This window comes from Pelophylax lessonae (assembly GCF_965119305.1).
Source record: "Pelophylax lessonae genome assembly, chromosome: 4".
Taxonomy (NCBI): Eukaryota; Metazoa; Chordata; class Amphibia; order Anura; family Ranidae; genus Pelophylax; species Pelophylax lessonae.
In genome coordinates, this window is record NC_138771.1 from 274428733 (window position 1) to 274567124 (window position 138392).

The window sequence follows — 138392 nt, forward strand, 5'->3', positions numbered from 1 at the left end:
GGACGCGTGTGATGGAGCATTGTCCTGCATGAAAATCATGTTTTTCTTGAAGGATGCAGACTTCTTCCTGTACCACTGCTTGAAGAAGGTGTCTTCCAGAAACTGGCAGTAGGACTGGGAGTTGAGCTTGACTCCATCCTCAACCCGAAAAGGCCCCACAAGCTCATCTTTGATGATACCAGCCCAAACCAGTACTCCAACTCCACCTTGCTGGCGTCTGAGTCGGACTGGAGCTCTCTGCCCTTTACCAATCCAGCCAGGGGCCCATCCATCTGGCCCATCAAGACTCACTCTCATTTCATCAGTCCATAAAACCTTTGAAAAATCAGTCTTGAGATATTTCTTGGCCCAGTCTTGACGTTTCAGCTTGTGTGTCTTGTTCAGTGGTGGTCGTCTTTCAGCCTTTCTTACCTTGGCCATGTCTCTGATTATTGCACACCTTGTGCTTTTGGGCACTCCAGTGATGTTGCAGCTCTGAAATATGGCCAAACTGGTGGCAAGTGGCATCTTGGCAGCTGCACGCTTGACTTTTCTCAGTTCATGGGCTGTTATTTTGCGCCTTGGTTTTTCCACACGCTTCTTGCGACCCTGTTGACTATTTTGAATGAAATGCTTGATTGTTCGATGATCACGCTTCAGAAGCTTTGCAATTTTAAGAGTGCTGAATCCCTCTGCAAGATATCTCACTATTTTTGACTTTTCTGAGCCTGTCAAGTCCTTCTTTTGACCCATTTTGCCCAAGGAAAGGAAGTTGCCTAATAATTATGCACACCTGATATAGGGTGTTGATGTCATTAGACCACACCCCTTCTCATTACAGAGATGCACATCACCTAATATGCTTAATTGGTAGTAGGCTTTCGAGCCTATACAGCTTGGAGTAAGACAACATGCATAAAGAGGATGATGTGGTCAAAATACTAATTTGCCTAATAATTCTGCACTCCCTGTATAGTGCTCTAATCCATTGGTTCATCCCAGGGCCAATACCTAGTTCTTCCAATGTTTCCAATATAAACCCCCAGTCCACCCTGTCAAATGCTTTCTCTGCATCTATTGACAGTAGCAGATCAGGGGCCTTAAAACCTCTAGATTTTTGTAATAAGAGTAAAGTTCTTATCCCGTTATCTATCCCCTCCCTACCCGGGATGAATCCTGTCTGGTCTGCATGAATGCATTTAGGCATTAGTTTTTTTAATCTGGTTGCTAGAACTTTTGCATATAGTTTTCTGTCAGAGTTTAATAACGCTATTGGCTTATAGATAGAGCATAAGGTTGCATCTTTACCCTCTTTTGGAATGACCGTTGGAACGGCCGCTCGGGCAGCCATGTCAACGCTGGGCCTCCTTACAGCCTCGATCCCAGCTGTTCAGTGAGCCCACCTCCATTTGAGGGATCTTCAGTGGACACTTCTGCAGAATTTGATTCACAGGGAATCATTAGAAAAGCAAATCACAATCCCATCTTAAGTCAGGAGGAAATTGTGGTGGTGGAGGAATCAAACAAATATAAATGACGATGGACGCAAGCTCCTGGAGGTGGAGGCGCACATCATGAGGGTCAGATTGCCCAAGGATCTTGGACGAACATGGAAGCCAAAAAGTCATCCAATTGGAGAGAGTTGAGGGCCATTCTCCTAGGGCTTTGGTCACTCAAAGAGATGATCAAGGGCACTTTAGGTGCTATCTGACAATGCTATGGCAGCAGCCTACGTTTCGAAGCAGGGAGGCACAATAGGCAAGGTGTCCCGCCTTGGCTGGGAATTGATCTTGTGGTCTGGTGTGTTCTGGATCGTTTCCCTGCTGGCTGAGCCACTGGGTGATTCCTATTCTGGGCTTGATTCTCACTATCTCCTACCTTTTGGTATGAGACTCTTGCTCCACCCAGTGGCCAGCTGTAGTCAGTTACCTCGTCCCCTGACCTATATATACCCTCTTCTACTTCCTGCTAGTGCCTGAGTATAGGTTTTGCTTCCTGTTTGTCTTCTGTGTATGTGTTGCACTCATTGCTGACCTTGGGTTACCTTGACCTCTCTTTGGATTACACCTTTTGGACTGTGCCGGCTCTGGCTATTGATCTTTGCTCGCTCTTGACCTCTCTTCGGATTACCCCTTTTGGACTGTACTGGCTCTGGCTAACGAACTTGCCTTGCTCCTGACTACTCTTCTGGACTTTGCTCCCTTGGGGTCTGGCTCCTGGCCTACTCCAAACCGTGAGTCTTTTCTTACTAGTTGTTCCCTAAGTTTGCTGGTTGCACTTTCATTTGTGGTCCCGATATTTCAGCTGCAGGACCCCTATCCGCTCCTCCACCTAATAACCGGGATAACAAGACTACTGGTCAGGAAACCGGAGGAGCGGTTGGGGTCTCTGGCAGGCCTAACACAAGGTTTTCCTGGCCTCAGCTCTCCAGATCTGGTCTTGGGCAGAAGCCAATCTGGCTTCTTTGACAGTGGTGCATCTAAAAGGCAGCCTGAATCATGTAGCAGACTTAAGCAGGAAGCGAGTTTTAGAATCAGAGTGGAGTCTGAATTCAGGAGTCTTTCAGATAATTGTAAACAGATAAGGAGTTCCGCAAATGGACCTGTTTGCATCTCAGGAAAATGCAAAAGTACCGGTTTATTTTTCTCTAAACAGGCAGGATCAAACATTGGGTCTGGACGCACTAGCCCAGCCTTTTGTTTTACGCTTTTCCCCTTTTTTAAATGATTCCATTGGTGCTCAAAACTTTTCAGGAAGAAACCACAAGCCTAATTCTATTGGTTCCCTACTGGCCCAAAAAGGCTCAGTTCTTAACGCTACTAAACTTAGCAGCAGAGCCGCATTGGATGTGGCCTCTGTGGAAGGATCTACTGGGTTACATGCAGCTGCAAGAAAAAGTATGTGAACCCTTTGGAATTCTATGGATTTCTGCATAAATTGGTCATAAAATGTGATCTGATCATCATCTAAGTCAGTGTTTCTTAACTCCGGTCCTCAGGGCACACTAACAGGCCAGATTTTAAGTATTACCTTGGGGAGATGCAGACTAGAATACTGCAATCACTGAGCAGCAAATGATATCACCTGCGATGTATTTCAGCTTTCCTGCAAACCTGGCCTGTTAGTGTGCCCTGAGGACCGGAGTTGAGAAACACTGATCTAAGTCACAACAATAGACAATCACAGTCCGCTTAAACTAATAACACACAAAGAATGAAACGTTGCCATGTTTTTATTGAACACACCATGTAAACATTCACAGTGCAGGTGGAAAAAGTATGTGAACCCTTGGATTTAATAACTGGTTGAACCTTCTTTGGCAGCAATAACTTCAACCAAACGTTTCCTGTATTTGCAGATCAGACGTGCACAACGATCAGGAGTAATTCTTGACCATTCGTTACATAGTTACATAGACAGATGGCTTTAATTTCTCCTGCAAAATGTCTTGATAAACTTTGGAATTAATTTTTCCTTCGATGATAGCAATCCGTCCAGGCCCTGACGCAGCAAAGCAGCCCCAAACCATTATGCCCCCACCACCATACTTCACAGTTGGAATGAGGTTTTGATGTTGGTGTGCTGTGCCTCTTTTTCGCCACACATAGTGTTGTGTGTTTCTTCCAAACAACTCAACTTTGGTTTCATCTGTCCAAAGAATATTTTGCCAGTACTGCTGTGGAACATCCAGGTGCTCTTGTGCAAACTGTAAACGTGCAGCAATGTTTTGTTTGAGCAGCAGTGGCTTCCTCTGTGGTATCCTCCCATGAAATCCATTCTTGTTTAGGGCTTTACATATTGTAGATTCGCTAACAGGGATGTTAGCATTTGCCAGTGACTTTTGTAAGGCCCCTTTCACACAGGCGGACCGTTCAGATCCGCCTGTCCATTTTTTTGGCGGATCTGAACGGTCCCCCCATGCATTCCTATTAGGCATCGGATGTCAGCGGAGACATGTCCGCTGACATCCGACCCGATCCGTCAAATCTGGACGGATGGAAACCCTATTTTCCATCCGTCCAGCGGATCGGATCGGATGGGATTGGGTGAGAACGGACTGACGGTCCGTTGACATCCGATTTCCCCCATAGAGATGCATGGGGAACTGTCAGCTGTGTCTCCGCACACAGCGCGGAGACACAGCTGTCCTCCTGCTGCTCAGCGGGGGATCGGCGGCTCGATCTACCGCTGAGAAAAACGGACTCCGTCCAACGGACGGAGTGTGTGAAAGGAGCCTAAGTCTTTAGCTTACACTCTAGGATTCTTCTTCACCTCATTGAGCAGTCTGTGCTGTGCTCTTGCGGTCATCTTTACAGGATGGCCACTCCTAGGGAGAGTAGCAGCAGTGCTGAACTTTCTACATTTATAGACAATTTGTCTTACCGTGAACTGATAAACAGTAAGGCTTTTGGAGATACTTTTATAACCCTTTCCAGCTTTATGCAAGTCAACAATTCTTAATCATAGGTCTTCTGAGAGCTCTTTTGTGAGAGGCATCGTTCACATCAGGCAATGCTTCTTGTGAAAAGCAAACCCAGAACTGATGTGTGTTTTTTATAGGGCAGGGCAGCTGTAACCAACACCTCCAATCTCATCTCATTGATTGGACTCCAGTTGGCTGACATCTCTTTCCAATTAGCTCTTGGAGATGTCATTAGTCTAGGGGTTCACATACTTTTTCCACCTGCACTGTGAATGTTTACATGGTGTGCAATAAAAACATGGCAACATTTCATTCTTTGTGTGTTATTAGTTTAAGCAGACTGTGATTGTCTATTGTTGTGACTTAGAAGATGATCAGATCACATTTTATGACCAATTTGTGCAGAAATCCATATCATTCCAAAGGGTTCACATACTTTTTCTTGCAGCTGTAGTTAGTCAGATTGAAAAAAGACACAAGTCCATCTGGCTCAACCAATAAAAAACAAAAAACAGTAAAGAAAACCCAACCATACAATCCCATATACACAATCCTATACCCGCAGTTGATCCAGAGGAAGGCGAAAAAACCCCAGCAAAGCATTATCCAATTTGCTACAGCAGGGGAAAAAAAATTCCTTCCTGAACCCCCGAGAGGCAATTGGATATTCCCTGGATCAAATTTATTTACTTATAAATATTAGTACCCATGTATATTATGTACACCCAAGAAAAAATCTAGGCCTTTTTTAAAGCAATCTAGTGAGCTAGCCAGAACCACCTCTGAAGGGAGTCTATTCCACATTTTCACGGTGAAGAAACCTTTCCGACGAAATTGGTTTTCCTCTAGATGTAAAGAGTGCCCCCTCTGTGTTGACCTTAAAGTGAATAACTTAACACCAAGTTCACTATATGGACCACTTATGTATTTATACATGTTGATCATATCCCTCCTTAATCTCCTCTTCTCAAGAGACAATAAATTCAGTTCCTCTAATCTTTTCTCATAGCTGAGCTCCTCCATGCCTCTTATCAGTTTGGTTGCCCTTCTCTGCACTTTCTCCATTTCCCCAAAATCCTTTTTAAGAACTGGTGCCCAAAACGGAACTACATATTCCAGGTGAGGTCTTAATTATGATTTGTACAGGGGCAAAATTATATCTCTCTCTCTGGAGTCCATGCCTCTGTTAATACAAGAAAGGACTTTGCTTGCTTTGGAAACCACAGCTTGGTATTGCATGCTATTATTAAGCTTAGGATCTACCAGAACACCCTGATTCTTCTCTGTTATGGATTCCTCCAGTTCTACTCCACCTAGTATGTATGATGCATGCATATCCTTAGCCCCCAAGTGCATAACTTTACATTTATCAACATTAAACCTCATTTACCACATAATTGCCCAATGAAACAGTGCATTAAGGTCAGCTTGTAAGTTGGACACATCCTGTAAAGAAGTTATTCCACTGCAAAGCGTGGTGTCAGCTGCAAGACTGAAATAGTACTTTTAATCCCAGACCCTATATAATTTATAAAGATATTAAAAAGTAAGGGTCCCAACCAGTGGCGGCTGGTGAAGTTTTAAGATGGGGGGGCGCAAAACCCCGCCCTTCCATTTTGACCCCTCCCATTTCTCAGAAGCCCCACCCCTTATAGACTCCACCCATTTTGTCCCCTGTATTTTGCTTGCGTGAACCAATTCTCCCAATATATCACATATTAAGGGGTCCATCAGTACTAGTATATCCCATAATAGGGAACAGAGGCCCTATTATGGGATATACTGTGAGAGACATCCTATTATGGGATACATGGACTGAGAGTGGCACAAACCCTACAGTACAGACCCCCCCCAGCACAAACCTCACAGTACAGACCCCCCCAGCACAAACCTCACAGTACAGACCCCCCCAGCACAAACCCCTCAGGCAAAAACCCTGCACAAACAACTCAAGCACAAACCCCACAGTACAGGCCCCTAGCACAAACCCCACAGTACATGCCCCCTTCAATATAGTGACAAGTATAAATGCCCCCTTTCAATGTAGTGACCAGCATACATGTCCCCAATGCAGTGACCAGTATACATGTCCCCAATGCAGAGCTATGCGTGCATGGCTCCAGTGCAGCCAGTGACCACCAGTATACGTCCCCCAATGCAGAGCTATGCGTGCGTGCCTCCAGTGCAGCCGGTGACCACCAGTATACGTCCCCCAATGCAGAGCTATGCGTGCGTGCCTCCAGTGCAGCCAGTGACCACCAGTATACATCCCCCAATGCAGAGCTATGCGTGCGTGCCTCCAATGCAGCCAGTGACCACCAGTATACATGTCCCCCAATGCAGAGCTATGCGTGCGTGCCTCCAGTGCAGCCAGTGACCACCAGTATACATCCCCCAATGCAGAGCAATGCGTGCGTGCCTCCAGTGACCACCAGTATACGTCCCCCAATGCAGAGCTATGCGTGCGTGCCTCCAGTGACCACCAGTATACGTCCCCCAATGCAGAGCTATGCGTGCATGCCTCCAGTGCAGCCAGTGACCACCAGTATACGTCCCCCAATGCAGAGCTATGCGTGCGTGCCTCCAGTGCAGCCAGTGACCACCAGTATACGTCCCCCAATGCAGAGCTATGCGTGCGTGCCTCCAGTGACCACCAGTATACGTCCCCCAATGCAGAGCTATGCGTGCGTGCATCCAGTGCAGCCAGTGACCACCAGTATATGTCCCCCAATGCAGAGCTATGCGTGCGTGCATCCAGTGACCACCAGTATACATGTCCCCCAATGCAGAGCTATGCGTGCATGCCTCCAGTGCAGTGACCACAAGTATACATCCCCCAATGCAGAGCGATGCGTGCGTGCCTCCAATGCAGTGACCACAAGTATACATCCCCCAATGCAGAGCTATGCGTGCGTGCCTCCAGTGTAGTGACCACCAGTATATGTCCCCTAATGCAGAGCTATGCGTGCGTGCCTCCAGTGCAGTGACCACCAGTATATGTCCCCCAATGCAGAGCTATGCGTGCGTGCCTCCAGTGCAGTGACCACCAGTATATGTCCCCCAATGCAGAGCTATGCGTGCGTGCCTCCAGGGCAGTGACCACCAGTATATGTCCCCTAATGCAGAGCTATGCGTGCGTGCCTCCAGTGACCACCAGTATACGTCCCCCAATGCAGAGCTATGCGTGCGTGCATCCAGTGCAGCCAGTGACCACCAGTATATGTCCCCCAATGCAGAGCTATGCGTGCGTGCATCCAGTGCAGCCAATGTCCACCAGTATACATGTCCCCCAATGCAGAGCTATGCGTGCATGCCTCCAGTGCAGTGACCACAAGTATACATCCCCCAATGCAGAGCGATGCGTGCGTGCCTCCAATGCAGTGACCACAAGTATATGTCCCCCAATGCAGAGCTGTGCGTGCGTGCCTCCAATGCAGTGACCACAAGTATATGTCCCCCAATGCAGAGCTATGCGTGCGTGCCTCCAATGCAGTGACCACAAGTATATGTCCCCCAATGCAGAGCTATGCGTGCGTGCCTCCAATGCAGTGACCACAAGTATACATCCCCCAATGCAGAGCTATGCGTGCGTGCCTCCAATGCAGTGACCACAAGTATACATCCCCCAATGCAGAGCTATGCGTGCGTGCCTCCAATGCAGTGACCACAAGTATACATCCCCCAATGCAGAGCTATGCGTGCGTGCCTCCAATGCAGTGACCACAAGTATACGTCCCCCAATGCAGAGCTATGCGTGCGTGCCTCCAATGCAGTGACCACAAGTATACGTCCCCCAATGCAGAGCTATGCGTGCGTGCCTCCAGTGTAGTGACCACCAGTATATGTCCCCTAATGCAGAGCTATGCGTGCGTGCCTCCAGTGCAGTGACCACCAGTATATGTCCCCCAATGCAGAGCTATGCGTGCGTGCCTCCAGTGCAGTGACCACCAGTATATGTCCCCCAATGCAGAGCTATGCGTGCGTGCCTCCAGGGCAGTGACCACCAGTATATGTCCCCTAATGCAGAGCTATGCGTGCGTGCCTCCAGTGCAGTGACCACCAGTATACGTCCCCTAATGCAGAGCTATGCGTGCATGCCTCCAGTGCAGTGACCACCAGTATATGTCCCCCAATGCAGAGCTATGCGTGCATGCCCGACAGAGCAGTGACCACCAGTATATGTCCCCTAATGCAGAGCTATGCGTGCGTGCCCGACAGAGCAGTGCACTTACCTGGAGGCTCGGCTTCTCCCTCTCCTCTTCTCCGGTCTCCTCTCCACTCCACTCTCTGCAATGCCGGTCCACGCGACGTCAGCGGGGTCAGCATGGGGCCATGGGATGTCCTGGATGATGATTGGTCCAATCATCAGGCTGTAGCTTGGACCAATCATAGCCAGGATATCAGGAAAGTGGGGGTGCCCAAGCGCAATGACTTGCGCTCAGGTTACGCCCCCAGAAGGCAGCCAATCGGCGCCCTTCTGGGTCGTAAACCCCACCCCCCCATAGCCACCACATAGGCCGGGGTAGCGGCGAACGCAATTTTTTTTTTTTTCAAAACTTTATTTGTTCGTTTTGTAATTTTTTTTTTTCAAAACTTTATTTGTTCGTTTTGTAATTTTTTTTTCAAAACTTTATTTGTTCGTTTTTTTTTTTTCTTTTCTTTAGGGGTAGGGGGGGCGGCGCCCTGGCGCCCCCTATGCACGGGCCGCCACTGGTCCCAACACTGAACCTTGGGGTACACCACTGATAACCTTAGACCATTCAGAGTAGGAATCATTAACCAATACTCTCTGAATTCTATCTTTTAGCCAATTTTCTATCCATTTACAAACTGATCTTTCCAAGCCTGTAGACTTTACCTTACACAGCCGTGTGTGGGGAACTGTGTCAAATACTTTTGCAAAATCCAAGTATACTACGTCCACAGCCACCCCTCTGTCCAAGGTTTTACTTACCTCCTCATAAAAAGAAATCAGGTTTGTTTGACAACTTCTGTCTTTCATGAATCCATGCTGTCTGTTGCTTAAAATATTTTTTTTCCAGCAAGAACTCATCTATGTGGTTTTTTATTAAACTCTCCAGTATCTTCCCGACTATAGAAGTTAAACTAACAGGTCTATAGTTACCGTATTTAAAAAACCCAAACATACAATCTCATATACGCAATCCTATACCTGCAGTTGATCAGGAGGAAGGCGAAAAAACCCCAACAAAGCTTGAGATTGCATGCTATTACTCAATCTGTCTTCTACTAGGTCCCCCATATCTTTCTCCATCCTTAATTCTCCTTAGAGGTCACCCCCTAGTGAGTAGTTTGCTTTTATGTTTTTAGGCCCCAAGTGCATTACTTTACATTTTTCCGCATTAAACCTTATTTGCCATGTAGTTGCCCACCCCATTATTTTATGCAGGTCTTTCTGTAAAATTTCTATATCTTGATGTGAAGTTATTGCCCAGCCTATTTATTTCATCCTCTATATCATTTATGAATAAATTAAACAGTATTGGTCCCAAGACAGTGCCTTAGGGTACCCCACTTACCACTCCAGACCAGTCTGAATACACGTTTTTTGATCACCTTTTGGAAACGTCCCTGTAACCAGTTTTCTGTCCAAGAACAAACCCTATGGTCCATGCCTACAGACTTCAGTTTGTAGATTAAGAATTTATGGGGAACTGTATCGAATGCTTTTGCAAAATCCAGATGCACCACATCCAGATGCAAAGTTTTTTTTTAATAAAAATACCCCCGGGACAGTAGGGCTAGTGCATTCCACAATGGATAGCCTCTGATCTGTTCCGGGTTGCACTTACCTTTTAGAAGAAATACTTACCTTGAAAATGTATTTTCCAGCGCTGCCATCTCAGATGTGGGCAGCTTGAAGCCAGCGCGATCCTCTTCTGCGTCCTCTTCCGTCTTCTTCAGTCCCACGATGCACTGCACCGCCCCCGCCGTCACTTCCGGTGCCGCAGCGTCATCCCTGCACAGCTTCTGGGCATACAAGCCAGGAAGTGACGAATCGCCGTGGCCGCTGAGTGGAGGAAGAGGAAGTAAGGTGAGTATATTTTCTTCTAAACAAGGTAAGTAAAAAAAAAAAAAAATTGCGATTATCCATTTCTTTTTCAGGTGACCCGGAGCAAGAAGATGGAGGTAAGTATAATTTTAGGGTGGAACTCCGCTTTAAACACTAAAATGAGAAGTGTGCACAATGTGAAAACATCATTAAACCACATAAATAATTAAAAAAATATTATGTGATAAAAGTCCAATATATGAAATTGATCAATAAAGTGCAAGGTGCTCCCGTGCAGAGAAAATATTAAAGGTGCTCCAGGTGACTGTGACCCCTCCAGGTACCCCACTCACCAGACCAAAGGGTCAAAAGAGCCTGTAGCCACTGCGATAGGACAATGCACCAGGACATCTCCCTTATAATGCCAAGTTGTTCAGGATGATTCTTTGTCAGAGATGGTCCAAGATTCCTTAATGTATGGAAGAAGTTTTTTGCGTTTGCAATTATTTAGTTTTATCCTCTGAATTAATTGCCAACATCTTAGATCTTCTGCAGTCAGTCCAGTACAATTGCAGAGTATTTCATTTAGTAACGTTTCGGACTCTAAGGTTAACGTCCTTCCTCATACAGAAATACATCTCATAATGAAATGTAGACAATTACCTATCCCCTTTATATTTTTTAAAGGCCATTTTGTTCTCCTTAAGTGCCGGTTCACACTTCTGCGATGCGGGAACGATGCAAATATGCAGCGTGTTCCCGCATCGCATCCGCACATCTGGCAGTTCACACTGCCATATGCGATATGCAGGGGGTGTCAATTAAAAGTTAACGACACCCCCAGTTGCGATCGCATATCTCAGTGCGATCTGCAAGTACGTACAGAATCCGATCACACAAGTGTGAACCACTGTGTTATCCGATTCTACTGCGGCTCAAAAAAAGCCTCATATGCGTGTTTGGTGCGGATACAGTGCGAATTCAGCCATACAAAGTGTATGGCTGAACTCGCATCCACACATCAGATCGCATGTAATTAGGAGCAGTGCGCTCCGAATTACATGCGATCTCCACAAACGCGGTAGTGTGAAGACTTTTTACGTTACGGTTTAACCACCCATGGTTAACCTTCACTCTTCTATATTTATTGCCCATTGCAATGTATGGTGTGATACCTCTGTTTAATGCATCCCTGTCCTTCCGATACAAGGAATACCCCTGGATATTTGCCAGCCAGTCGTGAGAGCTGTCAAACAAAATTTCTGTTATTTGTACGAAGGCCAAGTCCTCCTTGTGTAATAGCAGCTCTAGTTTCTACATTTTGTTAGCTAAGCTCCTGGCGTTTGTGTATACACCTCACAATATTGTACGGGTGGATGCTATTTTCTCTGGCTTTATTTCTGATTTATCAACTCATTCACCCCAGGATTAGATGGTATGGATAGATTATCACTACTGACTCCACTATTACCCTCTGTCCTTTGCTCACTGCCAGGTATCGCTTCCTCTAAACCCTCCTCCCACCCAACACCTAATTTAAAAGCCCCTCCAACTTCGTGGCCATCGTTCTTCCCAACAGAGCTACACTCTTCCCATTGAGATGCAGCCCTTTCCTACTAAAGAGCCGGTAACCAACTGCAAAGTCAGACCAGTTCTCCAGGAACCCAAACCCCTCCTTCCTACACCAGTTCATCAGCCACTTATTAGGATCCCTAAGCTTCTGTTGGCTCTCTGGTGGGGCTCGAGGCACAGGTAGTATTTCTGAGAATACCACCTTGGAGGCCCTTCTCTTCAATGAATTCCCTAAAATAATAATTTTTTAGGACTCTCCAACTTCTTGTCACTTTGTCATTGGTGCCAACATGTACCATCACAGCTGGGTACTCCCCAGCCCCACCCAATAATCTGTCCATTGGATCCACAAAATGCCGAACCCGAGCGCCCAGTAAACAACATACTGTTCGGCGTCTACGTCTTTGTGACAGATTGCCCTCTCTTTCCTTCTAATAACGGAGTTCCCTACTACCAGTACCTGTCTAACCTTGCCTGTATCCCTGCCCCCCTCTTTACTGGAGCAGTCATCCCCCTGGCAGATAGGGGAGGGCGTCTGCTCCAGCACTGCCACACCTGAGCTGATATCCCCAACATCATGCAACTTTGCATATTTGTTTGGGTGTACCAAGTCAGGACTGGCCTTCCTAGCGCTCTTCCCTCTACCCCTCCTTCTGTCACCCAGCTACCTATCTCTGGCTCCTGTGCCTCCATATCTCCACCCTCCTCTAGTAATTTCCAAGCTCCTTTTCTGGTTTCCGATGCTTCTCAGTGTTGCCACCTGTTTCTCCAGATCCAGGATCTGGGCTTCCAGAGAAACAACTCGCTCACATCTCGCACAACAGTATTCACCCTCGAATGGCTCTTCAAGGAATGCATACATGGAGCAGGATGTGTACTGGGTGGCATCACCAAACCTGTTGGACATTTTGCCCGCAACTCTAGTGGTGATAATAAGGAAAGACTTGCTGTTTGTACTCTACACTACTCCAAGTCCCTCACAGTCACTCTCAGCACCGTGCGTCACTCCCAGCGCTCCAAATTACTACAAATAATTTTCCCGGTACTCCAAGTTTCTATATTATGCAAATAATTCTCCTAGTACCCAGTTACTATATTATGCAATTACTCCAGTACACAAGTTACTATATTATTAGGCAAGTAATACAAGTTACTATATTATGCAATTAATACTCCGAGTGCTCCCAGTTACTCCAGGTACTAAAAGGTACTCTCAGTACTCCCAGTCACTCCAGCAGTGTATGATGTCAGTTTTTATTTTATTTTTATCAGCCCTGTTGGTGGCCTTTGGTGAGATTTCAGGGGTCCAAACAGACCCCTGACGTCTCCCCTTTGAGACATAGAAAGGGACTGAGGACAGATTCTCCAGTCCCTTTCACTGTAGCCTCAGCTGTACTGAAGATGAATGAACAGAAGATAGAGGCTCCTGTTCATTCATAAACTGAGGCATAGTAAACAGTTCACTATGCTCAGTTATCAAAGGACATAGGAGGGATCGCTCACTGTGTCCAATTCAGAAAAGGAAGGGGCCGGTAAAGGACATGTTTTTTCCTGGCCACCTCCTCCGCTCTCCATCCTGACAAATCCCCCCCCCCCCAGCAGCTGGCGGGAGGGGAGGGAAGCCGGCTGCAGGGGGGGGGGGGGAGCAGCACATAGGGGGGAGGGGAGGGGAAGAGGAGGCGCACACAAGGGACCAGAGGACATAGGGGACAGTCAGGGGGGATCGATGCGGCAGGGAGGACAGTTGCATGCACCAATCTCCCTGTCTAGCTTTTCAGCTGACAGCCGTGGGAGGGAGAGGAGGAGAAGCGGCTGTCAGCTGAAATGCTATACAGGAAGCTAGTGGCCTGCAACTGTCCCCCCGCCACACCGATCATCCCCACTGTCAACCAGGGATGATCATCCATAGGTGCAGTGTGGGTCACAGTGGGCAATCCCCCCCACCTAGGGGCCCGTGTTCAGTGAACACCCTGCACCCATGGAAGATACGCCACTGTCCATAATCCTCAATGTCAAATCAGTTCAGCAGCAAATTTTTTTTTTTTTTTAGGGGGGGGGGTTGCAAAAATGTACTCCTCTTTAGTACCACCATACTGCTCTTCCCACCAATCTCTTGTGCCCCCATTATCCCCTGCCGGGGCCCCTCTTCTCCAGATATTGCTTGTCTCATCAACCTCTGACATCCCCCTTGTACTGCCCTCTTTTTTTTGCCTCCAATACACCTTCATAACGTGCCTTTACTCCATCACAGCCCCACTGTGCAGCTCTTCTTATCAACCACCAGTTCTGCTTCTCTTTTTGTCCACTAACCCCCAGTGGTGCTCATCTCCATTACCATCACCTTTCTTGGGCCATGACTCTCCTTAGCTTTCAATGTACCCTTCCCCACCAACATCATCACTCTGTATTGTTCCACTCCACCTGCAACAGGCATGTCAAACTCAATTCCATTGCGGGCCACATCAGCATTAGGTTTGCCCTCAAAGGGCCGGTTGTACCTATAAGACAATATAAATGTATCCAGGGCTTTATCTTAAAGGGGCAATAAATGCCAGGAGTGCATTATGTGTGAAGTTCAGGGATGTGCTATGTAGAGTGCAGAGTTCAGGGGTACCCTGTGCACAGAGTGCAGGGATGTGCACGTACATAATTCAGGGGTGCGCTAAGTACAGAGTTCAGGGTTTAGGGGAGTGCCATGCACAGTGTGCAGTGTTTAGCTCTCCTTCATATGCTGTCTACATTTCAATTCCATTCCTCTTCACCACTTCTCCCCCATCCTCCACAGCCCTCATTCTCTCCCCCTTCCCCCATAGCTCACTTACCCTGCCCAGCTCTAGTATCTCCAAGCAGTATATGTGGCTCCGCCTCTCTCCCTCACTTGCACGGAGAACTTCACCTGGGCACAGATTTGGATCACAGTGCAGCTTACCACGTGATGCCCCATCCCACACTGAACTTGCATCTGCATCCCTCTTGCCCCCACGAGTGCAGAGCAGGCAGGCAGGGATCTGTGAGAGCCGCCAAGAAGGAAGATATCCTTGTAAACACAGAAGGCTTCTGTGTTTTTATAAGTGACAGGAGGGAGCAGAGTGCGAGAGGAGGTGGTAGAACAGAGTTCCGCCACGTTCTGGCTGAAAAACAGCCCTGGGTGCAAGGGCCACATGAAATGGCCCACGGCCTGGTGTATGAAATGTGACATACAACTCTCCATTACTTTCATCAAAACAAAAAATGTACTATACCAATTCTCAAACTTTCAAATTTTAAGTGAATTCATTCATATAGATTAAAATGAATGAATTCAGCATATCCCAAAATGATCCTTTTATGATGACATCACGTGCCATGGCTCCAGCTTACACGTTTCATCATCAAAAGAAGAAAGTTCATTTTTACACTGAGGCAGCTTTTTTTCCTCCTTTTTTTGACTTGTATGTCCTGAAGACTCTTTTTTTCTGGCGGAGTGATCCATCATCCTGGGAGTTTGCCTGCCTCCCACAAGTGTCAGAGGACTGGGTTCCTGGAACTCCAGTTATGCCAATATATGAGCGCTTTTTGACCGCTTAACTTTGTTGGTCAACATCATGTGGTAAAAGGTGGTTATAACTGACTATTCACAGGATATTTTCCAAGGCCTGCTTTGGAGGACTTTCTAGTTATTTTTCGATACGTTTATTTATTTTGATATATAAAGTAGCAATACAGAAGGTGGAGGAAACATGGCGAACCCAATCTATTTGGTCACACAGGAGTAATACAGAAGGTGGAGAAAACATAATGAGTCCAATGTATAAGGCTCCATTCACACCTGGGCGTTCCGTTATTACGGCAAAATGCGGGACACATTTGTGATGCCATTACTTCTAAATGGCACCCTATTCTGCCGTGATAAATCGCGCTGCAACTGCGGCAAAATCGCAACGCGCGAAGCTTGTCGCTTTAAAAAGGAGCAGGAGCTTCTTTTGGGTGACAGTGTTGCAATTTATCGTGCAACAAAATCGCATAGTCATTGGGGTGCCATTAAGTAGTAATGAAAACGCGTCCCGTGTTTTGCCACGAATCTGGAATCGCGGGCAAAATTGCCCGATTCTTCCTAAGATTCTCGAATGCCCAGGTGTGAATGGAGGAGAAACACAGAAGGTAAAGAAAAAACACTGTGCTCCATTCACACCTGGGCTTTCTGAAATTGGGGGCAGGCAATTCCAGAATTGCAGCAAAACGCGGGAAACGTTTGTGATGCCATTACTTAACAACACCCCAACCGCAGTGTGATTCTGCCATGATAAATTGAGCTGCAATTGTGGCACAATCGCAAGGCATAAAGCGTTTTCACTCAAAAAGGAGCAGGGGCTTCTTTTGGGCGACAGTGTTGAAATTTATCGCGCAGCAAAATCGCATCATTAATTGTGGTGCCATTAAGAAGTAATGCCATCACAAATGCGTCCCATCTTTTGCTGCGAATCCAGAAAGCCCAGGTGTGAATGGAGCCTTAGGTGATAAAGGAGCAGTACAGAAGTTGAAGGAATACCAGTGAGCCCAATCCATTCGGTTACACAGGAGCAATACAGAAGGTGGAGGAAACATAGTGAGCCCAATCTATTCGGTCATACAGGAGTAGTACAGAGGGTGGAAGACACGCAGTGAGCCCGATCTATTCAGTCATACAGGTGGAGGAAACACAGTGAGCCCAATCTGTTAGGTCAAACAGGAGCAGTACAGAAGGTGGAGGAAACACGGTGAGCCCAATCTATTCGGTCATACAGGAGTAGTACAGAGGGTGGAAGACACGCAGTGAGCCCGATCTATTCAGTCATACAGGTGGAGGAAACCCAGTGAGCCCAATCTGTTAGGTCAAACTGGAGCAGTACAGCAGGTGGAGGAATCACAGTGAGCCCAATCTATTCGGTCATACAGGAGCAATACAGAAGGTGGAAGAAACACACTGAGCGCCATCTATTCGGTCATACAGGAGCAGTACAGAAGGTGGAGGAATCACAGTGAGCACAATCTATTCGGTCATACAGGAGCAGTACAGAAGGTGGAGGAAACACAGTGAGCCCAATCTATTTGGTCACACAGGAGTAATACAGAAGGTAAAGGAATCACAGTGAGCCTGATCTATTCGTTCATACAGGAGCAGTACAGAAGGTGGAGGAATCACAGTGAGGCCAATCTATTTGGTCATACAGGAGCAGTACAGAGGGTGGAGGACATGCAGTGAGCCCTATCTATTCGGTCATACAGGTGGAGGAAATGCAGCGAGCCCAATCTATACGGTAATACAGGAGCAGTACAGAAGGTGGAGGAATCACAGCGAGCCCAATCTATTCGGCCATACAGGAGCAGTACAGAAAGTGGAGGAAATACAGCAAGCCCAATCCTATTCGGTTTACAGAAGGTGAAGGAATAACAGCGAGCCCAATCTAGTCAGTCATACAGGAGCAGTACAGCAGGTGGAGGAATCACAGTGAGCCCAATCTATTCAGTCATACAGGAGCAGTACAGCAGGTGGAGGAATCACAGTGAGCACAATCTATTCGGTCATACAGGAGTATTACAGAAAGTGGAGGAAATACAGCAAGCCCAATCCTATTCGGTTTACACAAGGTGAAGGAATAACAGCGAGCCCAATCTATTCAGTCATACAGGAGCAGTACAGAAGGTGGAGGAAACACAGCGAGCCCGATCTATTCGGTCATACAGCAGTACAGAAAGTGGAGGAAACACAGCAAGCCCAATCCTATTCGGTTTACAGAAGGTGAAGGAAACACAGCGAGCCCAATCTAGTCAGTCATACAGGAGCAGTACAGAAGGTGGAGGAATCACAGTGACTCCAATCTAGTCAGTCATACAGGAGCAGTACAGAAGGTGGAGGAATCAGTGAGCCCAATTTATTCAGTCATACAGGAGCAGTACAGAAGGTGGAGGAATCAGTGAGCCCAATTTATTCAGTCATACAGGAGCAGTACAGAAGGTGGAAGAGCTTAGTCTGGTATAAGTGAAAACACAGAATATGGGCAGTTTACAGACTATTGGGGTCTCTAGAAATGACTTTCTTTGTACATATAAAATGAATGAATGCTTTACTCCCACCATTGTCCTGAGCAGGGAAGCACCACTTCAGTCATAATATATCACACACCATGCCCCTACACCTAACCACTCTAGCTCAGTCACTGATCACATGACCCTCTCTCCTCATCCCGCCACAATTCCCGCTGACCAAGCGGCGCGCGCCCTCCCGCGGTTCTATCTCTCTTGCCTGGTTCCTTCCCTGAGCCCGGCGGAGACACTGCGCATGTGCCAGGCCTGGGAGGAGGCACGCTCGTCCGTTGCCATTGACGTCATGTAAACTTGGCCTTTCAGAAATGGTGTCGCGGTGCTTTCGAATTCTGTAGTCACGGACTTGTTTAATCCGTGTTCTATCTGGGAAGGGCAGCCAGGTTCGGGTTTAGAAGGAGCGCGTGCGCCATTAAAAAAAAAAAAAAAAAAAGCACTGCATGAAACAAGGAGGGCAGTACGGCAATGATTCGTTTGTAGTAGTTCATGCGAGATCTGGACTGATGTGAGGTGTACTGGTCGCCTGGCATGATGGCACCAGTTCTGTAAATCGTTGTTGGTTTTGCCTCCAGCCTGGACTGATCATGTGACTCTGGTGGTTGCTATGGAAACTGGACGCCGTAATCACTACTTGTGTGAGTGGTCCATACTCCAGGTGTGTGAGGAGGACATATGGCAATCGGAAAAAGGTATGATTCTCTATGTACAATCTGATTTCTGACAGGACTGGGAGAATGACACAGGGGGTTTACTAAAACTGGAGTGTGCAAAATCCGCTGCAGCTGCATGGTAGCCAATCACTTTCCAGGTTTTATTGTCAAAGCTTTTTTGACTAAACTGAAGTTAGAAGCTGATTGGCTACCATGCACATCTGCACCAGATTTTGCACTCCAGTTTCAGTAAATCTACTCCACTGTGCATACATTGTTATTGGTGTTAATGTGTGACCATGAGAAGACTGGAAACATAGTGAGCCCATACATGAAACAGATCTGACCATATCCTGGCTTATCGGATGATGGAGGGGGTTACATCCTCTGTCAGTGTGTTATTACTCTGCAGGCGCAAAGCAAGGTTTTGGGATCCCCAGTGGTCCCTCACAAGAACGCATTGCATGAGCATTTCTTGCACCATGTTCAAAACGCACTACAAGGAAAAGAGGAAAGATCCCTGGTGCCGCACATCCATAGAGTCCTATGGTGGTAATCAGGGATGATCTCGGGCGTGTTCGAGTTGCTATGTGCCCGATCCCGCCAGGAAGCCGACACTGCAGTCCGCTAATCACAGGCAGATTCGGAAATGTCTCGCTGCCTGTGATTAGTGGAGTGCAGTGTTGGCTTCCTGGCGGGATCGGGCACATAGCAACTCGAACACGCCCGAGATCATCTCTAGTGTTAAGGCCCGTACACACGATCAGATTATCGAACGATCTGTCGTCCGTTTTTTGTGGCATGCTAGTCTGATATGGAAAGTGAAGAGCTTATTTTCATACGAATTTTCCCGTACGACAGAATTCTACTTCAGAAGTGATGTCATGTGTTGGATTGCATTGTATGTGTTCTTTCGTCTAGTCTTGCTCTTAAGATTATTTTCAGATGAAAACTGTACTAATGAGACAAAAACTGTACTAATGAGATGAAAATCGGACGTTTTATTACGGATGACAAAAATTTTATAGCCTGCACATCAGGATTTTGTCATCCGAAAAGTCGGAGTCGGCTGTCGAAAGCACCATACTAACAATCTGAAAATCGGCAGATCGGTCGTCGGACGTATTTTCCCTTCAGATTTTCTTATCGTGTGTATGGGCCTTTAATGAGAGACAACCTCAGCCTGGTATCGTTTCGCTTTGCCCCCCCCCCCCCCCCCCGGAGCTTCATCATGGGAAAACACACAATTACACTGCCTTTGCGTTGCTTTCATCGCAAAGGCAGTGTGTTTGTGAGCACCTGATCAGGAGGTACCCTGAGATTTGTTGTGACGCGCCTTTTAAAACTAGTGCATGCACTGCCTTTTGTGTGCTCCTCTGCGATTTGAATATATTCATTTCATTTGAATGAGCTGCCAGATCACACAGCGGGGGAACACACAGGAATGCAGTTCACGATTCTGGGGTGAACCAGCCCTTAGGGGAAGTGGTCACAACTGGTGATCTAAGGTATTTTTACTTTTTACTAATGTTTTTTTGGTATGTTTTTAAAGCTGAACCTGGCAAACAACTAATTACACAGATAAAGTACTTATAGGGGAGCGACTTTACCTGCTAAAAGTTTTGTATTTCTGTCCATCCAGTCCTGAGATTTACATAGCTGTGCCTGACAGGGCAGTAGATGTGAATATTTAACACTTGCAAGTCTTGTTCCTCCCCCAGCATTTAAATACATAATGAAAGGAAAAGCGGCAGACAAGTCAAATTCTCTGTCGCTCTGCTCTCTCTGCTCTCTCCTTCTATCAACATGCATGCACAATGCAGTACAACTGAATGTGGGCAGCCCAGATACCATGTGAATGCTGTGCAGTCGCCTTGTAAACAGTAGATGTGCGCATCTTCACTGGTCCCATGATTTGATTTAATTATTCTGTCAAGGATTGGATTTTATTCTGCGATGCATCATGATTACTGCCCATGGATTTCATCAAAAAAATTCAAGCAGTCAGAATAACTTTTTAAATGTTATCTGCTCTTAAAAAAAAAAAAAAAAAAAAAGACGACACTCCCTGCATCTAGCAAAGTGGGGTACATGCAGAAGAGGAGGAGTGGCCCGCGCTGGGGTGTGGGCCCCAGAAGAGGAGGTAAGGGGCCACTCTGTATAAAACCATTTTACAGAGCAGGTAAGTATATCCTGTTTTTCTTTTGGAAAAAAAAAAACGAAGTTTACAACCACTTGAACTCAAAGCAAACACATGGGCCAAACACAATTGACCTATATTCTCACATCCGAGAAGTTAAAGTAATGGAATAAACAACACTCTAGCTAAGTAGTAAGGAGTGTGGACTCTCTTGATCTGCTTTAATATTCATGTTTAAGACTTTCTCATAGGATACTGCAAACTGACAATGGGGAACCTGGCTTGTCGCTCCGCCCTTTCCCTTCTGTCCATCTTTTCCTCCTTCCCTTCCCCCACATCTCTCCTATACTTAAGGCCCGTACACACGTACCGATTGTCGGCCGTAAAGATTCGGCCGATTGTAGACTTGTTAGTATGATGCTTCCGACAGCCGACAGCGCACTTTCGGCCGAACAGAATCTGTCGTGCAAGCATTAAAATTTTTGTATGCCGACACCAGAACGGCCGATTGTTCGCCAGTCAGTACAGAATTTGGCCGACAATCAGCAGATTTGCAAGACTGGGCATGCTCAGAAAAGAAAAAACACAGGGAAAGTTAACCATCACATGACATCACTTCTGCAGTCGGCTGTTGTTGGCCGACAAAATTTGTGTGCAGTCTTTTGGCACTTTTCAGCGGACAGGACATCCCTGGACAAAAGACGGCCGATCGGTCGGCCGACGATCGGTACGTGTGTACGGGGCTTTACTTGGGCAAGATCATCCTTTCCATTGACCCATTAATTTCCTCTCTTCATTTCATCTTTTATACTTTCAGATATTTCCTAGATTTAAGACTCCTAGCTAACAGTTGAATAAACGCTATATACTGTAACCTGCATTTCACTGAAGTGCTGGAACAGACTTGCTGGTGGGACCGCATAATGCTAGATTGACACATCCACCTACTATGTTACCAACTATACTCAATGTGTGTTGTACAGCTTTCATATTTTGTAACCACTATGATTGACTCTTAAAGCAGTCACATGACCGGGAGCCCATCCTGTTGGCTGTTGATCAGAAACCATAACTGAGCGTTATCAGAGACAGCTTATTCAGTGTGCTGAGAATGTGCAGTGAGTGTGATCTCGCCACACAACTTCAGACTGCCTTGGATGCCTAGGGTGTGGCTTCTGGGCATTAAAACCTACCTTTCTTGCTGCCACATATCTGCGCTTCATAGATGGCAAGAGGTAAAACTTTTGCTTGGTGTAGATGGCTCTTTACCAGTGGATCCTGCATCAGACCAGTTTATGTTGTAAATGCTAAATTTTTTTGCTTCACTGCATTGTAACCCTGGAAAACTTCCCAATAAAAATAAATCTGAAAAAAGCAAACAGCTTTATACATCTTTGACGTACATACACTCATCAGCCACTTGATTAGGTACACCTTGCTAGTATCGGGTTGGACCTCTTTTTGCCTTCGGAACTGCCTTAATTCTTGGTGGTATAGATTCAACAAGGTGTTGGAAACATTCCTCAGATTTTGGTCCATATTGACATGATAGCATCCCGCAGTTGGTGCAGATGCACGTCCATGATGCAAATCTCTTGTTCCACCACAACCCAAAGGTGCTCTATTGGATTGAGATCTGGTGACCGTTGAAGCCATTGAGATCTGGTGACTGTGGAGGCCATTGGAGTACAGTGAACTCATTATTATGTCCAAGAAACCAGTGGGTAGATGATTTGAGCTTTGTGACATGGTGCATTATCCTGCTGGAAGGAACCATCAGAAGATGGGTGCACTGTAGTCATAATGGATAGACATGGTCAGCAACAATTCTCAGGTAGGCCGTGGAATTTAAACAATGCTCAATTGATACTAAGGAGCCCCAAGTGTGCAAGGACAGGTGTCTTCAAACTATGGCCCTCCAGGTGTTCAGGAACTACAATTCCCATCATGCCTAGTCATGTCTGTGACTGTCAGAGCTTTCCAATGCCTCATGGGGTGTGTAGTTCCGCAACAGCTGGAGGGCCATAGTTTGAGGATCCCTACCCTACACCATTGAACCATCACCATCAGCCTGAACTGTTGATACAAATCAGGATGGATCCATGCTTTCCTTTTGTTTATGCCAAATTCTGACCCTTTTTATAATTTGGGAATCACTCCTATTTTATCACTTTATATACGCCTGGTAGCACTGTTTTTAGTACATCTTACAATTTTCTTGGTTTTTACCTTGTGAGCAGCAGCTGCAGGTGGCATCATTTTATATTTATTTAGCGTGGGTTTTAATATACATTTTTTACACTCAAATTCTGACCCTACCATCTGAATGTTGCAGCTAAAACACATCAGACCAGGCAACCTTTTTCCAATCTTCCATTGTCCAATTTTGATGAGGCTGTGCAAATTGTAGCCTCAGTTTCCTGTTCTTAGCTGACAGGAGTGGCACCTGGTGTGGTCTTCTGCTGCTGTATTCAATCTGCCTCAAGGTTCGATGTGTTGTTCGTTCAGAGATGGTATTCTGCATACCTTGGTTGTAACAAGTGGGTATTTGAGTTCCTGTTGCCTTTCTATCATCTCAAACTAGTCTGCCCATTCTCCTCTGACATCGGTCCACATAATTACCGCTCACTGGATATTTTCTCTTTTTCAGACAATTCTCTGTAAACCCTAGAGATGGCTGTGCGTGATAAATCCTAATAGATCAGCAGTTTTTGAAATATTCAGACCAGCCCATCTGGCACCAACAACCATGGCACATTCAAAGTCTCTTAAATCTTTCTTCCCCATTTTGATGCTCAGTTTGAACTTCAGCAAGTTGTCCTCACCAAGTCTAGATGGCTAAATGCATTGAGTTGCTGCCATGTGATTGGCTGATTAGCAATTAGTGTTACCAAGCAATTGAACGGGTGTACCTAATAATGTGGCCGATGAGTGTATATGGTAACTACTTTGCCAAAGAAAATCTGTTAAAGGGCTCTTTCACACGGGCGGTCCGTATGTCCGTTTTTCATCCCATCCGTTTGCGGATGAAAAACGGACATAATGTATCTCTATGTAAATACGGATGTCATCGGATGATCATCCTCTGACATCCGTTTTTTGTCAGTTCAGTTCAGTTCAGTTTTTTTGAACGGAGGAGAACCCTATTTTTTCTTCCTTTCAAAAAACGGAACTGAAGCAAAAACGGATGTCAGTGGTGTCATCCGCAGACATCCGTATTTACATAGACATGCATTATGTCAGTTTTTCATCCGCAAACGGATGGGATGAAAAACGGACATACGGACTGGATGACACAAGTGTCATCCGTGTCTGTTACAAAAAAAAAAAAAAAAGGACCTGATCGGGCAAAAAAAAAGGAACGCCCGTGTGAAAGAGCCCAAACTATTCTTGTGAATAGACCACCAGGTCCTGCACTCCTTGGGACATCTGCGGACCACACTGCAAATAAACAATACAGCTTGATTCAGTACACCTCCAGTCTGACTGAACAATGCAGGAGCAGCAAAACAATCTTCCATATCCTTTCAGGAAACAACATAATTATGCTGTCTGTTCACGTATTCAGGGGTGATGGATCGTGTATTGGGTTTTACATTGTAAACAGTTGTTCCTGCAAAACAAAGACAAATATAGTTTGGTCAAACTCAATAATTTTTCTGACAAGACTAATTCCCTTTTTTTTTGGTTATTTTTAAACATATAGCCTATTTAATAGAACCATCTTCAAAAAAAATAAAATGCACATTAATTTAATATGAACATTGATAAATCCAAATCTGAATAATAATGAAATGTTTTAAATCAGGGATCGGCGGATTATCGGCACCACTGATATATATTGGGGGCCGATCTGCACTTTCCCCGATATATCAGAATCGGTCCTTGAGGTTACCGATATTGCCGATATTTCGTGAAAGTGCTTGTACCGGAGTGATGCCTGCAGCTAGAGGCATCACCTGGTACCAGTGTCCATAGCCGACGGTCGGCTGTCTTGTAATGACAACCGATGCGGCTGAGAAGTCGCTCGGCTGTCATTACAAGGAGCAGGATGGGACGTCCCCCCCCCCCCTTCCGCGGAGACCCGGGCATCCTACCTGCACGGCCACCGAATACCCGATCAAAGCCGGTATTCGGCTCTGATCGGGTCTCCATGTAAAAAACCCAGAAGTGATGTCATAACATCACTTCCGGGTACTCTGCGTCACATTAAAAAAAACTGACAGCATTTAAAACAGCGTTTTGAATGCTTTTCAGTGCCGATGAGGGGTTTGGGGTCTTTTAGACCCCCCCCCCCCCCAGATCCCTCCACAAGGAGTACCTGGAAAAAATAAATAAATACATTTTTTTGCATGTCCGAAAATATCGGCCGATACCGATGATAATATCGTTATCAGCATTATAAAAACGATATCGGTCGATCACTATTTTAAATATCCTGGTGCGTGTGTATATACATTATCTGTATATACACACGCTGTCTTAAATCTGCTTTTTTTTTTTTTATCATTAGCACTCTCTCATAAATCATCTTCTCATTACCTGTGTAATTTATTCCTCAGGGAGGTGATGCAAAGGAGCAAAAAAAGAGGAAATCAACCAATGTCACTTTTGTGATCTGTGGATTTCTACATGGTTAGCAGCACCATTACTGACAAGATGGAGTCTTCTTTTCCAACTGTGTTCCCCCAAACAAGTGGAACGTTTACTGTCCCTCTTACAGAGACAGAGCTTCATAAACTTTTGATTGATGAAAAAATACGATGTGAAGACCACAAGACCAACTATCAGACTTTAAAGGCTGAGCACACCAGGTACTGTATTATAATCCTTCAGTCCCAGCGTCTAGGGTTCACTGTGCTCTATGTGTAAATAATAGCTCTCTTCTTGTTGTTGTCTTTCTATATTTATAGCTGCTTTTGGTAATTGTAATATTTGTTTTCTTCTTTGAAGAGGGTAGACAATATACTGCAATTTCAACAATCAAAGCAGCTGTGTGACTCACTTATGTTTTGTGTGTATTTATTTATTTTTTTTTTTCAGGAAGGCTATACATGGTCACATTGCAGCAAGATTTTTTGATAACTGCTGTTTTTTGTTCTGATTACTAGGGCTAAACCTTCACCAAAGCAATTCTCCTGATTGCTTCTTTGCTAAACAGATCACAAATTGCTACTAGACATGTGCGATTTAGTTTTAATTAAGAATCCAAATTGTTACTAAATTTTAGTTATTCAGAGATTCAGATGTACCTGAATCTACAAATCATAATGGTAATGAATTTTCAAAATAAATGATAAATTCATTCATTCATTTGTGTTCATTTCTTTAATTCGGATGACATGATACGATATTTTGGGCCTTTTGTTAAAGTGGAGTTCCACCCATTTTCGTAACTTTAGATCTATGTAATCCCCTTTAAAACGACTTTTACCAATGGAAACTTTTTTTTTTTTTTGCTAGTAAATACCTTAATTTCTGCTTTATTCCTCCTCTCCTCACTTCCGGGTCCGATCGGCGATGACGTCATTCGGCGATTCGCAGTGTGTGCTGGGATGTATTCCATTCCAGAAATGTCACAGGAGCTGAGCTGTAATGTGTGTATTCAGGCCGTGACCTGCCCCGCCTCCGCCACGCCTCCGCCCCGCCTCCTCTCAGTGAGTTGTACTGTATGCATTGTATTCAGGACGTGCTCTGCCCCGCCTCCGCCCCGCCTCCTCTCAGTGAGCTCAGTGAGGATATAATGCTTTCAGTCCTCGCTCACTGAGAGGAGGCGGGGCGGAGGCGGGGCAGAGAACGGCCTGAATACAATGCATACAGTACAACTCACTGAGAGGAGGCGGGGCAGGTCACGGCCTGAATACACACAGTACAGCTCAGCTCCTGCGACATTTCTGGAATGGAATACATCCCAGCACACACTGCGAATGACGTCATCGCCGATCGGATCCGGAAGTGAGGAGAGGAGGAATAAAGCAGAAATTAAGGTATTTACTAGCAAAAAAAAAAAAGTTTCCATTGGTAAAGGTCGTTTTAAAGGGGATTACATACATCTATGTAATCCAACCTATTAAAAATGGGTGGGACTCCGCTTTAATGGGTAAGCATCCGAAATCGAGTAACAACATCATAAATGATTCAAATTTATTCAAATCCATTTGTTTTCATTCTAGTGAGTGTAGCATGAATATTCTAAATTTTATAAAAAAATGCACTACATATGAAATGGAAACATATTGCAATAAATACAGTAAGGTAAAAAAATGTGAAATATTAAGATGATGATTCCTGCTTATTATGTTTGGGTTGAAGGGACCTGTCAGAATCTCCATAGCCTAACCTAACGAATGAAATAATTTTGTTCCATTCCTCACATTTGGATGCATGTGACTCCAGTAGATATTGTCCAATAGGCTCATTTTACCACTTCAGCTCTATGTATCTGCTTCATGACCAGGCAATTTTTTGCAATTTGGCACTGCGCTACTTTAACTGGCGTTTGCGCTGTCATGCAACACCATACTCAAATGAAATTTATAAAAACAAAATTCACACAAATAGAGCTTTCTTTTGGTGGTATTTAATCACCACTAGGTTTTGTTGCGATATAAATTAAAAAAAAAACCTGAAAATTAAAAAAAATTGTTTTTGGAAATTCTACTTTGCTACAATGTAAAGTAATGATACTTTGCTACAATGTAAAGTAGTGTGTGTACAGCTTGTATAACAGTGTAAATTTGCTGTCCCCTCAAAATAACTCAACACAGCCATTAATGTCTAAACCGCTGGCAACAAAAGTGAGTACACCCCTAAGTCAAAATGTCCAGTGTCAATATTTTGTGTAGCCGCCATTATTTTCCAGCACTGCCTTAACCCTCTTGGGCATGGACTTCACCAGAGCTTCACAGGTTGCCACTGGAGTCCTCTTCCACTCCTCCATCACCACATCACGGAATTTGAGGATGTTCGAGACCTTGCGCTCCTCCACCTTCCGTTTGAGGATGCCCCACAGATGCTCAATAGGGTTTAGGTCTAGAGACATGCTTGGCCAGTCTATCACCTTTACCCTCTGTGGTCGCCTTGGAGGTGTGTTTGGGGTCGTTATCATGTTGGAATACTGCCCTGCGGCCCAGTCTCCAAAGGAAGGGGATCATGCTCTGCTTCAGTATGTCACAGTATATGTTGGCATTCATGGTTCCCTCAATGAACTGTAGCTCCACAGTGACGGCAGCACTCCTGCAGCCCCAGACCATGACACTTCCACCACCATGCTTGACTGTAGGCAAGACACACTTGTCTTTGTACTCCTCATCTGGATGCCGCCACACACGCTTGACACCATCTGAACCAAATAGGTTTATCTTGGTGTCATCAGACCACAGGACATGGTTCCAGTAATCCATGTCCTTGGTCTGCTTGTCTTCAGCAAACTGTTTGTGGGCTTTCTTGTGCATCATCTTTAGAAAAGGCTTCTTTCTGGGACGACAACCATGCAGACCAATTTAATGCAGTGTGCAATGTATGGTCTGAGCACTGACAGGCTGACCCCCCCACCCCTTCAACCTCTGCAGCAATACCGGCAGCACTCATACGTCTATTTCCCAAAGACAACCTCTGGATATGACGCTGAGCATGTGCACTCAACTTCTTTGGTCAACCATGGCAAGGCCTGTTCTGAGTGGAACCTGTCCTGTTTACCCCTGTATGGTCTTGGCCAACATGCTGCAGCTCAGTTTTAGGGTCTTGGCAATCCTCTTATACCCTAGTCCATCTTTATGTAGTGCAACAATTCTTTTATTCTGATCCTCAGAGAGTTATTTGCATTGAGGTGCCATGTTGAACTTCCAGTGACCAGTTTGAGAGAGTGAGAGCGATGACACCAAATTTAACACACCTGCTCCCCATTCACACCTGAGACCTTGTAACACTAACAAGTCACGTGACACGGGGGGGGGGGGGGGGTGGCTAATTGGGCCCAATTTGGACATTTTTACTTAGGGGTGTACTCACTTTTGTTGCCTGAGGTTTAGACATTAATGGCTGTGTTGAGTTATGTTGAGGGGACAGCAAATTTATACTGTTATACAAGCTGTACACTCACTACTTTACATTGTAGCAAAGTGTAATTTCTTCAGTGTTGTCACGTGAAAAGATATAATAAAATATTTACAAAAATGTGAGGGGTGTACTCACTTTTGTGAGATACTGTGTGTGTGATTTTTTTATATATATATATATATATATATATATATATATATATATATATATATAATATAATATAATGTGTGTGTGTATATAATTATACATTTTTGTTCTTTCTGCTATAAAACATATCCTATTATTATTATTATTATTTTTTTTTTTCTTTTTAAGCCAATTTTTTTCATAAACTTTGGCCAAAATGTATTCTGCTACATGTTTCTGATAAAAGAAAAAATCCCAATAAGTGTTTATTGATTGGTTTGCATGAAAGTTTTATAGCGCCTACAAACTATAGTGTATACACTGCATCTGGAAAGTATTCACAGCGCTTCACTTTTTCCACATTTTATGTTACAGCCTTATTCCAAAATGGAATACATTTATTAATTTCTTTAAAATTCTACAAACAATACCCCATTATGACAACGTGAAAGACGTTTTGAAATCTTTGCAAATTCATAAAAATAAAAAAACGAAAAAAATTCCACGCACATAAGTATTTGCAGTCTTTGCTCAATACTTTGTTGAAGCACCTTTGACACCAATTACAGCCTCAAGTCTTTTTGAGTGGGATGCTACAAGCTATTTTTGGGCAGTTTCTCCCATTCTTCTTTGCAGGAATGCTCAAGCTTCATCAAGTTGGATGGCGAGCATTGGTTCTCAGCCATTTTCAGATCTCCCCAGAGATGTTCAATCGGGTTCAAGTCTGGGCTCTCTTTCTGGGCCACTCAAGGACATTTACAGAGTTTCCCATAACCACTCCTTTATCTGGCTGTGTGCTTAGTGTCGTTGTCCTGTTGGACGATGAACCTTCGCCCCAGTTTGAGGTCCAGAGTGCTCTTTGAGTAGGTTTTCATCAAGGATGTCCCTGTACATTGCTGCAATCCACTTTCCCTCAATCCCCACTAGTCTCCCAGTTCCTGCCAATGAAAAACACCCCCACAGCATGATGCTGCCACCACCATGCTTCACTTTAGGGATGGTATTGGCCAGGTTATAAGTAGTGCCTGGTTTCCTCCAGACGTGATGCTTGCCATTCAGGTCAAAGAGTGTGCAATTCCTGTTTCATCAGATCAGAGAATTTTGTTTCTCATGGTCTGAGAGTCTTTCAGGTGCCTTTTGCGAACTCCAGGCGGGCTGTCATGTGCTTTTTACCAAGGAGTGGCTTCAATCTGGCCACTCTACCATACAGCCCTGATTGGTGGACTGCTGCAGAGATGGTGGTTTTTCTGGAATGCTCTCCTCCCTCTACAGAGAAACCCTGGAGCTCTGTCAGAGTGATTATCAGGTTCTTGGTCACCTCCCTGACTAAGGCCCTTCTCCCTCGATCGCTCAGTTTGGCTTTGTGGCCTGCTTAAGGAAGAGTCCCGGTGGTTCCAAACTTCTTCTTTTTTTAGATGATGAAGGCCACTGTGCTCATTGGGACCATCAATGCTGCAGAAATGTTTCTGTACCCTTCCCTAGACCTGTGCCTCGATACAATACTGTCTCAGAGGTCTGCAGACAATTCCTTGGACTTCATGGCTTGGTTTGAGCTCTGACATGCACTGTTAACTGTGGGATCTTATATAGACAGGTGTGTGCCTTTACAAATAATGTCCAATCAACTGAATTTACCACAGGTGGACTCCAAGTAAGTTGTAGAAACATTTCAAGGATGATCAGTGGAAACAGGATGCACCTTGGCTCAATTTTGAGTATCATGGCATATTTTTTATTTTTATACTACTAATGGCAGCTATCAATGACCTATACTGGGACAGCGATATTGCAGCAGTCAATCTGAAGCTAACCCACGCTGGGGGGAACTAACTAACTTCCACTGACATCACCAGGGACACTAATACAGTGATCAGTGCTAATAATATACATTGTATATACTGAATCAATTGGGAAAAAAATATATTAAATGGATCAGAATATACCAAACCCATTCTGAAAAAGAATCATTCTAACAAAACAAAAAAATGATTTACTAAATGAATAAATCCGAAATGAAACACATTTTTCCGTTGTGTGCATCTCTAATTTCCAATATTTTGCTGGGAAATTACTGTAGCTACATTCTTTTCTTTGGAGCTTCGAGCTACAAAACACTCGGGTGTAAATGGGTCTCTACTGCTCATGCAGTAATTGAATTTTGAGTAAATATTGTGTAGTTTGTAACTTTTTTTTTTTCAAGGCATATTCCCATATTAAATATCATATATCTTGTTTATGTCTTTTGTTCATGCTGCCTTATTAGGCTCTCTGTCAAGACTGCCAATATATATGTGTTTTTGCTTACTGCAAAACTATCCAATTATCACATGTAACTGTCAAATCTGTTGCATCAGCTGTAAAAATTGCATAGTGCATAATTGTACTTCATTTTGATGTAGAATAACATTACATCATCTCCCTCTTAAATAGAGTTTAAGATGGTGACATAACACTGCCAATTTTGATTGCAGGTTGCAAGCCGATTATATAAAGTCGCAAAATGAATGTAAGCAGTTTGCTGCTGAAGTTCGAAACACACACGAAAAATATAAACTTCTACTGGAGGAACTGCGTGGAGAGCTTTTAGAAAAAACCCGAGAAACGGAGGAGCTAAAGCTACAAGTAAGATCCGTGTGCCAAATAAAAGGGCTGATTTGTGTGCCTTCCATGCATTTTCTTGTGCTTTCTCATTCTGTTGTGTGTGTTTTTTCCCACTTGTTTCTGTAGCTAAAGCCCACATGAATTGAACAAGCACACCTGCAAGATTGCTGGTCTTCTGAGACTCCTTAAATCTTGGAGAGCTTGCTCTTGCTGTCATAGCAACACATGTGTCTTAGTCTGTGAAATATTTGTTTAGCCACACCCTTGCCTTAAACACATTGTTATTTTTATAGTGTAAAAAAATCTTGCATATTCTAATTCAATTGGAAATGTCAGTGCAAGCTAATTTAACCACTTGAGGACCGCCCCACGCAGATATACTGCAGCAGGGCAGCCCTCTAGCACTGATCACTGTATAGTGTCACTGGTCCCCAAAAAGTGTCACTTAAGCCCCGTACACACGTACGGGGCTTTAAAATATTTGTTGGCCAACACCAGAACGGCCTATTGTTCGCCAGTCAGTACAGAATTCGGCCGACAAACAGCCGATTAGCAAGACTGGGCATGCTCAGAAAAGAAAGTTAACCATCACATGACATCACTTCTGCAGTCGGCTGTTGTTGGCCGCCAAAATTCGGTACGTGTGTACGGGGCTTAAGTGTCAGATTTGTCTGCCGTAATGTCGCAGTCCCATTAAAAATCACTGATTGCCAACATTACCAGTAAAAAAAATGGATTTTTGTCTTTCCGTCAAATGTTTGAGGTTCACTGACAGACATAGCTTCAATTCTTCAGACCATTGGGTATTATACTGTTACTCTTCAGAAGTAGGACTAGGTGGACATCTTTTTGGTTACGCCCCTGGTGCAGTCCCAGAGGGTATACCATACCATCACTTCCTGCTGTAGGACTTCCAGTTTGTCACAAGCAGTGTCAGAAGAACAAATAACTCAACCCCAAAAGAGGGGCGGGTGCTGTGTCTGTCAGTGAACCTCAGAGAAAAGAATTTTACGGTAAGACAAAAATTCAGTTTTCTCTTTTGTTCACTGACAGACACAGCTTCAATTCTTTAGACCATTGGGATGTCCCAAAGCAGTGTCAACATGAGGGGTGGGAAAAAGCACAGCAAGCACATAATGCCCAACAAGGATAAACATAGCCAACCAGGTAACAACAGGAGCTCAGCTGGGAACAACTGGAGCTCACTAAATTTTCAGAAGCCTCCGCAACCACAGCCTGCAAAACTTTGCAGCCAAACTTCGCATCTGAAGGTGCAAGTATATCCACCTTATAAAACTTTATGAATATGTGTACAAACGACCAAGTAGCTGCCTTGCACACCTGAACCACTGATGCCTGATGACGGAAGGCCCAGGAGGCACTAAGCGCCCTCGTAGAATGCGCTTTAACAGGGAAAGGAGGAACCTGACCCTTAACGGAGTAGGCCTGCGCCACCGTCTGCCTGATCCACTTAGAAATGGTCACAGCAGATGCGGCCAGCCCCTACGAGGTCAATCCATAAGAACAAACAAAGAATCAGATTTCCTAATTGGTTCAGTCACCGCCAGGTAAACTCTTATCGCCCGAACTACATCTAAGGAATTTAGGGCAATTTCCTTAGGATGTTTAGGCTTGGGATATAGGGATGGTAGCACAATGTCTTGATTCAAATGAAACCCCGAGACAATCTTAGGAAGGAACGCCTGACAGGGTCGTAACACCATTTTGTCCCTATGAATCACTAAGTAAGGTGACCGACAGGAGAACGCAGCCAACTCCGACACGTGCGGAAGTAATAGCCACTAAAAAAGCCAGAGGAATTTCCCGAATGTTTTCAAAGGGAGGCTTTTGAAGCATCAACAGAACATAATTGAGATCCCACGGAGGTACCAGGAATCGCACCGGAGGAGCCAGATGGCGAACTCCCTGCACAAAAGTGTGAACCAAAGTCTTCGCCGCCAACGGCCTTTGGAAAAAAATAGTCAAGGCAGAAATCTGGACCTTGATGGTGCCCAGAGCTAAACGTTGATCTACACCCAATTGTAGAAACTCCCAACTGGCGAGACACAGAAAAGGAGCGAGGAGAAACACCCCCCCCCCCCCCCCGCGACTCACACCCAACTAATATACGCCTTCCAAACTCTATGATAAACCTTCCTGGAAGTAGATTTCCTAGCCTTCAACAGCGTAGGAATCACCGACTCCGACAGCCCTCTGTCTTTCAGCTCCTGGCTTTCAATAGTCACACCATTAAAGTCAGCGGCCGTAAAGCAGGATGGAAGATTGGTCACTCAGACAGAAGATCTTCCCTGAGAAGAAGTTTCCAAGGGACATCTGCTACCAGCCTCACCAGGCCTGCGTACCAAGACTGGCGAGACCAGTCTGGTGCCACCAGAATGACTGGAATCCCTTCTACCTCGATTCTGCATAGCAGTCTCGTCAGAAGTTTAAATCAGACGATACTGACTCCAAGGGGCCACCAGAGTGTCTGCGGTGTCGGCCAGAGGATCCAGAGACCTTGACATGAACCTCTGCACCTTCCTGTTGAGATGGGAAGCCAGCAGGACACATTTGATGGAAAACCTGCGTGTGAAGAGACCATTCTTCAACGTCTGCTGACTGAGATAGTCTGCTCCAATTCTCCACCGCCGGAATGTGCACAGCAGAGAGGGCTGGAACATATCGTTCTGCCCACCTCAAGATGCCGGCCACTTCCCATGCCACCAGGGCACTCTTTGTGTCCCTTGATGATTGACATATGCCACAGCCGTAGCATTGTCCAATTGTATCTGCACAGGGCACCCCTGCATACAATCAGTCCACTGAGACAGACAAAGTCTGATCACCCGAATTTCCAGGATGTTGATCGGCAGCCTGGACTCCTCCTGAGTCCAGACACCTTGGGATGAACACACTCCCAAGACACCTCCTCATCTGGACAGACTGGCATCCGTGGTGATTACAGTCCAATATAGGGGAAGAAAAGATTTTCCCAGACGAAGGGCCGGGGAGCGAAGCCACCAATGGAGAGACTCCCTCGAACCCCGACTCAACTGAATCAGACTGCCCAATGACAGCGGATCCTTGTTCCATTTGATCAGAATCTCCCTTTGCAAAGGTCTGGTGTGGAACTGCGCAAACGGAATCGCCTCGAATGTGGAGACCATGAGACCCAGCACTAGCATGCAAGTCCTGAGTGATGATCGATTTGTTGGACAACAGGAGCCAAACAGCCTGTCTGTAGCTTCAGCAGTTTTGTTTGAGGAAGAAACACCTGGGCTGATGCTGAATCCAGCGTCAGACCCAAGTAGTCCAGCTTTGTGGATGGAGACAGGGCTGATTTCTGAAAATTCAGTATCCACCCAAACTCTTGCAGAGTTCGCACTGTAACCTCCAAGTCGGCTTCTAGAGCAGAAGCAGATCGTCCAGGTAACCTAGTACCGCAATCCCCTTCTGCCGTAACAAGGCCAACACCGGGGCCAAAATCTTTGTAAACACTCGAGGAGTTGAGGCGCGACCAAAGAAGAAGAAAACGCTGATGCCCGACATATATCCGAATATGAAGGTAAGCGTCCTTGAGATCGATAGAAGCCATCAGATCTCTTTGATGAAGGAAAGCTAATACTGTGCGGATGGATTCCATCCGAAATTTCTGAACCCGCACATAAGGTTTCAGAGCACTTAAGGTTTCAGTCCTGCACTGCTCCGTAGAGGCCCTGTACCAGCTCTGGAGACAAGCGTAAGATGGAAGGAAAGAACCTTGCCGGATGCAAGGACCGAGACCCCGATCTTGTAACCAAACCGAATCAGTTCGTGAACCCATTTGTCCTGAATGAGCAAGGTCCACAGATCTGGAAAGAAGCGAAGCGTCCCCCTACCCCAGGCCATGGCTTTGCAACCTCACGAGGTGTTTCACTCGCTGGTCAGCCTCCGTCCAGTGGGGCTATGTCGTGGCCAACCTAGCGCGGAGCTAGTAGTTGGGTCGCGCTCGTAGGCCAGACTGGGAAGACCGTAAGGATCCTGAATATCCAGTGCGTCACCCAGTCCGGCTCTGATTGTAGTTCTCACAGGAACAGTTGATTTTACTTCACAAAGGAACAAAAATAATAAAGAAAAGGCAAAAAATTCAATTTAAAAAGAAAAAAATGCCAGGACTGCAGATCCCAGCAAAGAGCCAGGTCCTTACTCCTGACTAGGCAGAAAAAACTGGAAGTGCTACAGCAGGAAGTGATGGTATACCCTCTGGGACTGCCCCAGGGGCATATCCAAAAAGTTTTGCGCCTAGTCCTACTCTTGAAGAGTGACAGTATAATACCCAATGGTCTGAAGAATTGAAGCTGTGTCTGTCAATGAATGAAAGCGAAAATAAAAATTCCATAAATCTATCCCATAGTGAATAGGCGCTGATACATTTTTGGCACAAACCAATCAATATACACTTATTGGGATTTTTTTTTTTTTTTACCAAAAATATGTAGCGGAATATATACTGGCCTAAATTAATGAAGAAATTTTAGATTTTAAATTTTTTTTATTGGGTATGTTTTATAGCATAAAGTAAAAAATGTTGTTGTGTTTTTTTTTTTTTTTCAAAACTGTCGGTTTTTTTTTCTTGTTTGTTTTTATAGTGTAAAAAATAACAGCCACAAACGTAATCAAATACCACCAAAAGAAAGCTCTATTTGTGGGAAAAAAGGACATACATTTTATTTGGGTACAGCGTCGCATGTCTGCGCAATTGTCAGTTGAAAAAACGTAGTGCCGTATCACAAAAAAAAGGCCTGGTGGTATAACCTTCCGTCGCGGAAGTGGTTAATTTTTCAAAAAATTTATAATGAAAATAGTCTTGATGCTCTCTTAGTTACAGTACCTAAATAAATCATGTATTTTTCCTGGCACCCCCTGACCAACCTTAAATATAAATACTGACTTTTTAGTCCTTTCAGTCCAGTGCTGTCTTCCTCGCAGCTGATTCTTCCAACTGCTGCAGATTCCTGCCACCACCATCTTGGATTTAGGAGTCGGCTACGACTTCCTGTTGTTCTCCATTGCACATGTTCTAGATTGCGAGACTGGTCCTGCAGTCTTCTGGGACATGTTATGTTATCCCAGGAGGCTTCAGGTGGGGGTCAGATAAGATGGCTTTACAGACTTCTCTCTCAGTATGTCTCTATACTTCTTTATTTGTATAAGGGAGCAGAGACCATCCCTGCACAGAACAAAGTGGCTCCTCTTGAGTCCTGCCCTGTGTTCTCCCTTTTCATTTGTTGAAAACTATTTTCTCGAGTCGTCTTCCAGGACAGCCCATGAGACCTAGGGCTCCTCCTACCAGGACAGGAAACCCATTCAAATCAAATAAAAGGTGGTCCCCTGGTCCTCACCTTCAGTATTAATTTTTCCTCCGGACAGGGGGTAACATGTTCCTGGAACTGAAGCTCCTGGTCTCCTGGACTGTCCTTGAAGACTTGGATTAAGATGCATCTTCCTCTGCCCAAGTGCGGTACCCCTTAAGTGTGGCAATAGGGGCTGACCGCTGTCTCCTGTTCTCGTGGTCCACACGGGCAGGACCGTTGATGGGGTCAGTGGATCGCAGGGGGAGTCCTCTTCTGTTCCTGGCGGCGTCCTTGGAGCAGCACACGCTGTGTACCCGTGACACTGCCAAATTCATGCAGGGAGACGGCCTGCAAGTTTGAATTTGGTGCCACGAACATAGGGGGCGGAACTCCTGCGTCTTCTACCCTGACCTCGGGAGGTGGTACACGTGATTTCCGGCCAGTTGACGCACATCCGCGGGCGCCGTAAACAGTTCCAGTTTCCAAGGCACGAACAGGAGACGTCTGGGCGACCGGTGTGAGGTGAACCCAGCACACGCTGTGGACCACCAAACACAGCATGATGGATTCCACGGCAGCATCCGCTCAGTCGGTAGAAGCAGGCTCTGGCACCGGTACCTCCCAGGTAAGCGATAGGGGGTTTCCCTTTCTGCATATACCTGTTGGTGGTCTTTCTCCTTTTCCTTCAACTTCTAGATAATAGGGTCGGTAAAAGGGGGCACAATTTCTTTACCCTGTACACAAATGTGTGGGAGGGATTGTTTTGGGAGTCATAACTAATATGTATTTTTCTTGTTATAGACCAAGGCTCAGGACAAGGTCAAGGCGCAGCCCTCCAAAAAGAAATGTGCAGTTTGTGGAACCAAGCTAAGTTCCACTTGGAGCAAAACAGTGTGCCGCATATGTATAGAGCCTCAGTCATGAGTCTGAAACCAGCCTTAGCATCCACTTGTATAGCAAGTCATTTGGAGTTATGGCTTTCACAGATTCTAGCCCACCTATCAGCTGGAACGCCTAGGGATCAGATTGTTAAATCCTTTCCCCTTCTATTTCAGGCTATAGGGTTCTTGGCCGAAGCATCCGCTGAGTCGGTTAGAATGACAGCCAAGACCTCAGTTTTGGCAGATTCAGCCAGAAGAAGTCCTTGGCTTAAATCATGGTCAGGTGACTGTGCTTCTAAACTGCGCCTCTGTAGTCTCCCCTTTACAGGTGACCATCTCTTCGTCCCTGGACTGACAGAGGCTCTGGAACGTACTGCTGACAAAAATAAGTAATTTCCAGAAAAGAAAAAATACCCATATACCCGAAAAGTTTTTCGGGGTAGGGCAAACAGCAGGGGACACGTGAGGCTCAGTCCACATTCAAGAAACACTGGACTGGCCAAAAAGGTAGAGGTAGGGGGAGCATCTTGTTTAACCCTCCTCAGCACCCCACCAAACCACAATGACTTATTTCACAAAGTAGGGGGAAGATTGAGGGCCTTCCTCCCTCAGTGGAAGAAAATAACTTCAAGCCCTTTTATTCTGGACTTAATATCCACAGGGCACAGGTTGGAATTCAATTCCCAACCTTCAGAAAGGATATTGATTACCAAACTGCTCAGGGATCCAGCCAAAGCAGCTGCCCTAAGTCTCCAGATTGGAGACTTGTTAGATCAAAGGGTATTGATACCTGTTCCAAAAGAGGAACAGGGCAGAGGGTTTTACTCCCACATTTTTGTGATAAGAAAACCCTCGGGGAGTTATCGATTGATTTTTAAAATCTACGCAAATTAAATCTTTCGATAAAATACAAACATTTTCATATGGAATCAATACACTCCATAGGAAACTTGTTGTATCCAGAATGTTTCATGGCAACTCTGGACTTAAAGGATGCTTAGTTTCACATCCTTATTCACATGGCCTACCAGAAGTTCCTAAGACTAACAGTGAAGCTAGGACCAGAGGTCAGACATTATCAATTCCGGACGCTGCCCTTCGGGTTATCCTCAGCCCCTCGTATCTTTACCAAGGTTCTGGGGGAAGCTCTAGCTCCATTGAGACTAAAGTCCATCATGATCATCCCCTACCTGGACGATCTCCTGGTAGTGGCGGATTCAGACCACAAACTGAAGACAGACCTCCAAATAGTTCAGGAGTTCCTGGGGTCATTAGGATGGATGATCAACAAACAGAAATTGTGCCTAACACCCTCCCAAAGAGTGACTTATCTCGGATACGAGATTTCCTCTCTAGATCAAAAGATTTTTCTCCCGCAACTCAAGGTTTTAAAGATGTGTCAGATGGTAGCTTCTTTACAAACCAACCAGTGGGTCTCTCTAAGGGATATAACAAGAGTCATAGGTCTCATGACCTCCTGTTTTCCAGCTGTCCCTTGGGCACGGTACCAACAGCGTCCCCTTCAAAGATTCCTGTTAAGGAACTGGGACGGATTCCCAGATACCTTGGACATAAAGGTGAAAATTCCCACCAGGGTAAAAAGAGCCCTATGGTGGTGGAGATCACCTCTTTACCTTACAAAAGGGTTGAATTGGGTCATTCAGGTATCACTAAGAATTACTACAGACGCAAGCTCTTCCGGATGGGGGGGCACATCTCCAGAGCCAACTAGCTCAGGGAGAATGGTCCCCTGGAAGCACAGATCTCGTCGAATCAGAAGGAACTCATGGCAGTACACAAAATCCTTAGAGGTCTTTCAGATGGACATAAAGGGAAGTCATCTGCAGATTCGATCTGACAACATAGCAACGGTGGCATACCTCAACAAACAGGGAGGTACGCGAAGTCGGAGGTTACAGGGTATAGCCCAGAAAATATTCTCTTGGGCCGAGCTCAATCTTGCCTCCATTTCAGCCATTCATCTAAATGTATTAGCAGACCACCTCAGCCGCCACCAGGGGTGTCAGGACAATTGGTCCCTCAACCCAAAAGAATTAGCAAACATTGCAGTCGAGTGGGGCCTTCCAGAAGTGGACCTTTTTGCATCTCAAATGAACAGCAAAACAAAACTGTATTTTTCCCTGAACCAATGGGATCAGTCCCTGGTGGTCAATGCCTTTTGCACACCCTTGGTCTTTCAATCTCTGCTATGCCTTCCCTCCAGTCAAGTTAATCTCGGAGGTCCTCCAGAAATTCCTCCAGGAGGACACAGATCTGATTCTAATGGCTCCTTTTTGCCCCAAAAAAACATGGTTTTCACATCTACAGGCCCTAAGCACTAAACCTCCAATAGTCCTGCCCTGGAGACAGGACCTGTTGACTCAGGGTCCAGTGACCCATCCATACATCAGATCCTTAAACCTAACAGCTTGGTATCTGAAGAACAGATACTAAGTTCCCAAGGATTCTCAGACAAGGTAATTGAGACCTTGATCAATTGTCGAAAACCTGTCACAAGAGCTATATATTCCATGGTATGGAAAAAGTTTCACTCTTGGATGACTGAAAATCACAGGCCTTCTCCAGATGTACCATCTATTTTGGAATTTTTACAAGAGGGCGTCGATAAGGGCCTCTCCCTTAGTACTTTGAAGGTGCAGGCTGCTGCCATTAGCATTTTTCTTCAGTATTCCCTTCGGGAAAATCCCATTTATAGCTAGGTTCTTCAAGGCAATTGCACAGGCTAAGCCTCCAATGATTAGAACATGTCCAACTTGGAACCTATCTCTGGTCCTTCAAGCTTTGGTAACAGTCCCTTTCGAACCCTTGAAGGACTTAACAGAAAGACTACTCACTCTAAAAACTTCATTTTTAGTTGCAGTGACGTCAGCTAGAAGAGTTAGTGAACTGCAGGCCCTCTCAATTAGGGAGCCCTTTCTTATGATTTTTGAAAACCGAATAGTGTTTAAAAGCAATCCAGGGTTTTTACCTAAGGTAGCTACTTCCTTCCATAGAGCACAGGATATTGTACTACCTACTTTTTGTAGTTCTCCAAATAATGAAAAAGAGAAGAATTTTAGTTTTTTGGATGTCAGAAGAGCTCTTCTGACCTACCTGGAGGTGACTAAAACCTTTAGGAAATGTGATACCCTATTTGTGCTTTTCTCTGGTACACATAGGGGTGAAAAAGCTTCAAAAGCTACCATAGCTAGGTGGATAAAACAGACTATTACAGAAGCCTATATAGCAAAGATAGTGGTTCCACCATGTATCAACGCACATTCAACAAGGGTCTTGGGCCGAAAGGGCCGGTGCCTCACCAGAGCAGATCTGTAAGGCAGCTACCTGGTCTAACTTTTCGACCTTTGGTCGAAAGGTACTCCAGGCAGTAGTCCCTCCCTAGACTGGTAAGTTTCTTGCTCATCGTCTCATGGGCTGTCCTGGAAGACGACTCGAGAAAAGCAGAGTTAGACTTACCGGTAACTCCTTTTCTAATAGTCTTCCAGGACAGCCGGATTCCCACCCAGCGTTATCTTGTATTATGTATAATATATGTTTTACAGGATGTCCTACGGTTCTCGAGAATACTGAAGGTGAGGACCAGGGGACCGCCTTTTATTTGATTTGAATGGGTTTCCTGTCCTGGTAGGAGGAGCCCTAGGTCTCATGGGCTGTCCTAAAAGACTATTAGAAAAGGAGTTACTGGTAAGTCTAACTCTGCTTTTTTTTAAACGAGTAACAAATGGCTTTAATAAAAGCAAGAGAGGAGGAGGATTGGGTTGGAAATGAATCGCCCTATCATACACCCAATGCTTGGCAAATAATAATAATAATAAAAAAGTAAACATATACATTCTATGAAAATTATTAAAATGTATTAAAGTATAACTAAAGGCAAAAGGTTTTTGTTAGTTTTGGACAGAGTGGGGAGGAATTAGAATGCCAGTCAGGTTTTTAGTGCTGGCTGTGTCCCCTGTTAGGGATATTCACACTCTATATTTGTCATGTTTACCGTTATCATAGATATTGAAGTAAATCCGAAAATTTGGGTTGTCCTCAGAACAAGAATAGAGGAAAAACCACCCAATGGGGACACTAGTTTTAATGACAACCAGGGATTTCATCGCTTTGGGAGGATTTCTTCTCACTTCCTGTTTTGGCTATAGGACAGGAAATGAAGAGGACTCTCCCCAGTGGAAGACAGATGGCAAAATAAAAAATGACAAGGGTTATAACTTTCCCTTACTGTATCCAAAATGGGGGGAAAAAAATTTGACTTTAGTTCTACTTAAAGGACAATGCTATATTAAGATTTATTAAGCGAAAATACAATTGGCTAAATTGTTACAAGACCTATCGTTTTAAAGTGTGGGTGCATGCATAATTGTTATCTTGCATTTTGAGGGTGTTTACATAAAAAAAAAAAAATAAAAAAAAAAGGAAAAACATAAGATTGCTTTACAATTAAAAAGGTACAGTTTATTTACTAATAACTGTTCTTGTATCTTTGTGACATCTCAGGAATGTATTCATACTTAGCATGGATGCACTTACCATGAAAAAATATATCTGATGCTAGGTCCACTTTAGGGATTTCCTTCAGACTGGCCTAGATCTAGGCCTTTAATTCGGTTTGCTAAAGCTACACGTGACCACAATTCTTTTGATTACAAAATCTAGACGGGCTAAAGAGTCTTTGGTAATAGAATTCCTCAGAGTGGTGCTGATGATTCGCCCTCCCAGGAAAAAGTATTTCTTCAGTGGGACTTGTCCTGTTTTAACAACTTAGCCTCTTGTTTCAACGGAACAATGTTCCATAAAGGACCTAACTTATAAATATGTAAAGATGTTCCTCGTAGCTGTAAAAGGTGTTCCTTGTAGCTGTAGCCTCTGGTAGATGAGTTGCAGAACTACATGCCCAAGGAGCGTTGGAAAGATATACTTCATCTTTCTAGACTGAGTGAAACTTCAGCCATTGGACCATTTTGTTCCCAAGGTAGCAACATCTTTCTATATGTCAGAAAACTGGGCATGACCTAACCTATCCAGAAGTTCAAACTGGTACTTTGGGTACTTTGCATGAGCTTGATGTCTCCAGGACTCCAATAAAATATCTTTCTGCCACTGCTTCATTTAGAATGATCATTGGAGAGACTGTCATTTCAGCCGGGAGGAACAGAGGTAAAGAGGCCACTTCCAGAACGCTAGCCGTTGTATTGTTAAACTCATACAAAGTACTTATAGAGCAATGGGCCTGGATCTGCCTTCCATAGTCATTGTGCACTCTACAACAGCGATTGCAGCTTCCTGGGTGGCTCACTCCAGAGTTTCCATGTAATTAATTTGCACGACAGCCTTGTGGGCTTCATATCATACTTTCCTGAGGCGTTACCAGGTTGACCCAGGAGTCCTGTCCACTGTGGAATTTGGCAGACCAGCAATACAAGCTTCTGTCCTGCCCTTTTTAATAAAATAATTTTTTTGTGCATTAACGCACCCTGTCAGCTAGTAATCACTGATAATTTGCCTTCTAGGCACCAGGAAAGTGGAAAATTGTATCATACAGTATACTTACCGTAATCTTCCTTTCCTGGTGCCTGTTCATGTGGCTTGTTACCAAGAATACTGAGGTCCTTTTTAACCTTTTATTTTATTTTCTGCTATTCTCTGGTCCTGAGAAAGTGCTTTAGAGGCAGAGTTTTTTTAGAGCTAGGCAGCAGGAAAGCAAAATTATCTTAAGTATATGATACAATTTTCCCTGAATACACTCAGAAAAAATATAGTTGTTGCTTTTATTTTTTTGTAATAACTGCAGTCATATTAACCCCTTGGCGCTAGGTCCCGCTGGTTACATAATTGACAAACTCCTGATTGCAAGAAGCAATCAGGAGCTTTTCGTGAGCTTCTGGTCACTGTGCCGGGAGCACACAGGACGCACACTCTCAGCACCGCTCTATCGGCACTAATGCACATGAATATGCAGCCCCCTCTGTGCCAAGGCCCAGTCGCTGAGAGGCCTCGTATTTGTGTGCGGTTGGCACCTAGGGGTTAACAGACCAAAATGAATGCATTTCATATTTCCTTAAAGCAGAACTGAAGACAACATTTGTTTTGTCATCACTATTAAGTTTGCATGTGATTTTTCTCTTGCAGAGTACATAGAAAAAGCTAAAACCTGATTGGTTGCTGCCAATAAAAGCCATGCTTTTAATTTTTTTCTCAAGTGCATTCTTGGTTGCTGAGATCATACTTTTATAAAAAACAAATTGCACATCCTTGTTTACCGGTTAAATAACTTTTTTTTTTTATTTTAGGTGCTGTCGCCTCAGAAACTAGACCTATTAAAAATTCAAATTCAGCAAGACATAGAAGCTCCTATGCGACAACATTGTCAAAAATTGGCTGAAGTAAGTTATACCTTTTTAATTTTTGTTCTCCATTGAAAGAACTGGTTCAGCCTCCAGTGGAGCACCAGTTTTAAATAAGCAAAAGCAATAGAATAGGCATGGTTGGTATAAAGATAGAAACCTATTTTTTTATTTATTTAATGTTAAAGCAGAATTCTAGGAATTCAGTCACTGTCTAAAATCTGGCTCACTATAGTCCAACTAGGTACATGACACCTTGTGGGATTATCTATTATTTACACCTCACTGTTTTACTGAGCACCAGGAGTACAGCAATCACTTTACTCCTGGCATTTTGACAGGAGAGACACTGCTCTCTTATACAGCAGCACCTCTTCTCGCCCCTCCCCTCTACTGCCCATTCACAGGAGGCTTTGTGTTTTTTTAAATGGGTTCACATAATACAAAGCCCTCTTTAAATAGGCCAGAGGAGGGGAGGGACAGAGAGAAAAGCTGCATATGACTCTGCAGATTCAGGAGCTGAGACCCAAGGGTCTAGCGCCAGAGCACCGGAAGTATAGTGATAGCTGTACTCCAGGCGCTTAGTAAAAACAAAAATGTAATTAAAAAGATGAGCTCACAAGGTAACTGACATTTAGGAGGCTGCAGTTGGGCTTTAACCACTTGCCGACCGCCGCACGACTATCTACGGCGGCGGTCAGCCCCTCACAGGCAAAGTGACGTAGGTCTACGTCGCTCGCCTGTGAGGGTTTAGGGAGCGAGCGCCGCCGGAGGCGCGCTCCCGCTCCCGCGTGGTCACGGACCCCCCCGCGCGTGTGACCGGCGGACCCGATCGCCGCCGGCCACTCTGCGATCGGCGGGGGAGAGGGAGAAAGTCAGGCAGCTTGTGTAAACAAGCTGCCTGTCATTCTCCTCTCTGTATGAGAGCTGATCACATGGATCTACTATGTAGATCCATTGATCACTCTGCATACAGTTGAAGCCACAGCCAATCACAGTTAGAATCACGCCCCTAGGGACACACACAGCCCCTCCCTCTCAAATAAAGTTAACCCCTTCACTACCAGTGTATTTTTACAGTAACAGTGCATATATATAGCACTGATTACTGTAGAAATGTCACTGGTAACCCCAAAAGTGTCAAAAATGTCAGTCAAGGGTCCGATCTTTCCGCCGCAATGTCGCAGTACCGCAAAAAAAATCGCAGATCGCCGCCATTACGCGTTAAAAAAAAAAACAACAAAAATGACAAAAATCTTTCCCTTTGTTAGTAAACGCAATAACTTTTGCGCAAACCAATCAAAATACGCTTTTTGCGATTTTTTTTTACCAAACATAGGTAGCATAAAACAAATTGGCTGAAAATATTAAAAAATTTTGATTTTTACATTTTTTTTGGGGGAATTTCATATAAAAAAAAGGGAAAAATATTGCTATTTTTGCAAAATTTACGCTCTTTTTTTGTTTATAGCGCGTGATCAAAAAATCGCACAAGTGATCAAATACCGCCAAAAGAAAGCTCTGTTTGTGGGAAAAAAAGGACGCCAAATTCGTTTAGGTACAGCGTCGCACGACCGCGCAATTGTCCGTTAAAGTCACGCAGTGCCGAATCGCAAAATACCCTCTGGTCGTTTAGCAGCCAAATCCTCCGGGGCTTAAGTGGTTAAAGCGGAGTTCCACCCTGGATTTTTTTTTTTTTTTTTTAATACCCCCGGGACAGTCAGGGCTAGTGCATTCCACAATGGCTAGCCTCTGATCTGTCCCGGGTTGCACTTACCTGTTAGGACAAATACTTACCTTGCAAACATCTTGTCCAGCGCTGCCATCTCAGATGTGGGCAGCTTGAAGCCAGCGCGTCCTCTTCGGCGTCTTCTTCCGCCTTCTTTGGTCCCACGATGCCCTGCGCCGGCCCCGACGTCACTTCCGGGTCGCGCGCATCATCCCTCCACAGCTTCTGGGCATGCCCAGAAGCTGTTTAGAAGGGGATGACGCCCGCGACCCGGAACTGACGTCGGGGCCGGTGCAGGCGCAATGATTCCTGGGAGCTATGACGTCCAGCTCCCAGGAATCATTGCAGAGCCAGGAAGTGACGACGGGCCGCGGCCGAGGAAGGAGGAAGAAGGAAGTAAGGTAAGTATATTTTCTTCGCTACGAGGTAAGTAAAAAAAAAAATAAATATGCGATTATCCATTTCTTTTTCAGGTGACCCGGAGCGAGAAGATGGAGGTAAGTATAAAAATAGGGTGGAACTCCACTTTAAGCATTTATATCTTGAAATGGTTGTCACCTTTCCTTCTTATATGTCATGTTTTTTAATATAAATTGAGTGCCTTTTAACAGATTGGCCCACGGGATCTCTTAAACCTAGTACACATGGGCCAAATGTCCAGTGGCATTAGCTGGTTCAATAGAAACCGGCCGACATTCGGCCCATGTGTACTGCGTTCGGCCGGCTTCTGTTGAGGGGCATATCTGGAAAAGGTCTGCTGTTTGGCTCCCAATCAGTGCTCTCAGCCACTGTCAGAACACAATAGAACAGCAGGGGAGATCGCTGTACTAATGTTGGACAGTTAGTACAGCAGTTCCTCCGGTACTGTCAGTTTTTCTTCATTCAGCCCTGCTGGGTTAAATTAAAAAAACAAAAAACAAAAAAAAAACTACTAGTGTGTACTAGGTTCTAAGCCTGGTACACACAAATCTTTTTTTTCTGGTTGAATGAAAAAAAAAATGAACAGCTCCGGCCGGAGCCGCTGTTCTAACGATCCGACATTAGTACATCGATCTCCCCTGCTGAGCTGTTGTGTTCTGACAGGGAGACGGCTAGCCATTGGCTGAGAGTGCTGATCGGGAGTCGGTCGGCTGCTGGTTTTCCAGCATGCTCATTCTACCAACATCTGGCCGGTGTGTACTAGCCATTTCTCTCAGATTTCGCGGCAGCTCAACCTACATGGCAATGATGTTATGAGAGAATTTTAGTTCTTGCCTTTTTTAAAGTAAATTTATAGATCCTAATTTATTTTTCTTTAGTTTTGTATAAAAAGTAAGTGGGTTAGAACCCCTGTCAGCTTTTTTTTTTTTTTTTTTAAACTTAGGAATGTACTTAATTTTGTTGCCAGCAGTTTAGACATTAATGGCTGTGCGTTTGTTATTTTGAGAGTACAGCAAATTTACACTGTTATACAAGCTGTACACCCACTACTTTGTGGCAAAGTTGTCACATGAAAAGATATAATAAAATATTTACAAAAATGTACTCCCTTTTGTGAGATACTGTAAGTATTCACAGCCTTTGCCATGACACTCAAAACTTAGCTCAGGTGCATCCTATTTCCACTGGTCATCCTTGAGATGTTTCTACAACTTGATTGGAATCCACCTATGGTAAATTTAGTTGATTGGATATGATTTGGAAAGGCACACACCTATCTATATAAGGTCCTACAGTTAACTGTGCATGTAAGAGCAGAAACCAAGCTGAGACAGGATTGTATCGAGGTACAGATCTGGGGAAGGGTACAGAAAAATTACTGTAGCATTGAAAGTTCCAATGAGCACAGTGGCCTTCATCTTCCTGGAACCACCAGGACTCTTCCTAGAGTGGGTCGCCTGGCCAAACTGAGCGATAGGGGGAGAAGGGCCTTAGTCAGGGAGGTGACCAAGAACCCGATGGTTACTCTGACAGAGCTCCAGCATTTCTCTGTGGAGAGAGGAGAATCTTCCAGAAAAACAACAATCTCTGCAGCACTTCACTACTCAGGCCTGTAAGGTGGCCAGACGGAAACCAATGCTCAGTAAAAGGCGCATGACCGCCCATATTGAGTTTGCCAAAAGGCACCTGAAGGACTCAGACCATGAGAAACAAAATTCTCTGGTCTGATGAAACAAAGATTGAACTATTTGGCCTGAATGGCAAGTGTCATTACCTGGCCAATACCATCCCTACAGTGAAGCCTGGTGGTGGCAGCATCCGTAACTGGGCTGACTAATCAGGATTGAGGGAAAGATGAATGCAGAAATGTTCAGAGACATCCTTAATGAAAACCTGCTCCAGAGTGCTCTGAACGTTAGTCTGGGGTGAAGGTTTATCTTTTAACAGGACAACACCCCTAAGCACACAGCCAAGATAACAAAGGAATGGCTACGGGACACCTCTGTGAATGTCCTTGAGTGGCCCAGACTTGAACCCGGTTGAGCATCTCTGGAGAGATCTGAAAATGGCTGTGCACCGATGCTCCTCATCCAACCTGATGTAGCTTGAAAGGCCCTGCAAAGAAGAATGGGAGAAACTTCCCAAAAATAGGTTTGCCAAGCTTGTAGCATCATAAATAAAAAGATTTGAGGCAGTAATTGATGCCAAAGGCGCTTCAACAAAGTATTGAGCAAAGGCTGTGAATACTTATGTACATGTGATTTTTTTTTTTTTTTCTCTTTCGTTCCTTGACGGACACAGCTCCTTATTCTTCTTAACCATTGGGTTATACTGCCCCTTACAAGAATAAAACACTAGGAAGGAAAAAGCTTCAATACGCATATGGGCAGTCCCAGGGGGTATACTCCCACTCTCAGCTATAGGCACTAGTCTGGAGTAAGCACCTAGTTCCTTACTGGGATCTCTGGTCCTGGCGATTTTTTTTTTTTTTTTCTTTTTCTTTTTAAATGGAATTTTTTCCTATCTTTGTTATTTTTTTGTTCCTGTGAGAATCTACATTCAATTGTTAAACTGAAACTGAGCGACGGACTGGATAATCTAGATCCAGAGGATCCCCCCCAGTCTTGCCAGCAAGCAAGGGCAGGCCTCAGCTCTGCAATAGATTGGCCTGCGACAAAGCCCCATTGGACAGGGGCTGGCCTGCGAGTTAAACGTCTCGCGAGGGCGCATACGACCTGGCCTCAGGTCTGAGTCGCAGTGTTCCTCCTGGCCGACAGCCACCCACATTCTAATGGTGCGGTGGTCTGTCCGGAGCAGTGCCCACTCTGTTCCTGGTATGGTAAGTAGCTGTCCCCCCCCTCTACTCCTGGAGGGTTTTGGGGTGGAGGTGGTCCCATCCCTGGGACAGTGGGACCCCCAAGTTCCCCTCCTTCCCTCCCAGCCCCTCTAAACATTCTGTGGTCACTGTGGGGCTTAAGGCCCCCCCTCCCTGGGTGAGTTTATGAGCTGGCTTTTGCCACATGCTCTAAAGGGGAGCTTGTTGGAGTTGCTGTTGACCGTATTTTTCCTGGTGCGCATTGGAGGGTTGAGCAGGGTTCCCTGCCACCCTAGGGGGTTGAGCAGGGTTCCCTGCCACCCCGGGGGTTGGTGACTAGGGCAGGGATGTCCTCTGGGCTCCCTGCTGTGGCTGTTGGGCTGGGGGAGCGGATGGTTTAGCATCCACGGGTCTGCACCTCACGCGGCTGGATCCAGGCCACAAATTGCGGCCGGATCCGGCCAAAAATTTAAGCTGGGGCTTTGCGGCCTAGTGGTTGGAAACTATGTGGGGCGGCCACTGTGAGGGTGACTTAAGCCACTGCCTCCCTTTTGGGCATCCGCCTTTCCCTCTGCTGCCCCTGGGTGGTCGGCTTCGCTGGAGCTCGCGTCCAGGCGGCTGGGCGCCCACAAAAGTTCAGGCTGCGGCCTAATAGGCCATGCGGCTGAGTCTGGCGCCTCCGTTGGGGGGCGCCCCCAGTGAGTTTGGTTGAAGCCCCCACTCTTCCTTTGGGCATCTGCTGGACTGGGATCGATGCATTTGCGGCTAGGCCATGCGATCAGCTTGGTGTGTCCCTTGGAAGGGGTGGCGCTGTGGGGGCAGTTCATTTTTGATGACAGCCTTGCTGCCATTATTATGTGGGGCACCTGCCCCTTTTTAGCACTGCGGGACCATCAGGGTACCCTGTCTGCGCGTCCCCGTCACGGCAGGCAACACCCCTTTCAAGGGGGCTATTTCCTATTATACGGGCCTCTCTGGAGGGACACGGAGGGCAACCCATAGTCCCCTTTTTTGCTGGGTCCAGTAGGTGGTCCATTGGTGGGCCCTCGGTCGGCTTTCCCTTTGCGGGATCGCAGTCGGTGGCCCTCCCCTGATTGTTACATCAGATCCTGAAATTGTTTTGGCCGCCACAGATGTAAGTCACCCTGCTGGGTACTCAGATAGCGAGGATGATTCCTCCTGCTCCTTTAGCTGCGCATGAAAATGCGCTGGTGGATGCACTGTTTGTGTCAATGTGTGAAATTTTAAAAATGGAGGTTGTGGCTGATGCCGCGTTGGAGGTGCCGGTCCCTTTCGGCACCCACAGGCTCTCCAAAGCGACAAGGGTTTTCTCCTTTCCACTTACTTTGACAACATTGTCACAAAACAGTGGGGTTGTCCAAAACGCAGTGGTTCCTAAGCATTTTTGCCTGGCGGTATCTTTTGAGGATTAACTGCTTTATGCTGCTGACTCGTCGGTTTCTATTTTGAATAAAGCTACCTTCATTCCAGTTGAGGAGTCCCCGGCCTTTACAGTTCCAGCTGATAGGAGGGTGGAGGCTCTGGCCTGCCATATATTCACTGTGGTTGGTTCGGCACTTAGGCCGGTATTTAATATTGCCCTGGTGTCGCAAACTGACCGAGTGGGCTAAACTTTTACGCCGGGACCTGGAGAGGAAACAGCTTCCCCCCTATCTTGCGGAGCTGGTGGATCAGTTGATCCAGGGGCTACAGTTTATCTGTAATGCTTCTTTGGATTTCTAGGCTGTCTTTATCAGCAGTGGTCCTTCGGTATATTTTCAGGCTGAAATGCTGGTCTGCAAATCGGACTATTAAAAAGGCCTTATCTGATCTTCCCCTTTTAGGGGTTCGACTGTATGGGGCTTCCTTGGATGACACTGTTAAGGGTCTCACAGGGGGGGAAGAGTACTCCTTCTTCCGCCAGCTACCAAAGGAAAAGAGCCACATCGTAGATGTGGGCCATTCTCCTCGGCTCATGAGAGTTTTTTCGTCCCAGCGGAGGTTCCAAGAGGACCTGGTCTGGCAAGCCACGAGCAGGCTCCTCCAGACCTGCGGACAAGGCTGCCTCTGCATGAAGGGGCCCCTGACCCGTATCTGGAGTGGGGGGGCGTCTTCGCTGGTTTCTGGATCCATGGACCTCCCTGGTACAGGACGAGTGGGTCCATGAAGTTATTCGGTCAGGCTACAAGATCGAGTTAGGTCTTATCCTCCAAAAAGTTTCTCCCTTTCCACCCTGCCCTTGTCCCCAGATTGCTTACAGGGTCTCTTTGGGGCAGTGCAAGACTTGTTACTTTAAGGGGTGATTGTTCCGTCTTGACTTCAGAATTTTTTCAGGGGTTTTTACTCAAACCTCTTTACGGTTCCCAGAAATGAAGGCAAGGTGCGTCTGGAGGGACACACTCCCTCCTTGTCCTCGTTGGGGAATATTTATAAAGCAGTGAATCTAATATTTACAAACCTTCACTACAGTTGAATCTTCCAGGTGCATGTGTTTTGAATGACAGTGATTTTATTTACCACCATGGATTGTTTGGTAAGGCCTTGTTCACATGGGGCGTACTACAGCGTGCGCTCATGCGAGAGCCAATCTTTACCCACACAGGTATTCCATGCATCCCTGTGAAAGTAGTCGCACTAATGTTGGGACGCAGCTGCTGCCTCCAATTTGAGGGTACACAGCCACGAACGCAGCCAGTGTGGGTTCAGGGACATGCACCCGCCCAGAGAGGTCAGACTAGGAGCAGCGGCTATGTTCTTGCAGCTGCTGTGTCCCAATTAACATCAATGGGACTGCTGGCAAAACATCTGTGCATCCCCTTGCTGGTAAACGCAGCCTTGCACGGGTGTATTCTCTAGTACGCCCCATGTGAATGAGGCCTAAAAGTCACCTTCGCTGCTTTATAAATAAGACCATATGGGTTTCGTTTAGCCATGCAGTGCTCTGCTTTCTTATTGGAGATGCTTTATAAACTGAGTGTAATGGATGCTCTAAATGTTACATATCTATTTGTAACATAACTGAGATATATAAAGTCTTAATGTACATAAAAGTAGAAAACATCTAAACTGTATATTGCAGTTGAAGATAATAGAACTTCTTGTCTTCAATATTTATAAATATTTTGATTAAAACTAGATTTCTGAGACTGATCGTGAATTCATTTTCTAGGATGCTGAAAAATATCGCGGAGACTTCAACAGACTGCGTTATGAAACAAGTATTCTAGCAGCTCAGATTGAGCAACAAAAAGAAGAGCAGGCACGTGTCTTAGCAGAGCAGAAGATCAAGTATGAAGCTGAGGTATGATAATATGTTAATAAAAACAGATGGTTCTGCTCAATAACCTGTAGAGAGAAAGAATATTAATGAATTATTAAAAGCCTTTTCATTTATTTATAATTAGTTAATGCTGATGAACTTGCATAGATATTTGAAAATTCTATTACATGTAAGATGGATATATGAACCTATTTTTATTTGAAATAAGAAACCAAAAACATACAATAGGAGACCTTGTAGAGTGAAAAGATTGATTGGTTGGCATGACAAATGCCTCCTGAGCCAGTGGTACAACTGCATTTATGACAAAACAAAGGATTCCCTTATCCACACAGTAAGAGATCATCAGTTCTTGGTCATAGAGAGCTGTTATCACAAGGACATGACAGCTAAAAGGAACTTCATGACATGAAATAAATACAAAACAGGATTCAAAAAGATTACTGGATATGCCCACTTTAGGCTACAGTTTGCTTACTGTTTCTCCTGTCTATGAAATATGAACTTATTTTTGTGAGACTGTTTTGAGCTCCATTTTTCTGTGGCCTCCAACTGGCCATGCTTCCCAGACTTTTAGTGTAGTGGATTGAATCTTAATTTTAACCTTAAAATAGGAACTGAACTCTGGAACCTATGCCCAAAAAAACTCTGGCAGAGGGCAAAAGACTAGTCACCTGTATTACCTGTGATTTTGTCTCACTTTGACTTTTTCCTCTGTGTAGAGGTGGCCAGTCATCTGGTAGAGGCAGGGCTCTTTCTTTTAGGAGTGACATCACCAAATCTCATCCCAATTCTCCTGAGGTTAGCAGCCAGATCTCACACTGCAGATGTACAGCTATGAGGCTTTGTTTTCACAGGGGTGTCTGTCTAGGCACCCTTCCATGCAAGGAATTGCACTGCAGGTTTTATTTTTTTAGGAGGAATTCCATACAAAATTATTATCAGGGTACTGCTTAGAGACATGTACCATATCTAAATTTTCCCTTTAATATAGCAAATATTTACTTTTTACATTCAGTTCAATTTTAGGATAGCACACATTTTAACAATTGCCTTTAGATTTGGCAGAAACTGTGTAATGCAAGGACCTACCTTTTTTTTTAATAATCAATTCAATTTATTTAGTCAGGTAATGCTTGTAATTGGTAAATTGAAAGGAGATTGTACAGTATTTTCTTTGTTCAGTAATTGCTTAAAGTGGTTGTAAAAGTTCACACAAGTTACTAGCCTGAGGTAATCCAGAGATTAAACAAATCCTCCCACATAAACTGTACCAGTTTATCTTCAGCCCTCTCTTCTCTACAGCCATTTAGAATAAATAATTTATACAGTATTTCTCAGCTCCAGAAAGCAGGGAGCAAGAATCTGAGGTCTCACACCCTACACCGCATAGAGCAGGGAGCTGAGGGTAATCTGAGATCTGAGTGAAGGGGAAGAACACACCTCCCTCTAAACAATCTCCTAGGGAAATATGCAGTGCTGAGGCTGTCAATCACCTGCTGTGTGCTTGAGGGGGAAGGGGCAGTCTTCTAGGATTGTGGTGTCCACATAGACTGTCAGAAGTGACTCATGCAGATAGTAGAGGAATGAGAGAGGAGACCGAAATCACGTATGTATTTTCTGCATTTAATTGTTGGCACATTAAAGTAGAACTTAAGGCATTTTTTTTCCATTTTGGATAGACTAAGGGAGGGTTAAAACCCATGTCAGGTTTTTGACATCTGTGTCCTATTGGGGAGATTTTATTTTCCCTTTCTACCTCATTGCCACAACAGGATGTAAGAGAAAAGCTCTCCTAAGTGAGGGAATCCCTGGTTGTCCCCAGGACTCTTGTCCCTATTGGTATATTTTCCTTTTATTACTGTTTTGGGGACAACCCGCAATTTGTGATTTTCTTTCAGTGATAATGGTAAATTGGACAAATAGAGAGGGTGAATCTTCCTAAAGGGAACACACATAACAATAAAAATTTGACAGGTGTTCTAATCCCTCTCCACTCTATACAAAGCTAAAAAAAAATGCCTTTAATTATAAGCACACATTTACAGACTACATAGAACCAGTGACTCCAGTCTGTCTTCGAAGAGGTTTTACAGCCTTTACCCCTACTAGGGGTCACAGAGTGTTTTATAATTTAAAGCATGTAATGTAGTAAGGCGCAGCACTGTTTAATTTCTATTCTGCTAGTAAAAAAAAGTTGTTAAAAATGCTCTAAAATGTGTCCAATTCATGTTTTGATGCTTCAGTTCTATGTCCATTGGATACTATTTCAGATTGTTATATTGTAATTTGTTTATATTGCTTTAAAATTGAGCTCTATCTATGAGTAGTTTGTGTGAGTTTCTGTGTATTTTTTTTTTTTTTTTTAAACCCTAGCTATACATAGTGGAATTAAAGCACATTAGAATGCTAAGTAAGCCTGGGTGTTTGGGTATGATAGAACTTATATTGTATGTTTAATGATTCTTGTAGGTCTCACAGCTGGAAAAAGATAAAGAGGAGCTTCATAATCAGATAATCAGCATTGATCCCACAAGAGATAGCAAACGCGTGGAGGCTCTCTTAGCAGAAAAAGTCCAATTATGCCAAACTATAAAAGATTTAAGAGCTGAGGTGACAGAACTTCGAGCATCAAGAGACCATTATGGATCACAAGCTGAAAATGTACAGAGATCGCAAAAGCAGCTGTTTAGTGAGACCCAGGCAACTATCCGATCCCTTGAGGTAAATTTCATTGGACTATTAAGTTGATTTTGTTAACATTGTATGATGATACACTAATATTTATTCAGTGTTTATTCATTTTTGTCAAAGTGTCAGATACTTGTGATACACATAGGGATATGCACAGGAAAGGATTTAGTGCCAGGTATATTTATTGAAAAATTAAAATAATATCCACCCACATGATAAATATCCAGAGGCATACACAGGATCCACACTGCAGCACAACCAGAGAACTAGATGCAGAAAAACAGAAAGCCGAGAAGCTGGCACTGGTGTGCTATACCCGCTCAACTGTCAAGGAAGCAGCGATTGCAGAGTCTACTTACACATGTGGATAAGGAAAGTTAGTGGAGCTGACGGGTAACACTTTTCAGGGACCTTTCTCAAGTGTAACTCCTGCAAATTACACAGCAGTTTTATTCGGAGACCCTGATGAAATACAATGCTCAGAGAAACATCATAATTCTACAGGCTAAATTAAAACCAATGTAACTGGACAGCACATACTCCAACAATGTCAGGTATGGTAATTTCACTGTATTTTTTCAAAACAATTGTATATTAAAACCAGTGGTAATGCTGTAATACCGGATTATACCAGCAGAGGGAGTATCATGTGTCTAATGTTGGACAATACACTGTATCAATTGAAATATAAACAAACTAAATTGCGCCAATTAGGTAAAACTAACTGATATGCTTATTTTAGTCCCGGTTCACACTTCTGTGATGCGGGAACACTGCGAATATGCAGCGTGTTCCCGCATCGCATCCGCACCCCTGGCAGTTCACACTGCTATATGCGATACGCAGGGGGTATCAATTAAAAGTTAACGACACCCCCAGTTGAGATCGCATATCGCAGTGCGATCTGCAAGTTCGCACAGAATCGGATCGCACTAGTGTGAACCACCATGCGATCCGATTCTGCTGCGGATACAAAAAAGGGTCAGGTGCGTGTTTAGTGCGATTGCGGTGCGAATTCAGCCATACAAACTGTATGGCTGAAATTTGCACCGCAGAAAGACCGGTCTGCATGTAATTTAGGAGCAGTGCGCTCTGAATTACATGCGATCTCTGTGATCGCACTAATGTGAACCGGCACTTATACACTGTACAGTACAAGCAAATCAGTTTGTTTCATGCATCATATTGCATAGTGTGTTATTTTGCATTGTATTGCACTGTAATGCATGCAAGTCAGGGTGTTTAAAACTTTTAATAAATTAAAAATGTCTATAGGACTGAAGATTTCCTTATGTTTCTCCAAGGCCTGCAAGTTTAAAATGCAAATGCCGGATCCTGGATCTGCCTACACTTCCAAGTCCTTCAGTTCCACAAGCAAGCCTTCCTCTCAGTAAGGGGATGCCCCCACTTTTAGAAGTGCCATGTCGTCAAGCTTGTCACTGTTAACACAGAAATTGGCAGACCTCAACACTGCTCTGGAGCAACCATTTCTTACAGGGGGTCACTGTCGCTGTCCAAGAGAAAGAATGATACCACAATTTCTGTTCAAACCTGTTCACTGTTTCCAAGGCAGGAGAAGGCATCCTCCCTATGCCATATTACATGTGGTTTCTGGGTTTATTGTTGGCTTCCTGGAAGGCAGTTCTCTATGCCTAATTCCACTAGAGACTGTTAGAACTCCACATTCTGGCTGTGTGGGACAAGAGACCTCATCCTTTTGGACTTTTATGGTGGGTCACAAATTCAGCACTGAAGTTCAGAAAGTTTTATCTCTTATTGGTTTGGAAGGTTCCCATGATGGAGAGTCAGTTGACTCTGCAACACTGCATCTCTCGACTGGAAGCTTATACAACCCAGATTCAGTTAGGCAAGGCCACATCAGTAGCACACAGCATCCATCAAAGAGGAACCAAAATTCTTAAAGCTCAAAGCGAAGCTGACCAAATTCTGGCTTGGGAAAAACCTCACAATTTTGGCTTAGTCCATCGTGCACTTTTGGAGCCTCGACAATTGGCAGGCAGATTTTCTCAGTCGTTAACGTCTGGACTCCGGTTTTTTTTTCACCCCAAGGTGTTTCAGGACCCCTTTTGCAGGTGGTAGATGTTAGACATGGACTCCTGGGATTCCAATTTCAACAACAAACTGACCAGATATTTCTCCTAGTGACTGGTGACACCCTGGAATCAGTTCAACCTGAAGTTCCTTCCTCGTCTGCTCTGCAGAATTAAGATTGAGGGTGTTCCAGTGATTCTCTATGCAGCAAACAGGCACAAAAGGATGTGGTACTCAAACCATATTGTACTCAAACCACATTGTAATGCTGGCAGTCTTTTTGTGGTCACTGCTTCTTTAGTTGTTGTAGCCCAGGTTCAAAAAAGACTGTTAGATTCAGTTATCTTTACACTCTTGAAGCCTGGAAAATGAACTTCTTCATGGGTACGAGTCCTGTTTTTTTCCTCAGACTGGTCTGGATGAGTGTTTGGCTTTAAATACAATCAAGGGATCAAATCTTGGCCTTAGTGGTTCTTTTTCAGAGACCACTTGCCCTCTCACTTCTTAAGAAGGCCTTTGTGCAGGTTATTGCCCATTTGTTCCTCCTGTGCATTCCACTGTTATTCCATGTAATTTCAACTTAGTTCTGTCAGTTTTTCTAATGCCCCCCCCCTTTGAACTTAATGGATATTTAGTTCGCTATCCATTTTGAAAATTTTCCTTTCTCTTTGCCGCCACTTTGTGAGGAGAGTTTCTGAATTGGCAGCCTTATCCTGCTTTGAACCCTATCTTTTGTTACAAAAAGACAATGTGATTCTGAGGCTCAAAGCCACTTTTCTCCGCAAGGTTGATTTTTCCTTCAACTCTAATCAGGAAGTTACTCTACCATTTCTTTTTCGTGCTCAGAAACATCCTTAAGAGATTTTCCTCTATCATCTCAATGTGGTATTTGCTGTTCAAGTTTATCTCTCAGCTTCCTTACAACAGTCACTCTCAGTTTTTCATTCCAAAAGGTTTTACCATTGCTAGGTGGGCTCGACAACGTATCATTCAAATCTGTTCTCTAAGACAGGGTTTGTCCCTTTCCCATTATGGCACACTTCATTACGTCAGTTTGTGCCTCTTCAGGGTTAGTATAAGGTGTCTGTTCCTTGCAAAATTAAGGCTGCCATCTGGTTTTCTTTTTTTACACGCTTTTAAAAAGTGTTTCTTTAAAAAATAATAAACACATCATACTTAATGTTTTTGCACAGAGCAGCCCTGATCCTCCTCTTGTCGGGGGGGGGGGTCCCCCGCTGGCATTTCTTGCCCCTCCTTCTTGCTGATTGCCCCCTGAGGGCACTCGTTCGTGCTCCCTTCTGAGTGCACACAGCGTGGTTCAGTCCTGCCCCCTGCTTCCCCCCTTACTGGCTGCGATTGACAGCACATACCTGGTTGGTGAGCCTGACATGCAGAGGAAGGCCTCTCGTACATCTTCGGCTCGAGGGCGACTGATGGTGAGACTGTAACCACTAAAGCACGGCGAGGGAAGAACGCCTGTTATCAGTCCAGCAGTCTGCACTGGTAGTAGCCGATGAGTCACAGAAGGCAAGCCAGAAGCAGCTGACAACAGGCAGAAGGCAGCAGGAAGATGTAGCAGCAAGACGGCAGAATGCAGGCAGACTGGCTCGGATCTTGGCTGGTGACAGACTGTGGATGCCCAGCAGGAGCCCAAAGATGAGAAGGTCGGTAACGGGCGGGCAGATCAGGCATAGACGGCAGACCGCAGAATAATCAGGTCACAAGTATTTTGGCAACGGGTGAAGGATCAAACAGGAGCAGCAAGCAGAAGCAGAATCCGGGGTCAAGCCAGGGATCAAGGCAGGTAGCAGACAGGAGTAGTTGGGAGCAAGCCGGGTCAAGATCAGGGGTCAAACACAGGATCTAGGAACACACTCACAGAACGCTGTAGACCAAACCACAATTAGCCAATGCAGAAGCACTGTTTAAATAGGCAGTTTGGCGCCAGTATTGGTGACAGGTGCATGCTCGCGAATGCGCATTGTAAACCTCTTTTTGGCCAGTTCTCGACTGGCGCATGCGCTTATCTGTGCACCTAGAAACTGCACCTGCGCTATGGCGGAGCCTTTTCTGACACAATGGCTCCTGCCAATCAGGATAGAGAGCCCCCACCCAGTTGAGCTTTCTTTTTTTATTAAATCACAGTTCGCAACGGATTCTTATTTTCTAGACTTCTGTTCTGGCACTGACAGCTTGGTCTCCAGATGTCACCCATTGCAAGGAAAAGGACCCGAGCTTGCCCACCCAGTTGGTGGCTGCATACAAGATCCAAAACCTCCCACTGTAAAGGTGTTAAAGGTATTGCATTTCTCTGGAGCCCTCCTCTGTCTGTAAGCCTATAGCAAGATCAACAGCAAATATTTTAGTATAGTCTGTAATGAAATTCAGTAAACATTACTGCTACAGATTAGAATGTTTTCTCGTAATTGGTCCTCTGCATTTTGCAGGTGAATCACCTGAGTAAAGGTGAACAGTTTGATGTATTTGTCCCACAGTATTTGAATGCTGTTGTTGTGTGAGTTTACACTTTTATGCCTATTTATCCTTTCTAGGCAGAGAAGCAGTCTTTGAAGCTGAGCCTTGAACGGCTGGAAAATGAGCTTCAATCGACTATAGAACAAAATGACATTTTAAATAAGAAACTGCTGGAAGCTGAGAGAAAGGCTTATACACTCAATAGCAAAGTAAGTAATGAATTATTTCCAATAAAAATTTGGATGTTTAAAGTTTGTGTTTAGATAACAGCCTAAACACATTCACAGTTTTTTGGACAAAAAGATCCATCTTTGTTACATTTCAATAGCAAATAACCTGACTTTTTGCCAGGAACACGGCCTGTTGTTATTAGAGGCCTTCAGTGTATGGCTGAGAAGTAAGTAACATACCTGGGAACTATTGAATGCCTGTGAATAGGAACAGATTAGGGGGTAGAGCAGTGCAGGGGTCAGGTGTGTCATGTATAGAGTGCAGGAGTCTGGTATATGTAACATATACAGTTTAGAAGTCAGAAGTACTGTAGATACAGCCCAGCTTACAGCATTACCTTTGATTATCGCATATTGATACACTGCAGATACAATGCAGATACACATCTGCATACTTTTACCTGGTAACTGATACAATTCCCCCAGCCTGGGAGTGTGGGACTGGGGGGGGGGGGGGGTGCTGAATGGGGCTAGTGCAAAGATTGAGTGTGAGGAGATTCAAAATGGGGTGTGCAACGCAAGTTGTGGATGTGACCAAAAGTTCTAAAAGGCTGTTACCTATAGAGCCAATTATAACGCTGATGCTTGAAATAATGGAAAACTGATGAAAAAAATGCTTTCCTTTTATAAACCAACTATAAAACTGTTGTTACCCATAGCAACCAATAAAAAAAACTAGTAAAAAGCTATTTAAAAAAATGAACATCAAGTTCTTTCTTTCAACACAGCAGGCAACCACATTCCCAAAACTGTCCCTGCCCATCCCTCAGACTCACACAGCTTAGAGTATAAATCCCTGCTTGTTCTCCCAGCCCCTACCTCTATCCATAGATATTCATATCCTTTGTCAACAACCTTGATTGTGCACTCATAGAACTGTAGCTTGGATGCGCTTTCCACATCTGCAGAGTGCACAGTCAAAGTTTTTCAGTCCAAATGGTACAAGGAGTTCTTTGTAATTCTTACCTTGTATATTCCTTTACTTCTGGTTTTTGGCTCCTCATACCTCAGCTCTCAACAAAGACTTCTCTCCCACCCTAGGCATTGCACTGCACCTTCACATTCACAGGACTGCTGGGTGCCAAGAACTGCTGTCTCCATAGCTGCGGTGACAGCGGCTCTCCTCTTTGCCCCACTTCTCTTCTTCCTGCTTCTCAGCTGGCCTGCAAAGTGCATCAGCCCCTCCTCTGAATTGGGTATCAGCAAAGCCGATATATCGAGGGCCAATATGCACTTTCCCTGATATATCGGAATCGGCCACCAAGTTGACCCGATATTGCCAATATTTCGGGAAAGTGCTTGTACCAGAGTGATGCCTGCAGCTAGAGGCATCACCCCGGTACCGGCGTCCATAGCGGACGGTCGGCTGTCTTGTAACGACAACCGATGCCTTCCGCGGCTCGCCTGGGTCTCCCGTCCCACCGCCTGCACGGCTGCCGAAGACCCAATCAAAGCCGCATTCGGCTCTGATTGGGTCTCCATATAAAAACCTGGAAGTGATGTCATGACATCACTTCCGGGTACTGGCGCCAGATTCATAAAATGACAGCATTCAAAACAGTCAAACTTGGAGTTTTGAATGCTTTTAAGTGCAGAGGAGGGGTTTGGGGTCTTTTAGACCCCCAGATCCCTCCACAAGAATACCTGTCAAAAAAATTTTTTTCAAATGTACGAAAATATCGGCCCGTATCGGCAGATACCGATATGCATTGACCAAAATATCGGTATCTGCAATGAAAAACCGATATTGGTTGATCACTACTCTAAATCCTGTTCCTCCTCTCCGCAGTGGTGTATCACCAGAACAGGCAGTGCAGAGTGCATGACTTGCGTGAATGACGTCACGCACGCAACTTTAAGCGGGCCCTCCTGGAGATTAGTGATTCCGGAAATGACCTGGCAAACATCTAAATTTCGGCATTGCCAGAGGTATTCTGGCAAGTTTTCCCCTTTTGTGTTTGAGGGTGATAGACCGTTTCTGCTTATAGTTTTTCTATGCTGCTGTGTTTTGAAACTGCAACTGCTGGCCTAGGAATTTCTTCTTTATCTAGTTGCATTAACACCCCTGGTTGTATAACCATGAATTTATTTGATGACCATAAATCTAGAAAATCATTTCCCAGCTTGTTCCAAGAGAGCTGAAAAGTCAGTCCCAATAAGCAAATGCTGTGGGTTAGCAAACTCAGTTGGGTTGTGATGTCTACCATGAGTGGAAAATTAGGAAACCAAAAGGATAGCATTTGTGCAACATGGTTGTACAACATATTTAAATATGGTGCTGGATTTGAATATAGTATTGGGCTAAAAGGGAAGTTATATTTTGCATATACCCAAACAGAAATGGTTTTCTGACATTGGATTTTAAGCATTAACACATACTCAATTTCTATTCTACAGATTGATAAACTAAAGCATTCCCACAACATTGAAATTACCAACATAAAATTAGAAGCTGCCAGAGCTAAGAATGAAACTGAGAAAGATAAAGACAGGATTCAAAGTCAGCTCGAAGGTAGTGTATCCTAACAAAATAGATAAATATTTAAAACATGACATGACTTGAAACATGTATATTGTGTTTTTTTTTTTTTTTTGTTTTTAAATGTGTTCATACCTACATACTTGGTGGCATTGTTTGTCACCTCATTTTGGGGTAAGATCTTAGATCTTGCATCCACAATGTTTGACACCCAAATTCTACCTGACCCAGTAACGGCTCTTCTGAATGCTAAACCGGATTGTCTTTTGCGCAAACAATTTAAACTTTTTATCCAACTCCTCACAGCTGAAAAGCAGATGATAGCCAAAGCATGGGAATCCCCTTCTTTAAATTTCCTTGAAACCAAGCACCGTATGAATTGTGCCATGCTATATGCTAAAATAACAGCTTTTGATAACGCAACCTTGAGCAAATTTGACTCCACCTGGAGACCATGGATTTCTAAAATTCTTCCTCCAGATTTTAATGAATCTGTGCTACTTTTTTGGTAATGCCCTTATCCACACCGGCTCATGTGTCATGTGGATTCCTGCCCTATTATCAAGATCTACTTTCTACCTTTCTTTCCTTGCTTTTCTTGACACTGCAGCCTCTTTTCTCTATTCTTATTCGGCTCTCCCCTCCTCCTTTCTACTTCTCTTTTCTCTTTCCTACACCCTTATTTATTATATGGTTTTCCTTAAATAGAATTATTTTTAGCTACAGTCATCTATTTTCCAAATACTCGGGTCCTATCTCATGGTGTCTTTAGAGGACACCCCATGTCTACATTTTTCTTATTATCTTATTGTTCCAAAAGGAACATAATTCTTCTTAATGCCCTATAATTCTCACGTTCTATTAGTTCATCTGTTGATGTTCTCCCTCCGGGCCACAGTTTGATCCCTTTTGGGGTGTCCTGTAGGAGATCATGACCTTGCTCCCTCTTTCCTTTTCCCGATTGAACTCCGCCTTTGCAATATACTTCTATACTTAAAACTTGGTAGATATGCTTTGTTCCTGTTTGGACCCTGTGCTATGCAATTTTTGCGTATTTGGGAAAGAACTTCCATATCCTTATCTATTTGTTATATGCTCTTAAACTAATAAAATATTTTGAACAAGAAGTTATTACTGTGTAACAAAATAAACTAACTTTGAGAATGGAAAATTCTATTCGGCAGAATTAGAAACAGAAAATGGGATTCTGAAAGCAACCCTAGAACGCCAAAAGGAACTCCTGTCTGAGAAAGAGCGTGAACTAATACGTAAAGTGCAAGCTGCCAAAGAAGCAGGCCTACAGGAAACTGCTACAATCCTGTCTGAAAGGTCAGCAATGGCATAACCGTTCTGTATTTACTGTACACGTACCTGATTGTTTATTCCATTTCGTGTGCGTGTCCTCTGCCTTTTAAATTTAGATATTGGCTGCTATATTTTCCCCTAGGCTGGAACTAGAAAACAGAGTAGCTGAACTGGAAAAGTATAAAGAGGATCAGGACCAACATAACCACACGGAAATAAGTCAACTCAAAGAAAAGGTTCATATTGCTCAGTTAGCAGAGGAATCTGCCAGAAAAGAACTTCAGAATTTAAGGTTCGATTTCATTTGTATTAATGCTTGAGTGTCTATTTGGTTTTTAAAGCAGGCTATATTTTAGAAATGTTGCTTAAAGTGGAGCTAAACTCAGTGGAGTCAATGGAGAGACCAATGGCTAAAAAAAAAGCCTTTTTTTTTGATATTCTGATGGTCAGGAAGATCACTCCTCTTCTCTCTGGATTACCATTACTGCTTGCTAGATAAGCCCCTTGCTAATTGTACACAGTTGATACAGATAAGCCATTGTCCAATAAATAGACTGGAGGTGTTCTAATACGCTGCATTTCTGAACCAGAAAATATGAATGTGCAGTAAAGCAAGAGTTGTAAAAAATCAAAATCACAAGCGGATTATAAGAAGTATAACTTTTTCATATTCCCTCCTTGCCCTATCTTCCTAGGCGTTCTAACTGCGATGTCGCACCTCCTCACCAAATGGAGGCCAAACACTGCAGCTAGCAGGGGGGGGGACTGCTTTGCTAGGGAGCGCCTGTCTCATAGCACTTGCTTGAGGCAAGTGCTGGCACAAGAAATGCAGAGGGAGATGAGGCTGACATGGACACCTGAGGACCAAGGGGGGTGGCCCTGTCTGACATTGCACTTAGCAAGTTTGGAGAAAGTACTACATTGCCCCATTAAGAATTGATTGGCCTGTGATAAAGTTATGCAAAGTGAAGCTGTAGTACTATAGCAGCCACCGTATAGTGTCACATCTTACTATTAAAATATCAAACTGCCTTACCTGTTCAGCTGGAGCCTCCCTTTCAAAAATAATAAAACCTCTAATTCCAGCAACTTTTTCAGGTCACTCAAGTATTTAGGTCAGAGACTGGCAGTTTCCGAAGGAGCTAAGCATTTGCAGTTTTGTTTTTCTCAGTGTAGAAAGAATTTCAGTAATCACATGGGATCTTTGGGAGGCTGTAGCTTTATATTGGAGAGGTGGCCATGCATTGTAACAATGTGATGTGGACCCAGACTGTGCCCACTACCAATATGCAAGTTTACTACTTATGGTATGCAATGCCATTTTGGATTACTGCAACTGTCTAGGTTTTATAGAAATAAATAATTTGTCTGGTAAATATTATAAAAATACATATAGAAGAAAGGTTGCCCAGACACTTCCCTAAACCAGCAAGTGATGCTTATTTTCGTAACGTTTGTTACAGTATATGGACAGTGCAAGGAGATACCAGGTGATCATTGGAATGTTCATTATCACACAGACTTTCTATGTGACTAATTCAGGACCTTTCCTGTTTACAACCTGACCTGGGAGCAGTCCCTCTACTGCAGGGGTCTTCAAACTATGGCCCTCCAGTTGTTCAGGAACTACAATTCCCATCATGCCTAGTCATGTTTGTGAATGTCAAGAGTTTTACAAAGTCTCATGGGACGTGTAGTTCCGCAACAGCTGGAGGGCCGTAGTTTGAAGATCCCTGCTCTACTGCATGGGCTTCAGTGGATAACATTGCCTGAGTGGGGAAAAAAGTAATTGTAGGTGCAGCACCAGCATTTGAGATTAAGGCGTAAGGAGGGCAAATCCCTTGTCTCCCTTCTCTTTATTTTTTTTTGCTATTTTGAGAAATTTGCAGACTCTTCAATATTTACATATCTATTTGATTGCCCAATAAATATTTGGTGGTATTCAAGTATGTTATTGTTAAATTATTTTGTTTGTTCCTTTTTAGATCTAAACTCCAGCAACAGATGTCCTATGCAGAACAGATAAAGAAAGAAGTCCATGATGCAGCAGAGCTCAAACGAGTAAGGATGCTGATGCATGTACAATAATAATGTTTTGCATGCAGATTACAGGAAGCTGTATTTGTTTAGGTGTTTTTTTGTTTTCATTAGGTAAATATTATAATTATAGTGTATTAAGAAGCAGAAGTTATTGTACAATATGTTTTTTATCCTGACTATACCTGATGTGTAGTGTCTGCTCAGTCCTAGTGTAGCAGCTGAAAGCCAGTGGATTTTCCAGCTAGTACTTTTTTCCCTTTAAAGCCACAAAACCAATATCGCTCCTGCTGAGTTCTTCTTGTGTAAGCCCGTTCACTGTACAATCAGGTGCTGGTCTGATCCATGATCTTTGCACTCCACATATGTAGAAAGTATATTTTATGACTAAGCGCTTCCTGCTTGAAAATGTGTTAACATCTACTGCTGTCATCCTACACTTGGGAATCTGTGCTTGTATAGTGTAAGGATTTTATCAAATAAAGTTTACGTTTTCCGTTCTATTGGAGAGCGGTCAACCTATACTTTCTACATTTGTCTCCCTTTATCCTCTGTGGTTGTTTATGCCATTCATTTGGGCTCCAATTTTTGGATTTCCAGCTAGTCTGGCCACTTTTAAATTGGCACTGTGGATAAATCAAAAATTACATCTATGTTGTCACTAGCATTTACACAGCAGTTTGTGTTTTTCTAAGACCCTCCTGTTATGCCAATGTATTACCTGTTAAGCCATTCATTTTATTATTTCATTAATTATTTATATAATTTATTCATTTCATTCATTATTTCCCTACTTCCTGTAACAATGCTGTTTGTTGTGCAGTGAAATTTCCCTACTTCCTGTAACAATGCTGTTTGTTGTGCAGTGAAATTTCCCTACTTCCTGTAACAATGCTGTTTGTTGTGCAGTGAAATTTCCCTACTTCCTGTAACAATGCTGTTTGTTGTGCAGTGAAATTTCCCTACTTCCTGTAACAATGCTGTTTGTTGTGCAGTGAAATTACTTAGCAACATTGTTACCGTGTGGACAGGGTGTTCTCAGATGGACAAACAAATGGAAACCACCACAACCTATACCTAGCCTTTGCAGCAAGGAGCACATGTAAGGGCGACGCATGTCAAAAAACAAACAAAAATTCCCAGTTCACTTAATAGCCAGCCTACAACAAACGAAATTGATCCTGTCTAACAGTTCACGTTAAAAATAGGGTTTTAGTTTGGACACCTTTGCATATATGCATAAGCTGCTTCGGCCACATCATGGCATCCCAGTGTACTGCAGTTGTAACTCTCTAATTTTGAGAATCTCCCGAGTTTGAGCACAAATATAATAATGGATAGATTAAGGGCAGGTATGCCTGGAGGAAGCCCACCCCTCCTTAAAGGTAAAGGAATGCACTGGACACCCAGCAAAAGATCAATGGCAGCTGAAGGTATCCAGGTGTTCCCACACCAATTTCAGACGGACGTGCAGTTTTTAAAAGGACTTTATTTAAATGACATCCAAATTCTAATTTAGTCTAAGACTATGTTTACTTCGCAAACTTGTGTTCTTTCCTGACACGCAGAGAAATGCACTTTAGCAGATAGGCAGGGAAGCCATTAATTCTTAACAGCATTTCCATGCATCAGCACCTCTGATGTGCATATTTAACCAGTGTAGTGCAATTTCACATAAGGGTCAGGGACTTCTTTCTGCCCACATAATGGGCTGCCCTACACACAGCGCACACCCCGCACACATGTGAACCGAAGCTAACACTTTTTAAGCAGTTACTGCAACATTTTTCTATTGGATACAAGGTTTAAATCTTATGAATAAAAACGAGTGCAAGTAAGCACCATTGTCTGTTAAATGGTTTGTCCTGAACCTTCAAACTGAAACTTTTTTGACAGCTTGGCCTTTTAGGACTGGTAGGACCAACCGGAAATAAAACACACTGCCCACAGGCTACAGGTTGGACTTCAGGGCCTTAGCAGACCGGTCACCTATTTGAATTATTGAATGATTATTTCAAATTTTACCCCAGCAGTAATTTATAATCACGCTATTTATGCATATTGGGGTATCCTACAGTAGTCTTCATTTATAGCTCAGAAGCATTATGACTGCTGTATCTGATCATTTTCTGTTTTTTTTTTTTTCTTTTTCTTTTTTTTTTAACAGGAAATGAAGGACTTACAAATTCAGATAGCATCTTTATCAGAGTCTGAAAATAATTTGCTGCGTGCTAATGAGAAACTGAGGGAAAAGGTAGAACATCTCCAACAGGAAAATCGCAGTGCTAGAAGCCAAGCAGAAAAGGCCCAGCATGATGCAGAAAAGTGAGACTAACTTTTGTTATGGTTGATTTTATTATTTATATTTGAATAAAAAAAAGTCTGTCTATAGTTCTAAGTGATAACAGTAAGTCTTTATGCTATAATTTAAGTCCAAACTTTGAACTACATTTTCTTAGAAAACAAGCGAAAAACACAGCAAAATGCACAGTAAAATGTGCAACCCGCAATATGCAAAAATGTCCCACAAGCTATTTTGCCACCTTTAGGACAGCCCACTGAAATCAACTGACTGCCCTATGCATGTCATGGGAAAAGCACGCCAAAAGACGTGCGCTCCCACTATGCTAAGTGTGAATGGGGCCTGAAAGTGAAATTGGTGTGTTGGAGTAATGGCTGAGTGAGGACGCTCTGCAGGTGAGCAGGTGAGCTCCGATCCGTCTCCTCTCCAGCAGCTGAGTAGCCCAGCGCAGCCCAGCCCAGCGATACAACGCTACAACATTACGGAGTGATCAAGTGGGGATACAAGGCACTACAATACTGCGGTACCAAGATACAAACCCCCGGGGTTTAGTGTGCTTTAGTGTGCCCCAGTTCTGGACTATAACAGAGTGGACTATGAGAACGAGCAAACCAAAAAAGAGGAAGAGGTACCGCAAGGATTACACGTTCAGTGGCAGCAGTAGCAGCGGCAAAGGAAATCAGTCGGTTTTTCCAGCAAGCTAATTCACTGCCTTTGAAGTCTATAACCCCATCTGCGGAGCCGGTGGAGATACACTCCGCTATGGATGCATCATTGACAACCACTACGGATGCATCATTGACAACCACTACGGATGCATCATTGACAACCACCCCTGATCTTTCCTCGGGGGGTATGCTAGCGATGACCGGAACTGAAGTGCTTGAGGGTGCTCAGGAGGGATTCAGCACGAGTTCTAAATCCCCTTCCCAGAGACGAACTCTCTTATCAGCAGACCCTGAGATTCGTGCACTGCTGCTGGCACTCCCGACAAGGGCGGATATAGAGTCAATGATGGGGCGGATGGAAGAGAACCATCGGAGAGAACTTCAGGAGATTACCAAAGAAGTTCGCTCAATTTCAAGTAGAGTGTCCGCAGGGGAGACTGCTACTGCAGTTCTGGAGGAGCGAGTGAAGGCATTGGAGTCAGCCCAGAAAGCAAATGCAAATACATCTATAGATTTACAATTGCATCTAGAGAGTGTGGAGGATCGTAGTAGGCGCAATAATTTGCGGATACGCGGACTGCCAGAAGCTACTGAGGCGGAGGATTTAATAGGAACCGCGACCGCTATCTTTAACCAAATCGCAGGCGCTGATATCCCTGAACTAGTGCGGATTGACCGAATTCACAGAGCGTTAGGTCCACGATCATCTGACCCTAATAGACCACGAGATGTAATATGTAGGATCCATCATTACCCGCATAGAGAAAGTATAGCCCGGAAAGCATGGGAATTAGGTGATATCAGCTTTAATGGAGCTACTGTGAAGATACTCCCTGATTTATCGTGGGCTACATTGCAGAGGAGAGGAATGCTCAAACCACTACTGGAAAGGGCCCGAGCACAGGACGCCTCATATCGCTGGGGATATCCGTTTTCTGTAACTTTTCAGAGAGGACGCCGATCATGTACTGTGAGAACTCGAGAGGACCTACCGGCGGTTTTTTCCTTACTAGAAGTTTCCGCATTTGAGGTGTCCGATTGGTTAATTTTCCTCCCTCGCTTTTCAGGAGGAAATGCCATCACAAAGAAAAGTAGAGCCCGGAGGGACCCCAAAGAGGATGGCAATGAAACAGGGTGATGAATATGTACGGTATCGCTGGTGTGGGTTTTTTCTTTTTTTAACCCTTTGGGGTTAATTTGTCTTTTTTTTTTTTTTTTTCTTTCCCCTTGGTGGTTCTTCCTTGCCCTGGGACGTTTCTTTTCTTTTTTTTTTTTTTTGGGCTGTTTCCGATCCCCTTCATGAGGTGGTCAACTGATTTTTTTTGAAAAGAAGAGGAGGAGAAGAGAAAAGGGAGGGGGAAAAGGAAGAGGAAGGAGATGATATAAGAAAGGGGACCCCTTTTGTTCCTTCTTTTTTTTTTTTTTCTCCCAGTCCCCAAATGTACCCCACCACCCCTTTTTTTTTTTTTTCTCCCCTCCCCTCTCTCTCCCTCTCGCTGTGCTTTCCCCATAGAAACTCTGTATGGACTTTGAGTGGACTCTATGGTGGTTATGTATGGTATTTAGGGTGGTAGGAATATAGAATGAAGAAGTATAGCAGGCACAAATGATAAAAGAAATATAGGACTAACAGGTACTAATAGGCACTAATGGGGTTGAAAGAAATAAAATGAAGAGCCTGTAAGAAGAATGTATGTGTATGTATATGTATATGTGTGCATGTGTGTATATATATATATGTATATATATATATATATATATATGTATATATATATATATATATATATATATATGTATATATATAGTTATTTATTTAATTTTTTTTGGATCTGTATTTTTGTATTTTGGGGGGGGGGGGGGGAGGAAAAGAGGATAAGAAATTTTTTTTTTTTTTCTCTCCCCCGTGATATATATATGGACCGGGACTGTTTATAATGCTTGCCTAGTTCCTGGCTAACTCAAGTTGGGAAAGACTTAGAGGACCTAGTGGGGAAGTAAGGGGTTATTGAACTCCATAATCTCCCGGTGTTGTGTGTTTTTTTTTTTTTTCTCTCTCTTATCTATACTGGGCTATGAGGGAATAGACTAGCGTTTAAATAGCAACAATTAAGTAATGGTTACGCTTCTATATAAGTAAATATTACTGGGGGAATGAATAGAGACACATAGGAGCAGCGGGGGGGGATATGGCCTAACTTTAGGAATCTTTGCGTGTTATTGGTTCAGGAGACACTATATTACAGGTGTCAAAGAAGCCTATGTTAGTGTGGATAGGGGGAGTTGGAGATTTTGCCTCCCTAACTTCACTTAACATATAGAGAATATACAGGGTGTAATGATGTACAAGGGTAATGAAACACAGCACGGTTAATTATAGGATAAAGTAGGTCTTTGTTAACGGGGGAGAGGAGGAAAAAAAAAAAGAAAAGAAAAGGGGAAAAAGGGGAGAAAGGGGTAAAAAGGGAAGGGAGGGAAGATGAGAAAAAAGAGAAAAAAATGTATTATTTTTTTATTTTAGTACCCAGTATTAGGGGGTGATTACTTGATGGGCCAAGGGGGGCAAAGGGGGAATGACTGTTTGAACAGCCTTTTGACCATCAGGAAGGAGGGGGAATATTTGGGAGTTCACCCCCTATCCTTGTTGTACTATCCTAATATGCTTGATATTGGAAATGGGAAGGGGGAGAATGGATAGGGGAAGGAAGACTGCGCATAGGGGATTATATATTATAGCTGGGGAGGGATGGGGGGGAGTCACCTCTGACGGCCATTTTTTTTTTTTTCTCCATACCCCCACATAGGACAGTGCGCATAGGGGTTGGGGACGTTTGGTCGCAGCGCACAGTGCACGTTAGTGCTTTCACTGTAGGGGGGGGGATTGGTGTTTTTTTTTTTTTTTTTGAGGGAAGGGATAGAAATTTTTTTTTTTTTTTTTTGTTGTTCTCTCTCCCTCTTTCTCACTTTGAGGGACCACCATGGAGGAGATCAGGTTGCTATCATTGAACACTAAGGGACTTAATCAACCAGAGAAAAGACGCATGTTATGGGATGACTTGAGACGTATGAAAGTGCATATAGCCCTGATCCAAGAGACTCACTTCAGAACTAATAAATTTCCAATGTTACAGTCCAGATACTTTCCCTATGTGTACCATTCTACTAATGAGGACTCTAAGTCTAGAGGAGCGTCAATTCTTATTTCGGACAGGTTACCATGGAAGTACCGAGACTCTATGTTAGACCCCAGAAGCCGTTTTGCTTTTGTAAAAGGTCTGATAGGGGAAGTTCTGATTACAGTGGCGTCCCTTTATGCACCAAACTATCAGCAAGAAATGTATCTATCCCAAACATTGGATAAATTGGCAGATTTTGCTGAGGGACAATTGATAGTGGGAGGAGACTTAAATATCTCATTGGTCCCCTCGATGGATGTCTCCTCTGGGTCATCCACGACTGCTTCTAGGGTGCATAAGGAAGTATCACGCGCTATTAATCGAGTACAACTAATAGATGTGTGGCGGCTTTTTCACCCTTCGGAACGGGACTTTACTTTTTTCTCACTGCCACACCAGGTTTATTCTAGACTGGATTATTTCCTGATTCCACATGCACAACTTCATTCAGTGATTGACTCGTCAATAGGCAATATTATGTGGTCAGATCACGCTCCAGTGATTCTTATTTACTCCCTGGGGAGGATGTCATCAAACTCCTCAAAGGTGTGGAAACTAAACGAAAATATATTACAGAGTCCAGAGGCGTTAGCAGAAGTAACAGAGGCACTTAGGGAGTACTTCAGATTTAATGATACGGAGGATTGTAATGTTGGTCTACTATGGGAAGCACACAAACCCGTCATACGTGGCATATTGATCAAACATGGGGCTCGCATTAAACGAGAGAGAGAGTCTACTCTCCAGTCGCTGTTAACACGGCTACAAAAGGTGGAAGCGTGTCATAAACACGCTCAAACACCTACCAATACACAGGAGTTGGTTATTATCCGTCGACAGATTACGGACATACTCCATGATAGAGCAAAAAAAATGATCCAAAGAGGAAGGAAAATAGGATATGAGCTGGGAGATAAATGTGGGAAGACACTAGCAAATGCAGTACGTGACCTCAGGGCTTCATCATATATCACTCAGGTTAAGAATAAGCAGGGTAAGAAATTGATGATGCCAACTCAGATGACGGAGGTCTTTCGAGAGTTCTTTAACGATTTATACAATCTATCAGCTTCTTCTCCTGATCTGGTCCAGATGAGGGAATATATTTTGTCCTCAGGGTTGCCACAGCTGCCCTTAGAGGCGGTGAAAAAACTTGAGGCACCCATAACACAATCTGAAATTTTCCAGACCATTAAATTAATGAAACCAGGCAAAGCGCCTGGACCGGATGGTCTTACTCAGTTTTATTATACTTCTTTTTTTCCAGAATTAGGCACATATTTAGAAAAGCTTTTTAATACCGCTAGAGAAGGACCGGCCTTTTTTAGGGAGACTTTGAAAGCACATATTACCTTGATCCATAAGGAGGATAAGGATCCAGCAGATTGTAGTAGTTATAGACCGATTTCCCTCTTAAATTTTGATTTAAAAATATTTACAAAGCTATTGGCAGTACGACTGTCCCAATACATACAGCCACTGATACATCTAGATCAAGTCGGCTTCATACCTAATAGAGAGGCAAGGGACAATACAATCAAGGTGCTCAATCTAATCCATGTTGTATCTAAGGCCGGCAAGCCGGGAATTTTTTTAAGTACGGATGCCGAGAAGGCGTTTGATCGCGTTAACTGGAACTTCATGGCGGCAGTACTAAAGCATGTGGGCCTGGGTGACAACATGTGTAATTGGATCTTGGCAACCTACTCTAAGCCATCTGCACAGGTCAAGGTGAATGGCTTCCTTTCAGATCCTTTCCCTATTAGTAATGGGACACGCCAGGGTTGCCCTTTGTCCCCCCTTTTATTTGCGTTGTCCTTAGAACCTTTTTTGTGTACTATACGTAGACATTCGGATATTTGGGGTACTCCGGTTAGCGGGGTGCAACACAAAATTTCGGCGTACGCAGACGATCTGCTGTTTTCGTTAACCAATCCGATGGTATCACTACCAAACTTACTTCAAGAATTTGACACATATGGGAAATTCTCTAACTTTAAAATTAATCTTTCCAAGTCGGCGGTAATGGGAATACACTTGACTTTACCTATGAGACAGTCACTTCAAAAGAATTTTAAATTTAAATGGCCGGAGCATGCAATACGGTACCTAGGAACTAGTATACCACCTAAGTTGAGTCAATTGATTATTTTAAACGGTTCCTCCTCCTTTTTCCTTATTGCCTTGACACGGATATTGTTAGAGAAATGGCAGAGGGGACTACATTCGTGGTTCGGGAGGTGTAATTTGATTAAAATGTGCATTCTTCCAAAGTTCTTGTATTTATTCCAAACTCTACCGTGCCAGATTCCATTGAAGCTTTTTAAACAGATAAATACTTTATTCTTAAAGTTTATCTGGCCTCATGGGAAACCACGGATAGCAAAACAGTGGTTTAGTCTGCCGAAGAAAATGGGAGGGATCGCTCTACCAGATATTAGGAAGTACTATCAAGCCGTTCATCTAGGTAGAGTGGTAGACTGGGGCTGCCATTTCAACACTAAATTATCAGTTCAGATAGAACAAGCACAGACTGCCGTGGTTTTGAGTGGGTCCCCTTGGATGTTTGGGGAATGCCCATTGGCATTAAAGGCACATCCTCTGATAGGTGTAACATTGAGAGTGTGTGAGGCAACTCGATTAAAACAGAGGTTATTTTCAAAAGATTCTCCACTCTACCCAATTTTAGGTAACCCTAAATTTGCGCCAGGATTAACATCTAACTACTTTCTGAATTTGCGTAGAACTGGTATTTTCCAGGCAACGCATTTTCTGATAGAGGATCGATGGCCTGCATTATCAGAGCTTATGGAGGCACAGGGTCCCTATGCTCTTGTATTATGGCAGGCTTTACAATTACGCCATTTTTTAGGGTCACTTTTGCCACCAAGTTCTTATATCCGACCACTGACGGACTTTGAGGACTACTGTACTAGACAGGGCCCGAAGAAGGGCACTCTGTCTTTTATGTATGGTTTACTTATTACTCCTCAGATTCAACCGGTTCTACCTTGGGTCCGTAAGTGGGAGATTGAGATGGGTAGAACATTCTCAGCAGCCCAAATCAAAAAGTTGCTTGCACTAACATTAAAGTCTTCAAGGTGTACTAAATTGCAGGAAACAAGTTTTAAGATTCTGTCAAGATGGTACTATACGCCGGCTAAACTGCACAAATGTTACCCAGAAGTTTCAGAGTGTTGTTGGCGTTGCAACGGTGCAGAGGGAACTATGCTCCATATTTTTTGGGCTTGTTCCCGATTAACATACTACTGGTCGGAAGTCCGTAGGATTATTCAGAAATTCACAGAACATAAGATCCCAAATGACTCAGCTTTCTTTTTATTAAATATGACGGACTTGCCAGCATCAGTGTTTCAAAAAGGTATTATTGGCCACCTTCTCAGTGCAGCTAGAGCTTGCATACCTTTAAAATGGAAGCAGAAGTCCCCCCCAACGGTTTCGAGTTGGGTGAGTAAAGTAGAAGCAATTAGGAAGATGGAGGAGTTAGTATGGGTATCTAAACATCAGCATGAGAAAGTTACGTTACTATGGGGAGGTTGGGATGGGTTTATGACATCTGTGGAAGGAGCCTCATTACTTAACGGTTAGCTGAATGTGTGGTCTGAAGATTGGTCTTCTCCATGGTGGTCTTGAAGTGGGAATTGTGGGGCTTGGGGGGGGGGGGGGTTGTCCACCCTCTTTTTTTTTTTTTTTTTTTTTTCTGGTCTTTCGTTTCCTTTTTTCTCACAGGTTGGGGGGGGGGGGGGAGTAGGTTAATTGCAGATATGGCTCATCTTGTTTTGATTTATCATTGAGGATAAATAGGAAGGTTTTGGTGACTGTTTCTGTGCTGCTGGAGTGTATATTTTGTTTTTTAGTTGTTGTTTATTTTTTATTCATTTATTTATTTTTTTTTTCCTTTCTTTATGTAATACAGTGATTGTAACTTCCAGCAATAATAAAAATAAAAAAAAGTTAAATTCAAAAGAAATTGGTGTGTTTACACAAGAACAATGAAGCTCTATTTACATCCGTCCATTTCTGAACTAAAAATAAAAACAAATTACACTGCGCTTGATAGATAAGGTTACAAAGATAAAGTATCAGCTGCTAGTATAAAACAGTTATAAAACCTCAGCTATAAGAAAATAAAAACGGGGTATACAGCGCTTGACACAGTGATCTCAATCTCAGCAAAAGCTTAAGATAAAGGTGAGTCCATACAAACTATATGTAATTCACAGGTCGCCCCGCAAAATCCTGTCGCGCCAGTCTGAATGGGCTGTTAAATGGAGCCTCATTGTTGTTTTGTAAACAAAGCAACTTCACCTTCAGGCCCCATTCATGCTTAGCGTAGTGGGAGTGCAGGTTTTTTGCACACATAGGGCAGCCAGTTGATTTCAGTGCGCTGCACTACACATGGCAAAATAGTTAATGGGACATTTTGGCGGGTTGCACTTTTTTACTGTGCCTGTTGCTTCCTTTTTTATTTGTTTTTTTTAGGTGGCAAAATGTGTGTTTGCTTCCGCGTTTGGGGTGTCATTAACAATTAATGGCACTGAAAGCGCGCTTAGCTCATTTTAGGTGTATAAATGTGGCTATACGCTATACAATCTGATTGTACAATTTCTGTTACAATTTCCTTTCGTTTTCCAAAAACTGTGGAATAGGAGGACCCACCACCTATTCACTCTGTATCCAATCAAGCAGCCCCTTGCACTACATCAGGGCTGTCCAACCCGTGGGCCAATGTAGCCCCAGAAAGTTTAGCATGCGGCCCAGGCCCATCTGGAGGGACACTGGAGATGTTGTGCAAACAGCTGTGGTAGCTTACATTGACAAGCCAGAAAAAAATGCATCAGAAAAAATGGAGAGATGCCAGGCAAATCTTGTGTGCTAATGAGGTCAGCTGGTAAATTGCGTTCTGTGTCTTACTGGCTCTCATGTCCCAAATCTACATACCAGGAAGTCTCTGAAGCTTTCTGTGGAACACAGCAAGGGCTAAGGTAAGACCTCATTCTGAAAGTCACCAAATTGCTACATAGGGGAGCCGGATTTTAGAGGAAAAAAAAAAAAGGTAAACATAGACTTTAACTGTTGTATACTCTTATGTAACTAAATATTAAAATGTAGTCAATGTGACTCTTGTCTACCTCTCACCCATACCCCTGCACATCAGATTGTCCACTCACCATAGCACACACCATTTTAATGTAAATAGTTAGGATAGTCCATAGATGGTGGTGTTCACACAAAAGCCAAAACCCAAAGTGTAGTTGGTGAAAGCTCTTTTGTTTATAACATTACCTGTCTCGTACACATTAAGTTCTTTTTTTCTCTTTTTTTTTTTGTTTCGATTGGTCTGGGATAGTATGTATGATTCATTAGGCATCCACAAAATGGTCTCTATGATTAGGCCTAGAAAAGGGTGAAACATGTCTGAGGAGTTCTCTACCATTGGCGAACAGGAGGTGAAGCCATCTTTTACCCATCTCATTCACATTTATTCAACAGGGAGTCTGTGTGTGTGCAGACGGCCACCATTTTGTTGAAGTCTACTGGAGCCTGACAGGCTGATTCTGTCTTCCACCAGTCTATTCACATGCTGATCCGACTGACAGGTTTTGGGGGGTGGAGTGCTTTAGAGCGATACTATTTTCATTGTTTTGAGATTATTTAGGCATGTTAAATTGGACTTCAGTGAGGCGCACTTTATTTGTAACACTTATAGTTTTTTTTATATTTTCAAATCTTGTGTGATCTCTGTTTAGTTGTAAATATACATTTTATGTGTACTGTTAGACCTCATCCAGCTTTTAAATTTAAAGTGATACAAAATACTTTTTTTTTGTTAAAGATAACAAACATGTTATACTTATCTGTTCTGTGCAGTGGTTTTGCACAGAGCAGCTTAGATCCTCCTCTTCTCGGGTCCCTCTTCAGTGCTCCTTGCCCCTCAATCTTGTTGAGTGCCCCCACAGCAAGCAGCTTGCTATGGGGGCACCTGGGCCGAGCCACAGCTCTGTGTGTCCATTCAGACACGGAGCTGCGGCCCACCCCCTTTCTCTCATTGACTAAGGCCCCATGTACACGGGACGTTTTAAACAGTCCCTGGAATGCTGGAATTTAAAGGACGTTTAAAACGTCCGTTGTGTCGCGTTTGCACCCGTGTTTAGCGGGCGTTTGCGTTTAGAACCGTTTCTAGAGGTCAAAAAATCATTCCCCTTTAAAATGGAAAAACTCGAGCGCTAAACGCGGGTCGTCGCGTTTTGCGTTTGAAACGTCGAGAAACACACGTTCGAACGCAAATAAGTGCTTTCCAAAAAACGTCACTGAACTCAACTGCCTGCAAATGACTGTAAACGACCATGTGTACATGGACAGATAAGATAACTTGGAGGTGGGTTCAGGGGCTTCTGAAAAAAACGCCCAACTGCTCCTAAACGGCCGTTTACAAGTTGCAGTGTACATGGAGCCTTACTGAATTTGATTGACTGACAGTAGCCAGAGCCAATGACACCACGCTGTTGTCTCAGCCAATCGGGAAGGGAGTTCCGGACAGCCAAGTCTTTTATGTAACATTGCTAGATCTAGATAGACCTCAGGTAAGTATGAAGGGGGCTGCTGCACACCGTAGGTTTTTTATCTTAATGCATAGAATGCGTTAAGATAAAAACCTTCTGCCTTTACAACCACTTAAATTGTCTCACTGTTACCATTTTCATAAAAGTAAAGATGCTGTGATAAGCCTGTTCATCTTACTATGACTTAATGTCTTTTTGTATTATTTTCTACAGAGAACTTGAGGGGAATAGAATTGACTGGCTACAGGACAAACATAAACTACAGGAGAACCTGTCTCATCTAGAAGAAAAATACAAGGAATTAAAAGACAAATTGCAAAGAGCAGCTGTAGCTCAGAAAAAGGTAGTTTTATTTAAAGCTTATGTTTACTCTTCCTTTATTTCATCTTCTCTGATTCCTCCCCACCCCCTCATTTACATGCTAGTGACATTTTTTTAAATGGAACCTTTCTATTTTCATTATATATTATACACTATATTGTCAAAAGTACTGGGACACCTGCCTTTACATGCATATTAAATTTATTGGCATCCCAGTCTTGGTCCGTAGGGTTCAATATTGAGTTGGCCCAACTTTTGCAGCTATAACAGCTTCAACTCTTCTGGGAAGGCTGTCCACAAGGTTTAGGAGAGTGTCTATGGGAATGTTTAACCATTCTTCCAGAAGTGCATTTGTGAGGTCAGGCACTGATGTGGACGAGAAGGCCTGGCTCGCAGTCTCCGCTCTAATTCATGCAAAGGTGTTCTATCGGGTTGAGGTCAGGACTCTGTGCAGGCCAATCAAGTTCCTCCACCCCAAACTATCTCACCCATATCTTTAGGGACCTTGCTTTGTGCGCTGGTTGTTTTTCAGGGTCGGGCTTGACCCCTTCGTTTCCAGTGAAAGGGAACTCCTAAGGTGTCAGCATACCAAGACATTTTGGACAATAAGCTCCCAAATTTGTGGGAACAGTTTGGTGTTGGCCCCTTCCTGTTCCAAAATCACTGCACACCAGTGCACAAAGCAAGGTCCATAAAGACATGGATGAGCGAGTTTGGGGTGGAGAAACTTGACTGGCATGCACAGAGTCCGGACCTCAACAATAGAACATCTTTAAATGAATTAGTGCACAGAGTGCGAGCCAGGCCTTCTCATCCAACATCAGTGCCTGACTTCACAAATACGCTTCTGGAAGAATGGTCAAACATTCCCATAGACCCACTCGCGGATAGCCTTCCCAGAAGAGTTGAAGCTGTTATAGCTGCAAAGGGTGGGCAAACTCAATATTGAACCCTATGGACTAAGACTGGGATGTTAAAGTTCATGTGTGTGTAAAGGCAGGCGTCCCAATACTTTTGACAATATAGTGTATTTTAGACGTATTGACATTGTTGCTGGGTCTTTGTGCTTTCATATGCAGTGCAGGCAGATCATGGCTAGTAGAAGGGATAGACCAGGTGCTCTTATGTTTTCAGGAAGCTATGTACAGCATCCGGCCTTCACAGGTATAGATGAACAGGAATTGAGCTTGGACCCAGGTGAGAAATTGCATACTGATCCTGCAGAGACCCAGCTGCAACAAGCAGGGCCGCTGATAGGGGGGGACCACCAGCCCTCTTGTAGGGGGCCCTAGCACACAGGGGGGCCCACACAGAGAGGGGGATTAGTGATGGAGAACAAATACAGAAATCTTCCTCCAGCACCTGAATCTGATCTGTCCCTCTCCCTGCTATCAGCTTTTATCTGTTGAGAAAGAGACAGTTGTCCCTCACTAATCCCCCTCCCTTGTGTGGGCCCCCCTACCAGCACTTATCTCTGCTCAGGAGTTTATTTGTAAATCGTAACTTTGTTTCTCACTCTCTGTCTCTCTGATCACTGAGCTCCAACTGCCCAGCCTGTATATTTTTCTCATCTCATCTTCTTTTTTATTTAACATAGTTTTTTTTTTAGATTCAGCAGGAATTATGCGAGTTATGTTATATTTGTTATTAGAACAATGAAAATGGGCGCTGGTAATGATGTGGGCATGTGGAATTGTTTGTGTGGCCGTTGTAATTGTGAATGATATATGGGTATGGCTATCTTCTATGTGTATATAAACCTGATATATATTATATCACTATCCAGTGAAGTATGACCAGTGAGTGCAAAAACTCAAATATTATATATTACCTTATTTCGTGTAAAATGTTATGAATAAGAAGTCAAAAATAATATACAAATAATGTCACAAGCTATTTGCGAATATGGTGACTTTTTGTGATAGCTTAATAATACATTTGTGTCTGCTAATAGTGATTTTGTTGTAATTTTAGCTAAATATATCTTTTATATTTTCTTGGGGGGGGGGGCCCTGCCAGGTAGTCTGTATGGGGCCCCGCGATTTCTAACAGCAGCCCTGGCAACAAGTACAGCTGCAGACTGCATCACAGGTCAGTTCTGATGACCGCAAACTGTGACAGTCTAAGAACCCTTGCTTGTGATACAGGAGAGAAATTCCCAAATACACCCACCGTAGGCTCCTTAATGCTTCTCCCTACTAAGAAACTTCTCATAGTTGCATGCTTCTTGGGTAGTGTTAGTAGTCCACTGATTGGTTTAACTTGTTGTTCATACTTCTTTATCAACACTTTAGAAACCTGCTTTCAATATTTTTAGGTGACTGTACTGGGGGGGTTGAGGAGTTTAACCAATATCTTGCCCATGGTTGTGACTATCCAGAGTGGGGCTGCTCTGAGAATAGCATAGTTACATTTTTACAAAGCTTAGAATCTCTTAACTGCACTGTCATAAGTTTAACATGAGGTGATCCCCCAGGCTCATACTTGCAATCTGACTTTTATATCCATGTTCTCAAACCCTAATTTAAGTTTTAACAAACTGAGATTTTATTTTGTTTTCTTCACTAATTTATATGGGTTTTGATGTGAAATTCTTGACATGGGGATGTATTTGAAAAGTACTTTCTCTTTTGTTTATTCATGGTTTTTTGGTTATTTGTTGTATCTTCTTTTAACAGAGAAAAAACATAAATGACAACAAGTGTAAAAGATTACAAGAAAGGATAGAAATTTTGGAAGCAAAAAAAGAAGAATTGGAGACGGAAAAATCAGTATTAAATAGGTGAGTGTCCGGTCTGGCTAGTGTGTAATGATTAGTGTGATGATAATGAGGACTGGGCACCCATAAACTGTGTGAAAAGGCAAGGGCAGCCTTGTTTAAGCAAGCCCCTCTAGGAACATGGTTATAACCCCAGGATTGCATCTCAACTGCCATTTTTGAGCACATCTGATGAGGTTAATAAACCACTTGCTGACTACAGGCCATCATATGACGTCTTCGGCTTGCAGTGATTTTACCAAGACGATGCTTGCAGTTACAGGCATTATCCCGGTATTAGAATGTTTAGCCGGCGTTTCCCAGTAAGGCAGAAGTGATTCAAATGGCTGAACAGCCACACAAACACTTCTGGGGGCAGTGGAAGGGGTTCCCCCACAGCCGCCTTTCCCAAGCTCTGCCTTCTGTTCGCAAATCCAGGAGCATCGGCACAGAGAGAGAGGAACTCTCTCTCCCTCTCTGTGGCCCTGGAAACTGGAAGTGATGAGTATTTTATCACTTCTTGTTCCGCCTCTCTGTTTACCTGGCTATTAGCGGCCAGGAAAGCAGCTGATCATGCTGATCTGTGTCTGATCGGCTGCATTTGAAGGCCAGAGGAGAGATCTGGGTTCTAAAAGACCCCAGATCTCTCCATAAGGAGGACCTGTCATGGCCCATGCTGTCAAAAGGTATGTTGTTGGGGGGCGTGGCTAGCATGTGAAACGATGCGGACGCACATCGCTGGAGTTCCATTCCTGCACCCAGCTTTCAGCTTCTTTCCAGCCCTCATCCCGCTCTCTAGTGACTACCACCCGCTCCCTTGGCAGCCTAAGCCTCTAATCCACCACTCGGCAAGGATTAGATGGGTCCTCCCAAGACCCAATCCGCACAGCCAGGCCCCAGTGCTCTCCGCACTTCTCCCTCAGTGGCCATCTTGTCCACGAGGCCCCCCTGCCAGCACCCAGACCGCTGTGGATTCTGCTTCAGCTGACTCCCCCTCCAGTGCGGAGACCTGGCTGCAATCACACCCTGTAAAAAGACATTGACAGCCAAGATAGACTTTTTGGCAATAGACATTGGCTTTATTCGTCAGGACCTGGACAAGTTTAGGTCCTGGGTCTAAGAAGTGAGGACAGGAGGACAGGGTATCAATGGCGGAGGACACAGTCCGGTCGGACTCCAGAGATTTAAAGACCCTACAACTACAAGTAAAGGCACTCCGGGAGTGAGCAATTGACACCAAGGATCACCTACATAGGAACAACATCCAAATACTCGGTCTGCCCAAAAGGGTCGAGGGCCCTAGACCCACGGAGTTTACGGAACAGCTCCTTATAACTCTCTTTGGCCTAGATAACATGCTGCTCACCTTTTGTGGTGAAGAGGGCCCACAGGGTCCCACCAAATCCTCCCAAACTCGGGGCCCCGGCTCGCCCTTTCTGCTGCGCCTACTTAATTATAGAGACCGCGATCGTATCCTGGCGGCTGCCCTGTGTGTCTTACCTGAGATAAAATATGAAAATGCCAAGCTATTCTTTTTTTCCTGATTGTTCCAAAGAGGTACAACAAAGTCGCAAGTCCTTTACAGGGGTGCAGTGGAGGCTCCGGGAGAAAGGGTTCAGTTTTGGCCTCCTATATCCCAGCAGATTGAGCGTCATCAATGGCGTCCAAACCCGATTCTTCGACACTCCTGATGCTGCTTCTGCATGGTTAGACACTCGCTGAGGCCTCTTTTCCCTCCATGATGCTGTGGTACTTTTGCCCCACTTCAGCTGTCAGCTAAGTATTACATGCCACTATGCCAAGTTGATTCATTGTGCTGGAGAATCCTGCATTCCACCATATTCTATTCCCTATCTTCCCTGGTGGTCCCCAATGCTCCTTTTTTTTTTTTTTTCTGATTGAACGTTCTTCGTTTGTGATTTGACTTCCCAGTTTTATTTCTCATGACTACGGAGCTCCAGTATTACCCCAGAGAGCATCTACGTCATTCTGGTTGAATTGTTGGTTTACTTTTTCCCAGTTTCCCCCCACCCCAAGCATTGAAGAGACGTTGCTGCTCTACCTAGCAGCCCCCTCCTCATTGCAGGTCAGATCCTCAGTCCATACTATGCTTTGACTGAACAGAGGATCACTGCAGGTTATTGGACATAGTATTGAACTATTCCCTACTACGGTTATTGTTTTTTGGGCACAGGCCCTCTCTGAGCCTTCCTAATTTCCCGTGGTCTGTTTCAGACAGGGGCAAGGTAGGCACTTTGGTGCCCTTTGGGATAATGTTTCCAGTTTATTTAGTTACTTTATTTTTTGTTTGTGTTCGGAATTTTTTTTTTTTTTTATGTTCACTTATGATCTCCTTTGGTGTTGGCTCCCTTGGCATTTGTTGCTTCTGAGATGCCCTACTGGGTCTTTACAGTTGTGCTCATAAGTTTACATACCCTGGCAGAATTTATGATTTCTTGCCCATTTTTCAGAGAATATGAATAACACAAAAACTTTTCTTTCACTCACGGTTAGTGTTTGGCTGAAGCCATTTATTATCAATCAACTGTGTTTACTCTTTTTAAATCATAATGACAACAGAAACTACCCATTGACCCTGATCAAAAGTTTACATACCCCAGTTCTTAATACCCTGTATTGCCCCCTTTAACATCAATGACAGCTTGAAGCCTTTTGTGGATGAGGCTCTTTATCTTAGATGGTAAAGCTGCCCATTCTTCCTGGCAAAAAGCCTCCAGTTCCTGTAAATTCTTGGGCTGTCTTGCATGAACCACACGTTTGAGATCTCCCCAGAGTGGCTCAATGATATTGAGGTCAGGAGACTGAAATGGCCACTCCAGAACCTTCACTTTATATTGCTGTAGCCATCGACAGGTCGACTTAGCCTTGTGTTTAGGATCATTGTCATGTTGGAATGTTTCAAGTACGCCCCATGCGCAGCTTCCGTGCTGATGAATGCAAATTTTCCTCCAGTATTTTGATCAAATTTCCTGTGCCTTTGTAGCTCACACATCCCTAAAACATCAACGATCCACCTCTGTGTTTCACAGTAGCAATGGTGTACCTTTCAACATAGGCCTTGTTGACTCCTCTCCAAATGTAGAGTTTATGGTTGTGTCCAAAAAGCTCAATTTTGGTCTCATCACTTCAAATAACTTTGTGCCAGAAGGTTTGAGGCTTATCTCTGTGCTGTTTGGCATATTTTAAGTGGGGTACTTTGTGGCATTTGCGTAGTAATTGCTTTCTTCTGTTGACTCGACCATGCAGCCCATCTTTCTTCAAGTGTCTCCTTATTGTGCATCTTGAAACAGCCACACCACATGTTTTCAGAGAGTCCTGTATTTCACTTGAAGTTATTTGTTGGTTTTTCTTTGCATCCCGAACAATTTTCCTGGCAGTTGTAGCTGAAATTTTAGTTGGTCTACCTGACTGTGGTTTGGTTTCAACAGAACCCCTAATTTTCCACTTCTTTAATTGGCGTTTGAACACTGCTGATTGGCATTTTCAGTTCCTTGGATATCTTTTTATATCCCTTTCCTGTTTTATACAGTTCAACTACCTTTTCTCACAGATCCTTTGACAATTCTTTCCCCATGACTCAGAATCCAGAAACGTCAGTGCAGCACTGGATGAAAGATGCAAGGGTCTGTCAGGAGTCCAGAAACTCATTGACCTTTTTATACACACACACTAATTGCAAGCAAACCGATCACAGGTGAGGATGGTTACCTTTAATAAGGGATAGACCGATTATCGGCAAGGCCAATATATTGGTGGCCAATATGCACTTTCCCCGATATATCGATATCGGCCCCGGAACTGGCCGATATTGCCGATATTTTTGTGACGTCATTCTGCCTTCTTAGGCCGCCTCCCTCGCCTTGGACAGCCTCGTCTGGAGTTGGGTCTAGTCTCGCGGGAGTGTATCACAGCCATACACCCACCCACATCAGCCCAGTGCCATCCAGCCAGCCACCCACATCCACAGGCCCTGTACCAGCCAGCCAGCCAGCCACAGGCACTGTACCAGCGAGCCAGCCAGCCACCCACAGGCCCTGTACCCATCTTTAGAGGGGGCCATCCAGGTCCTAAATTCATTCTCCTTGGTCACAGGTCTTCGGGTAAATTTGACCAAATCATTATTATTTCCCATAGACCCCGCAGCTCACACCTCAGCACTTCCAGACCTCCCATTACAGTGGGTTGAAAGTTTTAGATACCTAGGGGCTGAAATATCTAGGCAAGCCTCAGATTTTTTGGCCCTGTACTTCAGGAGGCCTGGGAGTCCCTACCCCTATCCCTCCTAAGACGCATTAACCTAATTAAAATGAAATGTACTTATCTTTTTTCGACACTCCCCACAATGGATCCCCAAATCCTTCTTTGTCCTTAATCAATTGTTCTCTTCTTTTGTTTGGGGCCCCCAGACCTCCAGATACAGGTGGTCCACACTAATGCGTCCTACCTCCGCAGGGTGGCCTGGCATTTTCAGATTTCTATAAATATTTTCTAGCCACCCAACTTGTTATAGCTGTCTGGTGGTTGAGCCCAGATGTCAGCAACTCCTCTGCACTTCTTGAGACAACTGTGCTGATCTCCCTGAAAGCAACTCCCTTGTGATAGCAATAAAGTTAATACAATTTTTTAAGAAACAGTGTAAAAAAATGTTTTGGATAAATAATGAGAAATGTAAAGCCCCCCCCCCATATGCTTCTGGGCAAATGCATACGCAAGTCCTGTACGCATATGTAAATGGTGATCGCACAACACGTGGGGTATCATCGCGATCGTCGGAGCAAGAGCAACAATTCTAGTGCCAGACCACCTCTAACTCTAAGCTGATAATCTTATTTTTAACTAGAAGAATGGTCAAACATTCCCATAGATACACTCCTAAACCTTGTGGACAGCCTTCCCAGAAGAGTTAAAGCTGTTATAGCTGCAAAATTCATGTGCAGGCAGCTGTCCCAATACTTTTGACAATATAGTGTATCTTTTGCCTATTGACTGAGCTTTGCCGGAGTTCACAGAACCCAGGACTTTGTTAAGTAATTTTATTCTTGATCCATTTTTTCCATCCAAATTTTCTATTTGTAATACCTTTTTTTTCCTGTAAATATTTTGTTTGCCCATGTTCCTTTTCTCTTATTATATTTTAAAATTGTAAAAATTATCTCTAATGCACTATGACTGGACTGAAAAAAATACCTGTCTGTTTGAGTGTCTGTTTATTTACTATATCTTAAAGCGGAGTTCCACCCTAAAATTAAACTTACCTGAAAAACAAATGGATAATCGCAATTTTTTTTTTTTTTTTACTTACCTGGTTTAGAAGAAAATATACTTACCTTACTTCCTCTTCCTCCCCTCGGCGGCCACGGCGATTCGTCACTTCCTGGCTTGCAATGATTCCTGGGAGCTGAACGTCATCGCTCCCAGGAATCAATGCGCCTGCACGGGCCCCGACGTCAGTTCCGGTTCAGGTGCCGTCATACCTTGCTAAACAGCTTCTGGGCATGCCCAGAAGCTGTGCAGGGATGACGCTGCGGCACCGGAAATGACGGTGGGGCCGGCGCAGTGCATCGTGGGACCGAAGAAGACGGAAGAGGACACAGAAGAGGATCGCGCTGGCTTCAAGCTGCCCACACCTGAGATGGCAGCGCTGGACAATACTTTTTCAAGGTAAGTATTTCTTCTAAAAGGTAAGTGCAACCCGGGGCAGATCAGAGGCTAGCCATTGTGGAATATACTAGCCCTGAACTGTCCCGGGGGTATTTTTATTAAAAAAAGCTTTCCCAGGGTGGAACTCCGCTTTAAATCTCTGGAATTCACCTGTCTGCTGTGACATTGTGTATTACAGATGTGTATTTCAGATATCGTGCACGGTTGGTATTTCTGATAAAACTCCTGGTGGTAGTTCATAGCAGGTGTATAGAGTATAACACGTTAAACTGCATAGTTGACTAATCCCAATCATTCACTGTCAGTCTACTGGCATTTAGATTGTGGCCCTGCAAACTGGAAATTCTCTATACAGGGCACGGCTGAGAACGTCATCATTGCAACTTATTCGTTATAGTCTAATGTGAGTTGACACAACCTTTGTCACACTTAGTATTGTTGCTTTTGTGTTTGAAGTCAGGGCTCATTAACACTGTTGTGTTGTGGTAACACATGTTAACACAAAGTAGATTAATGATTTATCTGAATGAGTTTCCCTGACAAAACACATATTAATGTGTGCTAAAACGTGTGTTAATGCAATGCACAAGGTGTAAATGGGCCCTCCGTGTTTATGCAAATAAAGCAAGGTCCGCCTATTCAGAATCTAAATTTGCTGCAATGAACTGTCACTTTTCATACTGTGTGGCAGAAAATGTTAAATAATATATTTGCCTTACCCGCCCCTTCAGCTTGCCGTGCCTGGATCTGAGTAGCCCAAGTCTCATAAGAAGATGCTACTGCACTGTGCTTTCAGGTACTCCATTTTCCTTGGGCTCTGTTTGAAAGAATGGTGATATCACCCCCTGCAGTATGGAGGTCTGCTTTATCACTGTTTTTTTTCGCTCAAACGGTCAATGCCTAATACCCTCACAGTCTATGAAGTACCCCATGATGCTAAAAGGCTAGCAGTGGTCCAGTTACAGTTATGTAAGGCTTAAAGTCACCTTGTCTAGCAACCAAAATCTGAAGTGGAGACTGAAAATGTTTGCATGTTTTTTTTTTTTGCCAAATGTAAACAGATTGGTCTATAACTGCATTTTTTACTCATGCTTTAGACAAAACATTCCCCAAGAAGAGTATGTACGTCTTCAGAAAAGGTTAAAGGACATCCAGCGGAGACACAATGAATTTCGCACTGTAATACTTGGACCAAACATTGGCACATCAGGCTTTCTGAATCCAGCTAGTTACCTGTCTTCCACATTAGTTCCAGGTGCTGAGTTTTCTGTGCATAGTGTTCAGGTAAACAATGTTCTCACCATCATGGACTTCACAATAGGAAACCTTTTTAATGGAATTATTTCAGCAGTATCTTAATGCACATTCAAACATGTGAAGGATGTATAATCAAATATGTACACAGCATGCAGATACCACCGCACACTGTATTCAACTCCGATGTAAGGTGAATGAAAAACTCTTTAGCGCAGATGCCAGCCCATCGGTCACACCCCTTTGACATGTTTTACCAATATTGGGCTTAATCGTCGATTAAGCCCAATATTGGTGAAACATGTCTGAGGGGGCGTGACCAATGGGCTGGGGTCTGAGCTGAAGGCAGTTTTGCTTTTACCTTACATTGGAGTTAAATACAGTGCGCGGCGGTATCTGCATGCTTTATTACATTTTGGAGTAAGATGTACTCTATTTCTGCAAGGACATGAATACAGAGTATAAACATGGGAGACTGACACTGCAGGCTTGGAGCGGCGCAAATCTGTTAGGGTTTTGGTAAATATATACACAGCTTAGCTAAAAATGGATGCCTTTATGCTCAAACAATGATTGCAAAACTGGAAAATATGTTAAAAATATACTCTATAGTAAGTGTTTGTCAGGATTCAGACTAACCACCGAACAGGAAGGCAGGTACCCTGGGGTAATTGTAAGTATGTCGTTTAATCTTCATCTAGTTTTCTGTTGGCCTAGGGAGCCCTTGAATATAGAATATACACACTATATGCCACCCCAATCCTGCAACTGGACAGTGAAAGGAGAAGCAACACACTGATGAGCTCATCTCTCTATTACTTCATTTACCACTGTGTATGCACCCACATGTCTTACTCTATAGTCACGTGGGCTGTTCCGATGAATTAGGGAGGAAATACTCAGCATAGAAACTCACTGAAAACTGAGTATATGTAGAGCGCACCTGCAAAATCCCTAGCTGAATTAGGGACATGAACAGAAGGGGGACATAGAAAGCAGCAGGATCAACCAGGTTTTTTTGCAGATTACAGAAAACTAATCTCATAGTGACTGAGTGAGTATGAACAGCATGTAATAGACCATTTATTGATCATTTTTTTATGTGATGTGGGTTTAGTGACACTTTAAAGCTTAAGTTATTTTATTCTATGAATGACAAATCATTTTTTGTTTAATTATGGTTCGAACTGTGAGTTTAATTCTGTGGGAATAATGGTGACTACAGGGAAGTATGGGGCGCTCAGAGACCTAATCTGTGTTATGTTTATATTTATGCCCAAATCTCTTACAAGTACCGTATATCCGCAACAGTTAATGCTTAGAGCCGGTTCACACTTCTGCGTGTGCCGGGTTCGCATGTCATGTCGGAGCGCACTGCTCCGACATGACATGCGATCAGCTGTGCGGTGCGAGTTTAGCCATACAGTTTGTATGGCTAAATTCGCACCGCACCCGCAGCAAAGACGCACAGGAGGCATTTTTGCTGCCGCATCAGGATCGGATCGCACAGCGGTTCACACTTGTGCGATCCGATCCTGTGCGAACTGCACGATCGCACTGCGATATGCGATCAAACTGGGGGTGTCGTTAAGATTACATTGACACCCCCAGCGGATCGCATATGGCAGTGTGAACTGCCGGGGGTGCGTGTGCGATGCGGGAACAGGCTGCGAATTCGCAGCCTTCCCGCATCGCAATAGTGTGAACCGAGCCTTAATGTTAATAGGTAACTTAAGTTATTACTGTAACATAGTATTGTTTTCCTTTCAGGAGGAGCAGCATCAAAAAGAGCTTTCTATGCTTCGAAATAGACTTGAGGATTTGGAAATTGCACAGATGAGGCAATTAGAAGAACTTGCACCACCTGCGGAGCGCAGTAAGATAGAGACTAGAGAGTCAGGACTTCAGCACGGGAGAACAGAAGAGGAAGAAAATAATAGCTCGGGTTAGCGTTTGGACAGCTCCACCCTAAATGTGTTTTTTGTTTTAATTGCCAATAGGACTGCTTTTGTAAAGTTTATTGAAATGTTGTAAAATGTTTTTTAATTTTTTTATATCATGTGAAATTTCTGTTAACGTTGACACAGTAAAAGGATTACTGTTTACATGGTTATAATGTGGCAAACATGGAATACACACACTGTGATCACAGTAATCAAATGGCTTTTTAGAATTGAAGGAAATTTATATTAAAGGATAAATATCTATTCTGCTGTCTCCCTAAAATGTGATCCTTTTTTGATTGCTTTTTACCCTTTGTCTGCTCTGTAGCTTAACATTCTGTGATCAAAACCTGCCATCACCAGGACAGCAGTGGGTTAACAGAGAAAACGTCTTATCAATGGTTGCAGATTGGATTCTGGGGTGCATCCTGCATTTGGGGAAGAATAGTGATCTTTGTGCTGCCCAGGCTCAAATCAGAATTATCTTCGATATGTTAAGCTCCAATAAGCTGCTGTAGACATTCATCTGTCATGTTCTTTGAAAATTAAATATACTTTATTATAACAATTTAAATTGTAATGATGTCAGTTATACAGTATGACATTGTTTTTAATATGATTTCCATTATTTTTTTTTTTTTACTGTGACAAGTCTAGCCTATAAAATATTTGCACTGGATGAAATATTAGGTTGTGTTTTTTTCTGATATCCTTAGTTTGAATTTTAAATGTAATATTATAGCTCTGTATTGTGCCATGAATTCTTTCATATTTATTTTTGTACTAAGGATAATATCTGGATAATTTTAAGACTATGGACTACCAAAACAGTTAATATTATAGCCTCACTCTGGGATAAATAACATTTTGGTGATCTCTACCTCCCACCCCCTCTCTTACCTAGGCTGGTATGCAATATTTCTTTTTACCTTGAGAAGCCAGGTATGCTCACTTACGTTCCCCCTCCAGGTCCCTTACTGCCACTGGATCTGGGTGGGTGGATCGCTGATCCAGTGCTGCGAGGCCCTCCAAAAATCGCCTGTTCCCTGCCATCCCCTCTAATGACTTTGTCCACTTCTGGATCCTGAGAGAACCCCGCCACTGGGCAACCAATAGGTAGTAACCATGCCATGCAGGCACTGACGTGGACACCTGAAGAAGGACCCCAAGCATGAAGTAAACAGAAAAGACTCGGGACTGCAGTGACGCGTGATTGTGGCTTAAGGCAAGTGAAAAAAGAATTTAGGCATTTTTTTTTTTTTTTTTTTAATCCAGCAGTCTGATAGTTTATCCCAGAGTGAGGCTTAATAGTTTTTAGTAGATCCCTTCTAGAGTCTCAGAGCAGTATTTCTGAAGGTATGTTATGTACCATTTTTATGACAAAATATATTCTAGACTAGATAAAAAAGTAGGTCTGGTGAATGTACTTTTACGGCTTATCCACTTCCCGCCCGCCCTATAACAGAATGACGGCGGGAATGTGGTTGTGTTATCCTGACCGGACGTCATATGACGGCGGCAGGATAACACAGCTCTGGGCGCCCCCCGGGGGCGTGCAGAGCGGCGATCGGTGATGCGAGGTGTCAGTCTGACACCCTGCATCTCCGATCTCGGTAAAGAGACTACTGACGTAGCTCTTTACCATGTGATCAGCCGTGTCCAATCACGGCTGGTCACATCGTAAACAGGAACAGCCGTTGATCGGCTTTCCTTAGTTCGTGCCTGACAGGCACTAGTAAAGGAGCGCCGATCGGCGGCTCCCCTGACGGGGGGGGGGGGGGTCGGCACTGGTAATCAGATCATTGATTACCAGTGCAGACCCTCAGGGGGGGGGGGGATGCCACTAGATCCACCAGGGATGCCCACCATGACCCCAGGGATGCCCACCATGACCCCAGGGATGCCCACTATGGCCACCAGGGATGGCAATCAGGGCTCAGGGAGCCCACCATTGCCCTCCCCATCAGTGCTGCCCGCCAGTGTCCTCCCTATCAGTGCTGCCCACAAGTGCCCATCATTGCCATCCTTTAGTGTCACCCACCAGTGCCCATTATTGCCCACCAGTGCCGCCTATTAGTGCCCATCAGTGCCCACCAGTGCCGCCTATTAGTGCCCGTCAGTGCCACCTATCCGTACCCATCAGTGGCACCTATCAGTGTCCATCAATGCCGCCTATCAGTGCCCAGCAGTGCCGCCTATCAGTGCCCACCAATGCTGCATATCTGTGCTACCTATCAGTGCCACATATCAGTGCCGCCTATCAGTGCCACCCCATCAGTGCCTCCTCATCAGTGCCTGCCAGTGCAGTCTCATCAGTGCAGGAAAAAACGTATTTATTTACAAAATTGTATAACATGAACAAAAAAGCTTTTTTTTTTTTTTTTTTCAAACTTTTCGGTCTTTTTTTATTTGTTTAGCAAAAAGGAAAAAACCCACAGGTGATCAAATACCACCAAAAGAAAGCTCTATTTGTGGGGGGAAAATTACATAAATTTGGTGTAGGTACAGTGTTGCATGACCGCGCAATTGTCATTCAAAATGCAACAGCGCTAAAAGGGGAAAATTGGCCTGGGCAGGAAGGGAGGGAAGTGCCCTGTATTAAAGTGGTTATACCCTCCAAAAGTTTATCCTTTCCAAACAATTCTTTAGGCTACATTTACACCGGTGTTTTTGCCCAACACCAATTTTATGCAAGAAAATCAGCGGTAGGTCCTTGCAATTAGCTATGGGGTGCAGCCCCATGAAAGCAATGAAAGGCTGCCTGCTTTTGCAGTTAATTGCAGTCACTAGCATGTAGGCGCCATGCAGTGATTATCTGCGAGTGATCGTCCCTGGACACAGAAATCTACCGATCGGCTTTTGTTCAAACACTGTGTCGGATAAAAGCTGCTCGAACAGCGGCTGTAGCACTGATCTATGTATTGTGACAATGGAAGATTCTCCTTGCTTTCAGAAGCAGGGAGGATTCACCCATCCATCTAGAACGTGTTGATGGGGAAATCGGTTCAGTTTTTTTTGTTCAGTCCACTCTGAAAATTGTAAAGTGCTGCCCAAACTGTTGTATATAAATTCTGTATAATAATAATAATAGAACACATCTCCAATATCCAGCTCCTCTCCCCTCACCATTATGACTGGCAATTGCCAACTATGAAAATGACAGATTTTACTGGAACAACTAATTTACATGTTTACACTCTTTTCAGCCATCCAAATGGTGACAGCTTATCCCTTGAAGTTGAACTTTAGTCAGAGAATTAAGTCCTGATAGATCACCTCAGGCCCCTTTTGCAGGTATGGTTATGTAAAATATTAAAAATAAGTGCCTACTGTTTCACCCTGCTCTGCACATGCTCAGTTCTCTATTCTTGGCAGTGTGCCTAACATCAGAGCCACTAGAGGCCAATCACCTGAAAGCTTTGGAATTTACTGTTGCTGAAGGGGAAGAAAGCAAAAGGAATGACACAGACTTTGTAGAGGGAACACAGAATAGGGAGGGGAAAAGAAAAGCAGAAGAGGTGACAGGACAAAGGGGTGGCTGTCATGCTCCCTCTGCGTCTCTTCTGGGTTCGGCGGCTCCGGCGCTGTAAGTGGCCAGAGCCGCGAAAAGGTCACTCCCGCACGCTTGCCGCATGCAGGGCAAATATCTCCTAAACCGTGCAGGTTTAAGAGATATTAATTGTACCTACAGGTAAGCCTTATAGGCTTACCTGTAGGTAAAAGTAAAAACATTGAGTATATTACCGCTTTAATTGAAGTACGTGACATATAGTTTTAGAGGCAGAATTTCGAATAAGAGTGTGATGACTGTAGGCTTCAACAAAATGGTGGCCTCCAGCAAGCCGAAAACAGAAGCAATGCTGGAAGAAATTTACAGCACACTTTTTTTGGTAGCAAGATTATTAATGTGGAGTGTATGTTCTTTTGTTAACCACTTCTGGACTGGAAGGATTTGCCCCCTTGCGATTCGGCACTGCGTTACTTTAATGGACAATTGCGCAATTGTGCGACACTATACCTAAATAAAATGAATCTCCTTTTTTTTTCCACAAATAGAGCTTTCTTTTGGTGGTATTTGATCACCTGTGCAATTTTTTTATTTTTTTATTGCGCAATAAACAAAAAAGTGTGACAATTCTGAAAAAAAAAAAACAATATTTTTCTATTGTCCACCGACGGATGTAGCTGCTGCTTTAGTCATAGACGGTTGGGTAATAAGCCCCTTCCACTAGGAGTGACCAGGCAGAGCCAAAGGTTTTGACACGCCCAGGAGGCGGTACCCCCAGGCTATTACCCTCGGCCTCACGGCGGCATTTCCAGTTTAAGCTGCCTGGTCTTAGGAGTGGCCAAACAGCTCCCTGCTGGGACGTTTGTCCTAGTTTCATTTTTAAACGTCCTAAAGGGAACCTTTTTTTTTCTCTTGGATTTTTTTATCTTATTTTTGATGCTGCTGACTCTGGTTCCTGATGGATATGCCGGCTGGGTTTTGGACTGGCTATATGAGAGCCTTAAGGTCTCCCAGTTTGTGCCAGCAAGCGCTTGCAGACTGTAGCTCCGCGCTGGGTCTCCATAGCGACTATAGTCCCATGGACGGGGACTGGCCTGCGGAAACATCCCGACGGGACGCACACACCTGGCATGCCAGCGTCGCAGCGTGCCCCTTGGCCGACAGCACCCTCACTACGGTGTAGAGGCACTCTGTCAGGATGCCCATCCTCAGCTGCGTGGTCCGGTAAGTACAGTCCCCCCGTCTGGGTAGCGGGCCTGGGGTGGACGTGGGCGCTTTCCAAGGGGAGTAGGTCTCTCAGGTACCCACTCTGCATATCACCTTCTTCACTATGAAGGGTCGCCTGGGACCTTCCCCTCCTACCATGACCTCCCCCTAGCCTGGATTTGGACCCCGGGACACTATCAGTGGGGGGTCCCCTATGTGAGGCACCTCAGCGTGCTAGGCAGGGTAGTGGACGGTGGGGGGGTGCTCTCGGTGGGGGGGTGTTGTGGTTGCACTTTACCACTATGGGGGGGGGGGTCTTCACCGTGGAAGACCTCTGCCAGGACCCCCGGCCTGTGACTAGGCGGGCCTTACTAGGCCCGACACCACATGTTTGGCGGTGTGCGCCGCCATTCTATTGTGGTCTGGCGCCCTTTTTACAGGCCCCAGCAACCTGTGGGTTGTCTATCTTCACTGGAGCCGGCGGCCATTTTGCCGGGGACCGGGGACGTGCAGAGAGCGGAAGCTACTGCCTCTAGTGAGCGAGGAAGCGATGGGCGTTTCTTTTTACACTGATCCACGCTGTGAAGACATGCTGCTTTCCTAGTGTGGTAACTAGCAGAGGCGTACCTAAGATCTCCAGCGCCCTTGGCGAAGAGCTGTATCGGCGCCCCCTCCCCCCCCCCGAGAGAGATTTGACATAGAGAGACAGGGGGGTTTGTCAGAGAGAGGGGGTGATAGAGAGAAGGGGGGTGACAGGGAGAGAGAGAGGGGACAGGGAGTGAGAGGGGGTGACAGGGAGAGAGAGGGGGGACAGAGAGTGAGAGGGGGGGTGACAGGGAGAGAGGGGGGGTGACATGGAGAGAGGGGGGTGACAGGGAGGGTAACAGGGAGAGAGGGGGTAACAGGGAGAGAGGGGGTGACAGGGAGGGTGACGAGGGGAGAGAGGGGGGGTGACGGGCAGAGGGGGGAGAGGGGGGTGACAGGGAGGGTGACGGAGTGAGGGGGGTGACGGGGAGAGAGGGGGGTGACAGGGAGGGTGACGGGGAGAGAGGCGGTGACAGGGAGAGAGGGGGGGTGACAGGGAGAGGGGGGTGACAGGGACGCTGACAGGAAGAGAGGGGGGTGACAGGGAGAGGGGGTGACAGGGAGGGTGACTAGGAGAGAGGGGGGGTGACAGGGAGAGAGGGGGATGACAGGGAGAGAATGCTTCTGGTACCTCAGAGGCCAGCCAGGCCTTCCATTGCTGCAGTACATTCATGCCTGGAGGAGTCGACTGATGATTATGTCATGTGGGTGGAGGCCTGTGACGAGGGGAGCTACCTATTGCATGGAGCTCCTACACTGACTGTCACCGCCGGTCTCAGTGCACAGAGAGCATTGGATTGAAGCGGGGGAGGGGCGCAGGCTGAGCGGAGGAGCGGTAATTCACTGCTACACTGCCAATGTTTTTGCGCCCCCCCTCGGCCAACCCCACGGTATGCCCCTGGTAACTAGCCTTAGGGAGTGCTAATACTTGGCCTTTACTGCTGCATTTTCAGGGGGGTTTTCAAGCCTCAGAGGGGCTTCGGGTATTCCCTGGTGTCTTTCTGTGTGCAGCGGTCGCCTTCTAAAGGCGCGGTACATGCGGAAGGAGCATGAGGAAGGAGCATGCATGCTCCGAATGCGAGCACCCCCCAGCCACTATTGGATGTAAGCCTGGATACTGAACACTGCCAGAAACACAGGAAGTGTCGGACTCCACCGGCACAGCCAGGACCACGGCCACCACAGTATACTTCCCTAACATCCCTGCAGTGTTGCAGATGAACCATCACCATTTGCTGATCAACTATTTCCTGTGTGAGTTACTATGTTGTTTTTATGTAATAAATAACCTTTTAATCTACACTGAGGTGGCGCTGCTTTTCTTCTCCTACCCCTTTTTGTCTGTTGCAGAGTCCCTCTAGCTCTGTATGAAGCCTGCAGCCACCTCCACCATCCATCTCCACTAACCCCAGGGATTGAACTATCCTGCATACCTCCTAAAAAGACTACCTACAGCCACAGTTGAAACTTTTTTCATAAGATTGAATGTATTTGACTCTTTTACTGGCGCAGGTCGAATGTTGTGTATATGTAACTGACGGTAACTTGGTTGCCGTCGGCTATGCTGGAACTCACTGACCAATTATCACAGACTCTGCAATTCGTATGTGCTAACCTGGATGTTCTTCCGCTTGCGGCCAGGGCATTGGTGGTTGGCGTGCTTATCAGACGTGTGATATGGTTGAAGTCTTAGTCGGCCAACAAGGCTTCTAAAAAGCTGTTGGCTGATCTCACATTTCAGGGTGATCGCCTTTTTGGTTGCTCTTTGGATGAATTGATCAAGACGGTTACCGGGGGTAAGAGCACGCCCCTTCCCCAATCAACTAAAAACAAGGCCCCTTCTCGCAAGCGAGGCCCTTCCTTTACTGCCCAGAAGCGTCTTCTTTTTTTTTCGTGCAACTGGGTCACAGCAAACCAAACAGGCTTCCGGTGGTAGAGGAACTGGGAAACGGTGGGCTGGAAAGCTGAAACCTTCAGGCCCCAGCGCCCCCAAGCAGACCCCTTCTTCCTGAAGGGGCGCCCCCACCCGTTTTAGGGGTGGGGGGACGTCTCCATTTCTTTCCGGATCCTTGGACCTCTCTGTTGCACGACAGGTGGGTTCACGAGGTGATTCAGTCCGGGTACAAGATAGAGTTTCGTTACCGTCCTTCGGACAGATTTTTTTCCTTCCAATCTTCAACTGTCCTCAGACCATCTTGCCGGGTTACAGGAAGCAATTCGGGACTTGCTGTCACAAGGTGTGATTGTCCCAGTTCCTCATCCGGAACACTTTTGAGGTTTTTATTCAAACCTGTTTACCATTCCCCGGAAGGAGGGCAAATTGCCTCCATTCCTGGACCTCAAACTGTTGAACCATTTTGTGTGCGTCCAGAAGTTTCGCATGGAGTCCCTGCAATCAGTGGTGGCGTTCCTGCATCCGGGGGGCCTCGATCGATATTAAGGATACCTATCTCCATGTCCCGCTTTGTCAGGCCCATCAACGGTTTCTTCGTTTCGCGGTGGGCCAGGACCATTTTCAATTTGTGGCATTGCCGTTTGGGCTTGCTTCTGCTCCCAGGGTCTTCACCACAGTGTTAGCCCCTATACTGGCTCTACTTTGGCAGAGAGGCATAGCCATTCTGGGTTATATGGATGATCTCCTGCTCATAGCAGACTCTTCTGTGCAACTGGAACGGGATCTGGAGGTGACCATTCACTCTCTACAGCAGTTCGGTTGGAATCTCAACCTTCAGAAATCTGCACTGGTTCCAACGACCAGACTGGAGTACCTAGGCATGATCCTGGACTCGGCTGCGGCAAAGGTGTTTCTCCCTTCTGCGAAGTTGCAGGAGTCGCTTCTGTTCCTGTTGGCTTGCGACCTGGTGTCTCTCTGGTCGTCTATGCAAGTGCTGGGCCTGAGTCCTCTTTCGCGGCCATGCCCTATGCTCAGGCCCACACAAGACTTCTCCAACAGGAGATCCTTGTCAAATGGGAAAAGGACCCTGCATCCCTGGACAGTATGATTTGCTTGAGTCAGAGCTCCAGGGACTCCCTGCATTGGTGGCTCAGCTTTCCGAACCTTCTCCACGGAAAATCCTTCCTTTCAGTGTTGTGGACGGTAGTGACAACAGACGCCTGTTTGACCGGTTGGGGGGGAGTGCTGGGCACTCTGACTGTTCAAGGTACCTGGACGATGGAGGAATCCAACCTTCCGATCAACGTTTTGGAGCTTAGAGCAAGTACTGTGAGTTTATGCTTTTTTACCCCACTACTTGAATGTACTACGCAATAGAGGCTTCTCTTTTTGTTTGTTAAAAGCAACAGTACCCACGAAGAGCTTAAGCAAGGGCCCCAGTGGGACAATATCTGCAGACATCCAGGGGGCGACCCCTTCGCTAGGCCAGCACCCACAAGCCCTGTGCCTTTCCAAGCAGGGGAGCCCGTGCGGTAAGTGCTTAACCTAGTGGGGGGGCACGGGTATTAGCACTTGCACAAACCAGCACGGACATCGGCTTGTGAAACTATGTGGGACTATTGTTTTAATTTCGTCTCCCTTCCCTCACTTACTGGTATTTAGCACTGGGCAAATTTACACACCTATCCCCTGGGATCAGGGAATATAATAAAAGCAATTACCAGCACCTTTATTTGCACTTCTCACTAAGCACTCAGCACCTTATGAGTTTACAGCACACCAGACTGTGGTTTTTCTGTTATCTGCCCAAAAAGGTTATCAGATAGTATCTGGAAACACATCCAGCACGCTGGCACTTTAATACAAAAGCACAGTATTTAATTTATCTAATGTCACTTATTCCATTATCTGCTCAAAACAGATTCTAAGGTAGTATCTGGATATATCATCCAGCACGCTGGCACGGCACTTTATTACTATAGCACATGGCACTTTTATGTTAATATCACTAATTTTCACCATCTTTGAAATACCTCAGCACAGTGCACTTTGCATAATATATAAGTGGTCTTTAGGCTAATGCCATTGGGGTATGACCCAACACTTCAGCACAGTGCACTTTCTTGAATTTTTTTTTTTTTTTTTTTTTAACAATGGTTTTTATTGAGTTTTCAAATTACAAGAAAACATATACACATACAACAAGGAACAAAAAAAAAAAAAAAACAAGCAAACTCTCGCTCAAGACGAGGTGTAGCTAATAGCATTGATCAGTGACATTGTTCAATTTCAGACCAAATACAGTTACACAATATGACCAGAAAATACAGTCACCCGTGTGGGAACAAATCCTGTGGGTAGGAGTAAACAATGCGAATAGATAAAACAGAGCACAACGCAGAACATGAAACTTCCGTATCGTTGCAGGTACATTACTGAGAGGGATACCAATGAACCCAGGCTGCCCATTGCTTGTCAAAGGGCGTGACAGTGTCCCTAGTCCTAGCTGCAAGCAGACGCTCATATTGGTAGGTCAGGTTAACTTGCGCTAATACTTCACTGTGGCTAGGGGCTAAGCTGTCCTTCCAGTGCCTAGCTATGCATAACTTAGCCGCTAGAAGTAGGTGGACCATAATGGTTCGGAATTCCCACGGATAGTCCTGCACCCCTAGATGGAGGACCGCTAAAGCCGGGTCGGGTTTTTTCAGTATCCCAGACACCTCAGCCATTATTTGAAATATTTTTTTCCAAAAGCTGGAAATGCCTACACACGACCAAAATATGTGGAAAATATTAGCTGGGTGGCCACAACCTCTCCAACATAATGGCGAGTAGGACGGAATAAACTTTGCCAGGATGACTGGAGTCTTGTACCAACGCGCCACTTTCTTTTGGGAGAGATCCCAGTGATTAGTGCAATGAGTTGCCGCTGCTACTGCTTTAAACGATTTAACCCACGAGGCTTGCGGGTACGTGGTTCCTAAGTCCCTTTCCCAACGTGTCATGGGTGGGGTCTTAGAGAATTTAGATTTATCCCCTAGGAGGTCATAGAACAACGATATGCCCTTTGATTTCGTAGCCGGGGTTGTGAGGAAGTCCCAGGCGTTAATTGTTATCTGGACAGTCGGGGGGGGATGTTTGCGGAGGAAGTGACTAATCTGCATAAATGTATGGTGGACCGTAGTGGGTAATTTATATGTCTCGACCAGCTCTTGCCAGGTTTTGATAGTAGGGCCCGACACGAGTTCGTCAACCCAGAAAATACCATGATCTCGCCACTTGTCAGTTTTTAGATATGGTATTAAGAGTTCAAGGGTTTGAATCGGTATGCGGGGGTTGGCTGGACACGTGCTATGAGCTGAGGAGGCAACAAGCCTTCGCCATGATAGCAGCGTGGCCTGTGTGGTGGGAGGGAGTGGATGGAGGGGCAGTGGCCTCCATGAGTCCGCCAGAAGAAGCAGATGTAATGAAGGAGTGAGCGCTAAGGCTGCTTCAAGTCTGACCCAGAGAGCTTCCGTGGACCCATGAAACCACCGCTTGGCTTGCGTCAGTAGTGATGCCGTGTAGTAGTCCTCCAGTATTGGCCATCCCACCCCCCCCACCGATTTGTGTTTCACTAGGTGTGTCTGCGAGCATCTGGGTTTCTTCCTATCCATACATAATTGCGGAGAATACGCCTCAATTCCATGAAGTATTTGTGGTGTACAGTGACTGGGATCGTCCTAAAGAGGTATAGGATTTTGGGTAACTCCATCATTTTAAACGAGGCAATCCTGCCTATCCATGACATTTCCACTTTAGACATGCGTGTCAAGTTCTGACGAATCTGTTCAATAAGGGGTTTGAAATTTATATCAATGATTTTCGTAAGATCAGCCGAAAGGTGGATACCTAGATAGGGAATCGTATCCTTTGCCCAAGTGTAAGGGAACCGCTGCTGCAGGTGCCGTTTGGTGTGGGCATTGAGACCTAAATCCAGTATCAAGGACTTACTAAAATTCACTTTATAATATGATAGCCTGCTGAAATGCGTTAACAGTTCGTGAATAATTGGAAGGGAGATCAGGGGGTTATTGATAATCAAAACAATGTCGTCCGCGAATAAATTGATCACATGGGATACTCTATCCGCCACCATACCTTTGATAAGGGGATGTGATCTGATAGCCTCAGCAAGAGGTTCCATCATTAGGTTGAAGATGGCCGGGGACAGAGGGCACCCCTGTCTGGTTCCGTTGTGGATAGCAAACTCCTTTGACAGAAAACCAGATGTGAAAACTCTCGCCGAGGGTCTGGAATATAGAGCTGATATTGCAGAGGCTATAGGTCCTTGGAGACCAAATTTAGCTAGGGTGGCTTTCATATATCCCCAATGTATCCTATCGAACGCTTTTTCTGCGTCGATCGAAAGTAATATAGTTGGGGATTTGTTGCTACGTACCTGGTGGATAATATTAATAATACGCCTGGTGGCATCCGGTGCTTGCCTACCTTTAGTGAAGCCTGTTTGGTCAGGTCGAACTATAGATGGGAGGACCTCAAATAGTCGTTTGGCTAAGATTTTGGCATATATCTTTACGTCTGAGTTTAACAATGAGATAGGGCGGAAGTTGGGCGGTGAGTCTGGGGATTTACCTGGTTTGGGCAAAGTCACAATGTGAGCAGTAAGCATTTCCGAGGGAAATTCTCCAGTGGAGGCGGCCGTGGTGAATAGGGAATGTAGGTGGGGAAGGAGGATGGATTGAAATATTTTATAATATTCATTCGTGAGGCCATCAGGGCCCGGAGATTTGTCTGATGGGAGCGATCGTATCGTCTGGAGGATTTCGTCTGGCGTGAAGTCACCGTTGAGAAAGTCTAAGTCTTGTCGGGACAGTTGAGGAAGGTTGAGGGAGTCTCGGAATTCCCTAATGAGAGATTCAGTGGGCTGGGGGGTTTGGGGGTCATCTTGGAGGTTGTATAGCGACCGGTAGATTGGGGGTTTTCTACTTTTTGTTTTGTGGTGTGGTGGAATACATGGGGTATGGTAGCTTTGGTCCGCCGTGTTTTAAGTTTCTGTGCTAAGAATTTTCCCGCCCTGTTGTGGTTAGCGTAGTATCTCAGTTTAAGACGTCTCATGTAATGATCATGGTCTACACAAAACAATTCCCTGAGTCGGTGTCGTAGAAAGCTTGGAGGCAAGAGCTGAAGTGGGGCGGGATTGGTTTTCCTTGTCAGTGTTTCTGATTTCAGCAAGTAGAGTATCAAATTGAGCAGAGCGGGCTTTTTTCTTCCGGGCCGCAGCCTGCAGCAGCAGTCCCCTCACGAATGCCTTATGGGCATTCCAGTTGATAAACGGGTTTGTGTCGGAAGGCCTATTTAATTCAAAATAGTGCTCCAATTCTCGGGTCACTCTATTCTTACACTCCGCATCCTGGAGCACAGAGTTGTCGCACCTCCAAACACGGGAGGAGGCAACCCTGGGACTCCCGGAGAGGGACAGTGTAATTGCAGCGTGGTCTGACCACGAAATGTCATGGATATCTGAATTTGTCACCCTTTGTAGCGATAGTCTATCCACTAGTGCATAGTCAATCCTTGAGTATGAGTTGTGTCTTGGGGAGTAAAAGGTGTAAGAGCGTTCCTCCGCATGTTGGCATCGCCATGCATCGTATAGCCCCTCCGCAAGATGAAGTCCACGCAGGATCGTGGGCCCCCTCCTGCCAGAGCCAGTCGAATCCAGGGCGGGGTCAAGTACCATGTTCAAGTCACCACATAAAACTACATTACCTCGTCGCACCCTGGAGATCAAGCGAAAAAGACGCTTCAAGAATCTCGGTTGGTGCGAGTTAGGTGCGTAAACATTAATTACTGTATATAACACATTGTAGAGCTTACACACTAGGATGATGTACCGTCCGTTTGTGTCCAAATGTGATTCTTGCAGTTCAAAGGGAACATTGGCATTAATGGCCAGCAACACTCCCCCTTTTTTCTCAGATCTGGAGGCAAGAAAGAGGTGAGGGAAGTTCCTGTGGGAGCAGAAGGGGGTCTTGTCTTTGTGAAAGTGGGTTTCCTGCACTGCCACAATATCCGCATTATGTTTCTGGGCATCTGACCAAAGCGACCTCCTCTTTGCGGGGTGGTTCAGACCCCGCGCGTTGATGGACATAAATTTAATCGACATGGGTCATGAGATTCAGTGCGAGGGACGAAGTTAGGAGCCTCGGGGTGAGCGTAGCAGGCGTCCGGTGGAGTTGGCAATAGGTAGAGGCAGGACTTGAGACAATCCTAGTAGGGGGCATCCAGAGGGTGCAAGGAAGTGCGGCTGAAGCAAACAAAAGGCAGAAGCAGCAGGCAGTCAAAGTCAGTGGGGTATATGTCCACAAGGTTGTCCAGAGTACCATATTCCTTGAAGAGTAGTACCTGAGGGTTTGTAAATCCCTAAACGGTGGAGATCTTGACCACTGAGCGAGAGCAAAAAACATAGAACAAAACAAAAACAAAACTAGAAAGATAAAAAGTGTGGACCGTTTAAAGTCCGTGCAGCTCATGCTGCCTTTTCCAGCAGGGGCTGGTACGGTGGAGAGTACCAGAAAGGGTGCCCAGGGAGATGAATTGTTGATTGCAGCGTGTGACACTTACAGTCGTTATTTATGCTTGGTATTACGCCGAGGTAGAACTACTTGCCAGTCGGGGGTAACATGCTTGGGATCAGTAGGGGGGCGGTGATGGTCTTCCGGTGGAGGACGATGGCCGTCTTGGGGCACAATACCCCAATCCCTCAGAGCTCTGATGCCTTGGTCCAGAGATGTTATCAGGTGTGACGAGCCATTGTACGTCACTTGCAACTTAGCGGGGTACTTCCACTTATATGCCACATTATGGTTACGGAGAGCTTTAGTTACAGTGGATAGGTCCCTCCTTTGCTGCAGGGTATGCTTGGAGTAGTCAGGAAGTAGCTGTAGGGACTGTGCGTGAGGTGGAACAGAGTCCTTGTGTCTGAACGCTTCCAATATACGCTCCATGACCTGAAAAAAGTACACTCTGAGGATTACGTCCCTTGGAACCTCCTGTGGGAGGAAGGAGGGTTTCGGAACTCGATGGACCCTATCCACTGTCAGGTCAGCAGAGGTCAGGGATGGAACCAAATCTTTGAACAAGGAGTGCACATAATGGGGCAGTTGTTGTTGAGTGACCGATTCGGGGACCTGTCCTCCAAGTCTGCCAGCTTGTTTTTGATCATTAGCAGGTCGTCCGAATGGGAGTTGTGGGAGTCCACCAACACATTGTACGAGGTTGCAACTTCAGATAGCTTATTTTCATTAGCGTGCACCCTTTGGCCCAGGTCGTGCACCTCTGCTTGACATTGCCGAACCGCTGAGAACAAGTCCGCATGCAATGAAGATTTCAACAGCATCATCATCTCTTTTAGAGTTACATCAGAGATTAGTTGGCCTGTTGTGGGAAACTGTGCTATAGGGTCGTGTGGAGGGGAAGAAGTAGAAGGGTGTACCTGTGTAGGATCCAGGGGTCCTGGGTCCTCCATCCCTCTCCTGCCATCTGACTCCATGCGAGGCTTGGACTTTACAGGGCTCCTTAGTGAGGGTGTGCTGTCCCCCGAGTCCGTGCGGGGCGATCTGGAGCGGTGGGAGGCATTATCTGTGTCCTCCATCGGTGCTGAGTCAGTATGCGGCGTGTCCACCGCTAGAGAGCAGAGAGGCGGCGGTGAGGGCGGTCTCCCGCCGCCATCTTGCCGCAGTCCTGCCGGCCGCACAGGAGGAAAGTATGCCGGCAATTTCTTTATTTGTGCGGACCCGCGCCCGTTCCTCTGCATCTCCGGGCGTCGTGGAGGAGCTCCCGCACTAGGGGAAGGTACCTGGGCGTGTGAGGCTGCCGTTGGTGTCGGTCGATGGGCGATTCCCCCTGGGCTAGGAGCGGAGCTCACTCACAGTGCGGCCAGCTTGCTGCGCGGTCGCCACGCCCCCCCCCCACTTTCTTGAATTTTAAGTTTAAAGCTATTTGGTTTACAATTGCTGACTGAGGTTCCAACACACAGACAGATTTTATGCAGCCCTTTTTTCCCCACCCCTCAGTGGTTACTGCTTTTGGACGTCCCAACCGTCTATGATTAAAGTAGCAGCTACGTCCGTCGGTGGACGATAGAGAAAATGGGATTTTTGTACTCACCGTAAAATCCATTGGATGTAGCTCCCACCCCTCTGTTTTTCTGAGGGTTTTTGGTTATTCTCAACTGCTTGCAACTAAACTGGAAATGCAGCCGTGAGGCTGAGGATAATAGCCTGGGGGTACCGCCTCCTGGGCGTGTCAAAGCCTTTGGCTCTGCCTGGTAACTCCTAGTGGAAGGGGCTTATTACCCAACTGTCTATGATTAAAGCAGCAGTTACGTCTGTTGGTGGACTCAGAGAAATGGATTTTACGGTAAGTACAAAAATCAAATTTTTTCACTTTCTGCTATATAATATCCCCCCCCCCCCCAAAAAAAAAATGTAAAATAAAATTTTTCACCATTTTTGGCCAATTTGTATTTTGCTACATATTTTTGGTAAAAAAAAATCCAAGTAAGCGTATTTTGATTGGTTTGCGCAAAAGTTATCTCGTCTACAAACTAGGGGAAAGATTTATGTCTTTTCAGATTATTTTTTATTTATGTTTTTACTAGTAATGGCAGCGATCTGTGATTTTTAGCGGGACTGCGATATTGCGGCAGACAGATCGGACCCCTAACTGACATTTTTTACACTTTTGGGGGGACCAATGACATTACTACAGTAATCAGTGCTAAAATTTTGCACTGTTACTGTATTAATGACACTGTCAGGGAAGGGGTTAACCCAGGAGTGATCAAAGGGTTAAGTGTGAGCCTAGGGAAGTGTTTTCTAACTGTGTGGAGGAGGGACTTGTGAAATGAACACAGAGACCTGTGATCCTATATAGGAGGATCACAGGTGCTCTGTGATCATTTCAGAGAGAACAACGGTCTGCTGTGTTTACATCAGCAGACCGTCATTCTCTCTCAGCGGGGAGCGATTGCGGGTGCCAGACGGCAATCGCTGCCACCGCTCCCATGGATCAGCTTCCCCGCTGCCTAGTGGGGGCAAGCATGTGCTCACCTCCAGGAGCGCTCCCACGAACCGACGTACCCATAAGTCGGTTTGCGCAGCAGAGACACAGACACACTGATTTCACAGGCAGGGGGGGAGGGGGGAGCAGAGAGGAGAGCTGCAGATGACTGAGGCACGCAGGTAGACCACGGTAGTCACGGAGAGGGGGACACAGGAAGTGGCAGGATCAGCCAGGTTTTGTTTTTTTTTTTTACAGTTTCCAGGGGGGCAGGTTAGACAGCACAAGAACTGTGCTGTTTATCCTGCTATAAGAAAACAGGATCTCTATTTTTTTTTTTAGGGTGACAGACACTTTAAGTAATGATAAATATAGCCAAATAAACAGGTCTTATAGTGGCAATGTAAAGATGGCTCTGGTCCATAAGGGATATAAAGGGTTTGAGACCTTAAGGGGTATAGGCACAGCTGTGGTATTGGCTGTTGGATTGGAACTTTACTAGTACAGTTTTACTCCAGCCAGAATCTGAATCATAAGCAATCTATTTCAGTAGCATATAGGAGATGCTCAATGTGGAAACTGGAAGTTGTATGTATTTCTGCTTAAAACTTGAGTACTAATATGTAAAGGTTTTTTGTGTATCAACCGTGTTACTTTTAAAAGTATTCCACAAGGTGGCACTATTGACACTTCATTTAAAACTCAGTGTTGGATGTGCATCATTTTTGGTTATGTCCTAGACCTGGACAATGCTGTGTTTCTTTTCTGCTCTGTGTTTATTTGAGAAGACATTTGTATTATAATGGTTGTCCCCAAATTTTGAGTACTTACCTATATTGTATTAAGATTGAAAACCGAACAACACTCATAGATTGTCAACTGATGTTAGAAGCTAAATGTGATGCCCCTGATTTTATAGAAGGTGTATTGGAAATGTCTGGAAAGTGAAATTGTTCATTTTCAACCCTTTATATATATATATTGCAATGTTTAGGGAATCATCTGGATCGCAGGACACAGGCGTTGCAATCAAGGGAACGTTTATTAACTTAAACAGCTTCACAGCAGCAAAGAAAACACAACAAGGGATAACAGTCTTACCGACTTGAAGAGTTCAGAACTGTTGTTCAACAGTCCCCGACATTTGGAGAGGGTAACTTCCCCCGCCAACAGGTTTCCAGGCAGGACACTGACATGCACCCTCATGGCTGTTCTAATCCACCATCCAGTCTCCTCTATACTCCTCCACACCACACCTACAACTTCCGGTCTTCTTTTTTAAACCCTCTTCCTCTGACTAGTGAGTTAACCCTTTTGTTCCCTTAAAGGGACCACAGTCCTAACAGAGGGGAAATATAGCGACCTTCCAGGACCCAGCCTCATTGTTCTGTACATCTCCCCCCATCTGCCCCAACCCCAAGGAGATAGAGGCAACAGTGGAGCTAAGACAATGGACTCATGAGAGGGCATCTGCATTCTAATGTGGTCTCCCAGGCCTGTGCTCCACTACAAACCTAAATTCCTGGAGTGCCAGGAACCAATGGGTAATCCTGCCATTAGTCCCTTTACCTCATCTAGTCTACATTAAGGGAGCATAATCCGAAATCAGCCTAAATTTCCTCCCCAAGAGAAAATACCTGAGGGACTCTTAAGGCCTACTTAATGGCTAGACACTATAGCTCAACTATAGCATAGTTTTACTGGTGTCAACTTCCTACTAAAGAAGACTACAGGGTGCTCCTCACCATGAACAATCAGTGACAGGACTGCTCCTAACCCCACATCTGAAGCATCAGTCTGGACAATGAATTCCTTTGAAAAGTTTGGCGCAGGGTGTTGGCGCAGTGCTGACTTGAGCTCCAATAAAGCCTTTTCAGCGTCTGCATTCCACTCAACCATGACTGACTTCCAACCCTTAGTCAGATGGGTCAAGGGAGCCGCCAATGTGCAAAGTTGGGTACAAACCTTCTGTAGTATCCCACCATGCCCAGGAATGCATGTACCTGCTTCTTTGTGAGGGGGGCAGGGCCAGTATTATATTGCCTCTCCCTTGTTGACCTGAGGTTTTACCAGCCCTCTACCTACAATATACCCCAGGTATTTCATCCCCTCCATTCCCAATGCACATTTTTCAGGGTTCAGTGTGAACCCCTCCTTCCAAAGGGAGTCCAGCACTGCCTAAACTTTGAGCAAGTGTGATTCCCAGTCTCTGTCATCCAAATATACAGAGGCATACTCTCGGTGAGGTCGTAAAATCCTATCCATTGCTCGCTGGAATGTGGCTGGAGCAGTTTGTAGTCCAAGAGACATTCTTTTGTACTGAAAACTACTCGCTGGGGTGGAAAAAGCAGTTTCTCTTTCGTTCATTGACTTTCAAGATTTTGGGTGGCAAAGTCGAGGATCACCAGTATGTAGCAGTGACCTCACGCAGACTTTACCAAGGGACCCACTATATCCATTGCTATCCTTTAAAATGGGACCTCAATTATGGGCAGAGGGACCAAAGGGCTACAGAAGTGAGTCACCGGAGCGGTTAACTGACAGGTGGCACAAGAGACTCCGTTTTTCTTTACCTCTGCTTTCAGACCTGGCCAGTAAAACAGGTCAGGTATCCGTGCCTCCGTCTGTTCCATTCCCAGGTGTCCACCTAAAACATCATTATGGACCAGGTCAAAAACCTTTCATCTATACTGTTTGGGTACCAACAATTGTTCTACCACATTTTCCTTTACTTTGTTAATACGATAAAGCAGTTTATTATATACTGCAAAGTGTTGCCATCGCTCCTCGCACCTGACTCTTGGGGAACCCCATTTATTTACCCACTACAACCTGTTCCCGGACCTGTGCGAAATTGGGGTCCTGCATCTGGGCAGTACAAAATGCCCCCTGGGGAAAACCCAAATCTGGTAGGGCAGCGGTTGAGACCACTTCCTCATCCTCTTTATCCAGCATTTCCTGAAATGGAGAAGGTACCCCCACCACTCAGTGTTCAGGTCGGTCTGTGGACCACATATTTTGGCATCCTCAGCAGTATTAGTATTACTTTTATCATCATCAACCAGATCATTAGCATTTTCATCATTCATATCAACCTCAACAACATTTGGCAGTTCAGGGTTACTCCCTGCAACAGCAGGAACAGAGGAATTTGTTTCTCCCCAGTCTCTGGGCATTTCATGTAGTTGTCTTTGTTCCCACAGTTTTGCAAATAACGGACAGTCTTGTCCTATTATAACATCATGCACTAAGTTCTTCACCACCCACCTTGAGTACCAGTGCCACATGCCGTGGAGATGGACATGGAGATGAGAGGGTACTCTCTTGTGTCCCCGTGAATGTACACAACCTGTAAAGTTTTGCTTACAGAGCCGATCCTCCCAATTACTCTGGGATGAACCAGGTATTGAAGGTTGTCTGGCAGAGACCTCAGGTATCGGCCCAACACAACTCGTTCCACAATTTGGAGGCCAGACAACATATACAGTGCCTTGCGAAAGTATTCGGCCCCCTTGAACTTTGCGACCTTTTGCCACATTTCAGGCTTTAAACATAAAGATATAAAACTGTAATTTTTTGTGAAGAATCAACAAAAAGTAGGACACAATCATGAAGTGGAACGAAATTTATTGGATATTTCAAACTTTTTTAACAAATAAAAAACTGAAAAATTGGGCGTGCAAAATTATTCAGCCCCCTTAAGTTAATACTTTGTAGTGCCACCTTTTGCTGCGATTACAGCTGTAAGTCACTTGGGGTATGTCTCTATCAGTTTTGCACATCGAGAGACTGAAATTTTTGCCCATACCTCCTTACAAAACAGCTCAAGCTCAGTGAGGTTGGATGGAGAACGTTTGTGAACAGCAGTTTTCAGTTCTTTCCACAGATTGTCGATTGGATTCAGGTCTGGACTTTGACTTGCCCATTCTAACACCTGGATATGTTCATTTGTGAACCATTCCATTGTAGATTTTGCTTTATGTTTTGGATCATTGTCTTGTTGGAAGACAAATCTCCGTCCCAGTCTCAGGTCTTTTGCAGACTCCATCAGGTTTTCTTCCAGAATGGTCCTGTATTTGGCTCCATCCATCTTCCCATCAATTTTAACCATCTTCCCTGTCCCCGCTGAAGAAAAGCAGGCCCAAACCATGATGCTGCCACCACCATGTTTGACAGTGGGGATGGTGTGTTCAGGGAAATGAGCTGTGTTGCTTTTATGCCAAACATAACATTTTGCATTGTTGCCAAAAAGTTCGATTTTGGTTTCATCTGACCAGAGCACCTTCTTCCACACGTTTGGTGTGTCTCCCAGGTGGCTTGTGGCAAACTTTAAACAACACTTTTTATGGATATCTTTAAGAAATGTCTTTCTTCTTGCCACTCTTCCATAAAGGCCAGATTTGTGCAGTATACGACTGATTGTTGTCCTATGGACAGAGTCTCCCACCTCAGCTGTAGATCTCTGCAGTTCATCCACAGTGATCATGGGCCTCTTGGCTGCATCTCTGATCAGTCTTCTCCTTGTATGAGCTGAAAGTTTAGAGGGACGGCCAGGTCTTCGTAGATTTGCAGTGGTCTGATACTCCTTCCATTTCAATATTATCGCTTGCACAGTGCTCCTTGGGATGTTTAAAGCTTGGGAAATCTTTTTGTATTCAAATCTGGCTTTAAACTTCTCCACAACAGTATCCCGGACCTGCCTGGTGTGTTCCTTGTTCTTCATGATGCTCTCTGCGCTTTAAACGGACCTCTGAGACTATCACAGTGCAGGTGCATTTATACGGAGACTTGATTACACACAGGTGGATTCTATTTATCATCATTAGTCATTTAGGTCAACATTGGATCATTCAGCGATCCTGACTGAACTTCTGGAGAGAGTTTGCTGAACTGAAAGTAAAGGGGCTGAATAATTTTGCACGCCCAATTTTTCAGTTTTTTATTTGTTAACAAAGTTTGAAATATCCAATAAATTTCGTTCCACTTCATGATTGTGTCCCACTTGTTGTTGATTCTTCACAAAAAATTACAGTTTTATATCTTTATGTTTGAAGCCTGTAATGTGGCAAAAGGTCGCAAAGTTCAAGGGGGCCGAATACTTTCGCAAGGCACTGTACATATACATTTGGGACCTGGGTGACCGGTCTGGACGATACTCCCATTGGTGCACTCGTAGGGCCCGAAAGGCCATAGTCACCCCCCAAACGAGCCAGAAAATGTCTGCCTTTAACTGTTCATAGTCTTTATCTTCCTCAGGCAGCAGATCAAATTAGGCCTTTTGAGGATCTCCGGTGAGGAAAGAAGCAATGAGGCTGGCCCACTGGCCCTGGGACCACCCTTCTTTCTCTGCTATCCTCTCAAATGTACCAATAATGCCTCTACATCATCACTCAGGGACAACTTCTGCAGAAAATGGCTTGCCCTCATGGTCATCTGGATGCCAGGGGCAACAGCTGCTTGCTCATGACTCTGAGAAAGATGCTGTACTGCCTGATGCAAGGCAGTCACCTGAGTCTGTATAGCCCCTTTCTGGGCTGCCAGCTGGGTCACCAACAGGCGAGTGCTTTCTTGCTGCCATGCCAGAGCCTCTTTGTGGGGAGCTTGCGTACCTCCAGCTGGGTCGCTAAGCGCTGATTAGCTACCTCATGGCAAGTCTGCGCTCGCATATTAGTCAAGGATAACTGTTTAGCTCCTTCATAGTTTCAGCTTTTAGGGTTTGTGCAGCTTTAACCCAGGACATAAATCAAATGTACTGTCCCTTTAAATGTCAGTTTTAAGTTCAATGCAAAAAAAAAAAAAAACTTTTTTTTTTCTTGTGCCTGTTACTCTGTCCTGCCCCGCATTCTGCACCAGCTGCATAGTTTGGGGAATCAGTTGGATCGCAGGACACAGGCATTGCGATCAAAGGAACGTTTATTAACTTAAACAGCTTCACAGCAGAAAAAAAAAAAAACACAACAAAGGATAACAATCTCACTGACTTGAAGAGTTCAGCACTGATGTTGTAGTAAAACAGTCCCTGACTTTTGGAGAGGGTAACTTCCCCTGCCAACAGGTTTCTAGGCAGGACGCCGACAGGCACTCTTATGGCTGTACAAAAATCCACGATCCACAGTCTCTTCTATATTCCTCCACACCACACCTACAATTCCTTTCTGCTTTTTTTAAACCCCCTTCCTCTGACTAGTGAGTTAACCCTTTTGTTCCCTTAAAGGGACCACTTAGGGGATAGGACCCATCCTCGTCATACTGTACAATATATAAGCTAGGAAACTTGGTGAATATTAATGTGGGTTTGCATTCACCCTAGATGGGTCTCTCAGCATGACAATGACCCAAAACATACTGCCAAGGCAACAAAGGAGCAGCTCAAGAAGAAGCACAGTAAGGTCAAAGAGTGGCCTAGCCAGTCTCCAGACTTTAATCCTATAGATAATTTATGGAGGGAGCTGAAGCTTTGAGTTGCCAAGCGACAACTAAGAAACCTTAATGATTTAGAGAAGATCTGTAAAAAAGAGCAGACCAAAATCCCTCCTGAGATGTGTGCTAACCTGGTCACCAACTACAAAAAAATGTCTTACCTCTGTGCTTGCCAACAAGGGTTTCTCCACCAAGTACTAAGTCATGTTTTGCTTGGGGATCAAATACCTATTTTACTCCCTGAACTGCAACTCCATTTATAACATTTGTATCATGATTTTTTTTCTGGATTTTTGGTTAACATTCTGTCTCTACCATTTAAAATACATCTATGATGTGGGTAAACTTACAAAGTCTGCAGGGGATCAAATAATTATCTTCCCCACTGTAAATGCTGTGGAATGTGCAACTATCCTCTCTGTTAAAGCAAAAAAAAAAAAAAAAAAGCAGGCATGGCTTTATAACAGTTTAAGCACTGCCATTACATTAAAATGCATTCATTTCTTTCACATGATTTTATCATTTATTTTTATGTGCTTTCATAGACCAAAATACAATATTTTTTCCAATAGCTGTCTTTTATTGTGTAATCTCTGTGTTTACTGGCAGTACTAACACTTCCCCTTGTTAATGAATTGATGCCAACGTTCTTACTGGCACTGCTGCTAGCTAATAAGGTTTTTAAAAAGTCCTTTGTAGAGTTAAATAACAGCTTCTATGTTTAAAGGAAAATTGTACTAATAGGCTGCCATTGTCATCTCTTTTTTGAAAATGCTAGTTACCTAGCTGGTTTGGGCACCAATACTCTTTGAATCCCAGAAACTTTGATACTATGAACTGTAAATCAGCCTAATAAATGCAGATATTTTAAGTTTTTTCAGGTGGTGCTGTAGCATTATTCAGGAAAGAGGTGCGGAACAGCAGGAAGTGAGATGCTGAGACATCGTGGTGTGTGTGGAGTGAGGGAGCTGTGGACTGTGACCCCCCCCCCACTGAAAAAACAGAGAAAGGCGGCGGGTGTAGAACATTGGGACCATCAAAAAGGTGGAGCGGGAGTGACCGGGGACAGTGTCACCCAAATGAGTCTGACAGAGGAGGGGGGCGAGAGACCAGGAGGCCAGAAGTTAAGTGTAACTGCAGACGGAGGAGGGGGTGACAGGCAGATCAGGGACGCGGCAGGAGCAGAGAGAGACAGGCTGACCGGGGGAGACTGAAGGTACTGACAAGCCCTATAGGAGGCAGTTTACGGGGGGGGGGGCTGAGCAGGAGCAGAGCAGTACAACAAAAGAAAATACTGACTGACTGTGACAAGCTGACTGTGCATAGTGGGGACGCTGGCTGAGGTGGGTGTAGTGTGAGTACTGTTGAGTAACTGAGTACTGCTGAGTGACTGAGGGTAACTGGGTACTGCTGATTGACTGTGTAGTGCTGAATAACTGGAAGTGACTGAGTACTGCTGAGTATCTAAGTACTGCTGAGTGGCTGATAGGGACCGAGTACTGCTTTGTGACTGGGAGTACCTGAGTATTGCTAAGTGACTGGGAGTAACCGAGTACTGCTGAGTGACTGGGAGTGACTGAGTACTGCTAAGTAACCAAAAGAAACTGAGTACTGAAGTGACTGAGAATAACTGAGTGACTGGGACATGAGGAGCAACTATGTGCTGAGAAATTAGAGTCAGGAAGCTAGTTAACAGTTAATTGGTAAAGTTCCTAATCCCCTAGGAGTATCCCCATTAAATTAGTGGGTACGATGCCCAGCGGGAGTGGAGATGCGACTCTGTGCATATCTTGTGGCATGTATGTGTTTGTTGATCATCCGATCAAGGGCGAATACTGCTCCACAAAATGTAAGTTCGTTGTTTCTTTGGAAGCCCAGGTCCTGAATCAATGGAAGTAGCTGGCAACATTGAGGAGAAACTCCATACTAAAAGAGAGTTGGGAACATATCTGACAGGTGATGGCAGGGGCCAGCACAAAGGCGGGTGGGGATACAGGGGTGCAGGCACCAGAGCAGAGTAGTTGGGTGACAGTAAGGAAGGGTAGAGGGGAAAGTGTCAGGGAGGTCCTGGGCTGGAACATCCCAAAAAGTACACCCTGTTGCGAGATGGTAGAGAAACCAGTCAGGGACCAGCATTGGTGGAGCAGAGCGACGCCCCTAACTGCCAGGGGAAGAACTCTTCCAGTGTAAGTGGGAGCGAGGCTAAGAACAGAGTAAGACAGATTCTGGTGGTAGGGGACTCAATTATTACAAGGACAGAGAGGGAAATCTGTCACAAAGACCATAGGCGCCGAACTGTATTTTGGCACATCACAGATCTGGTGGACAGATTTTTGGGTGGGGCTGAAGAAGACCCAGCTGTCATGGTACACGTGGGTACCAATGACAAAGTTAGAGGAAGATGGAGAGTCCTAAAAAACAATTTCAGGGACTTAGAAGCTAAATCAAGAAGTAGGACCTCCAAGGTAGTATTCTCAGAAATACTACCGATACCTCGAGCCATGCCAGAGAGGCAGCGGGAGATTAGGGAAGTTAACAATGGGCTAAGGAGCTGGTGTAGAAAGAAGGGGTTCGGGTTCCTGGAGAACTGGGCCGACTTATCAGTCGGTTACCGGCTCTTTAGCAGGGAGGGACTGCACCTAAATGGGGAGGGTGCAGCTCGGCTTGGAGAGAAGATGGCTGAAAAGTTAGAGGGGCTTTTAAACTAGGTGTTGGGGGAGGGTACAGATGTAGAGCTAGCCAGCATGGAACAAGGTTCAGTGGGTAATATTGGAGGCATTAGCAGTAGGCTGACTAGATATCCAAAAGGTAAGTAAGTTGACAAATCCAAATTGCAGCCTCAAAGCAACTAGCAAGGATATAGTATGGGACCTTACAAAATTATGAGGTTTGTATACCAATGCTAGAAGTCTGGCTAACAAGATGGGAGAACTGGAGCTGTTAATGTACGAGTAGGATTTCGATTTTGTGGGAATTTCAGAGACTTGGGTTGACTGCTCTCATGATTGGCTGGCAACCATTCAGAGGTATTCCCTATATCGCAGAGATAGGGAGGGTAAAAAAGGGGAAGGGGTATGCCTGTATTTCAAGAATGACGTGCAAGTGAATATGAGGGATGATATCACTAAGAGAGCTAGGGAGAAGGTGGAATCCTTATGGGAAGAGTTTCAAAGGTAGGAAGGTAGGGGGAAAGTAATACTGGCCGTATGCTATAGGCTCCCTACCAAAGGGAGGAGGGAGAGGCAGACCTCCCATCACAGCTTGGAATGGCTGAAAGGATGGGATATGTCATTATAATGGGGGATTTTATTTATCTAGCTATAGACTGGGCAGAAGGAACCGCGCATACGTAATTTCCTAAATGTCTTGTAAGACAACTTCATGGGTCGGATGGTGAATGCACCAACAAGAAACAATGTGTTACCAGACCTACTGAATACTAACATTACAGACCTGACCGAGGATGTAGAAATACGGTACAACTTAGGAAACCACAGGTCAATTAGTTTCAGTATAAATCACAGAGATAGGAAACACAAGGGTAATACAAGGACACTGAATTTCAAAAGAGCCAACTTCCCTAAACTGCGCTGTTTGCTAGATGATATTAAATGGGATAGAGTCCTAGGAACAAAGAACAAGGAGGATAAATGGGAGTGCTTTAAGAGCATACTAAATAAAGGCATTGGCCAACGCAATTCAACATGGAATAATTTTAAAAGAGCTAAAACAAATCCTGGGTAGCTAAACTCCAACGTAAAAATGCATATAAAAACAAAAGAAAAGGCCTTAAAAAAATTCAAGGCTGAGGGGTCAAGGTCAGCATTCAAACATTAGAAAGAATGCAATAAGAAATGTAAAAGCGCAATCAAGATGGCTAAGATAGAACACGAAAGGCACTTAGCTAAAGAGATTAAAAAAAAACAAAAAATAAAACAAGAAATTCTTTAAGTACTGGTATATACAAAGTAAGAAAATCAGGCCAGAAAATATTGGCCTCTTAAAGGATGATGAGAGAAGGCAAAGGTGTTCAATACATTTTTCTCCTCAGTCTTCACAAAAGAAATAAGGGGATACAGTAACCAAGACTGTAATGTTAATATTAATAACACGTCACAGAAAGCACCCTCATGGTTAACAGAAGACAGAATCAGAGATAGACTTGAATAATTTAACATAAATAAGTCACCGGGACCAGATGGCTGAAACCCGAGGGTCCTTAAGGAACCCAGCCAGGTGGTAGTCAGACCATTTTCCCTATGGGCAGTTTACTGACTGGAATGGTACCAGCTGATTGGAGAAAAGCCATGATGGCACCAACAATTAAAAAAGGGCCGAGATATATCCCTGGGAACTACAGGCCAGTTAGCCTAACATCAATAGTCCGCAAGCTATTGGAGGGGAGGATAAGGGACTATATACAAGATTTTATTAATGAAAACAGTATCATTAGTAGTAATCAGCATGGATTCATGAAGAATTGTTCTTGCCAGACCAATCTATTAACCTTCTATGAAGAAGTGAGCTGCCATCTAGACAAAGGAAGGCCTGTAGATGCTCTGTATTTGGATTTGGAAGACATTTGATACAGTTCGCCACAAACATTTACTGTACAAACTAAGGTACATAGGTATGGGCCATAGGGTATGTACTTGGATTGAAAAATTGCTTTAGGGGCGAGTCCAAAGGGGGGTGATAAATGGCAAGTACTCAGAATGGTCTGGTGTGGAAAGTGGGGTCCCCCACGGATCTGTCCTGGGAACAATCCTGTTTAATTTATTCATAAACGATCTAGAGGATAGGATAAATAGCTCAATTTCAGTTTTTGCAGACGATACTAAGCTAAGCCGGGCAAACCCTTTTAAGTAGGATGTGGAAACCTTACAAGAAGACTTTAACAAAATAATGGGGTGGGCAAATACATGGCAAATGAGGTTTAATGTTGAAAAATGTAAGGTAATGCATTTTAGTGCCAAAAATATGAGGGTCCCTTGAAAAAGTCACGTTGTGATGTGACGCAACGCGTCTGGAGAAGCCGTTTGACGTCACTTCCGGTCCACGGCCGAGACCGGAAGTTGTCGGAGATTACCGCTGTGAGCGGCTGTTACCCTGCTATGCTGTTCATTCCTTATTGAAATGTTAGTTTTTACTATGTTTTATAATAAATATACCTGAATTTACTACACTATGAAGTCCCTTCCTCTGTCTATGGTTTGAGTTCAAACCTTACCAGGATCCCTTACTCATTGGATGATCGTCACTGGCTGTCTAACTAAAGGAATTGAGAAGAAAAGAAACAGTGACCCTTCCCCCTCTCCCCCCTCTTGGTTCCCGGAAAGTCGAGAAATTATCTGCAGCTGGGATTACACTGCTAACTATTACAAATGCTCTTTATGAGTGATTTGGCGGTGAGCAGCCATTTCACTTACTTATGGATAAATGCTCACAATCTGGTGATATAGTTTCCCACCTATATAGGCTCATCACCACAGACACGCAAGCCAATATAGTCTCTAATGACCTACACAGCAAACGTATTCATTCATGGCACAGGTGGCTGGGGCACAGAAGCCTAGATGCTGTATAGGACATTATAAAGAGCGTTTATAAGAAGATTTGACAATAGCGCCTTGTAAAGTGCTCATGAAATGCAAGTGCTGTATTGAAGCAAAAGTGACATGTTCTCCCCTTCCACAGGCTTCTTAAAGAAAAAATACCCACCCCCTGCAGCTCATACACAGTGACGTATGCAGCCCAATGAAAACGTCAGGAGGGAACAGATATCTACTGACTTTCATTGATGATTATTTCAGGTACACAACTGCTTATCTGATAATCTGTCTATATTCTATATAAGTGAGAAACAATCCAAGCTGGAGAACAGAGCCATGGAGGGCATTCTAGTAGGCTACAGTGAGCAAACTAAGAGTTACAGAAACCTACACCAAAAGACTGGCAAGGTGACAATAAGGCATAGTGTTTATTTTGATGAGAGACCAATACCAGAAACACCGATCCCTGGAAGCTGTGAAGTGAATATACCAAGCATACCAGATGAAAAGGTCAACCAAAGTGAACCTGTGCAGGGGTCAGAACAAGAGGTTTAACTCATAATGCCTAAACCAAGTTCCCCACCAGATCCTGCAGAACTGCCTGAAATCAGACCATCCACTCGGACTACAAAGGGATACCACCCCCAAGCTGTCATACACTGTCAAAACTCACAATGTACTTGAACCAACATCCTGGGAAGACATAAAAAGACTGCCAAAATGTGAAGTCAATAAATGGAGGATGGCAGTAGAAGAAGAATTAAAGTCACTTCAAGAAAATAAAACCTGCACACTCACAGAGCTCCCTCCTAACTGCAAAACTATAGGAAGTAAGTGGACTTTTAAAGTAAAGTCAGACGCAGAAGGGAATATGCACAAATACAAAGCCAGACTAGTTCCCAAGGGTTACTCCCAGAAATTCAGTGAAGATTATGATGAAACATGCACTCCCCTCAAAAAATACTCCACCATCAGAGAACTTCTTAGCCTTGCAGCTGGGAAGGGCATGCAAGTAAAACACCCAGATGTTAAAACATTAAGGAAGAACTCTACATAAGGCAACCACCAGGGTTTGAGCAAGAAGATAACCTTGTGTGTAAACTTCAGAAGAGCATCTACGGTCGTAATCTGCAAGAATTATGGAATGAGAAAGTGAATGAAGTGCTTACTAGAGAGGGATTCTGAAGAAGTAAAGCAGACCCCTGTCTCTACTCCAGAAATCTAGTCGACAGATGGGTATACATCCTTATCTATGTCGATGACATTATAACTTGTTTTGAACAAGAGGGGATTACAATCAAATAGTTCGCAAGCTGAAAGAAAATTTTGAAATCAAAGAGCTAGGGAACATTAGCTATTATCTGGGAACCCAAATAGAGAGAGAAGAAGATGGAAGTTATCTTTTCAACCAATCTCAGAAAATCTCTGAAACCTTAGAACAATTCCATCTGCAAGATGCAAAGGAAATGAAAACTCCTATGGAACCAGGCCATCTAAAGTGCAATGAAGCAGAAAACTTGCTACCCAACAATGACACATATCGCAGAGCAATCAGTAAGCTGCTATATGTTGCCACTGTGACAAGACCAGACATAGCAGCAGCAGGAAAGTCTCAGCTCCCTGTCAGTGTGACTGGAAGGCAGTAAAAAGAGTGATACAGTACCTCAAAGGAACAATTTGGATGAAGTTACGGTTACCAGCAACATCAAATCCAACACTGGTCGGATATGTTGATGTTAATTGGACCAAGGACTGCACATATCACAAATCCACTGGTGGAGTTGTTCTTCCATTATGGGGAAGGAACCATAAATTGGTCAAGTCAAAAGCAAGCAACTGTTGCTTTATCTTCAACTAAAGCAGAGTACATTTCAGCAGCACACACATGTCAAGAAGCGATATGGATTTGTCAACTTTTTGTGGACATTGGGGTAGACATGTCAAAACGAATTCCCATTTTTGAAGACAACCAGGGATGTATAAAGCTTAAGGCCCGCACACACGTGCAGATTGTCGGCCGAATCGACCGATCGGCCGATTTTCGGCTTGTTAGTATGATGCTTCCAACAGCCGACAGCGCACTTTCGGCCGAAAAGAATCTGTCGTGCAAGCATTAAAATTTTTGTATGCCGACACCAGAGCGGCCGATTGTTCGCCAGTCAATACAGAATTTGGCCGACAGACAGCAGATTTGCAAGACTGGGCATGCTCAGAAAAGAAAAAACACAGGGAAAGTTAACCATCACATGACATCACTTCTGCAGTCGGCTGTAGTCGGCGGACAAAATTCTTGTACAGTCTTTTGCACTTTTCAACAGACACGACAGCCCGGGGACAAAAGACGGCCGATCGTTTGGGCCGACGATCTGCACGTGTGTACGGGGATTACACAATCAGAAAGGGTCAATCCTAGGACCAAACACATCAACGTCAAGTATCACCTACTGAGAGATATTCAAGAACAAGGTGTTATTGACGCTCAATACTGCCCGTCAAAGGAGATGACTGTTGATGCACTCACCAAGCCTTTGTTGAAAGAACGTCAAAATTACTGTATATCCATAAGAAGCTGAATGTAATTTGACAAAGCACATGCTGTTGACAAGGAGTGTTGAAAGATATATTATTATATCTTTTCATGTGACAACACTGAAGAAATGACACTTTGCTACAATGTAAAGTAGTGAGTGTGCAGCTTGTATAACAGTGTACATTTTCTGTCCCCTCAAAATAACTCAACACACAGCCATTAATGTCTAAAACGCTGGCAACAAAAGTTAGTACACCCCTAAGTGACAATGTACAAATTGGGCTCAAAGTGTCAATTATTTGTGTGGCCACCATTAATTTCCAGCACTGCCTTAACCCTCTTGGGCATGGAGTTCACCAGAGCTTTACAGGTTGCCACTGGAGTCCCCTTCCACTCCTCCATGACGACATCACGGAGCTGGTGGATGTTAGAGACCTTGTGCTCCTCCACCTTCCTTTTGAGGATGCCCCACAGATGCTCAATAGGGTTTAGGTCTGGGGATATGCTTGGTCAGACCATCACCTTTACCCTTAGCTTCTATAGCAAGGCAGTGGTCTTCTTGGAGGTGTGTTTAGGGTCGTTATCATGTTGGAATGCTGCCCTGGGGCCCAGTCTCTGAAGGGAGGGGATTATGCTCTGCTTCAGTATGTCACAGTACATGTTGTATTCATGGTTCCCTCAACAAACTGTAGCTCCCCAGTGCCAGCAGCACTCATGCAGCCCCAGACCACGACACTCCCACCACCATGCTTGACTGTAGGTAAGACACACTTGTCTTTGTACTCCTCACCTTGTTGCCGCCACACACGTTTGACACCATCTGTACCAAATAAGTTTATCTTGGTCTCATCAGACCACAGGACATGGTTCCAGTAATCCATGTCCTTAGTCTGCTTCTCTTCAGCAAACATTTTGCAGACTTTCTTGTGCATCATCTTTAGAAGAGGCTTCCTTCTGGGACAACAGCCATGCAGACCAATTTGATGCAGTGTGCGGCGTATTGTCTGAGCACTAACAGGCTGACCCCCCCACCCCTTCAACCTGGCAGCACTCATATGTCTATTTCCCAAAGACAACCTCTGGATATGATGCTAAGCAGGTGCACTCAATTGTCAGGTTTCCTCTCACTGTCCAATACACCCCATCCTATTGGACCAGTGTGAAACTGACAGACAACATGGGAAGCATCTCATCACACTGAGCAGACCCTATTAATGGATCACTGCTCACTGTTGGGCAGAGAGTACCTACATTTACCTGACAGTTCCCCTGATAACCACAGAAATCCAAAAACTATGCACTCTCTAGCACCCAACTAGGAGGGAGCTACACATGGTTTTATCATTTATATTTACAGTATGTGCTTACATACCAAAATACAATATTTTTTGCAATAGCTGTCTTTTATTGTGTAATCTTTGTGTTTACTGGCAGCACTAACACTTCCTCTTGTTAATAAATTGATGCCAACATTGTTACTGGCACTTCTGTTAGCTAATAGGGTCTTTGAAAAGTCATTTGTACATTTAAATAACAGCTTTTATGTTTAAATGAAAAACTGTTCTGAAAGGCTGCCATTGTCATCTCTTTTTTGGAAATGCTAGTTACCTAGCTGGCTTGGGCACCAATACTCTGATTCTCTGAAACTTTGATACTATAAAGTGCTGTAAATCAGCCTAATAAATGCAGATATTTCAAGTTCATATATAAATATATGGCTATGGTCCTTATGAGTCTACCTTCCTTATCAAGCAATTTGCAAGTGCTTAAAATAAAACTACTAGGGGGTATTTGAATTGAAATTTATCAAATAAAAAAGGTCAATCCCTCAACAATGTTATACATGCACTCTGCACCAAATGTCCAGATCCAAACAACACCTTACAATAATACATATAAAGGACTTATCCTGTTGGGTGCTGCTATTTTATTGGGCCTTTTACAAGCTTCTCAGCCATCCTCTATGAATGCACAGCTTAATGCCCTTTTAACCGCTTAGTAACCACCCCACGTACGTTTACTACAGCAGGGTGGCTGGATCACGTATCTGGTACGGGATCAGCACTTCCAAGTAGGGCGCTATGCAAAAGTTTTAGATGGGCTGTGAAAAAAATGCTGTAAATTAAGAATTCTTTCAGAAACAGAAGTGTTAGGCTGGCCATGCATTATACAATTTCCTTGTACAATTTTCCTTTAAATTTACCAAAACCATACTGTATAATATAAGGTCAAACCTAAACACGTTCAATTTGTATTCAGTCTGGCAGGCCCGTGCACTACATAGTTTAAGGTAAATCTAAAGGAAATTGAGGAAGAAAAATGTATGATGTATGGCCAGCCTTAATACTTTATTTTTATCAGTTGAATGGGAATGGGGGACCTGAAGAAACAGCAGCTCCTTTGGGGGTAAGCCCTACATTACAATTCTAAGAGTCTCCACTGATGAGCTCTCTGCACTGGCTGCACTGGCGGCACTCTTAAGAAAGTGGAGGGTGGAGTGATATCAACTGCACTCCGCCTCTCCCTGTAGCAGAGTGATGTTCCTATAAGAAAGAGCTGCCATGTGGTGTCCTGAGATTCCTGACTTCTCACTGGCTAAGGTATATTACAAGCCTGCCTGCCTGAGATGGGTTTTACAATCTGGATGGAGAATAGTGATCTGTAGCAGCTCTTGAATGCAAAAAGCGATAATTACCAGACACGAGAGTGAATTGCAACAGCATCTAGTGAGCTTTATTCTTAAGGGAGTGGAACTGGCACAGATCAGTTTGTGGTGAATATATGGTGTACTGTTTGGATCTTTTGGATTCACCTGCCTTATCAAATATTGTTGGATTTGAGTTTGCACTTTTCTATATATTATTTTTTATATGAACACTTTTTATATCATTTTTGCTTTTCATTTATTTCACAATATTTTAATTTGATTTATTCACATTAGTGTGCTACTGTGAAGTGTGTGTGTTTTTTTTTTGAAGGCATTGTATTTCAGTTATTTTGTTTAATACTGAGTTTAATTTCCAAAGTATGATGCTTAGCTGAATTTTCAGCACATACATTTAGATCTGGTCTGAGAAGGTCATTTACCTTCCCTGTTCCACCACTGGTTCCTCCTCTATCTCCCTTGGCCACTAAACATTCTGTTTACACACAGGTGGGGGAAGCTATGAGCATTGATCATAGAGTCCATATTGCTCCCCGGAGCTACCAGAGTTTTTGTACCTCTGCATCACTGCCTGACAGTCACAAATGGAAATATTTTAGTGCGTGTCATCTATGTGCAGGTTCACTTTAAGTATTTAAATGTATTTATTTTAATTTCTCCTTAAAGCGGAGTTCCACCCTGGTTATACATTTTTTTACAAAAATACCCCCGGGACAGTCAGGGCTAGCACATTCCACAATGGCTAGCCTCTGATCTGTCCCGGGTTGCACTTACCTTTCAGGAGAAATACTTACCTTGAAATTGTCTTCTCCAGCGCTGCCATCTCAGGTGTGGGCAGCTTGAAGCCAGCACGATCCTCTTCCGCGTCCTCTTCGGTCCTCTTCCTCCTTCTTCGGTCCCACGATGCACTGCACCGGCCCCAACGTCACTTCCGGGTCGCGCGCGTCATCCCTCCACAGCTTCTGGGCATGCCCAGAAGCTGTTTAGAAAGGAATGACGTGCGCGCCCCGGAACTGACGTCGGGGCCGGTGCAGGCGCAATGATTCCTGGGAGCTCCCAGGAATCATTGCAAAAGCCAGGAAGTGACGAATCGCCGTGGCCGCCGAGGGGAGGAAGAAGGAAGTAAGGTGAGTATATTTTCTCTAAAAGGTAAGTGAAAAAAAAAAAAAAATTGCGATTATCCATTTGTTTTTCAGGTGACCGGGAGCGAGAAGATGGAGGTAAGTATAAATTTCGGGTGGAACTCCGCTTTAAGGACATAAGTAATCATATATAATATATATGATTTATATATTATATATTATATTTGACCACTAGATATATTATATTTTGACCACTAGATATATAATATAAATATAATATGGTATAAAGATACTCATTTGGAGTAACTTATATTTCAATGTCAACATGGGTAATTATTTTAAAACTATGTAGTGTAGTATTATTAGCCATGTAATTTGAGATTTAATGGGTTTTTTAAATATTACGTTTATATATATTTTTAAGAAAGTGTATTTCTGAGATTGTACCGCACCACATGACTCAGACGATGGGAAGCAGGATATGTTACTCCTACATATTGTTTGGAATATACCCAGTGGAGCTAATTGTTAAATACACATCCTCCGATCCAGTCATGTGATCAATTAAGGACTGCATAGTGATACACCAAGCAATGGGAAGCCAAAAGGGGATATAATAGACAACGAAAATATGGGCGCTATATGACTTCCTGATGATGCCTTCCGGTGAATCGCATTGACGTCCATTGTAGTGGTGATACTTCCAGTTTCGTCACGTCTGACTCAGGTGGAACGCAGGTTGAGCGCACGCCATCTCTGACCGTGAATGGCGAGGATTGTACTGTACCAGGTGATTCATAGTGGGTGCCATTTTTGGCATACCTAAATGTGAGTTTTATTGGCATATGACATTTATGTGACCACTTTTAAATAAACGTACTGCACCATCATTCAATTTGTTTTTTATTCTGGGATATTTCTGTTGATGATGCTGAGCCTATTCTGATGCTAAGGAGATCCATTTAAGCTGTGAGGGTCTGGATGGCCCAGAGGCATTTGGTGAGTGGCCCCCTTACTTAAGGTGGAGGAGCCCAAAAAGGAGGACTTTAGAAGAATATAGAGCACTAGTATGCAAGTGGTGATTTGAAGAAATTTTATTAAGGACTGTCATGACTGAATTTGAATAAAGAACATTCATATATTGTTAAAGCAACAGCACTGTTTTGTTTATTATATGTATTTGTTGTTTTTTTTATGTCGGTACAGATTGTCATTTAGGCTACATTCACACCTGAGCGTAGCGTTTTTCGCGCGTTTTTTTACCGCGATTTTACCGCGATTTTTGCGGCGATTTTTACCGCGATTTTACCGCGATTTTTACCGCGATTTTTGTGCAGGCGTTTTTAGATTCAATAGAGATCAATGGAAAACGCCTGTAATCTGCCCAAAAAGAAGCTCATGTACTTTTTTGAGCGTTGGGCGTTTTGTATACAGCTTCAAAACGCTCAGATGTGAACAGGGGACATTGAAATGAATAGGATTTGTCTTGTTGGGCGTTTTGAGAGCTGATCCTAGAGCAGAAAAACGCCCCAAAAACGCCCCAAAACGCCTACATGTGAACGGAGCCTTAGGCTCCGTTCACATGTAGGCGTTTTTGGGGAGTTTTTCTGCTCTAGGATCAGCTCTCAAAATGCCCAACAAGACAAATCCTATTCATTTCAATGGCCCCTGTTCACATCTGAGCGTTTTGACGCTGTAAGCAAAACGCCCAACGCTCAAAAAAGTACATGAGCTTCTTTTTGGGCAGATTACAGGCGTTTTCCATTGGTTTCTATTCAATCTAAAAACGCCTGCACAAAAAACGCCTGTAAAATCGTGGTAAAAATCGCTGTAAAATCGCGGGAAAAAAACGCGCGAAAACGCTACGCTCAGGTGTGAATGTAGCCTTAAGCTAGCGCCTCAAATACAATTAAATTACACTTTTTTTGGCACCAAAAATTGATGGCAGCTGCACACTGAGTTAATTAGCAAGTCTTATGGGAGGCAGCATTTTTCTTTTCTTTTCTTTTAATTTATGTAGTTTTAACCACTTAAGCCTCGGAGGATTTTCCTGCTCAAAGACCAGGGCCTATTTTGCGAATCAGCACTGCGTGACTTTAATGGACAATTGCTCAGTCGTGCGACGCTGTACCCAAATTAAATTGACGTCCTTTTTTTCCCCACAAACAGAGCTTTCTTTTGGTGGTATTTGATCACCTGTGCGATTTTTTATTTTTTGCGCTATAAACAAAAAAGTGCTTAAATTTTGAAAAAATAAGAATATTTTTCACATTTTTTTTATATGAAATCCCCCCCCCCCCAAAAAAAATGTAAAAATCAAAAATGTTTAACATTTTAGGCCAATTTGTTTTATGCTACATATTTTTGGTAAAAAACATTTGCAATAAGCATATTTTGATTGGTTTGTGCAAAAGTTATTGCATCTACTAACTATGGGAAAGGTTTATGTCATTTTTATTGTTTTTTCTTTTTTTTTACTAGTAATGGCGGCGATCTGCGATTTTTAGCGGGACTGCGACATTGCGGCGGACAAGACGGACCTCTAACTGAAATTTTTGACACTTTTTGGGGACCAGTGACACTAATACAGTAATCAGTACTAAATAATATGCACTGTTACTGTATAAATGACACTGGCAGGGAAGGGGTAATACTGGGGCTGATCAAAGGGGTTAATGTATGCCTAATATGCTTGCTCACTGTGTGTGTGTGGGGGGGGGGGGATTCCTGGGGGGGGGGTTCCTGTGACAGGCATAAACAGATCGCAGTTTCAGCTTAGCTGAAACTGCTGATCTGTCCCTGCCTGTCTGAGAGAAGATCCGCCTGCTTTGTTTACATAAGCAGGCGGTTCTTCTCTCCGTTTCTGGGGCAATCGCCGCCACTCCTCCCTCGGCCCGCCTCGGTTATGCGGTACGATTCCTGTGCAAATCACATGCAGTGTCCCGCACTGCACAACCCAGGTTTAAAGATGGATTCCAGATGTGGTATATTTTTAGACATGTATATTAGTTACACGTAACTTTGTATATACTATACCTTGCTGATGCCCCTGGAAGCTGGATATCACTGAAATAAACAGTGCTACTCCTGTGATCTCCACTAGCTATTGGGTCCCATGCTGAGCAGCCAGCCTTATTAATTCTGAATACAGGAGGTCAGCTGGTCCGCAGGGATGCCATTCATAGAATATTTAGCATTTTCTGAATGAATGCAAAGTGTTCTCTTATTGGATGAGGTGGAGAGCATGATGTCACCTCTCTCCAACTTATCCATTTTTTGTATTGCTGTCTGTGTTCCTCCTGGGGAAATCCACCCTCTCCATTTTTCCTGGTCGCCATTGACAACAAAATAGAATGTAATTGGAAATTCAAAATGTACTTCTTATAAAACAGCGCTTGGTCATACAACATAAAACCATAATGTGCTCAAAAAATAAATAAATGTGAAAAACATATGTAAAGTCTTTCAAAGTTCTCATATAAAGTGCTCAGGTGCTCCAAACTCAAGGGCCATAATGACGCCTTGGAGGAAGGGCAAAACACGTTGATGTATTTTCAGTTCTGTCAAAGCAATGAGGTCACTTACATCCTCCGTGGAAAGCACGCCATCAGCGGCGAACCCGGAACCAGCCTCATGATCTGCCTGTACCCGTTTTTATCTGTAAGTTACCCTTGCATTTTTGCGCAAAAAAAACTTTTTACAGTACTTCTCTATGAGCATTATTCTGTCTTATTGAGCCTGAAGGATAATATAGCTGCCCCAAGAGTAATATTGGTGGGAGCCTTGGGTAAAGGCCCAAAAGTCGTTATCCACAACACCAGACACAAGCTTGACTGACCCACCGACTGAAAAGCTGTGGGTCCATTTTTTTCGGGTGAGTGGGGAATACGAGAGGGGAGTGTACCACAGTTCACAGCATGTTTTACATGAAGCACTTCAGCACCATATGAATGGAGTTTGGAGCATCTGAGCACTTTATATGAGAACTTTGAAAGACTTTACATATGTTTTTCACATTTATTTGAGCACATTATGGTTTCATGATGTATGGGCAAGCGCTGTTTTATAGGAAGTACATTTTTGAGGTGTAAAAGCACTGGATGGACATCAGCTGCAAACATATTTTTTGAATTACATTAACATAGCGCAAGTAATTATATGTTTTTTATGTAGGAAATTCAAAATGTTACTGTTGCCACAAGAAAAGGAAGATAAATCTTCCAATGGGAAGGTAAATCTTCCACCTATCCTGGTAATAAATATCTAAGACAGGATTTCATCTAGCTTTGAAGAGATTTCCACTAAAGTCCTGTTGTATCTCTGGGTGGCAATGATAAGGCTTTATATTATTATTATTATTTCAGGTACTTATAGCTTCTCCTCTGCTGTTTACTTTCAATTTCTAAGGACAACATATCCCATGGTACCTTGCTGCCTTCAAGCAGTAATTCCTGTACTGACTCCGCCTCCTGAAATGCCTCCTCTCAGCACCTCTTTAGTTTAGAAGGCAGGCTCTGTGAAATGTGTAACACAGTAGTGCCTTCCTACAGGGCATAGAGAATACATGTCACAGAATTCAAGGAAGTAAATATGTGAGGATCATCACAAAGTAAGATAATTAACTTCAAGATCATCCAGAATAAAAGAAGTAGGCTAGAAATAATTGAAGTACAATCTGAAAATGAATGAGCTGCAAGTTAAAGGGATCCCCACCTCTGCACAGCCAGGCACACTGAATCTTTACCAGCACTCCAGAGACAGAGAAAAGTCCATAGCTTTGTTGTTTTTAGTGTTTTATTAGAGATTTAAACTTGAATAGGGATTGGGAATTATGGGATGCCCACTTCAAACTTTAGGGACAATTTCCTCAAAACAGTCTTTTTACACAGTCTATATACAGCCCCAACTCTTCCTCTAGCACATATTTGCTTGGTTCCCAGCTATGTCACTCTATTGTAATTGTAGCAAAGGCCCTTATACAGGCAAAGACTCGCAACCTCTATACGTGTAAAATAGAAGAGTGACACAGCTTACACTTTTCCAGCACTTCATCTCTGTGGTCACTGATTCCAGCACCACCTCTTCAGGCTCTGCCAGCCCTCCTGGCTGCAGCAGCCCATTTCTCTAGCCCTCCAGGCTAACTTCTCCACCACAGTCCTCCAGACTGACACTCACCAGCCCACCTGTCTGACTCTCAGGTGATCTCCCCAGGAAAAGGCAAAAGACTTGACCCCACCACTGTCTGCAAGGGAGACCAGCTGCACCAGCTCTCCTTCCTTTGTTAGTCCCCACCAGTGCTGACCTGTTCCCACTGTCCTCTGTTCACTTCCTCCCAGCACCTGTGCCCTGGCCCGAGGTCACTGCCCCCAGACTAGGGGGAATTCTACTAGGGCCACCGACAGCCTCGTCCTCAATCCATCTCTATCTTCCACCCAACTGCCCTTGCTGGCATGGCTCATGCCTATTTATGAGGTAAGCCTGCCCCCTGCCAGCTCATTTGCTGGGGATTGGCTGAGGCCCTCATAAATATTCCAAACAGCCCCTCCTCACCTCTACCCACCAGCTATAGAAGTTTCTACAATCTTTCGGATCAGGGGGAGGCACCAAGAGAGCTGTCAGGAGGAGTTATCCAGCCCTGAGTCACTGAACCCTGACCCAGATTCACAACTCAGGCTTGGCCCTGAGCCAAACTGAATGTTCCTACACCAACAAACCTAACCTACATCTAGCACACACTAGATGGTGCTACACTTGTAAAGGGTTTTATGCTAATATTGATTGAGAATCTGATCACTCATTGTACAAAGGTAAGCAGGGGTTGCAAAATCCGGTGAGGAAGGACAGAAGAGTGGGAGCCGATACTTACTTCAAAGCAATGCATATCCAATCAGCCCCAAAAATCTGTGGGAGTGGACAGAATGCTGTGGAAGGGATTGGGGGGGGGGGGGTTGGGTCTTGGGCATGTATTCTAGGAAAGGAGGAAAGGAGGAGAGAGCACCGCCCATACCTCCCTGCTCTCTCCTCTTCCTCAGATATGGCCCTCCACTTCAGTGACACTACTGGCAGCATGCCTTACATAAGTAGATTACATCACTGTTCATCTATAATTTTTTATTTTTTTTTCTCCTTGACAGTCTGGTAGGTAACCCACCCAGTTTGGGAGCCATTGATGCATGCAAACAATGACAACATTTTGTAATCACTCAGTCGTCATTTATATTATGCTGTGTTTTTGAGAGATATGGCAGATATGTTAGTGAGATTTCTAGTTGATAATTATAGAATAATGTCTAAACTTAAACTGGGATGGGCATAGAAACAGAAGTTTGTTTCCTAGTATAGATTAAAAAAAAAATCTGAGCTGAGGATAAACAAGCAGAAATTAAAATAAAACCACAATGTTTAGCTTGATCATTTTTATCTGAGATACACAACATTTGGATCATTCACAGAACATGTGGTTCATAAAAGATGCTTACGTTATAGTATTAGGAGTAGAGTGTTAGACTCGGTGAGGAGGTTTTCTCTCCTCACCTTTCCAGGACGGCCCAACAATGAGAGACGAGAGGCTCCTCCCTACCGGAAACACAATCAATTAAGATTAGTTAAAAGGCCCCACCTTTCCCTCTAGCCCTCAGTTTAGATTTCCTCTTCCTACAAGAAACGTTAGTTCGTGTTACTCACCTGCAGACTCCTAGAGTCGAAAGGTACCCTGTGAGCCAGGTTCAGCAGAAGGCCACAGGTTCCCCTTGGGGGACCCTACGAGCGGAGCAGTCCCTGCCCTCCCCGCTGGGGAACTCACAGGTCGCCCACACAACAAGCCCTCGGTCACCTGTGTTGGTGTTTCCAGGTCTTGTCTCCGGCACCAGCAGCTCTCCTCCACAGAAATTTGAATTTCCCGCAAGACGGGCGTCCCAAGCCTCATCTTCAAAACCGGAACTTCGGGCGCAACGTCAGATGCGCGCGACATGAAGGGGAAGAAGAACATGGAGGAGACGCCGGAACCGCTGCATAGCGGTAAAGCAGGATCCAAGGCTATCGGAGCTCGGATGCCTGCTGGGGGAAATGAAGTCCTCCACGACTCATCCTCCGGGGAAGGAGGAGGAGAGACAAGGCCAGGTGTCGGTACCTAAACCCAGGTCGGAGCAGGGTAAGCGCTGAACAAAGTATCCTTTATGGGGACTGTGCATCCTTAAAAGTCTGCTGGTTACCGACTTTAAATATACCTGGTAGTTGTATCATTTACCAGACCTTAGTCTAAATTGTTATGTTCTTTCTATGGTCTCCATGCTAATGTTATTTAAGGAAGAGTGATACTTATACTGTCCTGTATCCTGTCTTCCAGAGTCCCTGAGCGGTTTACAAGAAGCTACATCTATCCCGGCATTACAAGGGCCAGTTGTCCATAAGAAGTGTGGCAATTGCTCAGATAAGTTGTCCAGTTCCCGCACCAAGCCCTTTTGTTATAAGTGCATTTATATGTTATCAGGAAAAGAAACTTCGGATAGGATGAAAGACTTTTTTAAGAACATGCAAGAGGAAATGCTTTCTACTATGATGTCAGTTCGGTCTACCCTAGGAATATCTGGTAGTAGGGAACCTATAGGTCTTTCTTCAATGGAGGGGACCTCGTCCCAAGAAAGCGCTCTATCTAGAACAGAACCTGCAGCAACAGCTACACAAAGTCTTCCGCCAAGCCAAGTCTTAGAAGAAAATAGAATAGCAGATAGCCGCTCAGATTCCCCATCTGGTTCAGAAGCTGAGGGGGATAGGGACTCAGATTCCTCAGGGGAGGAAGAGTCAGGCAAAAACCTTTTTAGATTGGAAAATTTGCAGGCTCTTCTTCAGGCCATCTATACCTCAGAAGAGATACCTGATTTGCCTAAGGAAACCACGGCACAAGATAAACTTTATAAAGGGATAGGAAAAAACCCTTCTAGAGTTTTTCATATTCACCATTCACTGAAGACCTTGATTCTTCAACAATGGCAATTACCTGAAAACAGGTTAAGTAAAGGAAATTCTTGGAAAAGGAAATTCCCCTTTAAGGAAGAGGATTCAGAGAAATTCCTGAAAAGGCCAAAACTAGATGCCCCCATCGCACAGGTCTCTAAAAAGTCAGATCTTTCCTTTTTGGATGCAGGTAGCATCAAGGATGCTATGAACAAGAAAAGCTGAGACATTATTGGGAAAAGCTTGGGATGCCAATGCAGTGACTATGGCTGCAGGCCTAACTGCCTCTAGTGTGGCAAGAAATGCTTTTTCCTGGATAGATAAACTAAGTAAAAACCTTTTGCAGACAAAAACCCAGGATATCCATTGGTGATATCCAAGGCAGTGGCATATCTAGCGGATGCTGCACTAGAGTCAGTGGAAGCCTCTGCTAAAACAGGGGCTCTCCTGAACACAGCCAGAAGAGCCATTTGGCTTAAGGAGTGGGAAGGAGACCTCAATTCCAAAACCAAACTTTGTGATCTTCCATTTGAGGGGACCCTCTTGTTTGGGTTAGACGAAGTCCTTTCCAGATCTTCAGAAAAAGGAATTCAATTTCCCACTAAGCCTAAGGAGACTAGTAGGAAATTTATTCGTGGCCCCCGGGATAACAAGCAGCAAAGAAGAAAAAGGGAACCCACAAAAAACTGGAACTTTAGGAAGGAAAGATCAAGGAACAATTCCTCCTTCCCTTCCACCTCAATCCCAAGGAATAAGAAATGACTCAAAGATCAAAGTGGGGGGCAGACTAAGTCAATTTTTTCCCAGTTGGGAAGAAATGACAGTCTCCCCATACATCCTCAGTACCTTGAAGGAGGGCTACCCCCTCCAACAATGATCCTTACATACGTCCCCAAAAAAACTGCAAAAGGGCAAGCCTTATTATTAGGGATTCAGGAGCTGGCAGAACAGCAAGTAATCATCCCAGTGCCAAAGGGTCAGGTTTTCCAGGGGTTTTATTCTCACATCTTCGTGGTACCAAAACCCTCAGGAAAACATTGCCTGATAATCAACCTGAGAAATCTCAACAAGTTCCTTCTCTACAAAAAAATCACTATGGAAACCATCTACTCAGTAACAAAGAACCTACTGAAAGATGTGTTCATGACCACTTTGGACCTAAAGGATGCATACCTGCATGTTCCTATTCACCAGGACCATCAGCCATTTCTGAGGTTTGCAATAGTGACAAAGGCAAAGACCGTTTGGCCTATCATCCAGTCCAAGAATCTTTACCAAGATCCTAGTGGAGCCAGTGGCTCACTTGCACAACCAGGGGATAGCCCTGATCCCTTACCTGGACGACTTGCTGATCTTTGCAAGATCAGAGGCGCAAATAAAGATAGACATCCAGCAAGTAGTAACCTACCTACAGAAGCTAGGTTGACTTATAAATTGGGAAAAATCCTCCCTGGTGCCGACTCAAGTACAAACCTTCCTAGGATTTCAAGTGGACTCTGTGTCACAGAAACTTTTTCTTCCCAAAGACAAGAGGGAACAAATAGTTTCAACAGTCTTAGACCTAAAGAAGGCCTGTACCAGGAGGAGAATTCTAAAGGTCTTAGGCCTCATGTCAGCCAGCATCCCAGCCATTGTGTGGGCTCAACTCCATGCAAAAGAACTTTTGTTCTTCCATCTGTCCTCCTGGGACAAAAGAATAGAATCCCTAGATGAAATTGTCACCCTCTCTGCACAGGTCCAGAACTCTCTAGAGTGGGGGACCTATCAGGACAACCTAGCAGAGGGCAGACCTTGGGGTAAATGGGACCCAGTATGGGTTACCATGGACGCTAGTACCAGAGGCTGGGGAGGACACCTAGAAGGGGCACAGGCCCAGGGGATTTGGAGCAAGAAAACAGCTCAGGCCTCATCCAACTTCAGAGAACTGAAGGCGGTCGGGAAAGCTTTGAAAGCATTCAGGAAATTCATATCGAACAGAGAAGTTTTGGTATTATCAGACAACACCACGACTGTAGCCTACTTGAATCGACAAGGAGGAACCAGATCAAGGTCACTTCTTACCCTGACCCAAGACATCTTGGGGTGGACCGAAGGGAGGGTAATTTCCCTAGTAGCGGTCCACATCAAGGAGAAGGACAATCCGCAGGCAGATTTCCTCAGCCGCCACTGCATAAAAGAGGGGGAGTGGGAACTGAATCCCAGAATCTTTCAGTTAGTAGTAGAGAGGTTTGGACAACCAGAGATAGATCTATTTGCCTCAGCCCAGAACAAAAAGGTGAAGAACTTCTTCTCCATAACCAGGGAAAAAGAGATGGCTGGACTGGATGCTCTAGCCCAGCAATGGCAGTTCAATCTGGCCTATGCCTTTCCCCCTCTGATGCTAATTCCCAGAGTCCTCTAGAAGTTGAGCAGGTCTCAGGGTCTAAAACTAATCCTGATTGCTCCACGGTGGCCCAAAAGACCAGGGTTCCCATTCCTAAAAGCCATGTCTGTGGCTTGTCCTTGGCATCTCCCAGTTTCCCCAGACCTTCTGTCTCAGGGACCTGTTCAGTGTCAGGATCCAGGCTTCTTCCAATTGACAGCCTGGTTACTGAACGCCAATTGCTTAAAGAAAAGGGATGCTCAGATAGAGTGGTAGATACCCTCCTACTGAGCAGGAAACCAGTCACTAGAAAAATGTATTTAAAAATATGGAAAAAATTCTGTGCCTGGCAGAGGCAAAAGGGTTTTGCTTCTACCTCTACTCCCATTATTCTGGAATTTTTACAAGATGGAGTAGATAAGGGTGTGGCGGTTAACATCCTTAGGGCCCTTTCACACGGGCGTTAAATCCTATTTTTTTGCGGATGATATACGGACATAATGTATGTCAATGGCAGATTGATCAGATGACCATCTGCTGACATCCGATTTTCGTCCTTTCAGTTCTGTTCAGTTTTTTGGAACGGAACAGAACCCTATTTTTGTTCCGTTTAAAAAACGGAACAGATGCAAAATCGGATGTCAGCGCTGTCATCCGCTGACATCCGCAATGCCCATAGACATACATTATGTCCGTATATCATCCGCAAACGGATGGGATGATATGCGGACATACAGAGCGGATGACACTAGTGTCATCCGCTCCGTGAAAAAAAAAAAAAAAGTGCCAGAACGGATCGCAATGCGGTCCGCTCTGTGTGAAAGAGCCATTAGGATACAGATAGTGGCTCTTTCGGTATTTTTGGACACCAGTCTGGCAAAAGAGCCGTTAGTTAAAATATTTTTGTTGGCTAGGAATAGGATTACCCCTATTACTAAAGTCAGGTTCCCTCCTTGGGACCTGAACAGGGTCTTAGAGGCGTTATCTAAGGATCCCTTTGAACCTATAAAGGAAATCTCATTTAAATTTTTGTCTTTAAAGGTAGCTTTCCTGTTGGCCTTCACTACAGCAAGAAGAATCGGTGATCTACAAGCTCTTTCTATTAAAGAACCTTTTATGGTGGTCTTCCCAGATAGGATTGTTCTAAAGTCAGATCCTCTGTATTTACCCAAGGTAGCATCCTCGTTCCATAGAACTCAGGAGATAAAAGAAGAGCTCTTCTCACCTATTTAGAGAGAGAGAACAAAAAGCTTCAGGAGATCAAAACACCTCCTAGTCCTTCATTCTGGGCCTAGGAAGGGATTGCAGGCTTCTAAGCCTTCATTGGCCAGGTGGATTAGACAAGCAATTACCACCTCTTATGAGACATTAGGACTTCCTGCTCCAACTAAGGTAAAAGCGCACTCAACAAGAGCCATTGCCACATCCTGGGCCGAGAAGGCCGGAGCTTCATGGGAACAAATTCGCACTGCAGCCACCTGGTCTAGTCATGACACCTTCCTGAAGCATTACCGTATTGACATACTGTCTCAACAAGACCTAGCCTTTGGCCGAAAGGTCTTGCAGGCAGTGGTCCCACCCTAAGGTAGGCAAAAAGGATCTCTATTATCCTCTCATTGTTGGGCCGTCCTGGAAAGGTGAGGAGAGAAAACTTACCGTTCACTGGTAATGGTCTTTTCTTCCGAGCCTTTCCAGGACGGCCCCCCTACCCGCCCTTGTTAAAAGGGTAAAAAATAATATGGATAAATGTAGGTGATATATACCTATAAAAATTATTACAACACTTCCCTCGAAAAATTGGTTGTGGAAAATACTCTATTACAACTGAGGGCTAGAGGGAAAGGTGGGGCCTCCGGTAGGGAGGAGCCTCTCATCTCTCATTGTTGGGCCGTCCTGGAAAGGCTCGTAAGAAAAGACCGTTACCAGTGAACTAACGGTAAGTTTTTTGATAGGAGGCAGTTTGTGAGATTGGGTTATTATTGTTTATCATGTTTGAACATTACTTGTGGCGTCCCCCCCAGGGTCAGTGTTGGGCCCTAAGTTGTTTATTCTTTATATCAATGATTTATGTATGGTGTCAAAAGTATTGAAGATATTGTTATTTGCTGATGATACTAATATTTTTTGTTCAGGCAGTGATTTGAAGTCTCTAATACAGGTGATTATTATAGAATTGAGTAAATGTAAATTATGATGCAACAGAAATAAATTATCATTAAACCTGAACAAAACAAGAGTAATACCTTTTGGGAACTGCAAAATTAACACACAAATAGATATTCAGTTGGAAGGGGTTCATATTTAAGAGTTAATAAAAATAATCTTCTCGGGGTGATATTAGATGATCAAATCTGTTGGACATCACATGTTAATCATGTGCAGTCCGAACTATCTAAAAGTATAGTTTTAAAAAAGTAAGACATATTCTGGATTATAAATCACTCCGTATTTTATATTGTTCAATAGTTCTTCCATATCTTAATTATTTTGCAGAGGTTTGGAGTAATAATTTTTTAACTAGATTCAGTGGCGTCAGTGGGGGGGCTGCCCCAGGCTACAGCCCCGAGTGGGCCCCCAAAAAGCCCCGGGTCTCCTATCCCTATAGACAATTATTAGCCTTGAGTCCCAAGGCCTGGGGTTGGCTGGGAACTCACAGAGCGGGATCTCCCGCTTACGCAGCGCAGCCAACTGCCATACGAAGTCCCGCCTCTTGAACCGCCTCCTATGATGGATGTCAGGACATGTAATGTCCATCATAGGTGCCAATCCAGAAGGTGGGACTTAGTGTGGCCGCATGGCGCCAGGTAAGCGGACGATCCCTACTCAGTGTAAACTGACTGCTTTCCTCTCCCCTCCCCATGCACTGGCAAGGCTGCGCTGATAGTCACTGTCTGACCAGGCTGCATTAATGGGCACAGGTAAGGCTGCGTTGATGGTCACTGGGAAGACTGTGCTGATGGGCACAGGTGAGGCTAAGCTGATGGGCACTGTCTGATCAGGCTGCATTGATGGGCACTGCCAAGGCTGCGTTGATGGGCACTGCCAAGGCTGCGTTGATGGGCACTGGCGAGGCTGTGCTGATGGGCACTATCTGATCAGGCTGCATTGATGGGCGTAGATGTATATTAGGAGCTGCGCCAGACATATATTAAACAATCTATCACAGT

General features: G+C 44.4%; 1 protein-coding gene across 2 annotated transcripts; it reads left to right on the plus strand.

The window, feature by feature from the left end:
- The first annotated feature begins 25399 nt into the window (after positions 1-25399).
- Positions 25400-90444, plus strand: CEP83 (centrosomal protein 83). 2 transcript variants are annotated; one of them, XM_082254461.1, is made up of 15 exons: positions 25400-25651; positions 31493-31643; positions 44151-44243; positions 52338-52469; positions 54921-55172; positions 59747-59878; positions 62297-62411; positions 63563-63707; positions 63826-63975; positions 65669-65744; positions 67888-68045; positions 78661-78790; positions 81447-81550; positions 88306-88492; positions 90233-90444. In XM_082254461.1, the coding sequence occupies exons 1-15, from the start codon at positions 25470-25472 to the stop codon at positions 90410-90412; spliced, it is 2187 nt and encodes a 728-aa protein (XP_082110587.1). In that variant the 5' UTR covers positions 25400-25469; the 3' UTR covers positions 90413-90444. The 2 variants fall into 2 exon arrangements, with proteins under 2 accessions (XP_082110587.1, XP_082110588.1); XM_082254462.1 differs by lacking the exons at positions 88306-88492; positions 90233-90444 and having other exon boundaries at positions 78661-78793; positions 81449-81550.
- The last annotated feature ends 47948 nt before the right edge of the window (positions 90445-138392 follow it).

Bases quoted from the DNA above. Each gene is read 5' to 3' on its own strand.
- CEP83 (XM_082254461.1), top strand. From the start codon at position 25,470: ATGGTTAGCAGCACCATTACTGACAAGATGGAGTCTTCTTTTCCAACT. The intron at 31,644-44,150 runs GTAAGATCCGTG...TTTTTATTTTAG, and splicing joins CGGAGGAGCTAAAGCTACAA to GTGCTGTCGCCTCAGAAACT. The intron at 44,244-52,337 runs GTAAGTTATACC...TTCATTTTCTAG, and splicing joins ATTGTCAAAAATTGGCTGAA to GATGCTGAAAAATATCGCGG.